Consider the following 137,297-nt stretch of genomic DNA (forward strand, 5'->3'; position numbering starts at 1 on the left):
GGCCAGGTCTAGTATAATACAGGCCAGGTCTAGTATAATACTGGCCAGGTCTTTTATAATACAGACCGTGTCTACAGGCCAGGTCTAGTATAATACAGGTCATGTGGATTATAATACAGGTCAGGTCATTTATAATACAGAACAGGCCAATTATAATAGAGGCCGGGGTTACAGGCCAGGTCTATTATAAAACAGGTCAGGTCTATTATAATACAGACAAGGCATATTATAATACAGATCAGGTCTATTATAATACAGTTCAGTCCTAAAATAGTACAGACCAGTTTTACAGGCCAGGTCTATTATAAAACAGGCCAGGTCTATTATAATACAGACTACGTATATTATATTACATGTCAGGTCTATTATAACACAGGCCAGGTCTATTATAATACAGAACAGGCATGTTATAATACAGCCTAGGTCTGTTATTGTCACGATCGTGTGGCGGATTAACGGACCAAAATGCAGCTTTTGGAAAATAAGCCATCTTCTTTTATTATAACACGAAGATGAACACGACACAAAAAACACTTTAACAAAACAACAAAACGACCGTGAAGCTACAAACGTTGTGCACAAACATACAGGCTACTAACGTTCTTACATAGACAATTACCCACAACCAATGAGAGCCTATGGCTACCCTAAATAAGGCTCCCAATCAGAGACAACCGAAATCAGCTGTCTCTAATTGGGAACTCATTCAGGTAACCATAGACTCTCCTAGAATACTAACCACCATAGACAATGCTAAACATCTACACTCAACACAAAACCATATACTACACCCATTAACCCCTTTACCAAATAAACACCCAAAACAACAAAACATAAACATTCCCCATGTCACACCCTGACCTAACTAAAATAATAAAGAAAACAAAGAATAATAAGGCCAGGGCGTGACATAACCCCCCCCTTGAGGCGCGAACTCCGGGCGCACCATACACAGTCTAGGGGAGGGTCTGGGTGGGCTCCCCTCCACGGTGGCGGCTCCGGCTCTGGTCGTAGTCCCCTCGTCACCACAGTACCTAACCACCTCCTAGGCTTTCTCCAAACGACCCCCCTCCACATTAACCCCATTGCATTAAGGGGCAGTTCCGGACTAAAGGACAGTACCAGGGTAAGGGACAGTACCAGGATAAGGGGCAGTACCAGGATAAGGGTCAGTACCAGGGTAAGGGGCAGCACCAGGGTAAGGGGCAGCACCAGGGTAAGGGGCAGCACCAGGGTAAGGGGCAGCTCCAGGGTAAGGGGTAGCTCCGGACTGAGGGACTGCAGCTCCGGACTGAGGGACTGCAGCTCCGGACTGAGGGACGGCCCATGGCTGGCTGACAGATCTGGCTGCTCATGGCTGGCTAACGGATCTGGCTGCTCATGGCTGGCTAACGGATCTGGCTGCTCATGGCTAGCTGACGGATCTGGCTGCTCATGGCTAGCTGACGGATCTGGCTGCTCATGGCTAGCTGACGGATCTGGCTGCTCATGGCTAGCTGACGGATCTGGCTGCTCATGGCTAGCTGACGGATCTGGCTGCTCATGGCTAGCTGACGGATCTGGCTGCTCATGGCTAGCTGACGGATCTGGCTGCTCATGGCTAGCTGACGGATCTGGCTGCTCATGGCTAGCTGACGGATCTGGCTGCTCATGGCTAGCTGACGGATCTGGCTGCTCATGGCTAGCTGACGGATCTGGCTGCTCCTGTCTGGTTGGCGGCTCTGGCAGATCCTGTCTGGTTGGCGGCTCTGGCAGATCCTGTCTGACGGACGGCTCTAGCGGCTCCTGTCTGGCTGGCGGCTCTAGCGGCTCCTGTCTGGCGGACGGCTCAGTGGGCTCATGGCAGACGGGCGGCTTTGCAGGCTCATGGCAGACGGGCGGCTTTGCAGGCTCATTGCAGACGGATGGCTCAGATGGCGCTGGGGAGACGGATGGCTCAGATGGCGCTGGGGAGACGGATGGCTCAGATGGCGCTTGGCAGACGGGCAGTTCAGTCATTGCAGTGCAGACGGCAGACTCCTGCCGGCTGAGGCGCACTGTAGGCCTGGTGCGTGGTGCCGGGACTGGTGGCACCGGGCTGGGGACACGCATCTCAGGGCTAGTGCGGGGAGCAGCAACAGGACGCACAGGACTCTGGGGACACACAGGAGGCTTGGTGCGTGGTTTAGACACTGGTGGTAAAGGGCTGGAGACACGCACCATATAGCTAGTGCGTGGAGGAGGCACTGGTGGTACTGGATTGGGGCGGGGAGGTGGCGCCGGAAATACCGGACCGTGCAGGCGTACTGGCTCCCTTGAACGCCGAGCCTGCCCAACCTTACCTGGTTCTATGCTCCCCGTCGCCTGACCAGTGCGGGGAGGTGGAATAACCCGCACCGGCCTATGTAAGCGAACCGGGGACACCATGCGTAAGGCTGGTGCCATGTACGCCGGCCCGAGGAGACGCACTGGTGACCAGATGCGTTGGGCCGGCTTCATGACATATGGCTCAACGCTCAGTCTAGCCCGGCCGATACGTGGAGCTGAAATGTACCGAACCGGGCTATGCACGCGTACAGGAGACACCGTGCGCTCTACTGCGTAACACGGTGTCTGCCCGTACTCTCGCTCTCCACGGTAAGTACAGGGAGTAGGCGCAGGTTTCCTACCTGACTTCGCCACACTCCCTTTAAGGCCCCCCCCAAGAAATTTTTGGGTTGTACTCACGGGCTTCCAGCCTTGTCTCCGTGCTGCCTCCTCATGTCGCCTCCTCTCGGCTTTCGCTGCCTCCAGCTCTTCACGAGGGAGGCGATATTCTCCAGGTTGATCCCACGGCCCCTTACCATCCAGTATCTCCTCCCATGTCCAGAAATCCTTTGTGGGTAGGTCCTGTTGCCGCCTTCCATGCCGCTTGGTCCTATGGTGGGTAATTCTGTCACGATCGTGTGGCGGATTAACGGACCAAAATGCAGCTTTTGGAAAATAAGCCATCTTCTTTTATTATAACACGAAGATGAACACGACACAAAAAACACTTTAACAAAACAACAAAACGACCGTGAAGCTACAAACGTTGTGCACAAACATACAGGCTACTAACGTTCTTACATAGACAATTACCCACAACCAATGAGAGCCTATGGCTACCCTAAATAAGGCTCCCAATCAGAGACAACCGAAATCAGCTGTCTCTAATTGGGAACTCATTCAGGTAACCATAGACTCTCCTAGAATACTAACCACCATAGACAATGCTAAACATCTACACTCAACACAAAACCATATACTACACCCATTAACCCCTTTACCAAATAAACACCCAAAACAACAAAACATAAACATTCCCCATGTCACACCCTGACCTAACTAAAATAATAAAGAAAACAAAGAATAATAAGGCCAGGGCGTGACAGTTATAATACAGGCCATGTCTATTATAATACAGGCCATGTCCATTATAAAACAGGTCAGGTATACAGGCCAGGTCTAGTATAATACAGGCCAGGTCTATTATAATACAGGTCGGGGTTACAGGCCAGGTCTATTATAAAACAGACCAGGTATATTATAATACAGGTCAGGTCTATTATAATACAGGTCAGGTATACAGGCCAGGTCTAGTATAATACATGCCAGATCCATTATAATACAGGTCAGGTATACAGGCCAGGTCTAGTATAATACAGGCCAAGTCTATTATAAAACAGACCACGTCCATTAAAATACAGGCCAGGTCTTTTATAATACAGGCCAGGTCTATTATAATACAGGCCATGTCCATTATAAAACAGGTCAGGCATACAGGCCAGAACTAGTATAATACAGGCCAGGTCTATTATAATACAGGCCATGTCCATTATAAAACAGGTCAGGTATACAGGCCAGAACTAGTATAATACAGGCCAGGTCTATTATAATACAGCCCAGGTCTAGTATAATACAGGCCAAGTCTATTATAAGACAGACCATGTCTATTATAATACAGACCAGGTCTACAGGCCAGGTCTAGTATAATACAGTCCAGGTCTAGTATAATACATGCCAGGTCTATTATAATACAGACCATGTCTACAGGCCAGGTCTAGTATAATACAGACCAGGTCTAGTATAATACAAGTCGGGGTTACAGGCCAGGTCTATTATAAAACAGACCAGGTATATTATAATACAGGTCAGGTCTATTATAATACAGGTCAGGTCAAGTATAATACAGACCAGGTCTATTATAGTACAGGCCGGGTATACAGGCCAGGTCTATTATAAAACAGGCCAGGTCTATTATAAATACAGACCAGGTCTATTATAATACAGACCAGGTCTAATATAATACAGCCCAGGTCTGTTATAATACAGACCACGTCTGTTATAATACAGGCCAGGTCTATTATAAAACAGACCACGTCTATTATAATACAGACCAGGTCTTTTAAAATATAGCCCAGGTGTGTAAAAAACAGACCAGGTCTATTATAATACAGGCCAGGTCTTTTATAATACAGGCCAGGTCTATTATAATACAGGCCAGGTCTATTATAATACAGACCAGGTATATTATAATACAGGCCTGATCTATTATAATACAGGCCAGGTCTATTATAATACAGACAAGGTCCATTATAATACAGACCAGGTCTCTTATAATACAGACCAGGTCTCTTATAATACAGTCCAGGTGTCACGTTCCTGACCTATTTTTATGTTATTTTGATTATGTTTAGTTGGTCAGGGCGTGAGTTGGGGTGGGCATTTTATGTTGTGTGTGTTTGGTTAGTCCATGGGTGTTGAATGTGTATGGGATAGTGTTTGTTAGGTTGTCTAGTTATGTCTATGGCTGCCTAGATTGGGTCTCAATCAGAGACAGCTGTCATTCATTTGTCTCTGATTGGGAGCCAGATTTAAGGTAGCCATAGGCAGTAGGCTTTTGTGGGTGTTTGTTCCTGTGTCCACACATGGACGGTTGAAGGTTAGTCACGTTTGTTGTTTTGTAGTTTTGTAGTGTCTTGTTTGCTGTTTTCATTAAAAGATGGCTTATTTCCCTCAATCCGCATCTTGGTCCTATCCATGCTCCTCCTCGTCTAAGGGGGAGAACAACAATGACTGCATTTACAGAAACACCCACCACAACAGGACCAAGCGGATTGAGGAGAGAGAAAAAGAACTAAAGCAATGGAGAGAAGAGGAATGGAGTTGGGAGCAAATTTTCAATGGAGAAGGACCCTGGGCTAAGGTGGGAGAGAATCGCCGCTCTCGGGAGGAGAAGGAGGCAGCCACAGCCCAGGAGCGCTGGTATGAGGAGGCAGCACGTATGAGAGGCTGGAAGCCCGAGAGGCTCACCCAAGAATTTCTTGGGGGGGGGCTAAAGGGGAGTGTGGCGAAGCCGGGTTGAATACCTGAGCCAACTCCCCGGGCTTGCCGTGGAGTAAGAGGGCGTCGTACTGGTCAGACACCGTGTTATGCGGTAAAGCGCACGGTGTACCCAGTACGCGTGCTTAGCCCAGTGCGGGCTATTCCACCTTGCCGCACTGGGAGGGCTAAGTTGGGCATCGAGCCGAGTGCCATGAAGCCGGCCCAACGTATCTGGTCTCCAGTACGTCTCCTCGGGCCGGCGTACATGGCACCAGCCTTACAGGTGGTGTCCCCGGTTCGCCTGCATAGGCCAGTGCGGGCTATTCCACCTCGCCGCACTGGCAGGGCTACGGGGACCATTCAACCTGGTAAGGTTGGGGAAGCTCGGTGCTCAAGAGCACGTGTCCTCCTTCACGGTCCGGTATATCCGGCGCCACCTTCCCACCCCAACTCAGTACCACCAGTGCCTACACCACGCACCAGGCTTCCAGTGCATCTCCAGAGCCCTGTTCCTCTTCCACGCACTCTCCCTATGGTGCGTGTCTCCAGCCCGGTACCTCCAGTTCCGGTACCACGCACCAGGCCTAGAGTGCGCCACGAGAGTCCAGTGTGCCCAGTTCCTGTTCCCCGCACTCGCTCTGAGGTGCGTGCCCACGGCCCGGTGCCTCCAGTTCCGGTACCACGCACCAGGCCTATAGTGCGTCTCAGCCGGCCAGAGTCTGCCGTCTGCCTAGCGCCAGAGCCGTCCTGCCATGACCAGCCAGAGCCGTCCTGCCATGACCAGCCAGAGCCGTCCTGCCATGACCAGCCAGAGCCGTCCTGCCATGACCAGCCAGAGCCGTCCTGCCATGACCAGCCAGAGCCGTCCTGCCATGACCAGCCAGAGCCGTCCTGCCATGACCAGCCAGAGCCGTCCTGCCATGACCTGCCAGAGCCGTCCTGCCATGACCAGCCAGAGCCGTCCAGCCAGGACCAGCCAGAGCCGTCCAGCCAGGACCTGCCAGAGCCGTCCAGCCAGGACCTGCCAGAGCCGTCCAGCCAGGACCTGCCAGAGCCGTCCAGCCAGGACCTGCCAGAGCCGTCCAGCCAGGACCTGCCGGAGTCCCTCAGCCAGGACCTGCCGGAGTCCCTCAGCCAGGACCTGCCGGAGTCCCTCAGCCCGGACCTGCCGGAGTCCCTCAGCCCGGACCTGCCGGAGTCCCTCAGCCCGGACCTGCCGGAGTCCCTCAGCCCGGACCTGCCGGAGTCCCTCAGCCCGGACCTGCCGGAGTCCCTCAGCCCGGACCTGCCGGAGTCCCTCAGCCCGGACCTGCCGGAGTCCCTCAGCCCGGACCTGCCGGAGTCCCTCAGCCCGGACCTGCCGGAGTCCCTCAGCCCGGACCTGCCGGAGTCCCTCAGCCCGGACCTGCCGGAGTCCCTCAGCCCGGACCTGCCGGAGTCCCTCAGCCCGGACCTGCCGGAGTCCCTCAGCCCGGACCTGCCGGAGTCCCTCAGCCCGGACCTGCCGGAGTCCCTCAGCCCGGACCTGCCGGAGTCCCTCAGCCCGGACCTGCCGGAGTCCCTCAGCCCGGACCTGCCGGAGTCCCTCAGCCCGGACCTGCCGGAGTCCCTCAGCCCGGACCTGCCGGAGTCCCTCAGCCCGGACCTGCCGGAGTCCCTCAGCCCGGACCTGCCGGAGTCCCTCAGCCCGGACCTGCCGGAGTCCCTCAGCCCGGACCTGCCGGAGTCCCTCAGCCCGGACCTGCCGGAGTCCCTCAGCCCGGACCTGCCGGAGTCCCTCAGCCCGGACCTGCCGGAGTCCCTCAGCCCGGACCTGCCGGAGTCCCTCAGCCCGGACCTGCCGGAGTCCCTCAGCCCGGACCTGCCGGAGTCCCTCAGCCCGGACCTGCCGGAGTCCCTCAGCCCGGACCTGCCGGAGTCCCTCAGCCCGGACCTGCCGGAGTCCCTCAGCCCGGACCTGCCGGAGTCCCTCAGCCCGGACCTGCCGGAGTCCCTCAGCCCGGACCTGCCGGAGTCCCTCAGCCCGGACCTGCCGGAGTCCCTCAGCCCGGACCTGCCGGAGTCCCTCAGCCCGGACCTGCCGGAGTCCCTCAGCCCGGACCTGCCGGAGTCCCTCAGCCCGGACCTGCCGGAGTCCCTCAGCCCGGACCTGCCGGAGTCCCTCAGCCCGGACCTGCCGGAGTCCCTCAGCCCGGACCTGCCGGAGTCCCTCAGCCCGGACCTGCCGGAGTCCCTCAGCCCGGACCTGCCGGAGTCCCTCAGCCCGGACCTGCCGGAGTCCCTCAGCCCGGACCTGCCGGAGTCCCTCAGCCCGGACCTGCCGGAGTCCCTCAGCCCGGACCTGCCGGAGTCCCTCAGCCCGGACCTGCCGGAGTCCCTCAGCCCGGACCTGCCGGAGTCCCTCAGCCCGGACCTGCCGGAGTCCCTCAGCCCGGACCTGCCGCCCCTTGTCCCGGTGCTGCCCCTTGTCCCGGTGCTGCCCCTTGTCCCGGTGCTGCCCCTTGTCCCGGTGCTGCCCCTTGTCCCGGTGCTGCCCCTTATCCCGGTGCTGCCCCTTATCCCGGTGCTGCCCCTTATCCCGGTGCTGCCCCTTATCCCGGTGCTGCCCCTTATCCCGGTGCTGCCCCTTATCCCGGTGCTGCCCCTTATCCCGGTGCTGCCCCTTATCCCGATGCTGCCCCTTATCCCGATGCTGCCCATTCAGTTAGGTGGGTTTAGTTGGAGGGTGGTCATTGGGTGGGGGATACGGAAGCGGGGAGTGACTATGGTGGTGTGGGGACAGCGTCCAGAGCCGGAGCCACCACCGTGGACAGATGCCCACCCAGACCCTCCCCTAGACTTTTGGTGGTGCGTTCGGAGTACGCACCTTGAGGGGGGGGTTATGTCACGTTCCTGACCTATTTTTATGTTATTTTGATTATGTTTAGTTGGTCAGGGCGTGAGTTGGGGTGGGCATTGTATGTTGTGTGTGTTTGGTTAGTCCATGGGTGTTGTATGTGTATGGGATAGTGTTTGTTAGGTTGTCTAGTTATGTCTATGGCTGCCTAGATTGGGTCTCAATCAGAGACAGCTGTCATTCATTTGTCTCTGATTGGGAGCCAGATTTAAGGTAGCCATAGGCAGTAGGCTTTTGTGGGTGTTTGTTCCTGTGTCCACACATGGACGGTTGAAGGTTAGTCACGTTTGTTGTTTTGTAGTGTTTTGTTTGCTGTTTTCATTAAAAGATGGCTTATTTCCCTCAATCCGCATCTTGGTCCTATCCATGCTCCTCCTCGTCTAAGGGGGAGAACAACAATGACTGCCTTTACACCAGGTCTACAGGCCAGGTCTATTATAATACCGGCCAGGTCTATTATAATACCCACCAGGTCTATTATAATACAGACCAGGTCTATTATAATACAGGCCAGGTCTATTATAATTCAAATCAGTTCTATTATAATACAGGCCAGGTCTTTTATAATACACACCAGGTGTATTATAATACAGGCCTGATCTATTATAATACAAGCCTGATCTATTATAATACAGGCCAGGTCTACAGGCCAGGTCTATTATAATACAGGCCAGGTCTATTATAATATTTGCCAGGTCTATTATAATATTTGCCAGGTCTATTATATTACAGGCCAGGTCTATTATATTACAGGCCAGGTCTATTATAATACAGGCCATGTCTGTTATAATACAGGCCTGGTCTACAGGTCTATTATAATAAAAAACAGGTCTATTATAATACAGGTCAAGTCTACAGGCCAGGTCTATTATAATACAGGCCAGGTCTATTATAATACAGGCCAGGTCTAATATAATTCAAACCAGTTCTATTATAATACAGGCCAGGTCTTTTTATAATACAGGCCAGGTCATCAGGCAGGTCTATTATTATATAGGCCAGGTCTATAATAATACAGACCAGGTCTATTATAATACAGGCCAAGTCTATTATAATACAGAGCAGGTATATTATAATACAGGCCTGATCTATTATAATACAGGCCAGGTCTATTATAATACAGACCAGGTATATTATAATACAGACCAGGTCTCTTATAATACAGACCAGGTCTCTTATAATACAGTCCAGGTCTACAGGCCAGGTCTATTATAATACCGGCCAGGTCTATTATGATACCCACCAGGTCTATTATAATACAGACCAGGTCTATTATAATACAGGCCAGGTCTATTATAATTCAAACCAGTTCTATTATAATACAGGCCAGGTATTTTATAATACAGACCAGGTGTATTATAATACAGGCCTGATCTATTATAATACAAGCCAGGTCTATTATAATAAAAGCCAGGTCTATTATGATACAGACAAGGTCTATTATAATACAGGCCTTGTCTACAGGTCAGGTCTATTATAATACCAGCCAGGTATATTATAATACAAGCCAGGTCTATTATAATACAGACCAGGTCTTATATAATACAGGCCAGGTCTATTTAATTTGAAGTGACTGCTGTGGTTAAGTGATTATTATATACGTCTATGTAAGTGATTCATCATTACAATATTACAGTTCATAGAGCAAGGCCATGGTGGTTATCAGATAATGGACGATGAAGGTAGGTTCTGAGCACATTTGTAAATTAATTAATGTTATGCATATGTTGCATCCTAATTGTGTTATGCAAGCATTTGTGTCTGGAGGTCAATTTTTTGCAATCCAAGCAAATCTTGAAAAGATTTCTTAGAATTTTATTTGAAGGGGTTGACAAATAGTAGCTAAACTGTATAGAAACAACATGTTGCTTTTCCCCTAGTGTTTGTGTTGTAACATAATGTAATGATAAATACAGGCACAATCAGTAACCATATTTGACGATGGCATATTGAAAATGTACTTTTATGCCATCTCTGGAAGGCGCTCTAATGGACTAGTTAAGCACGACAAATGGGGGAACACGTTCCATGTCGAACATATTTTATTGTTGATTGACGCGCCACGTCATATACCATTCAATCGTTTCCCAATACATACGTATTAGAAACACATTTGACAGCCACAATATTTTTAATACAAGCCAATTTACAATATGTTAATTTCTGAGAAATCTCTAACGTCCCATAAACGTCCACTAGAAATGGTTCAGCCCGGAGGGTTACAGGAAGTTGTAGCAGCTGCCATGTTTAGCTGCTTTGTTGTAGATTCCGTCTAGGTTTCCTGCAGATTTTAAGTGTTGCAATGGAACCGAGCTGGAGTACATTTTTATTCCAGGTAAGTGTCATCAGAGTGGTAAATTTGATTAACTACATCTAAATGTTACTAGATGTCTAATGCACCGTTGCTAATGGTGATTTTAAACGTGGATTTCTAGTAAAACTATTCAAGCAAAACAATGGTAGCGTTAGCTAATATTGGCTAGCCTATGAGCAATCCGCTGAAAGAGCTAACGTTAGCTCGCTAGCTCACTACATCAATCCCAGGCTTCCAGCTGTGAGGTATATGGATGACGCTCGAGAGAGAGAGACAGAGACAGAGACAGAGAAGGGAGGGGGGCGATCTGGGTGCCCCCCCCAGTTTTTGTAGATTGTTGGTGTTAATACATACTTTAATCAAAATCCGCTAATGCATGTTTATTATAAATACCGGATAAATTGGAATGGGCCCCATTTAGCTAAATAGAAAAACTAAGCAAGCTAGCAAGTGATCATGGCCGCGCGTTGGTTAGTTAGGATGCTAGCCAGCTAGTTGTAGTTAGCCTCAAAGAACGAGAACAATCCACCTCCAGCGGCGAGCCATGCTAGCTCGCGAGTAAATGTGGCATGAAAACATATATATTTTTTTTTTTGCAGTCAGTGATTTTGTTTACACATTTTGATAGGATTTGAATGATGTTTTGCTTTCAGCAAATCGCACTCGTATACATGCTGGGCACGAGGAGGGAATGCCCCGCACTTCCGATTCTAAAATTTCCCCCCTTTTCCTCGTCCCAAAATATGTAACCGCGGGTTGGAGAAAGAATTCAAACTATGCAGTAATCTGCAGCCAAGATGCTAGCTAATTCTTGCACTACTGATCATTTGTAACCCCTCTGCCCTATGTCTGAGATTTATATTAGGCAGCTTGCGGAGGATATTCGCGTCCTTGGTTGTCTGCCTTTGGTGCGATTTAAATTGCAAATACAGGAATAGGGATGGTATTTGCCATTTACCATTTTATTAAGTACCTATATCCATCCAATCTATACATATTCAGAATTCCTGGACATGGTTACAGCATTTTTAGCAATGCACAACTTGCACCTTAATCAGTTGCAAAAATGCTTTTCCTACCCTCTGGCACTAGGTGAAAAGTTGTCCATGTAAAAACCTATCCTCTTGTTGCACTATGTTCATGCAGAGGAGTTGTAGTATTTACTAATGTGTGCTTGTAACAAGACATTAAACATCTGATAAAAACCTGTACACATATTTTGCCGATGTTATTGCAGGTGCAGCGAAATGCTTGTGTTTCTAGCTCCAACAGTACCTAACAATATACACAAATACCCCTGAATTAAGAAATATCAGGACGAGTTATGTCAGTGTGGAATATATGTATATGATGGACAGTATATGAGTAGAAAATATGTGTACAGCAGTAGTTATATAGGAGGAGCCCTGACTAGAATACAGTAGATTATTTTTATTTAACTAGGCAGGTCAGTTAAGAACAAATTCTTATTTACAGTGATGGCCTATTCAGGGCAGAAGGACAGATCATTACCTTGGGGATTCGATCCAGCAACCTTTTGGTTACTGGCCCAACGCTCTAACCACTTGGCTAACTGCCGCTAATATACATATGAAATGGGTAAAACAGCATGTAAACATTTATTAAAGTCACCCGTGTTCAATGAATATACATAGGGTAGCAGTCCCCCCCCAAAATAAAGTGCCTTTGGAGGAAGAAAACATGAAAGCAGTCAACTTGCCAGACACTAAATTCATTGATTGTATACATTACATAACCATTGGGAATTAAACCACCAACAGTCACGTGTGTCAGCTAGATCTTGAAAATGGTTCTCTTTCCATCACACCTGGGGGGAATTGCATTTTAAGAATCCAGAATATGTATGCCTAGACATTTGAAACATCCTCTTTTATGTTTATTTTCCTGGAATGTTGATCATTAGCTTAAGGGGAACAGGCTATTTCTCCTAGTGGACATGTATGTAACTTTTACTGTCCAATCTATCTGGCAACCTAAGATGCATTACAAAATGCAGTGTCAGTTAAATTATTAGATGAATTGGACCTTTTTGAAGACCCTTATTCACAACATCTCAAATGGCCTACTGCGTAGTGTCCCAATCCCAGGTCAAATGTGAACACCAGTGTTGAAAATGTATGTCCTCAAACCACTTGCCAGTTGTTTTTTTTCTTCCCTACTCCGCCTAATCATATTGTAGCTGTAGTGGTAGGCCTAGTTCTGTTCCCTCAGCGCTGGAGAGGTGCAGCTGCTGCCAGTTAATTGGCGTGAGCCGAGGACCCTTGATAATGGTTTTATTTTGTTGCTAACAAGGTACAAATACCTGAAGCTGGTGTGATGGAGCAGTGGATGAAAATGGAAACTAAGTAGTTGTTATTTGGAGGCTCCATTTGATTCGCTGGATTGGATAAAGCATCTAATGAGGCTGTGCGTCACTTGTTACTGTTCTGTAAGCGTCGGAAGTTATGCTTGGTGCGGGGGGGGGGGGGGGGGTTGTCAAGCTATGCAGTTCTCAATAATAGTGTTCTCGTAATCCTCCTGAATCAGATGAAGATGACTCATTTCTTTTCTCACTATTTTAGGACAAACCTACATTTTAGGATTCCCCTAAGACAATACGTAATAGGGTTTTGTTTTACTGTTAATGTTAACATTTTATTAACAAGATCAGTATTTTCCTTTTCTTTTGTATTAGTCTTCTGTAGGTCCCATGGTTCCAGGGAATCCACGTAGGGACTACTACACAGGGATCAGAGTAAGTTCATGTCCTCCACAGTAAAATCCCTGTAACCTGTGAACATTTTTTTTCTGCACATGACATGACCCCAACCAAGCCCTCAAAACATAGGTAGAACAAAGTATGTAGTCAAGGTCTTAGTCCTGGTTTCAGGGTTAACACTCAGATCTTGTTGCTTCCCTCATGCAGGTTGGTGCCTGAGTATGTTTATCAAGTTTTGTGAGAACACAAGCAATACCAATATATTTGAACTATTACTGTTTCTGGGATCATAAAATAAATTAGGCACTTCTTGTCTGAGCAAATGGCAAGCTGTGTTCTTGGGGGCCGTGTTTGATATCTAAACAGATTAGCATTGTGGTCAATGAGATACTTCTCCATCATTGTAAAGCCCCGCCCCAAATCTCTGACTGAATTAACAGAACAGGCTGCTTTTATGTTTTTGTTGTTTTGTTTTCCACGCCCCCACTCCGTTTCAACACTATTTATCTGGGAATGACCTCAGCCTTCAGAGCGGATTTGTATCAAAATCATCAGAGCAGCGTGAAGGCACAGCGGGCTTCAGCTCCCTATGCGTCTGAGTCTGAGAGCCTTGCTGTCTCAGACACACACACACACAGCTAGAAGAAATGCTAATGGTGGTAAGAATTCCAGTCTGGATCCAACTACAGTGCAGACGGAGGATAAAAAGGGGACTCGACACCCTGTGACTTCACCCTCTTTTTCCCCCATTCCCCAAAGCACGCCAGCTGAACAGAATCCCCAAATCAGGCAGGACTGGTGTCACAAAGGCCCCCCTGAGGGTCGTAAGTGCATCACTGCTTGGATTTGTGTCCTCTACGGCTCCACAAAAGAGCATAAAGAAAAAGGAACACAATTTGGGATTTTTCCCGGCTCCCCCAGCTCAGACCCCATCCCTTGCCTGCCTGGCTGACCGTATTGGGATGCTTGGCTGAACCTGAAAGCCCAGGGGTCAGCTCTTTAACCCTGCCCTATGGTGATTACGGAAAATAACAAGGTCGTTTCAAATGTGGTGTCTTTGGTTTGCCCGTTGTAAGGTTGCTGGGTACAATGTAAAACTCTATTCACGCACCAACCAAAAATATTCATAAACCCCCCGCCCCCCCACCCATTCTTTGGGGGCTGCCGTGACCAATTGGACAATGCCAGCAGCTGCAGATGTCCTCTGTACACTGCTCTATTAGCTACCAGTGTTGGGTAATTGTTTTGCAATCTTGTCAGTTTTCATTACACTGGTACATGTTTTTCAACCACTGCAAAACAATAGACAATCAGCAACATTTTGGGTAGTGTATGATTATTAGTAGGTGATTATTGAAACATTTCCTGATTTAGTGTTTAAAGGAAATATTTAAATGTTGTAATGTTTTATTTACGTATGGTTGATGGTTGTAGTAGGTTATATAAGCCAGTGGGATGAATGTGATTCGGGGGTGTGTAATTAGTTTGAGAGTTTGACGCCTCAACCAGCCTGCACCCACAGCACCACATAAAGGTGGTGTGAAATTGCTCCAAAAGGGATATTTATAGCAGATGTAACATACTGCTTATACAACACGTACTGAGACACAACACAAGTTTCATTTCAAATAATTAGCATTAGTAGGTTCTGTTATCGCCATTCAAAGTGGCACTGAATAGTAAAGGGTCTGCTCGTCATTGCAGATGGATACCGTGTTCAGGAGGCATGACATTGGAGGAAATGTTGAAGAAGTAGATGAGAAACTACCTGAACTTGTCCAATTGGTCAAAGCAACCATTCTGGACAGTATTTACACCCCCCAAATCAAATAAATGATGGCGCCAGAGGGGATTTCTGCTGTTTTATGGGCTCTTAACCAACCATGCTATTTATTAAAAAAAAAAAAAAATGCTAACTTATTTTGTACATAATGTTGCTGCTACTCTGTCTTAAGACCAAAAAGAGCTTTTGGAAATCAGAACAGCTATTACTCACCTTAAACTTGACTAAGAATTTCTCTTTAATGAGTCGGACAAGAGGGATTTACTCCAGACACCCGAACAGGCCCTCATCCCCGTCATTCGCAGGAGAAAGACTGAAGAGGTATTGCGGAAAGAGATCAGGGTGCCTTGTAAGAATCCGCCGACGAGTGGCTAGTCTGCCCTTGCTATCCGTACTGTTGGCCAACGTACAATCGCTGGATAATAAATTGGATGAACTAAAAGCACGTATATCCTACCAACGGGACATTAACTGTAACATCTTATGTTTCACTTAGTCGTGGCTGAACGACATGAATACAACAGCTGGTGCACGATATCTAAGGAAGTCTCGAGCATTTGCTCGCCTGAGGTAGAGTATCTCATAATAAACTGTAGACCACACTATCTACCGAGAGAGTTTTCATCTATATTCTTCGTAGCTGTCTACAAACCATCACAGACCGATGCTGGCACTAAGACCACATTCAATGAGCTGTATTCCGCCATAAGCAAACAGGAAAACCCTCATCCAGAGGTGGTGCTCCTAGTGGCTGGGGACTCTAATGCAGGGCAACTTAAATCAGTTTTATCTCATTTCAGCACGTTAAATGTGCAACCAGAGGGAAAGACCACCTTTACTCCACACACAGAGATGAGTACAAAGCTTTCCCTCGCCCTCCATTTGGCAAATCTGACCAAAATTATATCCTCCTGACTCCTGCTTACAAGCAAAAAATAAAGCAGAAAGCACCAGTGACTTGGTCAATAAAAAAGTGGTCAGATGAAGCAAATGCTAAGCTACAGGACTGTTTTGCTAGCACAGACTGCAATATGTTCCAGGATTCTTCCGATGCTATTGAGGAGTACACCACATCAGTCACTGGCTTCATCAGTAAGCAGCATACCACCCTGCATACCACTACTGGCTTGCTTCTGAAGCTAAGCAGGGTTGGTCCTGGTCAGTCCCTGGATGGGAGACCAGATGCTGCTGGAAGTGGTGTTGGAGGGCCAGTAGGAGGCACTCTTTCCTCTGGTCTAAAAAATATCCCAATGCCCCAGGGCAGTGATTGGGGACACTGCCTTGTGTAGGGTGCCGTCTTTCGGATGGGACGTTAAACGGGTGTCCTGACTCTCTGAGGTCATTAAAGATCCCATGGCACTTATCGTAAGAGTAGGGGTGTTAACCCCGGTGTCCTGGCTAAATTCCCAATCTGGCCCTCAAACCATCATGGTCACCTAATAATCCCCAGTTTACAATTGGCTCATTCATCCCCCTCTCCCCTGTAACTATTCCCCAGGTCGTTGCTGCAAATGAGAACGTGTTCTCAGTCAACTTACCTGGTAAAATAACGGTAAATAAATAAATAAAATAAAATAAGTGCATCGACAATGTCGTCCCCACAGTGACTGTACGTACATACCCCAACCAGAAGCCATGGATGACAGGCGACATCCACACTGAGCTAAAAGGTAGATCTGCCGCTTTCAAGGAGCAGGACTCTAACCCAGAAGCTTATAAAGAATCCCGCTATGCCCTCCGACGAACCATCAAACGGGCAAAGCATCAATACAGGACTAAGATCTAATCGTACTACACCGGCTCCGACGTTCGTCGGATGTGGCAGGGATTGCAAACTATTACAGACTACAAAGTGAAGCACAGCTGAGAGCTGCCCAGTGACACGAGCCTACCAGATGACCTAAACTACTTCTATTTTTGCTTCAAGGCAAGTAACACTGAAACATGCATGAGAGCATCAGCTGTTCCGGACCACTGTGTGATTACGCTCTCCGTAGCCGATGTGAGCAAGACCTTTAAACAGGTCAACATTCATTAGGCCGCAGAGCCAGACGGATTACCAGGACGTGTACTCCGAGCATGCGCTGACCAACTGGCAATTGTCTTCACTGACATTTTCAACCTCTCCCTGTCTGAGTCTGTAATACCAACATGTTTTAAGCAGACCACCATAGTCCCTGTGCCCAAGAACACTAAGGTAACCTGCCTGAATTACCCGTAGCACTCGGGTCTGTAGCCATGAAGTGCTTTGAAAGGCTGGTCATGGCTCACATCAACACCATTATCCCAGAAACCCTAGACCCACTCCAATTTGCATACCGCTCCAACAGATCCACAGATGATGCAATCTTCATTGCACTCCACACTGCCTTTCCCACCTGGACAAAAGGAATACCAATGTGAGAATGCTATTCATTGACTACAGCTCAGCGTTCAATACCATAGTGACCTCCAAGCTCATTACTAAGCTAAATATCTCCCTCAGCAACTGGATCCTGGACTTCCTGATAGGCCTCCCCAGGTGGTAAGGGTAGGTAACAACACCTCAGCCACTCAGATCCTGAACACGGGGGCCCCTAGGGGGTGCGTGCTCTGTCCCCTCCTGTACTCCCTGTTCACTCATGACTGCGCGGCCCGGCACGACTCCAACACCATCATTAAGTTTTCTGATGACACAACAGTTCAAAAAATATAAATGCTATGGTTTCTCAAGTTTGGCAAATATCTCAAAAGAACACAAGAATGTAATTAACACAAATTCACAAATACACATACTGTAATAATCAACAGATGATGATGGTGAATGTAATAACACGTCATTCTAATGGAATCCAGAGAGAACAAAACCCTGTCCTCAAACATTTACTTAGTGTATTTAGTCTTCATAATCATCCTTCAATTTTGTATTTAAAAAAAAAATGTTTTCCTTTTTGTGTGTATTTTGTTCATTTTCATTGTGTTGTGTGAATTGGAATGAAAGCCTGCTGTTGTGGAATTTGAAAACTGTGCGAGACAGTTCCTGATCACCAACAACGACGAGACGGCTTATAGGGAAGAGGTCAGATGCCAGGACAACAACCTCTCTCAACATGGTCAAGACTAAGGATATCATTGTGGACTACAGGAAAAGGAGGACTGAGCACGCCCCCATTCTTATCGACAGGGCTGTAGTGGAGCAGGTTGAGAGCTTCAAGGTCCTTGGTGTCCACATCACCAACAGCCAACATGGTCCAAGCACACCAAGACAGTCGAAGAGGGCATGACAAAACCAAATCCAGCGATTGTAAATTTGCCAAAAGATTTGGCATGGGTCCCCAGATCCTCAAAAGGTTCTACAGCTGCACCATCGAGAGCATTCAGACTGGTGGCATTACTGCCTGGTATGGCAACTGAGGTTGAAGGCCGAACAAGGCCCTACAGAGGGTAGTGCGTACGGCCCAGTACTTCACTGGGGCCAAGCTTCCTGCCATCCAGGACCTCTGTACCAGTCGGTGTCAGGAAGGGCCTAAACATTGTCAAAGACTCCAGCCACCCTAGTCCATAGACTGTTCTCTCTGCTACCGCACGGCAAGCGGTACTGGAGCACCTTGTCTAGGTCCAAGAGGTTTCCTAACCGCTTCTACCCCCAAGCCATAAGACTACTGAACAGCTAATCAAATGACCCACAGTGGTGCCGAAACATTGGTATTTTACCCAATAAATTCCTGGGAGTGTGTGTGTGTGTGCGCAACCATTTTCTTCTATTTTAGTTTGTTCTCTGTTAGTCAGCACTACATTATTTAATGTTCTCTGTTAGTCAGCACTACATTATTTAATGTTCTCTGTTAGTCAGCACTACATTATTTAATGTTCTCTGTTAGTCAGCACTACATTATTTAATGTTCTCTGTTAGTCAGCACTACATTATTTAATGTTCTCTGTTAGTCAGCACTACATTATTTAATGTTCTCTGTTAGTCAGCACTACATTATTTAATGTTCTCTGTTAGTCAGCACTACATTATTTAATGTTCTCTGGGGGTGCTCCAGCTAATGCTTTTTATTAGGTATAGTTAGCTAACACATAGGTTGTCCCGTGCTAGATGCTGTACCAGTAGAGGAGGAAAAAAAGATCAGCTTACATGCAACAGATTTAGATTATTGAGTGGCAGGGAGCTGTGTGTGTGTCTAGACAGCCTGTTATTTGTGTATCTTTGATGGATTCGTTTGAGCAGATCTCGAGTTGAATATTTTGGGTGTGCAATGCTAGATTTAGTCTTCATTGTTAAAAAAATAAATAAAACTTGATGTGGTGAAAAGGGCAAGAGGCGTAAATCTACAAAGTGAAACAAACCTGCCGATTCTATGTATGTAGTTGGTCAGGTGTGCTGTATATTGTTCATGTCATTCTGGCACGACATAACTGACTACATCACCCACTGAGCTCAAATCTCAGAGTTTAAATCCTCTCCTGTGTCTTATTAGTTATATGGCACCTTGAACAGCTGCCTCATAACCCTCTTCTCCCCTCCTAACCCTCTTCTCTCCTCCTAACCCTCTTCTCTCCTCATAACCCTCTTCTCTCCTCCTAACCCTCTTCTCTCCTCCTAACCCTCTTCTCCCCTCCTAACCCTCTTCTCCCCTCCTAACCCTCTTCTCCCCTCCTAACCCTCTTCTCCCCTCCTAACCCTCTTCTCTCCTCCTAACCCTCTTCTCCCCTCCTAACCCTCTTCTCTCCTCCTAACCCTCTTCTCCCCTCCTAACCCTCTTCTCTCCTCCTAACCCTCTTCTCCCCTCCTAACCCTCTTCTCCCCTCCTAACCCTCTTCTCCCCTCCTAACCCTCTTCTCCCCTCCTAACCCTCTTCTCTCCTCCTAACCCTCTTCTCCCCTCCTAACCCTCTTCTCTCCTCCTAACCCTCTTCTCCCCTCCTAACCCTCTTCTCTCCTCCTAACCCTCTTCTCTCCTCCTAACCCTCTTCTCCCCTCCTAACCCTCTTCTCTCCTCCTAACCCTCTTCTCTCCTCCTAACCCTCTTCTGTCCTCCTAACCCTCTTCTGTCCTCCTAACCCTCTTCTGTCCTCCTAACCCTCTTCTCACACCACATTCATCAGGGCTGCACTTGTGTTTTTTCTGAGAGGCTCAGATGCCCTGGCTGGAAATGGCTCCCTTTCTATTTCTGGTAAATTAATGGATGTCCCTCTTTTTAAAGCCTGTCCTTCCTCTTAGAACGCAGCATTCATGCTGACAGGGCTGGGGTTGTAGTAGTAGTAACTTGGCTGCCTGAATGGCACAGGGGAAGACTTGGAATAATTTTTATTTTTGTGGGGGGCTCCCGAGTGGCGCAGCTGTCTAAGGCACTGCATCTCAGTGCTAGAGGCGTCACTACAGACACCCTGGTTCGATTCCAGGCTGTATCACACCTGGCTGTGATTGGGAGTCCCATAGGGCGGTGCACAATTGGCCCAGCGTTGTCGGGGGTTTGGCCGGTGTAGGAAGTCAATTGTAAATAAGAATTTGTTTTTAACTGACTTGCCTAGTTAAATGAATAATGGCATAAATTGAGCAACCTCTTTTTGAGCCTCAAACCTCAACGTCACCCACAAGGATACCCTTAGATATCACCAGAAAAGCTTTTGAGTAGTATAGCTTCGTTCATGAAATTCATCAACAACATCTGTAAATGGAAGCTGACAACCAAATTGACTCATCAAATAAGAAAAGTGAATCAAATTGTCATACTCTGCTCAATTCTTTGAAAAATTAGAAGTTTTGTTTTACTGTCATCCTTATCTTGGAAACAGCGGTAGTTCTGCTGACAAGGCAGTCCGTTTCAACTCTCTGGAGCAGTCAGAAACAGGTCTCTCTCACTTTCTCTCTCTGCTACATGCAGCTGTAGTAGCTTTGAGGGTGTGACTGACTGACACTGTAGACTGTGTACTGATGTGCTTCTGCATGGCTGTCTTTGTGTTGTCCTTCCAGCAGGCCAATGAAGCCCTGCATCACCAGCACCAGGTGGCCCAGAACAGCTTGCTGCCTCTCCTCCAGTCAGGAGGACCAGAACCTGTGGACCAGAAACCTGTGATGCCCATCCTCTTGGACCAGAAGCCCCCAGTCAGCGTCGCAGAGCTCCTCAAGGACAATGTGGCCAGTGGGACAGGCGGAGGAGGAGGCGGTGGTCCCGTTGTTGTGGTGAAGAAAGAGCCCAAGTCCAAAACACCTTTCATCTGTGGCTACTGCAACAAGGCCTTCCGGGACAGTTACCATCTCAGACGGCACGAGTCCTGCCATACTGGCGTCAAGATGGTGTCTCGTCCCAAGAAGACACAGACGGCGCCCACCATGGTGCCCATGATCTCCACAGTGCCACAGCGCGAGAACAGCGGCGGCCAGCCCTCTTACATCTCCACCATCGCTGGCATCCTCACCACGGCAACCACCTCGGCCTCCACGGGCTCCAGCATCATGTCTCCCACCATGGTGCCCCAGCAGCACCAGCATCAACAGCAGCACCATCATCAGCAGCAGCAGAGCCAGCCCAAGAAGCCTGCCAAGCCAGTGAAGAAGAACCACGGCTGTGAGATGTGTGGCAAGGCCTTCCGTGACGTCTACCACCTGAACCGTCACAAGCTGTCCCACTCAGACGAGAAGCCCTTTGAGTGCCCCATCTGCCAGCAGCGCTTCAAGAGAAAGGACCGCATGACCTACCACGTGCGCTCACACGACGGGGGCGTTCACAAACCTTACATCTGCTCTGTCTGTGGGAAGGGCTTCTCCAGGTGCGTGGTGCAGTTCAACTTACTCAAGTTTCCCTTTAGTCCACTTAAAAAAAAGTTAATTGTCCATAGTACATGTTGAACTGTAATTGTTAATAATGCATTCTGAGAAAGAGTTTGTGTAAGGTTCTTTGGAATTTCACATATTTCTTACCGTTGTCTCTTTTTCACTGCTTCCATTTTAATGGGCCCCAAATATATTTTCTAATTGTGGGGAAAAAGCAAGAGGGCCATATTAGAACTTTTCAAATGTCGTCTTAATTCAGAATCGGATACGTTTATGTAGAAGAAGCCTAACTGACAGGCATAAAGGACTACAAGAGGGCAGATAGTATCCAACAGGTGCAGCCTCATAAAACAATGTCAAATGTAGCCCTAGATTAATATGAGGATGATACAAGTCCATGGCAGGCTTGGTTGGGTATAAACATTCCACTTGAAATTGATATTCAGTGGTCAGTAGCCTCATAATTTAAAGGTGTGATGAATTTTGGAAATCCTCATGTGTTGGAATGTAATTGAATTGGACTGGTTAATCAGTCTCAATCGATAGGAATTTAGGAACATTGCTTTGCATACTAGCATTGGGATGCCAATGATGCTTTAATGCACATAGCCAAAAGGTGTTATGTACAATTTCCACTTAGAATGAAATTCCTCAATCAAAGAACAAGGTGGAGTATAATTTGAATGCCTAAAATCACATACCAGAATGCCTATTTATATGGTAACCCTATGAGACAATGTCCTTAATTGTTGTTCTGGACCACATCTTGTTTGTGTGTAGCTTTTATGAAGCTTGGCCATGATTACCGATGCCCCACGCAGCTTCTGTTCAGACCATAGTACTGGCTCATGACATGCAAGCAGTGCCCCACCATGTATATAAACAGTATCTGGACCTTTGCGTGCGTCACATAGTAGTCCCTCGTGTCCCCCCTCTCAGGGATATCGGCAGGGGACAGGGAGAAGGCTGCAGGGGCCAGACAGCACCAGAAGAGATGGGTCTCCAGTGTCGCTCCTGCAGCTCCCAAGGCCAATGGTAGTGTTCTGACTCACTGACTGGTCTGATTTCTAATCATTGATTTAGCTCCTCCCCTTTTGTTCTTTCCAATATTGGAGAGTATTTTGTTATTTCCCCCCCAACCTAACCCTTTCAGACATCATTAAGTTGTCAGTGAACAGTGAAGTTCTTGAGCTAAATTATTAGCAACTAGCGAAGTGAAGGATATTGTATCATAACCATAGTGACTTGGCGCAAAGTAACACATTTTACTCTTATGCGGCTAGAGGTGCATTTTCATGCTTGGCAGTCCTGAAAGAGGCTATTCCCCTCTTCTTTAACGAAGAAGTGTTGTGTGGGAGGGGAGATATGAGCTTTTCAGCTCCACTGCACTCCTGAGGAGATGGGATTGGACTCCTGTTCGCCATCACGAAAAGCCTGCTAGTGTGAAACCACCTCCTTAGAGACATTTTCAAGCCACACTCTCCTCCTTTGTTGGAGGGGAATTCTCTGGCTGCGTTTGTCCAATAGCTACATTTCACTAGTGCGGCTTAGTGAGGGCAGAGGAGGGGGACTGAGCGACAGATGGACGGCTGTGGTTGCCAGATAATTGTCTGCTCCAGGGTATACTGTAGAACAGATGATTTTTTTTGTTGTTGTTGTGATGTTGTAGAATAGAGTTCTAGTTTGATTTTGAAAAGTTCTAGTTGGATTTTGGTGTGGCTCAACTGAATAACTCTGGTCTTGTTGCAAGAACATCAATTATTACTTTGGGGGAAGGAATGCATTTTGGAGGGGTGTAGTAGTGGATTGATGCTCCAATAGCCTGTGTCCCATGGGTCAGATATGGATGCCATGAGACTAACATTAATTTAATAAATAAAACATCTACAGTAAATGTAACATAATTGAACTATTATGGTATAACTGTGGGTTCACAGAGAATTTGTAATTTGCCTGCAATCTTTGTTGTCCCACTTTGTTAATTGAATCACGTGTCAACACAGTAGCCCCAGCTACTGTCAGTGTATGGCGTTATTGATTCAACTGTACCAGTGTTTTAGCTATTATACCAGGTTTTAAAATGCATGTGTTCTTCTGTGTCCTCTCCTCCTGCAGGCCTGACCATCTAAGCTGTCATGTGAAGCATGTTCATTCCTCAGAGAGACCCTTCAAATGCCAAGTAACGGTAAGGAGCCAGGCATCCTCCTCCGGGACGCCACCTTCCCTGTTAATGGTCACTTTCCTGTTCCGCACATTCACTCCTGGTTTGTTGGATTAAGGATGAGATTATTACGCTAACTCCCAATTGTAAAATATGTCATCTCTCCTGAGTCTTCAAGTTGCAGACATGTCTGCAGTGTACACACACACAAACTAATTGAGTGAATTTTAACATTTTTGTTTATTTATTTAACTAGGTAAGTCAGTTAAGAACAAATTCTTATTTACAATGACCGCCAAACCCGGACCATGCTGGGCCAATTGTGTGCCACCTTGTGGGACTCCCAATCACGGCCGGTTGTGATACAGCCTTTTACAGATTGTATCTCATCTGATATCCCCGTCATTGTCCCTGTATACCACCCCAGGCCTGCACCTCTGCTTTCGCCACCAAAGACCGCCTGCGCTCCCACATGATCCGACATGAGGGCAAGGTGACCTGCAACATCTGTGGAAAGATGCTGAGCGCCGCCTACATTACCAGCCACCTCAAGACCCACGGCCAGGCCAGCTTCAACAACCCCTGTAATAAAGGTACGCCAGGCAGCCTCCCACTCTCCTCCTCCACTCCCTCCATCCTTCCCACTCTCCCCTCAGCCACACCTAGCCTGGGGTGCTCCAGACCTAGGTATTGAATCTTATATTTGTTTTCTTAAAAAATACTTTAGGTACTTATTCTGTCCCTATCTTTATGCTGAAAGCACCCCATGCATTGTCGTTCTGTGGTGTCCTGTACATCATAGGCAGGCACAAAGCATGTTGTCAGGGGTGTATTCATTCTGCCGATTCTGTTGCTAAATGTTTCTTAAATGGAAGCAAATGGAATGAAACGAAGGGGGACCTACCTGAATTTGTCCAGTAGATACTCTTGTTTTGATACGAGAGTTTCTTCAGAATCATGAAATGGAGTGGAGAGTGACCCATGTCTGTATGTATTTTATTCCAATATATTTGGGTCAGGATAAAGAATGATTAGGAATAGGCCAACTTTATATTAGTCATTTTCATGGACATTCATATCCTTCAGTGCAGCACCACAACAAATTGACTTTGAGATTCAAATGTACTGCACAACAGTCCACAACTGACAAGGACTGTGTTACCACTCATTCAGGGATTCATATCATAATGTCAGTTTGCTGGGGCCATCCCACAGCCCTGTCTGGTTTACCAGTTGTTTACATGTGTGGTGGGGATGACAAGTATCTCTGCTGAAAGAAATGGATAGCGTGTAGCAAGAAATCTGGTAGGAGACGGTCTAAATTTAAAGGGCTTTGGACGTTCAATTCATTTGACGCTCATAGCAAACTAGTGCAGCAATACAAGTCATTCAAATGCGATATGCGAGTCGACCAAAGAAAACACTTAATATCCTCTTAAGTGTTGATGGGTCTATATGCTGTTTTCAGACTCTGTGGGTATCTTGTTTGTCAGCTGTTGAAATGGAGGTTTATGACATCTGCTCTCTTGTTGGTTTGTCAAACCTCCACTGACTTATGGGTGTTGAAGTCCAGTTTGGAAGAATAAGATCACTCTGATAAATTTTTCATAGGATTGATCACTTTAAAATGGCACGGGCAAAATCTATTGTTCAGCAGACCCTAATCATTTTACCCAATAAAATGGATATGCATACATTATACAACTATCTGTTTCTGTCCTCACCAGCTACGACGTGCATTAAACATTTTAGTACTTGGTAGAAGGCCAAATGATTAGCCCTTCGTGTATCTAACCCAATGACCTGTGTCCCCCTATGCCTTTCTGGCACGCAGAACCAAGTGATGCCCTGTCCCAATCAGTCCTGTCAATCAATGTAACCCCTATCTGTCTGTATCTCTGAATAGGGCTAAGTGACTGGCAGTGGAACCACCACTCAGGGCTACGAAAAGGTAATCTAGTAGCTAAAGCCGAAACCCATCCCGATCCCAACCCCTCCAAATTTGTAGCTGTATACTTACTTATGCATTGAAGTGGCCCATTTTCCACTACAGATCTGTCTTCTAGCCTAGCGTGTGTAGTTCTAGTTGTTTTACAACCAAGTCGTTGCAGATGCTTGTGTGTTATGGTATCAGGGTTTTATTTCATTAAGCAGGATCAATAAGTTAGCTAGCCAAATGACTTTGATCAACCTTAAATTACAACTCGGAAGGTTTAAGTGGAATATGGGTTGTTTACAGCATTGAGTTAATTATACCATACCATTTCAAGTTGACTATAGTATGAAAAAAAGTGTTTCTGAATATTAGCTGAAAGTTAGCTGGCTAGCACATTGATCCTGCTTTTTGAATTGCCCCCTCAGGTGAGTTGACGGTAGGAGAGATCTTAAATAACTCGTTCCAAGTCCTTATGGACATCTCTCGTTTTCAAGGTAGGTTCATAAGAATCCTACCATGTGTTTTATCATGTCTAATCATTTTAATGTGTGTGTTGACCGTTGCAGTGACTCAAACCTCGGCCCCTCTAACCCTGTGGAGCTTGGGGCTATCCTAAATGGTTTGTAATGAACGATCACCCAGCTCATTCTGTCTTTCTTTCGCTCCTTCCCTCCCTCGTCTTTCCTCAGACTCTAACAACGTGCACAACTCCGGCTCGGTGACGCCCGTCACCAACTCTGCCGCCATCACCTCGGCCATGAACCGTGGCAACGCCAGCAACCCGGTAACCATCGCCGCCCAGATGAACATCACCACCAGCACGGTCAACATCACCTCTCCAATCAACCTGCAGCACCCAGTGACCATCACTGGGCCCATGAATATAGCCCACCCTGTGGCCATCACCTCTGGGATGCCCATGAATATAACCGGGCCGCTTAACATCGCCATGCGGCCCATGGATAGCATGCCTTTTCTCTCCCAGGTCCTGCCTTCCTCCCCTCCCTGGTAGTAACCCCTTCCCTGGCCCCTGGTTAGCTTCTCTTTATCAACCCCTCCCACCTCTCTCCTTCTACCCCCAAACCACCACCTCCTCCCTTACTTTAGCAGACCTTCCTCCTTACCAGGAGTACTATAGATGATCTTGTAGTAGAGCAGAGGTGTAGTATGGTGGGCTAGCTGGACGCTGTACCCGTCTGTCTGTCCGTCTGGCTGCAGTGGGAGCAGCTGTGAATGCAGCATGATGAGAGGTGGACTGGCCAGCCCCTGTAGATGCTGGTGCATTTTATTACCTTTTAACTGCCGGTAGGAGAACAGTCCTGGAAATCATGTGAAGTCTCGGAAGGAGGAATGGAGCTTTGGAATGATGCTCCAAGTGGATGCCTGACGTAAACAAACAACGAGTTATGCCTCGCCTCTTGCGTCAGAACATACCTGCACATTTGGCATTGGAATGAAACTGTAACAAATGTATTGCTGGTATTAATGTTTTTAAATGCTCTCTTACAGAGCAGATAGTTTTTATATTAGTTTTCCTTTTTTTATTATTATTATTATAGCCTGCTAATCAGTATTTAATAGTTGTATGCTTTGTAAGGAGTTAAGAACAGCAAAAGGGACAAAGGCTACCATTTTGCAGGATGGTGATTTTTCTGGAGAGAAAAATATCAAAGGCTCAACAGTTCAATCTTAGGTCAATGCCTTTGACTGTATAAGGTGAGCTCTCCCAGGTCCTGATGCCATCAATGGAAAATGGTCACATTCTCACTGCTGGTTACTGTAAACCTATACATGGTGTTTGTTAGTTTTGTTTTTGGAATAGTTGTCAGGTGTATTTTTAGATGACTTGATAAAGTAGCCGGAGGACATTACAGTGGTAATGTTACAGGAACACAAGGAGGAAATGTCTCGCACTGAAAGCATATCCCCGAGTTATTGTCCTGAAAACAGCAGTATTATTAAGAATCAAAATGAGTAGTGTTGACTGTGAGCCTCGTTAATGTAGAGGCTATCAGAGCCACCTAGTGGCGCAGTAGACACTATGCTGAAAAAACAGTCCCAAAGTTCACCTTTTAAAACTTTTTGTGAAAATAGTTATGTTGGGAGAGGTTTTGGTAGGGCCATTTAATCCCCCTCTCTTTTTTAGTTTTTTATTGCAGGTTTAGGATCTTATAAGTATGAACTTCTACTCAGGAACTGTGCTGAGAGTAGCCCAGTCTTTTGATGAGAGTAAAAGGATCAATTTAAGGTCAACACGCAACCTTATACCCATTCTTTGTAAATATTACAACAATTATTTTATTTTGTCTTTGCCTTTCAAAAAATGTAATAAAAGTAGATATCCTTCAACACAGGTCAGGGCTGTAATTACTTTATCAATGTCAATATGACTGTCCATTGGACTACTTTTCCATAGTTTACTTCCCAGGTTAGTTTGAGGTTTTTCTGTCTCCTGAGGTCCTTTTATTATATTACTGTAGAACCAAAACTGCCATCTGGGGCCCACGGTGCCCGGAAAGAGAATGGAAGCAGAGATGAGAGGCTGTGTCAACTACATGTGTTCTAGAATGGTCAAAGATTATGGGTCAGGGGTCACAGGGCTGCTGCCTTCCCCAGCCCAGTGCCTACTGGCGTTGCCTAGGCCTACGTTCAGTACACAGGCCTCTCAACTGGCAGGAACTCTTTGAAACACGTGTAGCCGGCACGGCACCGATGTGAGCCATTGCCCCAAAATCAGGCTGTATGTCAAACTCGTGGACGTTCTTCAGAGACTTCTGCCCTCGTCAGTGGCATCGCCTTCCCTGTGTCTCTGTCTTGGGAAAGGCAAGATGTATGAGGCCTTTGCTAGTATTGCATGCATGCCAACACAGTGCCCCAAGAGAATTACTCTAATCTGGTATGGAGTTGTGGTCTTGTTGGCATTGGATTCCCTTTCCATCGATCTCGCATCGATGTTGCATGTAGACGTCTGAGCTCGTCCAAGTTTGGGTTGAGTAAAAAAAATAGTCATTAGACTTGACAACTTTTTAAAAGAAAACACTAAAAACAGAATAGTTTTGAAGTACGTGTATGTTTGTCATTTGGCCTTCCGCAGTGGCCGTAACTAGTGTGTCTGAACTGCTTTACAACAAGACTATTTCACACCTCTGCTTCCTCTTCTAGATGTGATGGACAGAGACTTCGACAACACTAGTGCCCAAAAGCCTGTTTTAGCATGGGCAGCGCCATTGAGGACTTTTTGAAGAAGTCAACTGGGTGGGACTTCCTATAGGGTTAAGGAAGGATCAAATTCTATCCAGGTCATCAGGTGGGATCAACCAATGAATTATACTCATGAGGAAACATTCCATAACTGCAGGTGTCAGTAAATTGCCTACCTTGGCTTAATACATGTTCTAACAAAACACTCCAGGTGGCAGTATGCACCCTTTTAGTTTGTTTGCCAACTCATAGAAGTAGAAGAAGGTGTACTATTTCAGAATTCAATGGCGCTGCCTCTGCTCTCACAGATGCCATAATATCTATGGTGATGGACTTGTTTTGTGAAGGAAGCCTTAACTGTTCAGATGGCTCAGAGCTAGACAGCCCCCTCAACCAAATTGATATGTTGTCATTTTTGAGGGCGGGGAGTATGGTTTACATTGAATTAAGTGTTTTGTAAGCAACATTCTAAACCGTTATAAACATTTTGACAACATGTTCTGTAATAATGTTTTTAATAAAGGGCCATTACTCTTATGCACCATCAGTTTCTTTTTAACCAAATGCTTTTAATTTGTTTACGATGACACTACATTTTTTAAACGCAATGATGGTTTTGGGCTTAACTTTGATTTTTTGGAAGAGTTAAGTTGGTCTGATCTTTCTCAATTTTCTTTATGATTTGGAAGTTCTTGGAGCCCTGTGAAGGCTGATGAATGTATATCTTTGTACAAAACCATTTAGTTCAGAGGACATGTTAGTTATGATAGACACATGCAAGGAAAAAAAAAAACCTTTTTATAAATCTTTTTGTATTAGAACATTAACAACGGTAATTTTGTATATACGAAGACTAGGCTTTCTAATTAGCATAAAGGTAAACATTCCTACTTTTTTTTTTTTTTTTTTTTTTTTTACATATTTGTCAAGAATAATTGTAAACATATGCGCAATGTTTTTATGTGCCTTTTATTTGGGTTGTCTAAATAAAAGTACTATAAAACATGATTGTGGACCGTCCATGCTGAGTCTCAGTGTAGGGAGGACAGAGTTAACATTTGGCACACCCAACACCTCCTAAAAGGTATCCTTTCTTTATCTCATCCCCCCCATTCCCACCCCTCAGGTGTCTACACTGCCAGGCTCACAGTTGGCGTGCTATTGGAGTATGGTGTAATGATAAGTGCCTCTGTGACTCTGCGTATTGAGAGGATTTGGGGTGTATTGTGCCAAACCATGCTGTGTGTGGGTGTTTTTTTTTCTTTTCACTCATTTAAATTTTTATCAATTAAACTTGGAAATTTGGATGGGGTGTCTCAGTTTGTTTTGTTTGTGTGAACTGCACACAGTATTCTAATCAAATTTTTTTTCTCACATCTTCATCTTTTTGCGGCCCAGACTTTAGCTCCTACTGTTAGTGTCAATGTAATCTGGTTCAGTGCACATTAGCCTGGGGATGAGTACGACCCTGCCTCACGCAGGAAGCGGCGCAGGTCCTAATCCAGGCACTTGTCATCTCCCGTCTGGATTACTGCAACTCGCTGTTGGCTGGGCTCCCTGCCTGTGCCATTAAACCCCTACAACTCATCCAGAACGCTGCAGCCCGTCTGGTGTTCAACTTTCCCAAGTTCTCTCACGTCACCCCGCTCCTCCGCTCTCTCCACTGGCTTCCAGTTGAAGCTCGCATCCGCTACAAGACCATGGTGCTTGCCTACGGAGCTGTGAGGGGAACGGCACCTCCGTACCTTCAGGCTCTGATCAGGCCCTACACCCAAACAAGGGCACTGCGTTCATCCACCTCTGGCCTGCTCGCCTCCCTACCTCTGAGGAAGTACAGTTCCCGCTCAGCCCAGTCAAAACTGTTCGCTGCTCTGGCACCCCAATGGTGGAACAAACTCCCTCACGACGCCAGGTCAGCGGAGTCAATCACCACCTTCCGGAGACACCTGAAACCCCACCTCTTTAAGGAATACCTAGGATAGGATAAAGTAATCCTTCTAACCCCCCCTTAAAAGAGTTAGATGCACTATTGTAAAGTGGTTGTTCCACTGGATATCATAAGGTGAATGCACCAATTTGTAAGTCGCTCTGGATAAGAGCGTCTGCTAAATGACTTAAATGTAAATGTAAATGTGGATGAGGTTCGTGTCAGTGTGGATCCAAGTAATTTAAAAGGCAAAGATGCATGACTGAATAGGATGAAGTGGGGACTTTACACACACACACACACTGGACAGTTTATTAGATACACCTGTTCACGAAAATGGTTCGCTCCGATAGTGAGTTCATGGTCACTGCAGGCAGGCATTGAGACATTCAGTTTCGATTGAACGTTAGGTCACTTGTTTTAACCATTCTAAGCGACTGAGTGTGGTATGATAGTCGGTGCCAGGCAAAGCGGATCCAGCATTTCAGAAATTGCTGCCCTCCTGGGCTTTCCGAGCTCGACAGGTTCTAGGGTTTACTCGAAAAGTGTGCGAAAAACATTGTCAGCAGCAGTCCTGTGGGCGAAAACAGCTCATTGTTGAGGTGGAAGGAGAATGGCAAGAATTGTCCAAGCCAACAGTCAAGCCACAAACAGACCTATAACGGCACAGTGGTGTGCAGACAGCATCTTGGAACGCACAACTCATTGATCTTTGTCACGGATGGGCTATTGAAGCAGAAGACACACCGGGTTCCACTCCTATCAGCTAAAAACAAGAAGTTTCTCCAGTGGGCACGCGATCACCAACATTGGACAATTGAGTCGAAAAATATTGCCTGGTCCGACGAATCCCGGTTCCTGTTACATCATGCTGATGGCAGAGGCAGGATTTGGTGTAAGCAGCATGAGTCCATGGACCCATCCTGCCTGGTGTCAAAGGTGTAGCGCTGTCCAAACTGCAGCAACTGCATGATTGCCATCGTGTCAGCATGGACCAACATGCAGCACGCCTGTGGAACGTTTACCGACTTGTAGAGTCAATGCCCTGTAATTCAGGGTGTTCTGGAGGCAAAGGGGGTCCGACCAGGTACTAGATGGGTGTAACTAATAAACTGTCCGGTGAGTGTACATTTGCAGTCTCACTTCACTCCGCCACCAGCACCACCACACATACATTGTGTTGTGGCCCTGGCATGTGGCAGCATAAAGGATCCATTCATTACCATTCAAGTCACAAGAAATGCATCACATCATTTGTCACTTCTCATTCAGAAACACATTTACACTTGACAGTTAACCCCAAATATTGCCAGGAGAACGCTACCTGCCTGAATGCCTAGTGGCAACTGTAAAGTTTGGTGGAGGAAGAATATTCTGTTTCCAACATTGTGGCAACAGTTTGGGGAAGGCCCTTTCCTGTTTCAGCATGACAATGCCCGGTGTTCAGAGCGAGGTCCATACAGGAATGGTTTGTCGATACCAGTGTGGAAGAACTTGACTGGCCTGCACAGAGCCCTGACCTCAACCCCATCGAACACCTTTGGGATGAATTAGAATGTCGACTGCGAGCCAGGCCTAATCGCCCATCAGTGCCCGACCTCACTAATGCTCTTGTGGCTGAATGGAAGCAAGTCCCAGCAGCGATGTTCCAACATCTAGTGGGAAAGCCTTCCCAGAAGTATGTTATATCAGCAAAGGTTGGACCAACTCCATATTAATGCCCATGATTTTTGAATGAGATGTTCAACGAGACTTTTGGTAATGTGTTCTATGTTTGAGTTGCTTTTGAAAGCAAAATTCGAATTGAAAATATTGTCATTTTTCAATTCGATTTTCATAATAGCAAGCTAGGACTGATGGTTTGGGTTGCTAAACTAGCAAATATGTGTGTTAGGTTACCAAGGGAACCACTGTCGCTATCTTGTAAATTTGCTAGCTACGTTATTGGTATCACCAAAGGGATTAATTGGGTCAGTCTCATATGTTGCTTACCTAAAAAGGACAATATAGGGTATCTGAAGGAAAAGGTAGTCCTATGTGTTTTTTCTCTACAAAAAGTGCAGTACATTTCTGTCATTACGTCTTCAAACATACATGCTTTCAACTGGAGGCTCAGCACAAGTGTACATTCTGCTCGTGCGCCTCTATAACATAAATAAACTACCCTCTCTCTCCTCACTACTGTATTTCTCCCATTTGTCCGCTAGGAAGCTGTGTTGTTCTTTGTTTCTGGGACAATATGATGCAGGCTCTGTGCCTCCGACCGGCAGACATTGTTTTCATAGCTCTGGTTTACTACTATCAGCCAACACAGGCACAGTTTTGTGGAGATCCCTCTGTTGCAATAATTCGGACTTTCAAAACACGGTCACTGAAGAGAGTCATCCACAATCTGTTTGGCAATAAAAATAACATTGACAGAAGAAATCACCGTCGTAGTTCCCCTTCGGAAACCATTTGTCTGCTTTTCAATGAGTAAGTAACATTAGCTACATTTGACTGTTTTCCAGCTAGCTAGCAAGTAAACGCTAACCAAATGTGCATTTTTTTTACTAGTTAACTGATTTAAAACACAACGAAGTAACGTTTTAAGTGTTCACAATTTACTAAGATTATGGATAGCTAAAGGACACTGGGTAAAGTGAACCTTGATGGATTGTCTGTTTTCTATGGTGGAATTGGGAGTCAGCGAGGCCCTTCTGAACAGCAGCGTCCCAGGATTGCACAGTTGTCACATATAGAACAAGAGTTGACGTTAGTTATAAAAATATATTGTTGTGTCCCAAGTAGCTAACGTTACCGTTAGCTAGCTAACGTTACCGTTAGCTAGCTAACTAGTGACCAGATGTGTTTGCTTGCCTTAAACTATAGTATAAGCAAATGCGATAGTATTTATCTAAAAAGTATTTCCGCTAGCTAATTCCCTTAACGCAATCCACAAAACTAACATTAGTTAGCTAAATCAGTGAATGCAAGCTAACGTTAGCTGTCTTCGTAAGCAGTAAATGTCAAATAATGTTTTAATATCGTAAACTCAAATCCTAAACAAACAGTATATAAAGGTATCAGCCAAAATAAAGGTAACACTTGAGTAAATTGGGGATAAAACGCATAATGAAAGCAGGTGCTTCAACACAGGTGTGATTCCTGAGTTAATTAAGCAATTAACATCCCATCATGCTTAGGGTCATGTATGAAAATGCCCAGTTGCCCATTGTTTTGTCTACCATGGCTAGAAGAAGAGATCAAATTGTATTGGTCACGTATACATATTTAGCAAATGTTATTGTGGGTGTAGATCTGTGACTTTGAAAGAGGGGTCTCAAAGGACATAAGGGGTTTACGGTCACCAGATCTTAACTTACTTACTGGAGATTCTGGAGCTGCATCTGAGAGAGTTTTCCACCACCATCAACAAAATACAAAATTATGGAATTTCTTGTGGAAGAATGGCGTTGAATCCAGACACTTGTAGAATTTATGCCAAGGCTCACTGAAGCTGTTCTGATGGCTCGTGGTGGCCCAACGCCCTATCAATACACTTTATGTTGATGTTTCTTTTATTTTGACAGTTACCTGTAGTTGACAGGAATTTGTTCATAAAGCGATCAAGAAACACATGCCTGATTTTTAGTCAGCGACACAAACAAAGACAGCTGCCAGAGCAATGGTGTGATGGTTCACCGTTAATAAAGCCACACTGTAAATATTTATTTACCATCAATAAGATGCAGATCCTTACATTATCTCGCACAGTATATTATTAAAGTTTACATGTGCCAACAAAGCTTTCACAATAAAAAGGCAAGTAAGGCTAGTATATCTATTATTATGAAAGAATAGTGGATATTTATCATGTGTGTCCAAAATGTGTTCTGTCTGTCTTTCCTAAACTGTGCCAGCTACTTCTAAACAGTGCAACATTATTGATTGTGTTCATAAGATGTTCAAGCATGTCTGTGTCAAGGATGATAACATTTTCATGTAACACAGACTGCTCTGATATGTCCAAAGTGTCACGGCTGCTTTGATGCCACTCTGTCTATAGTCTGAACTGATGTTGAATCCATAAATATTCCTCTTCGTGCTCTAGAAATTCTTTACAGTTCCAAGGATTTCAAGGTTTCAAAATATTCCGGGTCAAGAGTTTGTTCTCACCTTGGGCTCCTGGTCTTTGGTTTACTCCTTTCCATAGAACAGCTTCAGACGACAGCCCATGAATTTCCCGGTGAGGCTGAACAGAACTCACCACCATGTTTCCAGATGAGTGTCAGAAGCGCTATTCGTTCATTAGAAATGTTTTGGACTGCTGCCCATGGTTTGAGAGATCACAGAGATGGTATTCTGAAGGTTTGCACTGCAGTTGGCCTCTCTCCTCTCATTGTGACTCAGAGCGTGCCAAAGTAACTTCTTGTTTTGGTTATCATTTTCCTACATCTTTTGAAAAAGTGCAAGTTAGCAATACATTGAAGCCAATCGTGTGGTTGGTCGATGGATCCACAATGTCAAATTAGACTATGTTCTGTAATAGGCCTACTTTATGTAAAGTGTTACCTGTGTAGCAGTGTTTCTGTTAGCCACAATTGCAGGCTTTTGCCCCCCCATAAATAAAACTGTTTCTGGCCAGGATGACCAGGAGAAAAAAAATCCAGCACAAAATAATGCTTTTTATTCATTGATGCTTTTTATTCATTATGTATATACATTTGACCGTCATGCTTATCAGTCTATAGGTTAATTTGCATAATTTAGTGGAATTAAATTGGTCTGTCTTTTTGTTATTCATCATGTATCTTATTTATACAACACAACTATTACACACGCACAGCATACAGAGCCTATTTTGAGCGGGATTTCTCCTGCAGCTGGTTGCTGCTGTACTAAAACATGCTTTTATAAGCCCATTCTCTGCACAACAATTCTAAATGCAATCAAGTGTTAAAAGTTTTGGTGCAGAATTAAAAATAGCTACTATTTTTATTTCTCAACTGGTAATTGAAGCGTGCCTCCCATTCATTCTATTGCAGGCAACGGGCTATCAGTGCGTCACCCACCACTTTACAATGTGAGCTGGAGGCAGTATGCATTTTGAAAACATTTAATTATTTTATTTCATATGATGAGGCATATCTTACCTCGCTTCAAAGGAGCCTATAGGCAAAATCTCACCATGGAAACGTGGAGGCAATTATTTTAGAAAGACTTCAGCGGCACATGAGTTGGAAGATTACTATTTCTACCATTCTGCATGCCAGTTATGATTTTCATATGCGCAATTTCGTGGAACAGTTCAATTTCAGTAACATTTTTGTTTCTCAAAATTGTTGTCATGTGGTTAATCATAAAAATCTGAATTAAAATGATAAAAATCTAAAAGTTATAAGTCAACTAATGCGAGATCAAAAAATAGAAAGAATGGCGCCGGAGGAGATGGCTGCCGTTTACAGACTCCTAAACAATTGTGCTATTGTGTTGGTTTTTTTGCGTTAATGTTAACTTTTGTTTTTTTATTTTGTACATAATGTTGCTGCCACTGTCTCTTATGACCCGATGCAACGTAACCCCCCCCCCCCTGTCATTTGCATCAGAAAGAGACAGAGATATCAGGGACGTAGGTACGGGGTGCCTTGTAAGGATCTGACGGTGAGTGGGTAATCTGCCTCTACCATCAGTCTGATTAGCCAACATACAATCATTGGATAAGAAAATAGACGAGCTACAATCACGAATATCCTACCAACGGGACATTAAAAACTGGAATATCATATGTTTCTCAGAGTCGTGGCTGAACGACGACACGGATAACATACGGCTGGTTGGGTTTACGCTGCATTGGCAAGACATAACAGCTGCCTCCGGTAAGACAAGGGGTGGCGGTCTGTGTATATTTGTAAACAAAAGCTGGTGCACGAAATCTAAGGACATCTCAAGGTTTTGCTCGCCTGAGGTAGAGTATCTCATAAGCTGTAGACCACACTATTTATCAAGAAAGTTTATCTGTATTTTTCGTGGCCATCTACATTAAAGGTCGACCGATTAATCGGAATGGCCGATTTTAATTAGGGCTGATTTCAAGTTTTCATAATAATCGGTAATCTGCATTTTCGGACACCGATTATGGACGATTACATTGCAATCCACGAGGAGACTGCGTGGCAGGCTGACTACCTGTTATGCGAGTGCAGCAAGGAGGTAAGGTGCTAGCTAGCATTAAACGTATCTTATAAAAAACAATCAATCTTAACATAATCACTAGTTAACTACACATGGTTGATGATATTACTAGTTCATCTAGCTTGTCCTGCGTTGCATATAATCGATGCGGTGCCTGTTAATTTATCATTGAATCACAGCCTACTTTGCGAAATGGGTGATTTAACAAGCGCATTTGCGAAAAAAGCACAGTCGTTGTACCTAACCATAAACATCAATGCCTTTCTTAAATCAATACACAAGTATATATTTTTTAACCTGCATATATAGTTAATATTGCCTGCTAACATGAATTTATTTTAACTAGGGAAATTGTGTCACTTCTCTTGCGTTCTGTGCAAGCAGAGTCAAGGTATATGCAGCAGTTTGGGCCGCCTGGCTCGTTGCAAACTGTGTGAAGACCATTTCTTCCTAACAAAGACCGTATTTAATTTGCCAGAATTGTACATAATTATGACATACATTGCACAACCTTCAATGTTAACAGCAATATTTAGACTTAGGGATGCCACCCGTTAGATAAAATACGTAACGGTTCTGTATTTCACTGAAAGAATAAACGTTTTGTTTGCGAAATGATAGTTTCCGGATTTGACCATATTAATGACCTAAGGCTCGTATTTCTGTGTTTATTATAATTAAGTCTATGATTTGATAGAGCAGTCTGACTGAGCGGTGGTAGGCAGCAGCAGGATCGTAAGCATTCATGCAAACAGCACTTTCCAGCGTTTGCCAGCAGCTCTTTGCATTGCTTGAAGCACAGCGCTGTTTATGACTTCAAGCCTATCAACTCCCGAGATTAGGCTGGCAATACTAAACTACCTATTAGAACATCCAATATTCAAAGGTATATGAAATACAAATGGTATAGAGAGAAATAGTCCTATAATAACTACAACCTAAAACTTCTTACATGGGAATATTGAAGACTCATGTTAAAAGTAACCACTAGCTTTCATATGTTCTCATGTTCTGAGCAAGGAACTTAAACGTTAGCTTTTTTACATGGCACATATTGCACTTTTACTTTCTTCTCCAACACTGTTTTTGCATTATTTAAACCAAATGTAATATGTTTCATTATTTGTTTGAGACTAAATTGATCTTATTGATGTATTATATTAAGTTAAAATAAGTGTTCATTCAGTATTGTCATTATTACAAATATATATAAAAATCGACCGATTTTTAATCGGTATCAGCTTTTTTTGGTCCTCCAATAATCGGTATCAGCGTTGAAAAATCATAATCGGTCGACTTCTAGTCTACATACCACCACAAACCGATGCTGGCACTAGACCGCACTCAATGAGCTGTATACTGCCATAAGCAAACAGGAAAACTCTCATCCAGAGGCGGCGCTACTAGTGGCTGGGGACTTTAATGCAGGGAAACTTAAATTCGTTCTACCTAATTTCTACCAGCATGTTAAATGTGCAACCAGAGGGGGAAAAAACTCTACACCACCTTTACTCCACACACAGAGACTCATACAAAACGCTCCCTCTCCCTCCATTTGGCAAATCTGACCATAATTCTATCCTCCTGATTCCCGCTTACAAACAACTAAAGCAGGAAGCACCAGTGACTCTGTCAAAAAAAAATGTGGTCAGATGACGCAGATGCTAAGCTACAAGACTATTTTGCTAGCACAGACTGGAATATATTCCGGGATTCTTCCGATGGCATTGAGGAGTACAACACATCAGTCACTGGCTTCATCAATAAGTGCATCGATGACGTCGTCCCCACAGTGACCGTACGTACATGCCCCAACCAGAAGCCATGGATTACAGGCAACATCCGCATTGAGCTAAAGGGTAGATCTGCCGCTTTCAAGGAGCAGGACTCTAACCCAGACGCTTATAAAAAAAATACCACTATTGCCTGAGACAAACCATCAAACAGGCAAAGTGTCAATACAGGACTAAGATTGAATCGTACTACACTGACTCCGTCACTCGTCGGATGTGGCAGGTCTTGCAAACTATTACAGACTACAAAGGGAAGCACAGCCGCGAGCTGCCCAGTGATATGAGCCAACCAGATGAGCTAAATTACTTCTATGCTTGCTTTGAGGCAAGCAACACTGAAGCATGCATGAGAGCATCAGCTGTTCCGGACGACTGTGTGATCATGCTCTCCGTGAGTAAGACCTTTAAACAGGTCAACATTCACAAGGCCGCAGGGCCAGACGGATTTCCAAGACGTGTACTCAGCATGCGCTGACCTACTGGCAAGTGTCTTCACTGACATTTTCAACCTCTCCCTGTCTGAGTCTGTAATACCAACCCGGTTCAAGCAGACCACCATATTCCCTGTGCCCAAGAACACTAAGGTATCCTGCCTTAATGACTACCGACCCGCAGCAATCAGGTCAATCAGGCCATGAAGTACTTTGAAAGGCTGGTCATCAACACCATCAACACCATTATCCCAGAAACCCTAGACCACTTCAATTTGCATACCGCCCCAACAGATCCACAGATGATGCAATCTTTATTGCACTCCACACTGCCCTCTCCCACCTGGACAAAAGGAACACCTACACTACCACTCAAAAGTTTGGGGTCACTTAGAAATGTCCTTGTTTTTCAAAGAAAAGTAAAAAAATGTTGTCCATTTTTAAAATAACATCAAATTGATCAGCAATACAGTGTAGACGTTGTATATGACTATTGTAGCTGGACACGGCTTATTTTTAATGGAATATCTACATGGGCGTACAGAGGCCCATTATCAGCAACCGTCACTCCCGTGGTCCAATTGCACGTTGTATTGCGCCTTCGCGTTGATGATTGGTGATTATCGAAGGGGAGACTGTTGGAAAGATTTTTCAAATAGCTTACTCTGAGGAACTAGCCCCTTGCACCTCTCTGGTTCAGAGCGGTTGGGTTAAATGCGGAAGACACATTTCAAATGAATGCATTCAGTTGTACAACTGACTAGATATCCTCCTTTTCCCTTCATAGTTTTAATATAATATCATTCACAATGATAGCTGGAAGTAGGGGTGCTGAGGGTACTGCAGCACCACCTGATAAATCGCTACCTCAACATGTCGGGGTGCTGAGGGTGCTGCAGCACCTCCTGATAAAGCTCTACCTCAACATGAGGTTGAGTGCTGCATGCAGCACCTCCTGATAAATTGCTACCTCAACATTATCAGGACAGAGAAACCAGACACATGGGGCAGCACCCCTAAACAAAAGACAATGAAAATTGACAAATCTCGTAAATGATGGTTATGAAATAAACTTCTTTTGAACTCTGCAAACAACATTTAAACTGTGAGAATGAAAACGGAAAATAACTAATTTAATAAATGCATTAACCTCTCTGGTACGCTAGCGTCCCACCTCGACAACAGCCAGTGAAATTGCAGGGTACCAAATTCAAAACAACAGAAATCCCATAATTAAAATTCCTCAAACATACAAGTATTATCCACCATTTTAAAGATAAACTTCTTGTAAATCCAACCACAGTGTCCGATTTCAAAAAGGCTTTACTGCGAAAGCACACCATGCAATTATGTTAGGTCAGCACCTTGTCACAGAAAACCATACAGCCATTTTTCCAGCCAAAGAGAGGAGTCACAAAAAGCAGAAATAGAGATGAAAATTAATCACAAACCTTTGATGATCTTCATCAGATGGCACTCATAGGACTTTATGTTACACAATACATGTATGTTTTGTTCGATAAAGTTCATATTTATATCCAAAAATCTCAGTTTCCATTGGCGCGTTATGGTCAGAAATGCATTGTCTCAAACAAACATCCGGTGAAAGTGCAGAGAGCCACATCAAATTACAGAAATACTCATCACAAACATTGATAAACGATACAAGTGTTAAACATACAAATAAAGATAAACTTCTCCTTAATGCAACCGCTGTGTCAGATTTCAAAAAGGCTTTACAGAGAAAGCCCACTTTGCGATTATGTTAGTTCTGCACTTAGCCACAGAAACCCATGCAGCCATTTTCCAGCCAAGGAGAGTGTTACAAAAGTCAGAAATAGCATTAAAATAAATCACTTACCTTTGATCTTCATCTGGTGGCACTCCCAGGTCTCCATGTTAGACAATAAATGTTTGTTTTGTTCGATAATGTCCCTCTTTATGACCAAATACCTCCTTTTTGTTCGCATTTTGTCCAGTAATCCGAATGCTTAAGGCGCGTGCGCTAATTCCTGACGAAAAGTTTTTAAAAAGTACAATAAAAGTTAGTAGAAACATGCCAAACGATGTTTTTGTCATAAATAATCAATAATATTTCAACCGGACAAAAGCTTCATCAATAGGAAAGGCTAAACAAGAAAGGCGCGTTCCCGATCAGGCGCATGGCTGATGAATGGAAATTTCCACTGGCCACTGATTGAAAGTGCTGTATCTCCCTAATTTTTCAGAGTAAAAGCCAGAAACAATGCCTAAAGACTGACTATGTGTAGAGGAAGCCACGGAGCTCGTGAACTGGGTCCTAAGTTTTTGTATGGTGGATAGGCTTTCAATGGAAAAACAGCCTTTGAAAATAATAGTACTTCCTGGTTGGATTTTCCTCTGGTTTTCGCATGCCATATCAAATCTACTAATTATATGCATATCCTATCTTCTGGGCCTGAGTAGCAGGCAGTTTAATTTGGGCACGCTTTTCATCCAACATTTCGAATGCTGCCCCCTACCCTAGGGAAGTTAACAGAAATGTATGTAACCAAATAATGAGTAACGGTACATTTACTACTGATGACATATGTTATGGGGAATTGATACAACAAATGTATCAGAGGGCAAACAATATACACAATGAAACAATGAATTGCCAAAAGTTGGCGGGAGACAGCTGAGCCATTTTGGAGAGAGACTCACCTACGTCTTTGGCACATAACCCTTCTTGTTTTAATTATACTCAAGAAACATTATAGTCACACACATATATTTTAGATGCTTTTCGCTGACAGCTGCAACTCCGTAATAAGCTAGGCAGGCCTATTGCCACGCGGGCTGCCCAAATTGTGGGCTACCCAAATAGGCATAGGCCTATGAGCTTTTTCAAGTAAGCTAATGATCCTGTCCTCGATTTCTTGCTGTCATGCTTGCTGGTGAAATATTTTTTTATTATTTTTATTTATGTATAGACAGGAGTGATTATAATTAATTGATCAAATGTATTTCCATTTACTTCCCTATTGGACCGCCATTTAATTTCTCTCCCGTTCTACTGGATTTCATATCAACTTTCTTTGGTTATCCAGAAGCCAAATGTACAATCCTGGTCGTATTAGCAACCCATCCAAGTTGTTGCATCTTTAGATTTCCCCCTCTTTCTAACAGAGATTTTATCGGTTACATATGGAACCACTATCAGGTACGCTGTTAAGAATGGTGTTCTCAAATTGTTTTTTGGCAAATGTTTGAAAGTGCTGTTTTATTGGCAGCTTCATTACATGAGTTACATGTTCTGTTAAGATGCATTACCATAATGTAAATGTGATTTGTGTCATTCTGAGCACCGTGGTTGGATGCCCTAATTGGTTACTCACCCAGTGCATATGGGTCTGATAGATTTCTCAAATGGTACATAAAAAATCTTCCCGGTCATGTTGTCTGGCGCCACATTTTACTAACGGAAATCCTTCTGTGTACTAACACTGTTATTACACTGTTACATAGTGCTTTAGTAATTGCTCTCTTATTGCATACTAATGAAATTGAGTGGTTTGTGTCAGTTCTCTACGGTTTTATTTCTATCTGCAAGGAAACCACCATAACTTCTGGATCTCTCTCTCTCTTCCTACAAGGCCAATGGTCTGTCCATCCATGGGATGATAATGTGTTGCCTAGCCATCCACAGATCAGAGATAAAAACTGATGGAGGAGGAGGCATGTTAAAAAACCTGACCTGCATCTTCTCCTTTACGGCTGCATGCCCCAGCTAGGTGCTGCTACTCCCTTCCCCCTTCACAGGGTCCCCTGATTTGCATATGGCTCCTGAGTCCTGACCCTCTGTTTTGGCCCTCCCAGGGGATGCTGGGAAAGGCAGGCAGACAGGCAAGAGTGAGGCCCATCTAGATAACCCCCCCCTCTCCCATGTTGTCCCCCCTCCTCTTCTATCACCCGATGGTACTCATCAGTGACCATGTGATGCCACATGGGAACGCTCTCCTCTATCCCAGAGTTCTGTGGATAAGAGAATGAAAGATTTGGGCGGGGCCCAACTGACTAGTATGGTCTGTCTATGGGCTGTTTTCACTACTTGCTGCAGCCCTACATTTATTTGATCTCTGTTTTATCATGAAATCTTTCACTATGTCTTTGTAACCATGGTATTAACATCCAACGTTTTGACTGGTAAGTATTGTTCTATCACTCTCCTTTCTGCTTTGCCGGAAAAAAAATGAACAAGCCATTTATTTGCCATTTCATTGAAGGGCATCTCAAGCGCATTCTTCCCTGGGTTGTGTGAAATTAGATCTATGAATCATCTCAGTGAGTCGTTCAACTCTCTCCCTGGGGTAGTAGGAGGTAAAAACTCCCTATTCCCCTGCGTGACAGATGGCCCAGAAAGGGCCTGCTACAACCATGATTGTCATTATTAGTTTTATAACGTGTGTTCTGACAGATGCAGCAGGCACACACATTTAAGGCTTCCAGGAAGACAGGAAGAGGAGGAGGACAAATGGGAGAGAGGGGGGGGTTGACATTTCCAGTAACGCTTCCACTGACATCGATGTGCCCTCCACTCACTCAGTCACGCACACACTCACATTCTATTTCTCCCTCTTGCTCGCTCTCCTCTCTCATTCACACACACTTTTCCTCCTCCTTCCCCAGAACCAGGTCATTGAACAGGAAGGATTATGGGTTGCCACTGTCACAGTAGTCACTAGGCTTTGGTTCGGTGCTCTGTTGTCTTTACTTTCTGTCCCACTCCCACCATGCTTATTGGTCACAAGTGATTACTGTAGTTGGTTCAGGGAGGCAGGCAGTGCTTTTTCCTTTTTTCTTACGCTTAGATTTTTACCTCATAACCTGGAAGTTGGAACAATTCACCAATCCAAAGCTGCTGTACAAATACATTTTTATTGGTCGGGTACACATTTTGCAGATGTTATCGCAGGTGTAGCAAAATGCTTCATGTTTCTAGCTCCAACAGTGCAGTACACCGAGTGTACAAAACCTTAGGAACACCTTCCTAATGTTGAGTTGCACCCTCGTTTGCCCTCAGAACAGCCTTAATTAGACAGGGCATGGACTCTACACGGTGTCAAGTGTTCCACAGGAATGCTGGCCCATGTTGACTCCATTGCTTCCAACAGTTGGGTCAAGTTGGCTGGATATCCTTTGGGTGGTGGACCATTCTTGATACACAGGAAACTGTTGAGCATGAAAAACCCGTCAGCGTTGCAGTTCTTGACACACTGAAATCGGTGTGCCTGTCACCTCATACTTTTTTCAATGGCACTTACATCCTTTGTCTTGCCCATTCACCCTCTAAATGCCACACATACACAGTCCATGTGTCAATTGACTCAAGACATCCTTCTTTAACCTGTCTCCTCCCCTTCATCTACACTGATTGAAGTGACATCAATGAGGGATCATGGCTTTCCCCTGAATTCACCTGGTCCGTCTGTCATGGAAAGAACACATTCGGTGTACCTGACAATACACATGAAAATGAAGAAATATTACAACATTATTATTGTACCCTCTAAGTGGAATAGGTCTACAAACTGGCCTAACAAAATAAATGTTATTGAAACGTGTGTATGTGGTATGTAAGTTATGGAGAAGCAGTGTATTCCACAGACGAGTAGGGGAAAAGAACTGGGGCCTGATGGTGGGGTTAAACTCCACAGGAACTGCACTTCATTCAAAATGAATGTGTGACCAAAGGCATTTGCCGTTCTGGTTTCTCCTTGTCCATTAAAAATCCATATTTCTGAAGTCCCACTGCTGACTATGGCTGCTAAAAGCCTCGGGTGTGGAGGAGGCAGTTGGAGCCAGACATGACCGACTGTGTGATGTATTACACCACACCTCGCTATCACTTGGTCTTGGCTCCTCTTCCCTATCACTTCTGTCATCCCTTCGCCAAGATGTTGTAGTCGGCTGGGGCTGCATGAGCAATGTGCAAATGATGCAGTGTTGTTGAATGCAACATTTCCTTTTTTAATTCTGGAAACCTCTTTTTAGGTCCTCTGAATAATGACAAAACTACCATCTTTAGAATCCTGTTAAATGAGCTATATCATGAGCCTTTCTGTCCGATACTTCTACAGAATTTAGAGTTACGTGTTACAGCCTGCTACAGCGTGAGATTTAGGCCAACAGACGATGTCTAGAAGTCTCTTGTGAATGTCTCGTTCAATAATGTATTGACTGGCAGTTTGTCATACTGTCTATACACACCATTACGTACAGTGCCTTGCAAAAGTATTCATCCCTGTTGGTGTTTTTCCTATTTTGTTGCATTACAACCTGTAATTTAAATGGATTTTTATTTGGATTTCATGTAATGGACATACACAAAACCGTCCAAATTGGTGAAGTGGGAAAAAAATGTACTTGTTTCAAAAAATTCTACAAAATAAAAAACGTGCATATGTATTCACCCCCTTTGCTATGAAACCCCTAAAAAAGATCTGGTGCAACCAATTACCTTCAAAAGTCACAAAATTAGTTAGATTGCACACAGGTGGACTTTATTTAAGTGTCACATGATCTGTCACATGATCTCAGTGTATATATATATATATACCCCTGTTCTGAAAGGCTCCAGAATCTGCAATACCGCAAAGCAAGCGGCACCATGATGCCCAAGGAGCTCTCCAAACAGGTCAAGGAATAGTTTTGGAGAAGTACAGATCAGGGTTGGGTTATAAACAAAAATCTGAAACTTAATGGAGCACCATTAAATCCATTATTAAAAAATGGAAAGAATATGGCACCACAATAAACCTGCCAAGAGAGGGCGGCCCACCAAAATTCACGAACCAGGCAAGGAGGGTATTAATCAGAGAGGCAATAAAGAGACCCAAGATTAACCTGAAGGAGCTGCAAAGCTCCACAGGACCACTTTAGAGCTGGGCTTTACAGAAGAGTGGCCAGGAAAAAAAGCCATTGTTTATAGAAAAAAATAAGCAAACACGTTTGGTGTTACCCAAAAGGCATGTGGGAGACTCCCCAAACATATGGACGAAGGTACTCTGGTCAGAAGAGACTAAAATTTGACCATCAAGGAAAAAACTATGTCTGGCGCAAACCCAACACCTCATCACCCCGAGAACACCATCCCCACAGTAAAGCATGGTGGTCGTGGCAGCATCATGCTGTGGGGATGTTTTTCATCATCAGGGACTGGGAAACTGGTCAGAATTGAAGGAATGACGGTGATGCAAAATACAGGGAAATTCTTGAGGGAAACCTTTTTCAGTCTTCCAGAGATTTGAGACTGGGACGGAGGTTCACCTTCCAGCAGGACAATGAACCTAACATACTGCTAAAGCAAGACTCAAGTGGTTTAAGGGGAAACATTTAAATGTCTTGGAATGGCCTAGTCAAAGCCGAGACCTCAATCCAATTGAGAATCTGTGGTATGACTTAAAGATTGCTGTACACCAGCAGAACCCTTCCAACTTGAAGGAGCTGGAGAAGTTTTGCCTTGAAGAATGGGCAAAAATCCCAGTGGCTAGATGTGCCAAGCTTATAGAGACATACCCCAAGAGACTTGCAGCTGTAATTGCTGCAAAAGGTGGCTCTACAAAGTATTGACTTTGGGAGGGGGGGTGTGAATAGTTATGCACGCTCAAGTTTTCTTTTATCTTTTTATTTTTTATTTATGTCTTGTTTGTGTCACAATAAAACATATTTTGCATCTTCAAAGTGGTAGGCATGTTGTGTAACTCAAATGATACAAACGCCCAAAAATGTATTTTAATTCCAGGTTGTAAGGCAACAAAATAGGAAAAATGCCAAGGGGTGAATACTTTCGCAAGCCACTGTACACATATATTTATATTCCGCACTCAGACATTGCTTGTTCTGATATTTCTTTATTTAAATGTTTTTGATTTGTGTGTATTGTTAGGTATTACTGCACTGTTGGAGCTGCACCTGCGTTAACATCTGCAAAATATGTGTATGCGACCAATACAACTTGATTTCATTCCATATCAAGTAGAGGTCGATTGATTATGATTTGTCAATACCGATACCGATTATTGGAGGACAAAAAAAAGCCGATACCGATTAATCGGCCTATTTTATGAAAAAAATAAAATAATATTTTAATATATATATCATACACACACACACATTTTTGTAATAATGACAATTGCAACAATACTGAAGGAACAATGAACACTTTTATTTTAACTTAATATAATGCATAAATACACACACACACGCACACAGCTCTGAAGTGACAATGATACTGAAGAGTCTGCTTAGGAGACAAATACTCTCAACTGTTTGAATAAAAATAGAGTTTTTGATGAATGTTGAAAACAAAAACTTTAATTTCTATATGCAGGAAATCCTATTTTAATAATGGGCATGGTAAGAATTGACAACCAAAGTGCGAGTCATAATTCCCATGACACTTTCTAGCAAAATCTGAAAAGCGGTTCCTTCATTTATTCTATAGGATATTTTTAGATTCACTTAAAATAAGGTCTGTGTTTCGTGTAGCCTTACATCACTGTGCGAATTTTATAACTGTGTAGATATCCATAGGACAAGGTAAACCGCCTCGACGATCAATATTGGCTAAATATAAGCGAAGATACATTTTTTTGTAGAGTGGATTTATGACAATATGTTGACAAACGTTACCTTATCCTAGTGAGATTTACACGGGTATCAAAACGTCGAGGCGGTTTAAGCCTGCACGAAACACAGACCTTATTTGAAGTAGATCAAGACATTCTCTATGGAAGACATGAACGGTAAAATAACGAAGGAACCCCTTTCAAATTCAGCCGCAAGTTATTACAGGAATTATAACGCGTCGACTATTTCTCTCTAAACCATATACCTTTGACTAATCCGGAAACTATCACCTCGAAAACAAAACGTTTATTCCGTTCCGTATTTTATCTAACGGGTGGTATCCATGAGTCTAAATATTCCTGTTACATTACACAACCTTCCATGTTGTCATAATTACGTACAATTCTGGCAAATTAGTCGCAAAGAGCCAGGCGGCCCAAACTGTTGCATATACCCTGACTCTGCGTGCAATGAACGCAAGAGAAATGACACAATTTCACCTGGTTAATATTGCCTGCTAACCTGGATTTCTTTTAGCTAAATATGCAGGTTTAAAAATATATACTTGTGTATTGATTTTAAGAAAGGCATTGATGTTTATGGGTAAGTACACATGGGAGCAATGACAGTCATTGATTGATTTTTTTAAGATAAGTTTAATGCTAGCTAGCAACTTACCTTCGCTTACTGCATTCGTTAAGTCAGGCTCCTCGTGGAGTGCAATGTAATCAGGTGTTAGAGCATTGGACTACTTAACTGTAAGGTTGCAAGATTAAATCCCCCGAGCTGACAAGGTTAAAAATCTGTCGTTCTGCCCCTGAACGAGGCAGAACATTCCTAGGCCGTCATTGAAAATAAGAATGTGTTCTAAACTGACTTGCCTAGTTAAATAAAGATTAAATAAAGGTATAAAAAGAAGGGAAAAAATCGTCAAATCGGCGCCCAAAAAGACCAATTTCCGATTGTTATGAAAACTTGAAATCGGTCGACCTCTAATATCAACACCTCTGGTGATTGTCCCAGAGTGTTAAACAATGACCTTTCTCTTGACTCACAGCATCTCGCCCCCACCCCGCTAAAGGCGTCTCTCTCTTCTGCTTCTGTTGTTGAAGGGTTATCTCATCTGACAACTTCCTGTTATTTGTCCTGTTTCCCATTTCCTCAAAGTGACTGAGGCCCTCTCTCTGTGGCACCAAAGTCTTACCAAATCAATGGAGGCCAATTGTTTCCAAAATATATGTTATTAGGTTTCACAATAGACAAAAATGACACAGACAGATAGGCCTTATGTGTTTTTATTGGATACATCACATGTAATGACTTGTAGCTTTTTACCCTTCTAAGCGATGGATGAGATTTGATTTGGACTACTATGCCATATAAAATAATTATTGAAAAATTCGAATGCTACAAACATAATAGCCAGATAAATAGATGAATGCAGGGCTGGTGTGCATAAAAGATCACAGTGGAAATATAATTACCCTGAAAATACATCAAAGCCACATGACTAAATAATTGTTATGTTTATGGATTAGTCTTCAGTAAAGTCAGGCCATGGCCGGATGCTCCTATTGTAATGCTACACGATGCTCTGTTGTGCTAATGGGGATAGGGATCATGTCTGGACCAGGCTCTGTTGAAATAGACTCTTTCTGGTTGCTTTTGGGCTCCTTTTGTCAGCTGTGAAAACAAGATGAGATGGGAAGAGGTCTTGTTTGCAGAGGGGCACAGAGTCCACTCCCTGTCCCATGGAATCACCCCTATTGGAAGTCTGGGGGCCCCTGGGCCTGGCGCCAATGTGAACCTGGTAGCAGTGTAAGAATTCATAGTGTGGGGGTAACACAAACTAAACGTAGACTTGGACAGATTTGATAATGAGGGCCACCTGGATGTATTCCCTGTGGTCCTCATGCTTCTTGAAAATCTACAGATGTTCAATTAACTATTTGAATCAGACTTCTCATATTAGTAAATATTGTACACTATTGATTTTCTGCTTCTTTATAAGCAGCTCTAGTGAGTGAGTCGGTGATGACGCTTCTGGCCCAAGCACTGGATTCAAAGCCTGCTTTTCAAAATTGTGTTTTTAAGAGCTGCAACACCTGGCTGTCCTGCTTGGCCTGCAGCCAACATGCAGGCAGGATATGATCCCTTTTTTAATTCACATCATGTGCACAATCTGAGAATGCTTGCTCTTCATTCGACACAGTAAAGAAAAAACGAATGTGTGCGTGCCGCGTGTACGTTTTTAAATTCTCAAAAGAGCAGTGTATGTGTGCCTGTGTGCAGCTTTTGCCCTGTGACATGGCTGTAGCTAGGGCTAGCGTAATTACCATATAACCACGTAACCTAACCGACGGTTATGGATGAAGACCGTCATGAAAATCAAACAACCCTCGTAACGTATTATTATAATCATTTTTGGGGTGGAACGAACAGCTGACTGAAGACGGAACCGCCGGGCATTCGTGAGATTGTGTTTTTCTGCTGTTACATGGCCTCTACAAAGTGATTGAACTTTGTCACTCCTTGCTGAAACAAGCAAGGTGTTGTAACAGACAAGTATTTGGTTGCTTAGGCAACACCCCCTTCCCTGCAGCACATGCAGTCAGGAGCGGAGGAGAGGAGAAAATGTGTTTTTTACGTTGACCACGTCATTTGGCTGACCAATAACCATCACCCAAAACTAAACCGGGGAAGCAGAGTTTGCAAGAAACAAAGTGAAATCCCAACCACAGCTAGCAACAACATATGGACCTAACTCAGTGTTCTTTAAGATACGTTGGGCCTTTGTCAGCATTGCTGTCTGTGCTGTTTGCACTGAAACAGGGATTTATATTCACATTTGGGACATCTACAGCAATGTGCGAAAATTCCTTCTCCACTCTGAAGAACGTATAGCAGTGAACACAGACTCAGCATGTTACATCAACGAAAAGCCAAACTTGTCCAGCTGGCATTTGAAAGGGACCTGACAAGTACATTTTCTCCAGGAAGGAGAATGGAATCAAACTTCGCATGAGGTTCAACACCGCATGGAGGAGGCTGCAACTCATCTAAATGGTAAGCTACAAACTTTATGGCCCCGGCTGCCATGGCAGAATTATTATCCCTCATGTAAGGGAGGGTTGTTTGGCAGATGTATTTTTATGTAATGTAAAGTTTAGGCCTTTTTGCTGTTTACTTCAATCTAAAAGATGCATTGATCTGTCATTGCTTGCTTTTGCGGGTCTAATTGCTGTTGAGATATATTAGTTTTGCTTTATTTGATGGGTATAGGGACAATGACCAATGTAGCCTATTAGTTGTGCTCTGAGGTGACGCGGTAGCCTTCTGCCCATGTTCCTGAATGTATGGTTATGGTGTATGCGGTTTTAATGAGCAAATCTTGGGCTACGAGTCTTTGTGGGACTTCTCTTCAACATTGAGTGCTTTCTTATGGCAAAATGACAGTTGTTGTGTACATGGCTGTGTTTCAGATAGGCCTCCATTTTTGTATGTAGGACCAATACCCTGTGTAGCCTACTAAAACAAGTAGGCAAACTTTCACTCTATCATTAATGTGTATTACACAGTCATTATGTGATAACTTTTACAGTAGCCTATGTCAATACTATGAAAATGACACAGCCTACATTTTCGTCCCCTCCCTGCTCTCTTGCTATTTTGTGTGTGTGTGTTGCTCTCTGAATGGGCATTTACTCTTTGCAGCAGATTCAAATTAGCTACTGCCATGTAGGACATTTCACATCAGCTATGACTATAGAATATGCACTTAGTTTGATTTAATTTGGTTACACTCGTAGTGTCACAATTTTTTACAAATTTGACAGAAATGTAGCCTGTAGTTGTAATGATTGAATTTGAAGCTATGAAGCCTGTAAGAATCTTTGATAAGCTAATGGTGCTCATCTTGTCGTGAGTTTAAGCTATGAAGCCTGTAAGAATCTTTGATAAGCTAATGGTGCTCATCTTGTCGTGAGTTGAAGCTATGAAGCCTGTAAGAATCTTTGATAAGCTAATGGTGCTCATCTTGTCGTGAGTTTAAGCTATGAAGCCTGTAAGAATCTTTAATAAGCTAATGGTGCTCATCTTGTCGTGAGTTTAAGCTATGAAGCCTGTAAGAATCTTTGATAAGCTAATGGTGCTCATCTTGTCGTGAGTTTAAGCTATGAAGCCTGTAAGAATCTTTGATAAGCTAATGGTGCTCATCTTGTCGTGAGTTTAAGCTATGAAGCCTGTAAGAATCTTTGATAAGCTAATGGTGCTCATCTTGTCGTGAGTTGAAGCTATGAAGCCTGTAAGAATCTTTGATAAGCTAATGGTGCTCATCTTGTCGTGAGTTTAAGCTATGAAGCCTGTAAGAATCTTTGATAAGCTAATGGTGCTCATCTTGTCGTGAGTTTAAGCTATGAAGCCTGTAAGAATCTTTGATAAGCTAATGGTGCTCATCTTGTCGTGCTGACCTGTGTGTGTTGGTAGGTGTAAATTATGTGTAGGCCTACTGCAGCTACGGCTGCATTCTGTACACCTGGTAGTGGTACGCATGTCTTTCTTGTGTTATTATATAAAGCCATGGTTGTTGATGTGTACAGCTACATTTCAGGTATATGTTGGTACTCTGGGCCTATGAGTGTTCAAATCTACCCCCCACTCCTCTAGCTGTAGACTAGATAGATGTCCTGGATCTCTGGCTCTTTCATGCAGATGGCTGTTATAACAGCCGTTGCATCCTGAGAGGTCACCAGGGTGAGTTTGTTGTTATTGTTGGCCTTGAGAGTGGTGGAGGGGGACTGCCATCTCTGCCTAGGTCTGCCTGCCCCTCTGAAGAAAAGTGGGTGTCACTCTTTCCAAATGGCTGTTGAAAACATGTGAACGTCACAGGGCAGGAATGTGAACTAGCTGGTCTTGTTGGGAGAATGAATGGCAGAGCACAGATGGAGGGAAGAGACTATAGTTAGCTTAGCCAAGACTCAATGGCCTTTCACTCACGTGTCTGTGAAACTGTAGGCCTATAGAGTATTGACACGGACAGTCTTACCATTTCTGTGGGGGATTTAGTAAGGGACTACAGTACAGTTTGTCTACAGAGATTATCAGAGATTTACTATGAGGCCTAATCCAAAAATAATTTAATTTCATTCTTGTTCAACTGCCACTTGTGCCACTTTTAGAGTGTGTATTTATCATAGCTGAAATGTTATTTTCACCTGTAAACTGGAGACACAGTATAAGTGGAGCTCTCTGGCCCTAAATAGTCTAGCAGCAGTGGTCAACACAGGAGATTAGAATGTCCCACCTACAGTATGATGGCCCCAGATGGAATGCTGGGGCCTGGTTGTCATGGGGACAGTCAAGCCTGGGACTAGTAATTGTGTTGGGAGATGGAGCCTACCATCTGAGAACACTATAACCCTTGTAATGAGATCTGTTCTCCACTACATAGATAGGCTACTTAGAGAGGACATGCATTTTGTCATTTTTTTAATCTAAACTCAGCAAAAGAAGAAACGTCCCTTTTTCAGGACCCTGTCTTTCAAATATAATTCGTAAAAATCCAAATAACTTCACAGATCTTCTATGTAAAGGGTTTAAACACATGCTTGTTCAATAAATCATAAACAATTTGATTTGATTTATTTTAACTTTATTTAGCTAGGCAAGTCACTTAAGAACAAATTCTTATTTTCAATGATGGCCTAGGAACAGTGGGTTAACTGCCTTGTTCAGGAGCAGAATGACAGATTTCTACCTTGTCAGCTCGGGGATTCGATCTTGCAAGCTCAATCTTGCAACCTGAACATTAATGAACATTAATTAACATGCACCTGTGGAACAGTCGCTAAGACAGTAACAGCTTACAGACGGTAGGCAATTAAGGTCACAGTTATGAAAACTACTGACTCTGAAAAACACCAAAAGAAAGATGCCCAGGGTCCCTGCTCATCTGCGTGAACGTGCCTTTGGCATGCTGCAAGGAGGCATGAGGACTGCAGATGTGGCCAGGGCAATAAATTGCAATGTCCGTACTGTGAGATGCCTAAGACAGGGCTACAGGGAGACAGGACGGACAGCTGATCGACCTCGCAGTGGCAGACCACATGTAACAACACCTGCACAGGATCGGTACATCCAAACATCACACCTGCAGGATAGGTACAGGATGGCAACAACAACTGCCCGTGTTACACCAGGAATGCACAATTCCTCCATCAGTGCTCAGACTGTCCGCAATAGGCTGAGAGAGGCTGGACTGAGGGCTTGTAGGCCTGTTGTAAGGCAGGTCCAAACCAGACATCACCGGTAACAATGTCGCATATGGGCACAAACCCACCGTCGCTGGACCAGACAGGACTGGCAAAAAGTGCTCTTCACTGACGAGTCGTGGTTTTGTCTCCCCAGGGGTGATGGTCGGATTCACGTTTATCGTCGAAGGAATGAGCGTTACACAGAGGTCTGTACTCTGGAGCAGGATCGATTTGGAGGTGGAGGGTCCGTCATGGTCTGGGGCAGTGTGTCACAGTATCATCGGACTGAGCTTGTTGTCATTGCAGGCAATCTCAACGCTGTGTGTTACAGGGAAGACATCCTCCTCCCTCATGTGGTACCCTTCCTGCAAGCTCATCCTGACATGACCCTCCAGCATGACAATGCCACCAGCCATACTGCTTGTTCTGTGTGTGATTTCCTGCAAGACCAAATGTCAGTGTTCTGCCATGGCCAGTAAAGAGCCCGGATCTCAATCCCATTGAGCACGTCTATGGGACTGTTGGATCGGAGGGTGAGTGCTAGGGCCATTCCCCCCAGAAATGTCTGGGAACTTGCAGGTGCCTTGGTGGAAGAGTGGGGTAACATCTCACAGCAAGAACTGGCAAATCTGGTGCAGTCCATGGGGAGGAGATGCACTGTAATTCTTAATGCAGCTGGTGGCCACACCAAATACCGACTGTTACTTTTGATGTTGACCCCCCTCCCCCCTGTTCCATTTCTGTTAGACACATGTCCGTGGAACTTGTTCAGTTTATGTCTCAGTTGTTGAATCTTATATCATACAAATATTTACACCTGTTAAGTTTGCTGAAAATAAATGCAGTTGACAGTGAACGGACGTTTCTTTTTTTGCTGAGTTAATTTTTCTGTTGTCATCGTGTTCCTACGTATTGAAAGCAGATTCATTTATGCTTGACTGTGTTAATGTAGGCCAGCTAAAGGTCTTCAGCATCAAAGTGCATGACTGGCTGCATTTAGTCCTTCAGAGTCTGTTACTCCACATAATTACTTTAGATGAGTAATCCATCAGATGGTGACTTCCTAGTACTCTATCGTAGGGTAATGTCTTTTTTCTTCTTACCTGCTCCAGCACAGTGAATATGATAGATTGAAGGTAAGCCCAGCTCTCTTGACCAGAGCAGTGCTGCTACTTCCTTTTGTTCACTGTGTGTTGGGAGACAACCACAGCCGCACATACAGACCCAGGAGGACAAAGAGCAATGGATCCCATGCTAAATATAGCAGGTTCTTAGGTGCAGATGAATATAGTCTCGTTGATGTGAAGAGGTCTGTGTGTGAGGGAGAGGAGTCCATGGCTGTGCCTGGGTTCTGTGCTGAGACGCACATGCTTCAGGCCTTTATATACATATTAACTTTCTACCAAAATAATATGCAGGTTTGCATAATCGTGGGCTGGTGGTACAAAAATAGGGATGTTGAGCCTGAAAGAAGGAAGCTATGATATGTTTTTTTGATAGGGAAGTGTTTACAAGTTTTTGGTCCCGTAATGCTGACAGAAACAGTTTTTCTACATGTATTTTTATAGCCCAGAGATGGATCAGCTGCAGAACTTATAATATTATCAGTGGGAGGATTGAGCCTCTGTATTCATCCCTGATTATATCCTAGCGGTTAGTAGTCATAAGGAAGAACTATAATGTTGCTGGCATGATGATGTGAAGGCATGAGAGGGTGTTCTATCATAAAGCACTTTATCATATTGTCTGACTTCCTGTTTCCTTGCTGGCCAGTGATGTCCTTACCAAGGGAAACAAGTGTTTCCAAGCTGCCGGGGGGACGGTGACTCGCCCTTTCAGCAGCGCAAAGCAGGAAGTCAATTCTGTATGGTCGAATGTGACCTCAACAGACAAGACCAGAGCACACATGCTGCACAGAGGGCAACATGGTAGAAACAACTATGGGCAGAAACCCACTTAAATTCTCTGTTTAACTGGCATTATCACTGACATCTCCCATCGACATCTATAGGCCAAAAGAGTTGATGGATGATGTAGGTCAAAGTCAAACACTTTCCGATTCCAATTAATTAGGCAAATAATGTCAGTGGTAAGAAGGTATAAAGAGATTTTCGAGGTCACTCCTAGCTGTGAAAGTGCCCCCTTTTTTTTTCTTTCTCGTCACTCCTCGGTTGCTTGTTTCTGGCACATACATATTCACACCTAACAGTCCCACACACTTGCAAGAGTTGGACTCAGTTCAGTGACTCAAGGTTTATGCTGTGAATGTCCATAGAGAGAGACTGTAGTGTGTACTGGCTGTATGCCCTGAGCGAGGTACTGTGGGAGGGTGTTTTAGAGGCCAGATGAAATGAAGTTCAAAGAAGCCCACTGCAGTGAATGTAGAGTTTATTGCTCCACAAATCAACATGAAGGCCTTGCAGAGTTAGGTTATCTCCTGGCCTGTATAGAGAGGATGTCCATAAACATTGGGCCCCAGCTCACTGCTCAGATGGTCACTGCCAATATCCTCAGAGGCCCAGGATGGGGTGCATTTCAATATTGTCCTCATCTCCTTTCCTTAATCTGAGCAGATGTGTAATCAATAGGATGAGCAGCCTACTTAAGACTGTTGAGATGCACCCGTAGAGTCTGTCTCGCTCTCCTGGTCCCAGAGCTGGAGCATGAAAGTGATTTCCCATGGCTGCCACTGCGCCCTGGTCACACTTTTCACACACACACTTGCCTACCAGGCAATTCCACGGAAATGCAATTGTGCTAATGCTCAGATTTTTCACTTAAAATGCATGCCAACCCAACAAATGTTGTGGTATGTAACTACTATGATTTCCCATTGTAGCCAATTAAATTGCAGAAATTCCATTACCAATTTTGGGGAAATTCTGTTACCGATTTTGTAAGGGAATTTCTAGTTTTAATCACTTAATAATTCACAAACAAAATTAATATCAGTAAAAACACATTGATAGGTCTACTTTGTTACTTCTGTGAACTTTTATCTTCCCTCCTCATGAGGGAGAGAAGAACATATCTTAAAGATTAGTTGGCAGGGGTCTTTACTTCAACGTTATTGTGTTTTTAATGTATTCTGGTACATTTTTAAGACTTTTTCTTATAGATGTTTTCTAAGACCTGTTTCCAGACCAGAAATCAAAGCCTTTGATTCTTCTTAATTTTTAGTGTTGTTTTTTTTTTTTTTTTTAAGTACACAGTACATTCGGAAAGTATTCAGACCCCTTGACTTTTTCCACTTTTTATTACATTACAGCCTTATTCTAAAATTGATAAATAAATCATGTTCCTCATCAATCTACACACAATACCCTATAATGACAAAACGGAAAAAAAGGTTTTTAGAAATGTTTGTTAATTTATTAAAAACAAATATTTTATTTACATGAGTATTCACACCTTTTCCTATGAGACTTGAAATTGAGCTCAGGTGCATCCTGTTTCCATTGATCATCCTTGATGTTTATACAACTTGATTGGAGTCCACCTGTGGTAAATTCAATTGATTGGACATGATTTGAAAAGGCACAAACCTGTCTATATAAGGTCCCACAGTTGACAGTGCATGTCAGAGCAAAATCCAAGCCATGAGGTGGAAGGAATTGTCCGTAGAGCTCCAAGACAGGATTGTGTTTCGGCACAGATCTGGGGAAGAGTACCAAACAAGGTCTGCAGCATTGAAGGTCCCCAAGAACACAGTGGTCTACATCATTCTTAAATGGAAGAAATTTGGACCCACCAAGACTCTTCCTAGAGCTGGCCGCCCGGCCAACCTGAGCAATCGGGGGAGAAGGGCCTTGGTCAGGGAGGTGACCAAGAACCCGATGGTCACTCTGACAGAGCTCTAGAGTTCCTATGTGGAGATGGGAGAACCTTCCAGAAGGACAACCATCTCTGCAGCACGCCACCAATCAGGCCTTTACGGTAGAGTGGCCAAACGAAAGCCACTCCTCAGTAAAAGGCACATGACAGCCCGCTTGGAGTTTGCCAAAAGGTACCTAAAGGACTCTCAGACCATGAGAAACAAGATTCTCTGGTCTGATGAAACCATGATTGAACTCTTAGGCCTGAATGCAAAGAGTCACGCCTTTAGGAAACCTGGCACCATCCCTACGGTGAAGCATGGTGGTGGCAGCATCATGGTGTGGGGAAGTTTTTCAGGTGCAGGGACTGGGAGACTAGTCAGGATCGAGAGAAATATGAACAGAGCAAAGTACAGAGAGATCCTTGATGAAAACCTGCTCCAGAGCACTCAGGACCTCCGACTGGGGTGAAGGTACACCTTCCAACAGGACAATGACCCTAAGCACACAGCCAAGACAATGCAGGAGTGGCTTCGGGACAAGTCTCTGAATGTTCTTGAGTGGCCCAGCGAGAGCCCGGACTTGTACCCGTTCGAGCATCTCTGGAAAGACCTGAAAATACAGTGGGGCAAAAAAAGTATTTAGTCAGCCATCAATTGTGCAAGTTCTCCCACTTGAAAAGTACAGGCCTCTCATCTTTTTATCATAGGTACACTTCAACTATGACAGACAAAATGAGAAAAAAAATCCAGAAAATCACATTGTAGGATTTTTAATGAATTTATTTGCAAATTATGGTGGAAAATAAGTATTTGGTCACCTACAAACAAGCAAAATTTCTGTCTCTCACAGACCTGTAACTTCTTCTTTAAGAGGCTCCTCTGTCCTCCACTCGTTACCTGTATTAATGGCACCTGTTTGAACTTGTTATCAGTATAAAAGACACCTGTCCACAACCTCAAACAGTCACACTCCAAACTCCACTATGGCCAAGACCAAAGAGCTGTCAAAGGACACCAGAAACAAAATTGTAGACCTGCACCAGGCTGGGAAGACTGAATCTGCAATAGGTAAGCAGCTTGGTTTGAAGAAATCAACTGTGGGAGCAATTATTAGGAAATGGAAGACATACAAGACCACTGATAATCTCCCTCGATCTGGGGCTCCACGCAAGATCTCACCCCGCGGGGTCAAAATGATCACAAGAACGGTGAGCAAAAACCCAGAACCACACAGGGGGACCTAGTGAATGACCTGCAGAGAGCTGGGACCAAAGTAACAAAGCCTACCATCAGTAACACACTACGCCGCCAGGGACTCAAATCCTGCAGTGCCAGATGTGTCCCCCTGCTTAAGCCAGTACATGTCCAGGCCCGTCTGAAGTTTGCTAGAGAGCATTTGGATCATCCAGAAGAAGATTGGGAGAATGTCATATGGTCAGATGAAACCAAAATAGAACTTTTTGGTAAAAACTCAACTCGTCGTGTTTGGAGGACAAAGAATGCGGAGTTGCATCCAAAGAACACCATACCTACTGTGAAGCATGGGGGTGGAAACATCATGCTTTGGGGCTGTTTTTCTGCAAAGGGACCAGGACGACTGATCCGTGTAAAGGACAGAATGAATCGGGCCATGTATCGTGAGATTTTGAGTGAAAACCTCCTTCCATCAGCAAGGGCATTGAAGATGAAACGTGGCTGGGTCTTTCAGCATGACAATGATCCAAAACACACCGCCCGGGCAACGAAGGAGTGGCTTCGTAATAAGCATTTCAAGGTCCTGGAGTGGCCTAGCCAGTCTCCAGATCTCAACCCCATAGAAAATCTTTGGAGGGAGTTGAAAGTCCGTTTTGCCAGGAACAGCCCCAAAACATCACTGCTCTAGAGGAGATCTGCATGGAGGAATGGGCCAAAATACCAGCAACAGTGTGTGAAAACCTTGTGAAGACTTACAGAAAACGTTTGACCTCTGTCATTGCCAACAAAGGGTATATAACAAAGTATTGAGAAACTTTTGTTATTGACCAAATACTTATTTTCCACCATAATTTGCAAATAAATTAATTAAAAATCCTACAATTTGATTTTTTTTTTCTCATTTTGTCTGTCATAGTTGAAGTGTACCTATGATGAATTACAGGCCTCATCTTTTTAAGTGGGAGAACTTGCACAATTGGTGGCTGACTAAATACTTTTTTGCCCCACTGTAGCTGCAGCAACGCCCCCAGATCCAACCTGACAGAGCTTGAGAAGAATGGGAGAAACTCCCCAGGTACAGGTGTGCCGAGCTTGTAGCGTCAGGCTGTAATCGCTGACAAAGGTGCTTCAACAAAGTACTGATTTAAAGGTCTGAATAATTTATACTTTATATTTTATATACATTTGCTGAAATTGTTAACCTGTTTTTGCTTTGTCATTATGGGGTATTGTGTTTAGATTGATGAGGCAAAAACGAATTTAATCAATTTTAGAATAATGCTGTAACGTAACAAAATATGAAAAAGTTCGAGGTGTCTGAATACTTTCCGAATACACTATATATGCCTTAATTTCTCAAACATGTTTAGACTCTTAGTTTTCATTTGACTCCCAATTTGATATACGCCTATCAGGGGTTGGAACCTAAATTATTTTCCAATCCTTTCGTTCTAAACAGAAACATTTATTTTATTTGTTCCATTTCACTGTTCCGACCACAAAAATAAAGTTCTAAACTGTTTGGAACTGCAAAAAAGTACAGGTTTGTTTTCTGATCCTTTTTAAACCTCCAATTTTTTTTCGAGGGTGTGTAAAGTATTTAATCTGTATAAGAAAGTCATTAAGGGTAAATTGTATTTTGCCGTAACGGCATGGTTTCATCATAATGAAAGACAAACACACACACACTGTGCTGCCTGTTGTTATGGACAGACCAGTTTATGGCGCGAGATGCAACTGAAGTTTAGCTGGTTTGGGAGAGAGCGAGAGAGGATTGAGGAAGCTTGACTTGAAGCGCTGGGCATCTTGTTATGACATGTACAGTTGAAGTCAGAAGTTTATATACACCTTAGCCAAATACATTTAAACTCAGTTTTTCACAATTTCTGACATTTAATCATATTAAAAATTCCCTGTTTTATGTCAGTTAGTATCACCACTTAATTTTAAGAATGTGAAATGTCAGAATAATAAAAGAATGATTTTTGTTCAGCTTTTATTTCTTTCATCACATTCCCAGTGGGTCAGACGTTTACATACACTTAATTAGTATTTGGTAGCATTGCCTTTAAATTTTTTAACTTGGGTCAAACATTTTTGGTTGCCGTCCACAAGCTTCCCACAATAAGTTGGGTGAATTTTGGCCCATTCTTCCTGACAGAGCTGGTATAACTGAGTCAGATTTGTAAGCCTCCTTGCTCGCACGTGCTTTTTCAGTTCTGCCCACAAATTTTCAAAAGGTTTGACGTCTGGGCTTTGTAATGGCCACTCCAATACCTTGACTTGCCACAACTTTGGAAGTATGCTTGGGGTCATTGTCCATTTGGAAGACCCATTTGCGACCAAGCTTTAACTTCCTGACTGATGTCTTGAGATGTTGCTTCAATATATTCACCTAATTTTCCTCCCTCATGATGCCATCTATTTTGTGAAGTGCACCAGTCCCTCCTGCAGCAAAGCACCCCCACAACATGATGCTGCCACCCCCGAGCTTCACGGTTGGGATGGTGTTCTTTGGCTTGCAAGCCTCTCCCATTTTCCTCCAAACATAACGATGGTCATTATGGCCAAACAGTTCTATTTTTGTTTCTTCAGACCAGAGGACATTTCTCCAAAAAGTACAATCTTTGTCCCCATGTGCAGTTGCAAACTGTAGTCTGGCTTTTTTATGGCGGTTTTGGAGCAGTGGCTTCTTCCTTGCTGAGCGGCCTTTCGAGTTACGTCGATATAGGACTCGTTTTACCGTGGATATAGATACGTTTGTACCTGTTTCCTCCAGCATCTTCACAAGGTCCTTTGCTGTTGTTCTGGGATTGATTTGCACTTTTCGCACTACTGTACATTCATCTCTAGCAGACAGAATGCGTCTCCTTCCTGAGTGTTTTGACGGCTGCGTGGTACTATAGTTTGTACAGATGAACGTGGTATCTTCAGGCATTTATAAATTGCTCCCAAGGATGAACCAGACTTTTTTTCTGAGGTCTTGGCTGATTTCTTTGGATTTTCCCATGATGTCAAGCAACGAGGCACTAAGTTTGAAGGAAGGCCTTGAAATCCATCCACAGTTACACGTCCAATTGACTCAAATTATGTCATTTAGGCTATCAGAAGCTTCTAAAGCCATGACACAATTTTCTGGAATTTTCCAAGCTGTTTAAAGGCACAGTCAACTTAGTGTATGTAAACTTCTGACCCACTGGAATTATGATACAGTGAAATAATCTGTCTGTAAACAATTTTGGGAAAAATTACTTGTGTCATGCACAAGTAGATGTCCTAACCGACTTGCCAAAACTATAGTTTGTTAACAGGAAATTTGTGGAGTGGTTGAAAACGAGTTTTAATGACTCCTACCTAAGTGTATGTAAACTTCCGACATCAACTGTATTATCTGAATTAGGCCCACATAATTATACTTATGGAGGAGTGGCTTCTATGGAGGACTTTTGAATGTCTTTGAACTTCCAACAGTTGTCTTAACATTGGACCAGAGAGAACGTTAGCTAGCTAGCAAGCTAACAAGATTGTGTGTGCGGCGCAGCACCCTAATTAAAAACGGTCTCAACTTTTTGAAGTTCATAAATACAATGTGAAACATAATAACTATAATATTCTTAACTAGCATTAAAAAAGTTGATCCATTCTTCTCTAATAAACATCTCTTTCCCTAATTTCTGAATCACGCTTGTAACGTCGTCAGAAAGCTACGGTAACCTATGCTTCGGAGGGGGAGGGGCATGTAACCTACACGCACGCACACACACTGGCAAAGATTTCCAGCTGGCAGACAGACACTGGAATAAGTTTATGAGTGGCAAATGAGGGCTTTGCATGGGCGCATTGTTGCGATTTTTGTGGGACTGGGAAAAAAATGCCCAGATTGTAAAATAACGTTACTAACCGGTTCCCTTGCTTTTAAAAAGAACGGTTTAGTTCCGGAACAGTATAGATCACTTTTTCGTTTCCGGTTCTGATTCTGTTAATCTAATAATTTTGTTATTTTTCTGTTCTGTTCCCTTCCCTTACATGTTGGTGTTCATGGGTCCTGTTACATGTTGGTGTTCATGGGTCCTGTTACATGGAAATGACCTGCCTTCCCTCAGACTGTCTGCTGCAGAGAGGAGGAACAGAACACTAGTAGTAAACAGCCATGTGCAGCCCTGATTTGAATAGGCCTCTTGAACAATGCCTTTTGAGATTGGTGCCGTCCTAGAGATAATCCACTTTACAATGTTTCCACAGCTGTGAGAAGACCCGCTGTCTCAATCACTCACACTCTCTCTCTGCATAGAGGAGGGTAAAGTGGGGGGAGAGGGGTGGGGGCAGAGCATAGAGGAGGGCGAAGTGGGAGGGGAGAAGCGTGGGGGCAGTGCATAGAGAGGGGTGGGGGCAGTGCATAGAGAGGGGTGGGGGCAGTGCATAGAGAGGGGTGGGGGCAGTGCATAGAGAGGGGTGGGGGCAGAGCATAGAGAGGGGTGAGGGCAGAGCAAAGTGGGAGGGGAGAAGTGTATAGAGAGGGATGGGGGAAAGAGGGGTGGGGGCAGTGCATAGAGAGGGATGGGGGGAAAGAGGGGTGGGGGCAGTGCATAGAGGAGGGGGGGAAGTGTGAGGGCGTGGCAGAGGAGGGCGGGGTGGGGGAGTAGCAGAGAGGAGGGCGAAGTGGTGGGGGAGTGGCAGAGGAGAGCGAAGTGGGGGGGGGGGGGTGTGGCAGAGAGGAGGGCGAAGAGGGGGGGGCGTGGCAGAGGGGTGCGAAGGGGCGTGGCGTGTGGGGAGAGGGGTGGAGGCGGTGCATGGAGGAGGGCGAAGTGGGAGAGGGGTGGGGGCGGTGCAAGGAGGAGGGCGCAGTGGGGGGGAGAGGGGTGGGGGGCGGTGCATGGAGGAGGGCGAAGTGGAGGGGGGTCGGTGCATGGAGGAGGGCGGAGTGGGGGGGAGAGGGGTGGGGGCGGTGCATGGAGGAGGGCAAAGTGGGGGGGGAGAGGGGTTGGGGCGGTGCAGAGGAGAGCGAAGGGAGAGGGGTGGGGCGTGGCAGAGGAGAGCGAAGTGGGGGGAGAGGGGTGGGGGTGGTGCATGGAGGAGGGCGAAGTGGTGGGGGTGGTGCATGGAGGAGGGCGAAGTGGGAGGTGGGGGCGGTGCATGGAGGAAGGCGAAGTGGGAGGGAGGAGGGGTGGGGGCAGTGCATGGAGGAGGGCGAAGTGGGGGGGAGAGGGGTGGGGGCAGTGCATGGAGGAGGGTGAAGTGGGGGGAGAGAGGGGTGGGGGCGGTGCATGGAGGAGGGCGACCTGGCCAAGATCAAGCAAAGCAGTTCGACACATAGAACAACACAGTTACACATGGAATAAACAGACATACAATCAATAATACAGTAGAAAAATCTATATACAGCATGTGCAAATGAGGTAGGGTAAGAGAGGTAAGGCAATAAATAGGCCATGGTGGCGAAGTAATTACAATATAGCAATTAAACACTGGAATGGTTGGGTGTGCAGAAGATGAATGTGCAAGTAGAGATACTGGGGTGCAAAGGAGCAAGATAAATGAATAAATACAGTATGGGGATGAGGTAGATTGGAAGGGCTATTTACAGATGAGCAATGTACAGGTGCAGTGATCTGTGAGCTGCTCTGACAGCTGGTGCTTAAGGCTAGTGAGGGAGGTAAGAGTCTCCAGCTTCAGAGATTCTTGCAGTTCGTTCCAGTCATTGGCAGCAGAGAACTGGAATGAGAGGCGGCCAAAGGAGGAATTGGCTTTGGGGGTGACCAGTGAGAAATACCTGCTGGAGTGCGTTCTACGGGTGGGTGCTGCTTTGGTGACCAGTGAACTGAGATAAGGCAGGGCTTTTCCTAGCAGAGACTTGTAGATGACCTGGAGCTAGTGGGTTTGGCGACGAGGGCCAGCCAACAGAGCGTACAGGTCGCAGTGGTGGGTAGTATATGGGGCTTTGGTGACAAAACGGATGGCACTGTGACAGACTGCATCCAATTTGTTGAGTAGAGTGTTGGAGGCTATTTTGTAAATGACATCGCCGAAGTCGAGGATCGGTAGGATGGTCAATTTTACGAGGGTATGTTTGGCAGCATGAGTGAAGGATGCTTTGTTGCGAGAAAGGAAGCCGATGCTTAATGTGAGTCTGGAAGAAGAGTTTACAGTCTAACCAGACACCTAGGTATTTGTAGTTGTCCACATATTTTTTTTTATTTTACCAGGTAAGTTGACTGAGAACACGTTCTCATTTGCAGCAACGACCTGGGGAATAGTTACAGGGGAGAGGAGGGGGATGAATGAGCCAATTGTAAAGTGGGGATTATTAGGTGACCATGATGGTTTGAGGGCCAGATTGGGAATTTAGCCAAGACACCGGGGTTAACACCCCTACTCTTACGATAAGTGCCATGGGATCTTTAATGACCTCAGAGAGTCAGGACACCCGTTTAACGTCCCATCCGAAAGACGGCACCCTACACAGGGCAGTGTCCCCAATCACTGCCCTGGGGCATTGGGATATTTTTTAGACCAGAGGAAAGAGTGCCTCCTACTGGCCCTCCAACACCACTTCCAGCAGAATCTGGTCTCCCATCCAGGGACTGACCAGGACCAACCCTGCTTAGCTTCAGAAGCAAGCCAGCAGTGGTATGCAGGGTGGTATGCTGCTGGCAGAACCATCCAGAGTAGTGATGCTGGACAGGCGGACAGGTGCAAGCAGCGAATGGTTGAAGAGCATGCATTTAGTTTTACTTGCATTTAAGAGCAGTTGGAGGCCACGGAAGGAGAGTTGTATGGCATTGAAGCTCGTCTGGAGGTTTGTTAACTTCTTTGTGACAGGGGGCAGCATTTTCACTTTTGGATGAGTTGCGTGCCCATAGTGAACTGCCTCCTACTCTGTCCCAGATGCTAATATATGCATATTATTATTACTATTGTATAGAAAACACTCTGAAGTTTCTAAAACTGTTTGAATGATGTCTGTGAGTATAACAGAACTCATATGGCAGGCAAAAACCTGAGAAAAAATCCAAACAGGAAGTGAGAATTCTTAGTGGTCGATGTTAAAGTCATCGCCTATTCAATTCCCTGTAATATATGGATCTGTTTGCACTTTCTACGCCTTCCACTAGATGTCAACAGTCAGTAGAACGTGGAATGAAGCTTATGCTTTGTTGTGGGACCGGATGGGAGGTGTTTGAGTCAGTGGTCTGGCAGAGTGCCAGTTCTTGGTCACGCACTTTCCTCATGATATCGCCATGCGTTCCATTACTTATAGAGACTGAAAAGAATGCTCCGGTGGAACGTTATTGGATATATATGATAACAACATCCTGAAGATTGATTCTCTATTAAGTTTGACCAGTTTATTCGACTTTTGCCTGATGTTTGCCTGCATCTGCGCGAGTGTTTGGACACGTGTACTACACATGCTAGCAAAATTATCTAATTGGACATAAGTAATGGACATCATCGAACAAAACAAACGATTTATTGTGGAACTAGGATTCCTGGCACTGCATTCTGATGAAGATAATCAAAGGTAAGGGAATATTTATGATGTAATTTCGTATTTCTGTTGACTCCAAAATGGCGGAGAAATTATTATTATTATTATTATTATATATTTTTTTTCTCCGGGGGGGTGAAATGTTGTTAAATCTGAGCGCCGTCTCAGATTATTGCATGGTGTGCTTTTTACGTAAAGTTATTTTTAAATCTGACACAGCGGTTGCATTAAGAACAAGTGTATCTTTAATTATATGTAAAACATGTATCTTTCATCAAAGTTTATGATGAGTATTTCTGTTATTTGACGTGGCTCTCTGTAATTACTCCGGATATTTTGGAGGCATTTCTGAACATGGCGCCAATGTAAACCGAGATTTGTGGATATAAATATGCACATTATCGAACAAAACATAAATGTATTGTGTAACATGATGTCATATGAGTGTCATCTGATGAAGATTTTCAAAGGTTAGTGATTCATTTTATCTCTATTTCTGCTTTTTGTTACTACTATATTTTGCTGGGAAAATGGCTGTGTTTTTCTGTGGCTATGTACTGAGCTAACATAATTGTTTGGTGTGCTTTCCCCGTAAATCCTTTTTGAAATCAAACATGTTGGCTGGATTCACAACATGTGTAGGTTTAATTTGGTGTTTTTCATGTGTGATTTCATGAAAGATTGATTTTTACAGTAATATATTTGAATTTGGCGCTACATTTTTTCTGGATTTTGGCCAAGTGGGACTGTAACTTCTCTAGGATATGAGGGACACTAACACAGTGTCCAAAGAAGGGACAGAAGTATACAGCATGGTGTCGTCTGCGTAGAGGTGGATCAAAGAATCACCAGCAGCGAAAGCGACATCATTGATGTATACAGAGAAGAGAGTCGGCCTGAGAATTGAACCCTGTGGCACTCCCATAGAGACTGCCAGAGGTCCGGACAACAGGCCCTCCGATTTGACATACTGAACTCTATCGTAGAAGTAGTTAGTGAACCAAGCGAGGCAGTCATTTGAGAAACCAAGGCTGTTGAGTCTGCCAATAAGAATGTTGTGATTGACATAGTCGAAAGCCTTGGCCAGGTCGATGAATAAGGCTGCACAGTAATGTCACTTATCGATGGCGGTTATGATATCATTTAGGCTCTTGAGCGTGGCTGAGGTGCACCCATGACCAGCTCTGAAACCAGATTGCATAGCGGAGAAGGTACGGTGAGATTCGAAATGGTTGGTGATCTGTTTGTTAACTTGGCTTTCAAAGACCTTAGAAAGGCAGGGTAGAATAGATATAGGTTTTTAGCAGTTTGGGTCTAGAGAGTCTCCCCCTTTGAAGAGGGGGATGACCGCGGCAGCTTTCCAATCTATGGGAATCTCAGACGATACGAAAGAGAGGTTGATAGGGGTTGCAACAATTTCGGCAGATCATTTTAGAAAGAGAGGGTCCGGATTGTCTAGCCCGGCTGATTTGTAGTGGTCCAGATTTTGCAGCTCTTTCAGAACATCAGCTATCTGGATTTGGGTGAAGGAGAAGTGGGGGAGGTTTGGGCGAGTTGCTGTGGGGAGCGCAGGGCTCTTGACCGGGGTAGGGGTAGCCAGGTGGAAAGTATGGCCAGCCGTAGAAAAATGCTTATTGAAATTCTCAATTATTGTGGATTTATCGGTAGTGACAGTGTTTCCTAGCCTCAGTGCAGTGGGCAGCTGGGAGGGGGTGCTCTTTTTTTCCATGGACTTTACAGTGTCCAAGAACCTTTTGAGTTTGTACTACAGGATGCAAATTTCTGTTTGACAAAGCTAGCCTTTGCTTTCCTAACTGCTTGTATAAATTGGTTCCTAACTTCCCTGAAAAGTTGCTTATGACAGGGATTATTCGATGCTAATGCAGTACGCCACAGGATGTTTTTGTGCTGGTCAAGTGCAGTCAGGTCTGGAGTGAACCAAGGGCTATATCTATTCCTGGTTCAATTTTTTTTTAATGTAGCATGCTTATTTAAGATGGTGAGGAAGGCACTTTTTAATGAATAACCTGGCATCCTCTACTGACGGGATGAGGTCAATGTCATTCCAAGATACCCCGGCCAGGTCGATTTAGAAAGGCCTGTTTGCTGAAGTGTTTTAGGGAGCGTTTGACAGTGATGAGGGGTGGTCGTTTGACCGCGGACCAATTACGGATGCAGGCAATGAGGCAGTGATCGCTGAGATCTTGGTTGAAAACAGCAGAGGTGTATTTGGATAGCGAGTTAGTTAGGATGATATCTATGAGTGCCCGTGTTTACGGATTTGGGGTTGTACCTGGTTGGTTCATAGATAATTTGTGTGAGATTGAGGGCATCAAGTTTAGATTGTAGGATGGCCGGGGTGTTAAGCATGTCCCAGTTTAGGTCACCTCGCAGCATGAGCTCAGAAGATAGATGGGGGGGGCAATTAATTCACATATGGTGTCCAGAGCACAGCTGGGGGCTGAGGGGGGTCTATAGCAAGCGGAAACAGTGAGATACTTGTTTCTGGAAAGGTGAATTTTTAGAAGTAGAAGCTCGAATTGTTTTGGTACAGACCTGGATAGTAAGACAGAACTCTACAGGTTATCTCTGCAGTAGATTGCAATACCGCCCCCTTTGGCAGTTCCATCTTGGCGGAAAATGTTATAGTTAGGGATGGAAATTTCAGGGTTTTTGGTGGTTTTCCTAAGCCAGGATTCAGGCACGGCTAAGACATCCGGGTTGGCAGAGTATGCTAAAGCAGTGAATAAAACAAACTTAGGGAGGAGGCTTCTATTGTTAACATGCATGAAACCAAGGCTTTTACGGTTACAGAAGTCAACAAATGAGAGCACCTGGGGAGTAGGAGTGTAGCTAGGCACTGCAGGCCCTGGATTAACCTCTACATCACCAGAGGAACAGAGGAGAAGTGGGATAAGGGTACGGCTAAAGGCTATAAGAACTGGCCGTCTAGCACGTTCGGAACGGAGAGTAAAGGGAGCAGGTTTCTGGGCACGATAGCATAGATTCAATGCATAGTGTACAGACAAAGGTATGGTAGGAAGGGAGTACATTGGAGGTAAACCTAGGCATTGAGTAATGATGAGAGTGATATAGTCTCTAGAGACGTTTAAACCAGGTGATGTCATGGCATATGTGGGAGGTGGAATAACATGGTTGGTTAAGGTATATTGAGCAGGGCTAGAGGCTCTACAGTGAAATAAGACAGTAATCACTAACCAGGACAGTAATGGACAAGGCATGTTGATATTAGGGAGAGGCATGCGTAGCCAAGTTATCGTATGGGTCCAGTGAGGGGTTGGGCTGGCTGGGGACACGGCGATTCAGACAGTTAGCAGGCCGGGGCTAGTAAGCTAGCATAAGGGCCTTAGAGGGACGTCGCGATGGGGGAAAGTCTGTTTTTGCCTCCTCGTGCGGTGACGTCGATAGACCAGTCGTGGAATTAGTAGGGTTCCAAGTAGCAGAGGGGTAGAAGTCCAATTGGCAAAATGGGTATAATGGTCCAAGAAACTGCCCGATGGATCATCTAACAATCCAATATGCTCCAGATAGCTAGCAGGCAGCGGTTAGCAGAATGGGCCTTCAGGGTACGTCGCGCCTGAGGGGCCTGTTGGGATCCTCGGGCAGATTATGTCTGTATTCCAGTTGTGAAGGATCGGTGGGGTTCTGTGCCCCGTACCGGCAGTAGAAGGGGTCCAGATATTGTAGCCAAGGAGTGGGCTTCAGGAGTCACCCCGGAGCCCTAGCCGGGAGATGGGTCTAGCGTGGGCTAGCTCCAGGCTAGTTGGTGCTAGCTCCGGGACTGAAACGTTAGCCAGGAGTAGTCATCCCGGGATGCGGTTAGCTAGCTGCGATGATCGTGATGATAAGGTTCAGAGTTTGCGGTAGGAATCCGGGGATATGGAGAGAAAAATAGGTCCGGTATGCTCTGGTTTGAAACGCGTTGTACGAACTGGCGAGAGCTTTCCGAGCTAAAGGTTATCTGATCGCTAGCAGTGGTTAACTGACTGATCGCTGATAGCTGGTAACTAGCTAGCTTCAATTGAGGTATTCCAGTTCGGAGGTAAATATAAATACTTTAGAAAAAGTGTCAGTGGGGGGTGGGGGCGGTGCAGAGAAGAGGGGGGGAGAGAGGGGTGGGGGCGGTGCAGAGAGGAGGGCGAAGTGGGAGAGAGGTGAGGGCAGAGAGGAGGGTGAAGTGGTGGTGCAGCGAGGAGGGCAAAGTAAGGGGGATGGGGGGGGGTGCGGAGAGGAGCGGAGGGTGAAGAGGAGGGGAGAGGGGCAGGGCGGTGCGGAGAGGATGGCGAAGTGGAGGAGAGAGGGGGGGAGAGGGCTGCGGGCGGTGCGGAGAGGAGGGCGAAGTAAGGGGGTGGGGGTGGTGCAGAGAGGAGGGGGGAGAGGGGTGGGGGCGGTGCAGAGAGGAGGGAGAAGTGGGGGCGGTGCAGAGAGGGTGAAATGGGGGCGGTGCAGAGAGGAAGAGGAGGGGGAGTGGGAGCGGTGCAGAGAAGGGCGAAATGGGGGGATGGGGGCGGTACAAAGAGGTGGGGGCGGTGCAGAGAGGAAGAGGAGGGGGAGTGGGAGCGGTGCAGAGAAGTGGGGGCGGTGCAGAGAGGGTGGGGGCGGTGCAGAGGGCGAAGTGGATTGGTGGGTCGGTGTGGAGAGGAGGGCGAAGTGGTGGTGTGGGGGCGGTGCGGAGGGCGAAGTAAGGGGGGTGGTGCACAGAGGATTGCGAAGTGAAGGGGTGGGGGCGGTGCGGAGAGGGGGGGGGCTGCGGGCGGTGCAGAGAGGAGGGCGAAGTAAGGGGGTGGGGGTGGTGCAGAGAGGAGGGCGAAGGGGGGGAGAGGGGTGGGGGCGGTGCAGAGAGGAGGGAGAAGTGGGGGGGTGGGGACGGTGCAGAGAGGAGGGCGAAATGGCGGGATGGGGCGGTACAGAGAGGTGGGGGCGGTGCAGAGAGGGAAGAGGAGGTGGAGTGGGAGCGGTGCAGAGAAGTGGGGGCGGTGCAGAGAGGAGGACGAAGTGGGGGCGGTGCAGAGAGGGTGGGGGCGGTGCAGAGGGCGAAGTGAGGGCGGTGCGGAGAGGAGGGCGAAGTGGAGGTGTGGGGGCGGTGCGGTGCGGAGGGCGAAGTAAGGGGGTGGGAGTGGTGCAGAGAGGGGGGCGAAGGGGGGGAGAGGGGTGGGGGTGGTGCAGAGAGGAGGGCGAAGTGGGGGGGAGAGGGGTGGGGGCGGTGCAGAGAGGAGGGCGAAGTGGGGGGGAGAGGGGTGGGGGCGGTGCGGAGAGGAGGGCGAAGTAGGGGGTGGTGCGGAGAGGAGGGGTGGGGGCGGTGCAGAGAGGAGGGCGAAGTGGGGCGGTGGGGGCGGTGCAGAGAGGTGGGGGCAGTGCGAAGTGGGGGGAGAGGGGTGGGGGCGGTGCGGAGACGAGGGCGAAGTAGGGGGTGGTGCGGAGAGGAGGGGTGGGGGCGGTGCAGAGAGGAGGGCGAAGTGGGGCGGTGGGGGCGGTGCAGAGGTGGGGGCAGTGCGAAGTGGGGGGAGAGGGGTGGGGGCGGTGCATAGAGGAGGGCGAAGTGGGGGGGAGAGGGTTGTGGGCGGTACAGAGAGGAGGGCGAAGTGGGGGGGAGAGGGTTGAGGGCGAAGTGGGGGGGAGAGGGGTGGGGGCGGTGCGGAGAGGAGGGCGAAGTAGGGGGTGGTGCGGAGAGGAGGGGTGGGGGCGGTGCAGAGAGGAGGGCGAAGTGGGGCGAAGTGGGGGGGAGAGGGGTGGGGGCGGTGCGGAGAGGAGGGCGAAGTAGGGGGTGGTGCGGAGAGGAGGGGTGGGGGCGGTGCAGAGAGGAGGGCGAAGTGGGGCGGTGGGGGCGGTGCAGAGAGGTGGGGGCAGTGCGAAGTGGGGGGAGAGGGGTGGGGGCGGTGCGGAGAGGAGGGCGAAGTGGGGGGAGAGTGGTGGGGGCGGTGCATAGAGGGCGAAGTGGAAGGGAGAGGGGTTGGGGCAGTGCAGAGAGGAGGGTGAAGTGGGGGTGAGAGGGAAGGCAGTGCATAGATGGGGGCGAAGTGGCAGACTCTGGCTGTGCTGATGCTGGACGGGGCCTGGCACTGCCATGTGGTTTGGGCTGGCACTGGATGCATTGTTCCCCCATCGCAGCCAGGGATTTCTCTTCCCAGCACTACAGTCACAGAGCAGAGGGGGAGAGTAGTGATAACTATTAGCTTGGGCATCGAAAGGCCGCTCCAGTTCCTCTGAGGACTTTTACATTTTTGGAATTCTGTTTATTTCTCTCCCTCCATGGCCTCTTTCTTGTAATGGAAACCAGGATGAGGAAAATCCAGGCACTCAGAGACGACTCCTGGTTATAGTCCTCGTCAGGGATTCTGTAAACTCTGCTTTCTGTTTCAGCTGTGGAGAGGAAACCTGAAGGTAAAGGATCTTATGTTTCTTATTCTAATGTTTACTCTACGTAGCATAAACTTTTATAACTAGCAATGTAAATATGTATCAAGTTCTACTACAGGCGACAACCAGATATCAGAGTACGGAGAACCCATGTTAACGTGTAGCCTAGGTGTGAGCTCCCATAACAACTGGCATGAAACTAGGCCTACTCAAGTTTTGAATTTAACATTACGCCTAGCCTAGGAGTGTCAAAAATACGGCCCGCTTTAAGTTAAAAAAAAAGTCAATATACTTTAGAATGACTAAAACCAAATTGAAACTGTGTAGAAATGATAATGGACCTACATTCATACAGTTTCTTGACTGTGTCCAGTTCGCTAATAATTACCTAAATGAAGCTAAACAGTCAAGGAGCAAAACAATATATGGAGGACTATTTATTGCACATTTTGACGGCAAGGAAATCGAACCAGTTTTCAGTGCGGCCCAATGGACCTCGTTGAAGACCGAATGCAACCCCCACTGGGCAAAATTAGTTTGACACCCCTGGCCTCTGAGAATCCGGCAGAAGGTCTGGAACTGGATGTAGGCTAAACCAGGCTAACAGTTGTGGAATGGTGCATTTTTGGAAACTCCATCAAGCATGACAGACCTTGGAGTGGATGTCAGCCAATGCTCAACATCCAGAGAGAAGTCAGATTGGTGGCAGATGGCCAGTCAGAAGGTCAATAGGTCATACACTGGTATGTTGCATGATATGTCAAGTTGGAGCCATTGATTTTAGAATGGGTCTAAGCTCAAAACATGTTGAAATGACAGAAAAATTAGTGTTTGGACTTTTCCTTGATATTCATCTGATACATTTCTGTGCCTTTTTGAAAAACTGTCCACACATTGAATTTAGTGTGGGTTAAATGGAAATTATTTCAGTGGTTTGAATGCCATGAAAGGGATATCTGTTTGCGTCAATGTCAAGTGAATCCTCAGTTAAAATCCATTCACTTATATCCATGATGTATTGTTTGCTGGTTATGAAAAAGCAGTCCATCTGTTGAGGCTTCCAAGGTCATTCAGACACATTGACCCCTCCTTTGTTTCTACCAGGCTTAATTCTCGCAAGGTCCTTCAATTGTGTCCGAGAGGGAAAAAGGGACCACTAAGCCTGTGCTAAATGCATCACAGATCTTTGTGTGCGTAATCATCCGCATTGACTGACGGCACCTTGCTTTGCTCTTGCTGCCTGTTTTTATTTTTCTCTCTTGAGTGTTTGCCCTGGTTTGTGGTGGCTGGCTGGTTCTGGTTGATTTTCTACTGCAGCTGTCACTCCCTCCCTGTCCTTACCCAGCCGTTCGATTAGCATCTCAGTCAGTCACTCAGTGGTCTAGTCGGTCTCATACTCTCATTAGACTAATTTGCCATGGCCTGAAGTTGTCCAAGGTAAACTCGGGGTTAAGCTGGGCACCAGTTTGTGCTTGTTGTATAGATTTGTGTGTGTGTGTGTGGTGCTCGTCCTCCCCACTGCTTGGCACATGGATTAATGGCATCTGTTAGCAGCAGCTTGGCCATCCATCCTACTTTCTCTGGACTGGATGTGTGTAGGGCAATATCTGGGTTCCTCCTTCAGGCGTAGTTGGCAGGACGTTAGTCCCTCTATGGCACTTACTTGGCTCTGAGAGAAATAAACAGGCTTTGTTTTACAAGAAACTGGAAAGAGATGCACTCTGCAACTGTACATCTTGGCCTTGTAGTCTTGTTGGTGAGTTGGAATATAGGCCTATAATGTGATTCAAAATAAGGAATTTCCCTACAGTGCTGGAATGTAAAGTTTCACCTTTTCATTCAAATGCCAACTGTTTAATCTACAGACGTTATTTGTGTTGCCATGGTAACACAGGGGCCTAGCCTAGCAAGGTTGAGCAGAAAGGCGGGGTGGGGACACTGTGGGGACACTGAGACACCATCTCGGACAAGGCCATGTAAAATCTTGTCGAACCATGTCAGTTTTCACAATTGTATTTCAATGGCTCTGTGGCTGCAGCCTTTTAGCTAGTATTTGAAATGAGCCTAGCTGCTTTCTTGTGAGTGGAGCCTAGGTGATTTATTCTCAGTAGAGCCTAGGTGTTTGCTTCTGTGTAGAGCCTAGGTGCTTGTTAAAGGAAAAATCAAATGTGCGTATTACAGGTATGTTAACTTTTGCTAACCTCCCTCTTTATCTCCCTCTCAGGCATTGACTGTTTTGGACCAGAGATTCCGGTCCCCGTACCAGACAGTTGTGACGGGACGGAGGAGTGGACACAAACTAAGGACCCTCTTCGCTACAGCCAGCCGTGTTGGATGCAGCTGAATAACAAGCTGAGAAAAAGAAAGAGCACTGGACTCTCCTGCTCCATTCTGAGGACTGCCATCCATGTGGTGGTATGAAGAGACTGTGAGTCAGGAGAAACACAATCAGATGGGAGCAGATTGATAGAGAGAAAGAAAGGAGAGAAAGGAGAGAAAGGAGAGAAAGAAAGGTAGAGGTGTGAGTGTCAAGGTGCCCTCCTGACCCCAAGGTGATAGCACCAGTCAAGGCAGCAGGATGACCAGCCTGTTCAGGCGAAGCAACAGTAATGGAGGCTCCGGTGGAGGAGGAGGGGGAGGTGGTGGTGGTTCTACCCCAGGAGAGCTCAACAACAGCCGGCCTAACCGACAGGTGCGGCGCCTGGAGTTCAACCAGGCCATGGAGGACTTTAAGATCATGTTCCCCACCATGGATTACGAGGTCATCGAGTGCGTCCTGCGCTCCAACAACGGGGCGGTGGACGCCACCATCGACCAGCTCCTCCAGATGAGCATCGATGGAGAGGGATCAGATGACAGCTCTGACTCCGATGATAGCATCCCACCAGAGGTCAGTCAGTGCAGGGTCAAGGCTTCCACATGTTTTGCTAGGTGAACCGAACAAGTGTGCTCGCGTAAGCCCTTAAAATATATTTGCTTAAAGTAGAAAAAAGCGTCAATAGTACTGTTTGTCCATCTTGAGATGCCGTAGTGAAGACCCTTGCCAGCTGGTCAGTGCATGCTCCGAGTACGCTTCCTGGTATTCTGTCTGGCCCCGCGACCTTGCGAATGTTAACCTGTTTAAAGATCTTACTCACACGGGCTTCCCGACTGGCGCAGCGGTCTGAGGCAGTGCTAGAGGCGTCACTGCAGACGCATGGGACTGCCAGCCGTGATCGGGAGTCCCATAGTTAGGGGAGGGTTTGGCCAGACGACGCTGGGCCAATTGTGACCTTTAAACAGGTTGACATTGGCAAGGTCGCGGGGCTAGACAGAATGTACATTTACAGAATGTCTCTCTCTCTCCCCTCCTGTTCTTGTTGTAGTCTAGTTTTTAGTCAATAATAAATAATACATGGTGTATCAGTACCACACATAAAAAAGAAGGAACTGCAACCCATGTCATCTCACTACAATATAAATGGTAAAGTAGTGCTGTTTTGTGTGCTCCAGTTACCTTACCAGACACTAACCCCCCAACCAGCTTCTCTCTTAAAACTTAAATGATTTATCTTACTGACATGACTGATTTGAATGGGTAAATGTGTATTAACGTTATTGGGACATACTCTCTCTTTCTCTTGGTCTCCTCCATTCCCTGGGCTAGATTCTGGAGAGGACATTAGAACCTGACAGTTCCGACGAGGAACCTCCCCCCGTCTACTCACCGCCCACTTATGACATGCACATCTACGACAGGAAGTACCCCGAGGCCCCGCCCACTCCCCCACCCCGGTAAATTATCATACTATCCCAGGAGGCTGGTGGGAAGAGCTATAGGTGAACAGACTCATTGTAATGGCTGGAATGGAAAGAATGGAGTCAAACACGTTGTTTCCATGTGTTTGACATGTTTGGTACCATTCCATTTATTCCATTCCAGCCATTACAATGAGCCCTTCCTCCTATATATGCTCCCTATATATGCTCCCACCAGCCTTCTCTTTACTATACTATACAGTTCAACAGATCTACAAAATGCCCAGAGAAGAGTTTAACCTATCAGTCGTCTGTCTATCGTAATTCTTTAATTCTGTATAGAATATTTGCATCTGGAACGTGAACACTGATTACTTTATGAACGGGAGGAAGGAGGGATGCATGTTCTAAAAATCCAGACAGGACCTTTTGTTTGCATGCAATCTCCTAGCCTGTACTCTATAAAGCCCAGAGGAACAGAGGAAGTGGTCCTATGGGGCCCTGGAATTTATATGTTTGGGCCTGTGGATATCACAGCCGACCACATGCTGTTATAGTTAGTCAAGGTACCACCTGGTGGCCATTTTAAGAACTATGCCATGCTGTCTTAAGGGTGTGTGTATGTATGATTGGTGCTTGTGTATCACTGGACCAGATAATAACAAAAATCCATGTAATTGAATTTGCTTCAAGCCCCATTGTCCATGATTTATGATTCAAGACCATGTCCACATTTGCTCTGCTTCACACCACCAGCTGAGAGATTCACAGTAATTGACTTTTTGGACTGTACAATAGTGGTGTGTTAAATGTGGTGACTGCTGCTCAAAGGGGATTTTATTGTGAAGACAAACAGACATTATTATTTGTGTTTTCATGCATTGCTTACTTTTCACAGCATCAGTACACAATGTGTGATGTGTGCATTTAGTTTAGTTCTAGTGTGACATGGCATATGAATCTCTCTCTAGTCTGACCTTAACCTTTTGACCCTTGTCTGACCTAGGTTTGAGGCCCAGCTCCCTCCAGGTCACCGGCAGGTCCGCAGCTACAGGAACTGGAATCCACCGTTGCTTGGCAACCTGCCAGATGATTTCCTGCGGATCCTGCCACAGCAACTAGATAGTATACAGGTACACAGTGGATGTGAAGAAAACCACACACAAAACTGCATTAGCAGTATGACGTTATCATTAACAGCAGGGCGACATCCTGCTTACAGAAATCAATAGCAACTAAATTCAAACTCTCTTTCTCCATCTCTCCTCCTCCAGGGCTCACAGAGCAGTCTGTCCCAGCCTTCTTCCTCCTCTCTGTCCTCCATCGCCCAGCAGACAACCCAGGGAGGTGTCTCCAAGCCAGGGACTGATGGAGCCCTAGGGGCACCTGGAGGGCCAGGTGGTCCCGGGGGCATGGCAGGGGTAGGCACGGAGCAGGAGCGTAAACTGAAGCAGTACCTGGATGATGAACGCATCGCTCTGTTCCTCCAGAACGAGGAGTTCATGAGGGAGCTGCAGCGCAACCGCGAGTTCCTCGTCGCCCTGGAGAGAGGTGTGTGTCATGCACAGATACGCATACATGGTCACCTGCATGATATACTTTAACACACAGAATACATGTTCAGGACACAGTAGGCTAGTGCAGTAGGCTAATGTAGTAGTCAAGTTTATGCTTTCTACGGAGCGAGTCAGCTACTGTTAAAAATACTCTCTCTTTCATGCTATGCTAGTTGCAAAGTCCCTTGTGTAGTATCTCATGATGCTTCATCCTACAAAAGTTTAAATTTGGGAAGCATGTCCCACTTTCATAAAGGTTTCTTAATAATAGATTAGATGCTGCTATGTGTCCCCATATTGCGTCATAACATCCAGCTCTCTCTGTTTTAGATCGCTTGAAGTACGAATCAAAGAAATCCATGTCCAATCATTCATCCTCTTACATGGAGAATTCCACAGCAGGTAGATGTCATTCATAAGCTTCACCAGTAAAGGGGTGTGTGTGTGTGTGTGTGTGTGTGTGTGTGTGTGTGTGTGTGTGTGTGTGTGTGTGTGTGCTTTCTTATTCAAACACCCAATAGGCCTACTCATATCAATGACTTGGGGTTTATTTTGATAATGTCCCTTTATCACGTCCAATATCTAGCCACCTATATTTATCACTCGCTACCACTGGGTATGGTGAATGCTTCTCCAAGTAGTTGTTGACACGATAAATGGCTTTCTCTGGAGTGATTCATTTAGTATTTTATTAGGATCCCCAAATATCCGCTGCCAGGAAACAAAACTCAACAAATAAAATAAATCAATAATTTTGTTATTTATTTTTTCAAAAACTGCATTGTTGGTTAAGGGCTTGTAAGTAAGAATTTCACGGTAACCTGCTTATATTGGGCGCATGTGACAAATAACATTTGATTTGATTTTGCTTTGATAATACAATACAAAATATATATTTAAAACAATTTAAGTCTCTTTAAAGTCCCTGTCGTGCTGCAAGTTTTTCTTTTATCAGTTGTATTTTTTTAATCTGTTTTTGTTGCTAGCTAGAGTTACCTGGGGTGGCCCAGAGTTCCATGTAATCATGGCTCTATTTAATACTGTGTGTTTCCCAGCCTCTGTTCTGGACCTGGGGACTGTGTAGAGACCTCTGGTTGCATGTCTTGTGTTGTACCGATGCGTGTCCAACTGTTTGAACAGATAGTTTGTTACCTTTAACCCATTAACACCTCGCACAAAGACCAATAGTGATGCAGTCAACTTTGAGCCAGTAGAGATTGACATGCATACCACTGACATTTGCCCTCCGTGTACATTTGCCCTCCGTGTACATTGATTTAGATGAAAACAGAGCAGCGTCTTATCATGGACAGACCGCTTCCTATTTTAGCAGCCATTGAGCATATACAGGGCCTTCGTGAAAGTATTCAGACCTCTTGATTTTTTCCAAATTTTGTTACATTAGACTTATTCTAAAATGGATAAAAAAAATATAATAATCCTCAACAATCTACACACAATACCCGATAATGACGAAGCGAAAACAGTTTTTTAGAAATGTTTCCAAATGTATTAGTAATAAAAAACAGATCCCTTATTTACATAAGTATTCAGACCCTTTGCTATGAGACTCAAAATTGAGCTCAGGTGCATCCTGTTTCTGTTGATCATCCTTGATGTTTATACAACTTGATTGGAGTCCACCTGTGGTAAATTCAATTGATTGGACATGACCTGTCTATATAAGGTCCCACAGTTGACAGTGCATGTCAGAGCAAAATCCAAGCCATGAGGTTGAAGGAATTGTCCGTAGAGCTCCAAGACAGGATTGTGTCTTGGCACAGATCTGGGGAAGAGTACCAAACAAGGTCTGCAGCATTGAAGGTCCTGAGTAATCGGGGGAGCCTTGGTCAGGCAGGTGACCAAGAACCCGATGGTCACTCTGACAGAGCTCTAGAGGTCCTCGTGGAGATGGGAGAACCTTCCAGAAGGACAACCATCTCTGCAGCACTCCACCAATCATGCCTTTATGGTAGAGTGGCTAGACGGAAGCCACTCCTCAGTAAAAGGCACATGACAGCCCGCTTGGAGTTTGCCAAAAGTCACCTAGAAGACTCTTTGACCATGAGAAACAAGATTATTTTTCAGCGGCAGGTACTGGGAGACTAGTCAGGATGGAGGGAAAGATGAACGGAGCAAAGTACAGAGAGATCCTTGATGAAAACCTGCTCCAGTGCGCTCAGGACCTCAGACTGGGGCGAAGGTTCACCTTCCAACAGGACAATGACCCTAAGCACACAGTCAAGATAATGCAGGAGTGACTTCAGGACAAGTCTTTGAATGTCCTTGAGTGGGCCAGCCAGAGCCTGGACTTCAACCCGATCGAACATCCCTGGAGAGACCTGAAAATAGCTGTGCAGCGACGCTCCCCGTCCAACCTGACAGAGCTTGAGAGGATCTGCAGAGAAGAATGGGAGAAACTCCCCAAATACAGGTGTGCCAGCTTGTGCTGTCATACCCAACAATGCTGTAGTCGCTGCCAAAGGTAATTGAACAATTTACCAAGAAAAGGGTCTGAATACTTATGCAAATGCTATATTTTCATTTTTTATTTGTAATAAATTTGCAAAGATTTCTAAAAACCTGTTTTTGCTTTGTCATTATGTGTTATTGTGTGTAGATTGAGGGGGGAATAGAATATGTTATCCATTTCAGAATAACACTTTAACGTTACAAAATGTGGAAACAGTCAAGGGGTCTGAATACTGTCCGAATGCACTGTATATAGGCCTAGTCTATAGAAAGCTGATGGGATCCTTCTCTTTTAAATAGAGGCCATCAAAACTCTGTTTTCTGCATAGCCTATAGAAATGTTGTGTGAACTCGTGGGCTCTCATTAAGTGTTTGATTAGATTTTCTATTACATTTCCATTGATGTCAGAGTGATTAGAGGGACAATAGAGTGCTGCGTACTGGGCACTATGCAAGTTTGGTAGGCTACTAATGACCAGCAGCATCAGAGCTTGGAGAAGCCTAATTACTATGATTAAGCGGTCATGTGGAATTTGACTGCCGCCATGACTCGTGACCGCCGGTGTGGTGGTAATACGGTCACCGTAACAGCCCAAGTCATGCCTAAGTTTGCAAATATTGTCAACAAAAAAGTTGTGAAAGTGATTGGCAATATCGAAGGGTTTTGTTATGAACAAGCCATCTGCCTCAGTGAAGGATGGAGCTGAGTTTGCTTTTTATGCCTAGAATTTCATTTAAGGTCCTCCAGAGCTTTTTACTATCATTCTTTATATAATTTATCTCATGAATTCATTTTTTAAATTGTTTTTTGGGGGCGTAGATCATCTTTAATATTGCAGATGTCATGGTTGTAGCTTCCATCAATGTAATATATATACACTGCTCAAAAAAATAAAGGGAACACTTAAACAACACAATGTAACTCCAAGTCAATCACACTTCTGTGAAATCAAACTGTCCACTTAGGAAGCAACACTGATTGACAATACATTTCACATGCTGTTGTGCAAATGGAATAGACAAAAGGTGGAAATTATAGGCAATTAGCAAGACACCCCCAATAAAGGAGTGGTTCTGCAGATGGTGACCACAGACCACTTCTCAGTTCCTATGCTTCCTGGCTTATGTTTTGGTCACAGTGGTAGCATGAGACGGAGTTTACAACCCACACAAGTGGCTCAGGTAGTGCAGCTCATCCAGGATGGCACATCAATGCGAGCTGTGGCAAGAAGGTTTGCTGTCTATGCACATTTGTGGCCTGCTGGAGGTCATTTTGCAGGGCTCTGGCAGTGCTCCTCCTGCTCCTCCTTGCACAAAGGCGGAGGTAGCGGTCCTGCTGCTGGGTTGTTGCCCTCCTACGGCCTCATCCACGTCTCCTGATGTACTGGCCTGTCTCCTGGTACCGCCTCCATGCTCTGGACACTACGCTGACAGACACAGCAAACCTTCTTGCCACAGCTCGCATTGATGTGCCATCCTGGATGAGCTGCACTACCTGAGCCACATCAGCCAGGAAGCATAGCACTGAGAAGTGGTCTGTGGTCACCACCTGCAGAACCACTCCTTTATTAGGGGTGTCTTGCTAATTGCCTATAATTTCCACCTGTTGTCTATTCCATTTATACAACAGCATGTGAAATTTATTGTCAATCAGTGTTGCTTCCTAAGTGGACAGTTTGATTTCACAGAAGTGTGATTAACTTGGAGTTACATTGTGTTGTTTAAGTGTTCCCTTTATTTTTTTGAGCAGTATGTATATATATATATATATATATATATATATATATATATATATATATATATATATATATATATATATATATATATATATATATATATATATATATATATATATATATATATATATATATATATATATAAATATATATATATATATATATATATATATATAAATATATATATATATAAATATATATATATATAAATATATATATATATATATATATATATATATATATATATAAATATATATATATATATATAAATATATATATATATATATAAATATATATATATATATATATATATAAATATATATATATATATATATATATATATATATATATATATATATATATATATATATATATAAATATATATATATATATATATAAATATATATATATATATATATATATATATATATATATATAAATAAATAAACTTAGCAAAAAAAGAAACGCCCCTTTTTCAGGACCCTGTCTTTCAAAGATAATTCGTAAAAATCCAAATAACTTCACAGATCTTCATTGTAAAGGGTTTAAACACTGTTTTACATGCTTGTTCAATGAACCGTAAACAATTCATGAACATGCACCTGTGGAACGGTCGTTAAGACACTAACAGCTTACAGACGGTAGGCAATTAAGGTCACAGTTATGATAACTTAGGACACTAAAGAGGCCTTTCTACTGACTCTGAAAAACACCAAAATAAAAACACCAAAAGAAAGCTCATCTGCGTGAAGATGCCTTAGGCATGCTGCAAGGAGGCATGAGGACTGCAGATGTGGCCAGGGCAATAAGTTGCAATGTCCGTACTGTGCAATTCGTTCCAGTCATTGGCAGCAGAGAACTGGAAGGAAAGGCGGCCAATTAGGAGATGGCTTTGGGGGTGACCAGTGAAATATACCTGCTGGAGCGCATGCTACGGGTGGGTGCTGCTTTGGTGACCAGTGAGCTGAGATAAGGCGGGGCTTTACCTAGCAAAGACTTATAGATGACCTGGAGCCAGTTTGTTTGGCGACAAATATGAAGCGAGGGTCAGCCAACGAGAGCATACATGTCGCAGTGGTGGGTAGTATATGGGGCTTTGGTGACAAAACGGATGGCACTGTGATAAACTACTTCCAATTTGCCAATTTGCTGAGTAGAGTGTTGGAGGCTATTTTGTAAATGACATCGCCAAAGTTGAGGATCGGTAGGATAGTCAGCTTTACGAGGGCCTGTTTAGCAGCATGAGAGAAGGATGCTTTGTTGCGAAAAAGGAAGCCGATTCTAGATTTAACTTTGGATTGGAGATGCTTAATGTGAGTCTGGAAGGAGAGTTTACAGTCTAACCAGACACCTAGGTATTTGTAGTTGTCCACATGTTCTAAGTCAGAACCGTCCAGAGTAGTGATGCTAGACGGCCGGGCAGTTGCGGGCAGCGATTGGTTGAAGAGCATGCATTTAGTTTTGCTTGCATTTAAGAGCAGTTGGAGGCCATGGAAGGAGTGTTGTATGGCATTGAAGCTCGTCTGGAGGTTTGTTAACACAGTGTCCAAAGAAGGGCCAGAAGTATAGAGAATGGCAGAAGTATAGAGAATGGTGTCATCTGCCTAGAGGTGGATCAGAGAATCACCAGCAGCAAGAGCGACATCATTGATATATACAGAGAAAAGAGTCGGCCCGAAAATTGAACCCTGTGTTACCCCCATAGAGACTTGACACACTGAACTCTGTCTGAGAAGTAGTTGGTGAACCAGGCGAGGCAGTCATTAGAGAAACCAACGCTGTTGAGTCTGCCGATAAGAATGCGGTGTTTGACAGAGTCGAAAGCCTTGGCCAGGTCGATGAAGACGGCTGCACAGTATTGTCTTTTATTAATGGCGGTTATGATGTCGTTTAGGACCTTGAGCGTGGCTGAGGTGCACCCATGACCAGCTCTGAAACCAGATTGCATAGCGGAGAAGGTGCGGTGGGATTCTAAATGGTCTGTGATCTGTTTGTTGACTTGGCTTTCGGAGACCTTAGAAAGGCAGGGTAGGATAGATATAGGTCTGTAACAGTTTGGGTCTAGAGAGTCTCCCCCTTTGAAGAGGGGGATGACCGCGGCAGCTTTCCAATCTTTGGGAATCTCAGACGATACGAAAAAGAGGTTGAACAGGCTAGTAATAGGTTTTGCAATAATTGCGGCGGATCATTTTAGAAAGAGAGGGTCCAGATTGTCTAGCCCAGCTGATTTGTAGGGGTCCAGATTTTGCAGCTCTTTTAGAACATCAGCTATCTGGATTTGGGTGAAGGAGAAGCGGGGGGGCTTGGGCAAGTTGTTGTGGGGGGTGCAGAGCTGTTGACCGGGGTAGCCAGGTGGAAAGCATGGCCTGCCGTAGAAAAATGCTTATTGAAATTCTCGATTATCGTGGATTTATCACATGGTGATAGTGTTTCCTAGCCTCAGAGCAGTGGGCAGCTGGGAGGAGGTGCTCTTATTCTCCATGGACTTTACAGTGTGACAGAACTTTATGGAGTTTGTGCTACAGGATGCAATTTTCTGCTTGAAAAAGCTAGCCTTAGCTTTCCTAACTGACTGTGTATACTGGTTCCTGACTTCCCTGAAAAGTTGCATATCACGGGGGCTATTTGATGCTAATGCAGTACGCCACAGGCTGTTTTTGTGCTGGTCAAGGGCAGTCAGGTCTGGTTACTACAGAGTTTGTGTGTCTAAACTTTTGACTGGTACTGTACATACACATAATCATTTATCTTTGTTCTATAGTAATTTTTTAAGAACAAAGTCTTAAAGTGCCCAGAGAAAATTTAACGACGGCTGTAGTCACCAATTAAGACTTTACAAAAATGGTTGAAGTAGATTGTTTGTTCACTACTCAGGTTCATTATTATACTGTATGTGAATGTGTGTTACTGCGTTCGTGTTTTCGTGTGTGATCTTGTGTGTGTGTGTCTGTGTGTGTGTGCATAATATGCATATGTTTGTCTTTTACAACTAATTTCTTTGTTTCCAGGAGAGCACTGTGCTTCGAGGTCGATGGAGGCCTGTACTGCTGTGTCAGATGACGCCATGTTCAGAGACAAACTCAAACACATGGGCAAATGTAAGGCATTCTCTACCAGCAGGCCACTCAATACACATTATTACCATCCCCTGTCTCTCTCTGGCAATGGCCAGTTAACGAATTCAATCACTAGAACAGCATACTTATGCAAACCCCCCCGATACGGTTGTCTTCTCTCCCACCTAGCAACAAGAAAGAAGCTGTTTGAAATCGCCAGATCATTCTCTGACAAGACAAAGAGAAGAAAGTTAAAAAGAAGAACGCTCCTGAAGCACCAGTCGTATCCTTCATTGCCAGTCGATACTAATTTCCAATCAGAAACATTGGATGGGTTCTGTTTTTGCAGTGATGGCTTTTTATAGAACTCAATGTTCAAGTACCACATACTGTATAATACAGATGCATATGTATCAATATCCTGGCCTTTAGGTGTTTCCCTTGACCATATCCCCTCTAAGACTGGGCACAGCCAACTCCACAGCCAACCTCCTGGAAGATGTGGAGGGAAGCCCAGAAGAGGGTCAGCCCAGAAGATCAGACACTCAGGAAGACGATGTGCCACACAAGGAGCCTTTGTCATGGTGAAAACCTGTCTCCTTCCCTGTTGGAAATTGTATCACTTTACTCTGTGTAACTACTATAACCGCTTTAATCAAACATTATTGTTGACTTACATCCTTTGTTTATAGATAGGCCTTTTGGCTGTAATCTGACAAACATGTCACCTCCATTTCAGATTCTCCAAGGCTGTACCACATCAGGGTTTCCATGGTGACAGCAGAATGACCCATGGCTGGTGGCCACGCAATACTTTGGCTCCTCCCTCCTCTAACACAGATCAGCCAATCCCAGGCCCAGAAGTGACCTGGGACCACCCCCCTCGCTCAGGAGGAGAGGAAGCAGACTGCTACCACCTATCCTTAACTCTGACTGTTCATAACCGCATTGGATAACCCTTATAATCTCTGTATTATAACTCTTCATTAATATATGACTTCATATGTAAAGGGCAGATGCATTAGTCTTTTGACAGTTCTTTTTTGTCGTTGTATCAGCTCCCTTTAATCCCCATTGCAGAATGCTTGTCAGCCTTGCTGGTGATGATCTTAACATATGGACTCATCTAGTGTTACCAGTCTAATATCTTTGATATGGCTGGGGTAGGTCACTCTAGAGCCAAAGTGTGCACAAGCACCTCTGAAATGTCCCATAATAAACCATGTTCACTCCCAGTACCCATGTGTTGCTATGCCCATTTGGTCACAGTTTTAAACAGACAGTAACCAGTGATGATGTGGCTTGTGTTTAAACAACACCTCAACTAGAATCACAGCCTAATCCAAGTTCAATCCCATGTTTCCTGAAAGTTCAGGACACAGAAACAACTTGTAAACAGAGACTCTCATATTACAGTTGACTCCCCCTTGTAAATCTGGATTTGCCTCGGAGCAATTTGACAGGAGATGATATCATCAGAGACCTGTGTGTGTCAGTCAAGGGGTTGTTAAGTTGCCCTGCTCAAATGTCAACAAACCCTTCTGTTGCACCCTCCTATATCAAAGAGGCATTCAAACCTGCCAAAAGGGTCACTTGTTCCAAGCGGGTCATATTTCATCCCATATTGTTATGTCAATGTGTAACTAAATGCCAAGTGTAACCTTTAATCCCATTTCAGGAACTCTGACAAACTTCTTAAGATTTCATACGAACTGAAATATCCCTCAAGCTAACTGACTGCCATATCTCACTATTCTCATGTCTTTTTCAATACAGCATTTATATACTAACCCTATCTCGTTGAGAGTAAGGAGGGGTGCATATTGCTGAACTCGTGTTATTGATGAGTACACAATAATATAACTAGTAGAAATATTTGATAAACAAATATGCCAGTGATCTGTGCACATTGTTGATAAACATGTGTTTTGTTATGTGGTGTAATGGGAAGTGTTGGGTATGGAGAGAGCAAAGCAGAACGTGATATGGATGATGCCTCTGTGAGGTGAGGACTGGCATTGATCTTGATTAGATGCTGTTGGGTATATCGGTAGAAAAGAGGAGAAGGCTGATGATGACCCAGCGCTGTGATATGAGTTTCAACAGACAGTCGAGCTAGATTTAAAGTCAACCCTTTGAGCCACTATCTGATTCGTAAGGTTTCACATTGATCCGTCACTTTCCCAACTATTGGAAATGATTACTGTCTTATTCTGAAGCCTTCTCGCCGAAGGGTGCTCTTTGCTCACGATCGTTAAAAAGGAAGGGACAGACTGGTGTAGGAAACTCTCTCCACCATGCTTCTAAAAATTCTGTTTTAAAATTGATGCATAAAAGTGAGCAAACCAAGTGCACACTTTAGGGAGAGGGTGGGGAATTGGAACACCAATTCATTCACTCTACCTTCTTAAATGGATTTACATGTAAATGTTTTGCTACCTCTCAATCTAGATGGCTCCATGATTGAAACGTATGTTTTTACTATTGAAATTTAAGATGATTCAAATCAAATCACCCATTTACAGTTTTTCCTTGATTTAGGAATGAGACATGTTTTAACCCCTTCTCTGTCAGGATGTTGACAGAAGACCTCATTGGTGAAAGGTCATGTGTTGTATATAAGGAGAAAGGTATGTTTGTTGAATATACGGAGAAAGTTTTGTATGTACAAGTATTGATTGTGTGAAGGGAGGCTGAAATCGACCCTTTCAGTGTTCTTTTTGAAGTCTTGATGTTATGGATTGGGTTTGGAATTATGCCCCTTTGACAATTTCTGTCTGTTGTCATTTTCTTGTTTGTTAGTTTTGCTCTCAGCATTTTTCTCATATAGGTCTTCACAAACTCTCTAAACATGTTTGCCAATAAAATGTGTTTATTGTCCTTGCCATAATGAAAAAGATTTGCCATAATGTCACCCACTCCTTTATACTGTTATTGAGCGGCAGATAGGGGGCGCCATTATCCAGTTTACTCAAACTGCCATCAGATTATCCAGACTTCATTGTTACTGTCATGCTATTCACATCAGTGGAGGATGCTGAGGGGAGGATGGCTCATAATAATGGCTGGAATGGAGCGATTGGAATGGCATCAAACACATAGAAACCATGTGTTGGATACCATTAAACTGATTGCGCTCCAGCCATTACCACAAGCCCGTCCTCCCCAATTAAGGTGCCACCAAACTCCTGTGATCCACATTCATATCCATAGAGGTATTTCAAATGGGTTTTTGTAATATATACTACCGTTCAAAAGTTTGGAGTGACTTAGAAATGTCCTTGTTTTTCAATTTTTTTGTCCATTTTAAAATAACATCAAATTGATCAGAAATACAGTGTAGACATTGTTAATGTTGTAAATGACTATTGTAGCTGGAAACAGCTGATTTTTATGGAAAACTCTACATAGGTGTACAGAGGCCCATTATCAGCAACTGTCACTCCTGTGTTCCAATGGCACATTGTGTTAGCTAATTCAAGTTGATCATTTTCAAAGGCTAATTGATCATTAGAAAACCCTTTTTCCAATTATGTTAGCACAGCTGAAAACTGTTGTTCTGATTAAAGAAGCAATAAAACTGGCCTTCTTTAGACTAGTTGAGTATCTGGAGCGTCAGCATTTGTGGGTTCGATTACAGACTCAAAATTCCCAGAAACAAAATAATTTTCTTCTGAAACTTGTCAGTCTATTCTTGTTCTGAGAAATGAAGGCTATTCCATGCGAGAAATTGCCAAGTAGCTGAATATCTCGTACAGTGCTGTGTACTACTCCCTTCACAGAACAGTGCAAACTGTCTCTAACCAGATTAGAAAGAGTGGGAGGCCCTGGTGCACAACTGAGCAAGAGGACAAGTACATTAGTGTCTAGTTTGAGGAACAGATGCATTATTTTCAGTCCTCAACTGGCAGCTTCATTAAATAGTACCCGCAAAACACCAGTCTCAATGTCAACAGTGAAGAGGCGACTCTGGGATGCTGGCCTTCTAGGCAGAGTTCCTCTGTCCAGTGTCTGTGTTCTTTTGCCCATCTTAATCTTTTATTTTTATTGGCCAGTCTGAGATATGGCTTTTTCTTTGCAACTCTGCCTAGAAGGCCAGCCAGTTGAGGACTTTTGAGGCACCTGTTTCTCAAACTAGACACTAATGTACTTGTCCTCTTGCTCAGTTGTGCACCGGGGCCTCCCACTCTTTCTATTCTGGTTAGAGCCAGTTTGTACTGTTCTGTGAAGGGAGTAGTACACAGTGTTGTACAAGATTTTCAGTTTCTTAGCAATTTCTCACATGGAATAGCCTTCATTTCTCAGAACAAGAACAGCCCAACAAGTTTCAGAAGAAAGTGCTTTGTTTCTGGCCATTTTGAGCCTGTAATCGAACCCACAAATGCTGATGGTCCAGATACTCAACTAGTCTAAAGAAGGCCAGTTTTATTGCTTCTTTAATCAGAACAACAGTTTTCAGCTGTACTAAAAAAATAGCTTTTCTTTCAAAAGCAAGGACATTTATAAGTGACACCAAACTTTTGAACGGTAGTGAGATATATAGCTCTTACTGTACCTGACTGTTTCAAATGTCACCCCATGATACTGGAGTGCTTTCATTTATTTCTGTATTAGACATTCTAACTCATATCTGCAGTAGCTGAGAGAGCATCATTGATAAGATGCAGGTTACGTTTGTTTACAAATGCCTGTGACAGTTCACCCACTGACCAGTCAGCAGGTATATGTCTGTCTATTACAGCATTACATGATATCAGTAAGTCACCAAGTGCTTGCACTCCATATTGCTTAGGTTTGTTCTTTTTGGAAAAGAGAGAAGTGAAAATGTTTTTTGTATCTTCAGTTCCAGGCTTTTGACTGACATCTGAACATGAGTGCAGTTTTGTTATTGCACTGTCGAGGGCAACACTCGTCTGCATGGTTTTGTGACGTGATTTCAAAATGGCTTGATGTTTGATGACTGCTCATAGAAACTTGTAGATACGTTATCCTCTCAGGGAAGCTCCCCTCTTCTTTTTACTGTTCTTCCATTTCCAATTTGTGCGACTTGGTAAAAGCACAGTTAAGAATATGAAAAGGTATATTTAGGCTGGTAGTTTATTTCTTTAGAAGCTTCAAATATCATGTTGGTGGCCAGACATGATTTCAAATGCATACTGGACCGGTCTGTGCGATAGACCAAAAAGCTGCATATAGGCCTAGTTGTTGTACGGAAAAGAGCATACTCAAAATAATTTCAAACTTTAACGTTTTAACCTTTTCTGACCAATAGACATGCAGCATCACAAATGCTTGGTTAATTATTTTTTTGTTGAGATGTTTTAAGTACAGATTATTTTATTGTACTGTATGTGTGCCAGAAAGGGTGATATGCTTCATTATGAATGTACATGAATAGAGATGAGGCCAGTAATAGCAGACAACATGCTTGTTTACAATGCACTCATGAGCCTGCAATCTTCTATGGCTCATAACCCTATCATAAGAATGTATATCATATTTACTTTGAAGAACTACCACCACAGGCCTGATGGTTTTTTGTTTCGTATGGAACTCGGTGCGATCTGTGTGGCCTGTCCATAAACAACCCCTATAGCCTCTAACCTCCAGGCATTTTTGTAGATCTGTTTCTGGACAGGACTGTAGCTAATCCCACCAGTCAATGTAGGTCAAACATACGAAAAGCGTTGCTCATTATCAAAACTGATGTACATTTCAAGAACTTCAGAATTTGTATGATTCAACATGTTTGTTTGTTTGTCATATTTTGGAAGGCCAAGGTCAGAAGCCAGTTTCTACCCACAACATATGTTTAAGGTTCTTTACGTGATTGTTGTACTCAAGATTGATTTCTGGATCAGATTTTTCTTACACTTTAAGAAAGTTTCTTATAGCTATTGAAATAATCAAATTGTGTTGTACCCTGTCTGATGTGATTGTGTGACATTTGTAAAGATTTATTAACCGATTCTGCTCATTAAAGTTGTTTATCGATCCATTAGACAAGATTGTCACAACTGACCAGTGAAAATGACTTATCGCTCAACATCAGGTTCCTGATAAGGCCATCTCTTTGAAGAGAGAGAAAGACCTAGGACTTTCGTGAGCGAGATTTGAAGTGAAATGTTTCTAGCTAAGACCAAACATTTTGGGAATGGATACTCAATCAAATTTTATTTGTCACATGCGCAGAATACAATCGGTGTAGACCTTACCGAGAAATACTTACAAGCCCTTAACCAACACTACAGTTTTAATAAAATTAGAGTTAAGAAAATATTTACAAAGTAAACTGAAGTTAAAAAAAATACTCCATAATGCCAAAGATTTATTTTTTTGCAAATGTCAAAAAAAAAAAAAAAAGATCTCACATTTACATAAGTATTCAGACCCTTTACTCAGTACTTTGTTGAAGCACCTTTGGCAGCGATTACAGCCTTGAGTCTTCTTGGGTATGACGCTCCTCTTAAACTCTGTCAGATTGGATGTGGAGCGTTGCTGCACAGCTGTTTTCAGGTCTCCAGAGATGTTTGATTGGTTTCAAGTTCCGGCTCTGGCTGGGCCACTCAAGGACTTTCAGAGACTTGTCCCGAAGAAACTCCTTTTATTTTTTATTTAACTAGGCAAGTCAGTTAAGAACAAGTTCTTATTTTGTAGGTAGGGATAAAGTGACTATGCATAGATAATAAATAATGCAAATACTCCAGGTTGCCATTTGATCAATTGTTCTGCATTCTAAAGGCTTGGGGGTAGAAGCTGTTAAGGAGCCTTTTGGACCTAGACTCCGGTACTGCTTGCTGTGTGGTAGCAGAGACAACAGTCTATGACTTGGGTGGCTGGAGTCTGACAATTTTTTGGGCCTTTCTCTGACACCGCCTAGTATGGAAGTCCTGGATGGCAGGAAGCTTGGCCCCAGTGATGTACTGGGCCATACGCACTACCCTCTGTAGCGCCTTACAGTCGAATGCCGAGTAGTTGCCATACCATGCGGTGATACAACCGGTCAGGATGCTCTCAATGGTGCAGTTGTATAACCCATGCCAAATCTTTTCAGTCTCCTGAGGGGGAATAGAGTTGTCGTGCCCTCTTCAGGACTGTCTTGGTGTGTTTGGACCATGATTGTTTGTTGGTGATGTGGACACCAAGGAGCGTGAAGCTCTCAAACCGCTCCACTACAGCCCCATCGATGTAAAAAGGAGGGTGTTCAGCCCTCCTTTTCCTGTAGTCCACGATCACCGTTTGCACACTCCTTGTTATATTCAGAAAGGAATTTTAGATTCAGTATAAACAATCGTTGTTTTAGTGACATTCTTGTTTTATGAATGGTAAAGGTCACATGTGACCATTGACACGTGTGTCATGTCATGATGTCCCATTCCAAGGTCTACGGAGGGTGCTCTAGCAAACAAACAGCAGAGACCTGAGAACACCATCCAACCTGGAACTAAGGGAGTAGTGTTTGGTCTGATGCTATTTTGAAAGCCAAGAAGAAAATGTTTATTTACATTTTTTAATAATAAAGTACATCACAATGATATATTTTACTTTATGGGGACTGAATGTTTCAAGATGGCGTAGCATCTCATTCCAAGATGTCGTAGCAGTCGGACGTGTATTTGTCTTTGTCTTATCCCGTGTAAATATTTTTTTTTTGTATATATTTTAATCTCACTTTCTATCTACGAACTAAATATACTTTCCTGCAACCCGCCTCACCCAATGTGGTACGGATCTGCTATTTTTATTCCTTATAACTGGAACATCCATCAGGAGCTAGCCAGCTAACTAGCTACTAGCTATCAGTCTTTGTTAGCCACTACTAGCGGTCTTCATCTTTAGCTCGGACACCAGCCAGCTTTAGATCGGACAATACCTGCCAGTCTTCACTGCAAGCTCTGAACCATTACACCGGATCATCGCAGCTAGCTAGCTAGAATAGAGTGCCTACTGTTAGCTAATGCCTCTGTCCCGAAGCAAGCACCAGTTAGCCTTGAGCTAGCCTTGAGATAGCTGGTATATGGGCCTAACTTCTTGTGCTACAATAGCTCTTTTGCCAATTGGCCTGGACCCTTTATTGTCGACACGGAGCCCCGCCAATCCATCGCGACTGGTCTGCCGACGTAAACGTCCGATGTGGTTTCATCAGGCTTTTTGTTGCGATGTCGCTTAAGAACCATCCGTAAGCCCCGGCCCTCTAGCTTTCTGAACGCCGTTGTCTCCCGCTCGCCTAGCGTAGTAGGGACTACTGAACGGCACCCTGACTTAGCTATTGCTGCTCATTGGAACCTACGATCACTCGACTACACAGCGGATGTCTGCTGGACTATTCACTAACACGGTACCTCTTTTTGTTTATCTGTCGGCCCCAGCCTCGAACTCAGGTCCTGTGCGTACCTAACTGACCCTCTCTGCCCATTCATCGCCATTTACCCGTTGTTGTCTAAGCTCTCCCGATCAACACCCGTGATTGCTTTATGCCTCTCTCTAATGTCAATATGTCTTGTCTACTGCTGTCTCGGTTAGTACTTATTGTTTTATTTCACTGTAGAGCCATCAGTCTCGCTCAACATGCCTTAGATAGCTCTTTTGTCCCACCCCCCACACATGCGGAGACCTCACCTGGCTTAAATGGTTCCTCCAGAGATGCAATCTCTCTCATCGTCACTCAACGCCTAGGTTTACCTCCACTGTACACACATCCTACCATACCCTTGTCTGTACATTATGCCCTGAATCTATTCTACCATGCCCAGAAATCTGCTCCTTTTATTCTCTGTTCCCAGTGCACTAGACAACCAGTTCTTATAGCCTTTAGCTGTACCCGTATCCTACTCCTTCTCTGTTCCCCTGGTGATGTAGAGGTAAACCCAAGCCCTGTAGCCCCCAGTACCACACCTATTCCCCAGGCGCTCTCATTTGTTGACTTCTGTAACTGTAAAAGCCTTGGTTTAATGCATGTTAACATCAGAAACCTCCTCCCTAAGTTTGTTTGTTTTATTCACTGCTTTAGCACACTCTGCCAACCCTGATGTCCTAGCCGTGTCTGAATCCTGGCTTAGGAAGGCCACGGAAAATTCAGAAATGTCCATCCCCAACTACAACATTTTGCGTCAAGATAGAACTGCCAAAGGGGGCGGAGTTGCAATCTACTGCAGAGATGGCCTGCAGAGTTCTGTCATACTATCCAGGTCTGTGCCCAAACAGTTCGAGCTTCTACTTTTAAAAACCCACCTTTCCAGAGATAAGTCTCTCACTGTTGCCGCTTGTTATAGACCCTCCTCAGCCCCCAGCTGTGCCCTGGACTCCATATGTGAATTGATTTCCCCCCATCTATCTTCAGAGTTCGTACTGTTAGGTGACCTAAACTGGGATATGCTTAACACCCCGGCCTCCCTACAATCTAAGCTAGATGCCCTCAATACCACACAAATCGTCACTTCACGTCACTTCCTCTTGAATTTGCAGACGTGTTGCTGTGCGTTTTGTTGCTGTGCGTTTTGTTGCCAACTTTACTTTACTAGCTGACAACTTTACGTTTTTTTTTTTTTTTTCTCTCTCTTTTTAATTACCGTTTATATTTTTAGTTTTTCCATGGCAAATTTTTTCCCTCATTCAACTTTTTCACTCCGGACGTTTTATCTGGACATGGTTCGTCAGCACCTTCAACAGCCGAAGCTAAGTAGTAACATTAACATTATGTCTTCTAATTGCAGTCGCTGTACTCATAATATACAGGAGAACGATCGCCTTATGGTGAGGATAGCTGTGCTGCAAGCCCAGCTTCAGACGCAATCGTTAGGCAAGGGTAATTTCAGTGTAGGAAAGGAAGAAACAGCGTCTGTGCCACCAGTAAGTACAGATACTACCGTTAGTATAAACCCCCCGCACAGTCCCCGCAGCCGGACAACTTTCTCATGGCTTCTGGAGGGAAATGCTGTAGGAATGCTCAACTGGTGTCGCTCATTCAGCCGACAGAAACTTTCAACCGGTTTTCCCCATTATGTAGCGAGTCGGCGTCTGAGGCTGAGTCTTCTCTTGTCTCTACTCCTCCCGCTACGGGGTCTGAGACGCCGAAGGCTCCAACCATTAGCTCTGACAAATTGAAAACCCTAGTCATTGGCGACTCCATTACCCGCAGTATTAGACTTAAAACGAATCACCCAGCGATCGATCATACACTGTTTACCAGGGGGCAGGGCTACCAACGTTAAGGCTAATCTAAAGATGGTGCTGGCTAAAGCTAAATCTGGCGAGTGTAGAGAGTATAGAGATATTGTTATCCACGTCGGCACCAACGATGTTAGGATGAAACAGTCAGAGGTCACCAAGTGCAACATAGCTTCAGCGTGTAAATCAGCTAGAAAGATGTGTCGGCATCGAGTAATTGTCTCTGGCCCCCTCCCAGTTAGGGGGAGTGACGAGCTCTACAGCAGAGTCTCACAACTCAATCGCTGGTTGAAAACTGTTTTCTGCCCCTCCCAAAAGATAGAATTTGTAGATAATTGGCCCTCTTTCTGGGACTCACCCACAAACAGGACCAAGCCTGACCTGCTGAGGAGTGACGGACTCCATCCTAGCTGGAGGGGTGCTCTCATCTTATCTACTAACATAGATGGGGCTCTAACTCCCCTAGCTCCACAATGAAATAGGGTGCAGGCCAGGCAGCAGGCTGTTAGCCAACCTGCCAGCTTAGTGGAGTCTGCCAATAGCACAGTCAGTGTAGTCAGCTCAGCCATCCCCATTGAGACTGTGTCTGTGCCTCGACCTAGGTTGGGCAAAACTAAACATGGCGGTGTTCGCCTTAGCAATCTCACTAGGATAAAGACCTCCTCCATTCCTGCCATTATTGAAAGAGATCGTGATACCTCACATCTCAAAATAGGGTTACTTAATGTTAGATCCCTCACTTCAAAGGCAGTCATAGTCAATGAACTAATCACTGATCATAATCTTGATGTGATTGGCCTGACTGAAACATGGCTTAAGCCCGATGAATTTACTGTGTTAAATGAGGCCTCACCTCCTGGTTACACTAGTGACCATATCCCCCGTGCATCCCGCAAAGGTGGAGGTGTTGCTAACATTTACGATAGCAAATTTCAATTTACAAAAAAAAAAATGACGTTTTCGTCTTTTGAGCTTCTAGTCATGAAATCTATGCAGCCTACTCAATCACTTTTTATAGCTACTGTTTACAGGCCTCCTGGGCCATATACAGCGTTCCTCTCTGAGTTCCCTGAATTCCTATCGGACCTTGTAGTCATAGCAGATATTCTAATTTTTGGTGATTTTAATATTCATATGGAGAAGTCCACAGACCCACTCCAAAAGTCTTTCGGGAGCCATCATCGACTCAGTGGGTTTTGTCCAACATGTCTCTGGACCTACTCACTGCCACAGTCATACTCTGGACCTAGTTTTGTCCCATGGAATAAATGTTGTAGATCTTAATGTTTTTCCACATAATCCTGGACTATCGGACCACCATTTTATTATGTTTGCAATCGCAACAAATAATCTGCTCAGACCCCAACCAAGGACCATCAAAAGTCGTGCTATAAATTCTCAGACAACACAACAATTCCTTGATGCCCTTCCAGACTCCTTCTGCCTACCCAAGGACATCAGAGGACAAAAATCAGTTAACCACTTAACTGAGGAACTCAATTTAACCTTGCGCAATACCCTAGATGCAGTTGCACCCCTAAAAACTAAAAACATTTGTCATAAGAAACTAGCTCCCTGGTATACAGAAAATACCCGAGCTTTGAAGCAAGCTTCCAGAAAATTGGAACGGAAATGGCGCCACACCAAACTGGAAGTCTTCCGACTAGCTTGGAAAGACAGTACCGTGCAGTACCGAAGAGCCCTCACTGCTGCTCGATCATCCTACTTTTCCAACTTAATCGAGGAAAATAAGAACAATCCAAAATTTATTTTTGATACTGTTGCAAAGCTAACTAAAAAGCAGCATTCCCCAAGAGAGGATGGCTTTCACTTCAGCAGTAATAAATTCATGAACTTCTTTGAGGAAAAGATCATGACCATTAGAAAGCAAATTACGGACTCCTCTTTGAATCTGCGTATTCCTCCAGGGCTTAGCTGTCCTGGATCTGCACAGCTCTACCAAGGCCTGGGATCGTGAGAGACACTTAAGTGTTTTAGTACTATATCTCTTGACACAATGATAAAAATAATCATGGCCTCTAAACCTTCAAGCTGCATACTGGATCCTATTCCTACTAAACTACTGAAAGAGCTGCTTCCTGTGCTTGGCCCTCCTATGTTGAACATAATAAACAGCTCTCTATCCACCGGATGTGTACCAAACTCACTAAAAGTGGCAGTAATAAAGCCTCTCTTGAGAAAGCCAAACCTTGACCCGGAAAATATAAAAAACTATCGGCCTATATCGGATCTTCCATTCCTCTCAAAAAAAAATTAAAAAGCTGTTGCGCAGCAACTCACTGCCTTCCTGAAGACAAACAATGTATACGAAATGCTTCAGTCTGGTTTTAGACCCCATCATAGCACTGAGACTGCACTTGTGAAGGTGGTAAATTACCTTTTAATGGCGTCAGACCGAGGCTCTGCATCTGTCCTCGTGCTACTAGACCTTAGTGCTGCCTTTGATACCATCGATCACCACATTCTTTTGAAGAGACTGGAAACCCAAATTGGTCTACACGGACAAGTTCTGGCCTGGTTTAGATCTTACCAGTCGGAAAGATATCAGTTTGTCTCTGTGAATGGTTTGTCCTCTGACAAATCAACTGTACATTTCGGTGTTCCTCAAGGTTCCGTTTTAGGACCACTATTGTTTTCACTATATATTTTACCTCTTGGGGATGTTATTCGAAAACATAATGTTAACTTTCACTGCTATGCGGATGACACACAGCTGTACATTTCAATGAAACATGGTGAAGCCCCAAAATTGCCCTCGCTAGAAGCCTGTGTTTCAGACATAAGGAAGTGGATGGCTGAAAACTTTCTACTTTTAAACTCGGACAAAACAGAGATGCTTGTTCTAGGTCCCAAGAAACAAAGAGATCTTCTGTTAAATCTGACAATTCATCTTGATGGTTGTAAAGTCGTCTCAAATAAAACTGTGAAGGACCTCGGCGTTACTCTTGACCCTGATCTCTCTTTTGACGAACATATCAAGACTGTTTCAAGGACAGCTTTTTTCCATCTACGTAACATTGCAAAAATCAGAAATTTTCTGTCCAAAAATTATGCAGAAAAATTAATACATGCATTTGTTACTTCTAGGTTAGACTACTGCAATGCTCTACTTTCCGGCTACCCGGATAAAGCACTAAATAAACTTCAGTTAGTGCTAAATACGGCTGCTAGAATCCTGACTAGAACCAAGAAATTTGATCATATTACTCCAGTGCTAGCTTCCCTACACTGGCTTCCTGTTAAGGCAAGGGCTGATTTCAAGGTTTTACTGTTAAATAGAGCGTTACATGGGCTTGCTCCTACCTATCTTTCCGAGTTGGTCCTGCCGTACATACCTATACCTACGCTACGGTCACAAGACGCAGGCCTCCTAATTGTCCCTAGAATTTCTAAGCAAACAGCGGGAGGCAGGGCTTTCTCCTATAGATCTCAATTTTTATGGAATGGTCTGCCTACCCATGTGAGAGACGCAGACTCGGTCTCAACCTTTAAGTCTTTACTGAAGACTTATCTCTTCGGTAGGTCCTATGATAGAGTGTAGTCTGGCCCAGGAGTGTGAAGGTGAACGGAAAGGCTCTGGAGCAACGAACCGCCCTTGCTGTCTCTGCCTGGCCGGTTCCCCTCTCTCCACTGGGATTCTCTGCCTCTAACCCTATTACAGAGGCTGAGTCACTGGCTTACTGGTGCTCTTTCATGCCGTCCCTGAGAGGGGTGCGTCACTTGAGTGGGTTGAGTTACTGACGTGATCTTCCTGTCTGGGTTGGCGCCCCCCCTTGGTTTGTGCTGTGGTGGAGATCTTTGTGGGCTATACTCGGCCTTGTCTTAGGATTGTAAGTTGGTGGTTGAAGATATCCCTCTAGTGGTGTGGGGGCTGTGCTTTGGCAAAGTGGGTGGGGTTTTTCCTTCCTGTTTGGCCCTGTCCGGGGGTATCTTCGGATGGGGCCACAGTGTCTCCTGACCGCTCCTGTCTCAGCCTCCAGTATTTATGCTGCAGTAGTTTATGTGTCGGGGGGCTAGGGTCAGTTGGTGATACCTGGAGTACTTCTCCTGTCTTATCCAGTGTCCTGTGTGAATTTAAGTATGCTCTCTCTAATTCTCTCGTTCTCTCTTTCTTTCTCTCTCTCCGAGAACCTGAGCCCTAGGACCATACGTCACGGCAAACCGGGCATGATGACTCCTTGCTGTCCCCAGTCCACCTGGCCTTGCTGCTGTTCCAGTTTCAACTGCTCTGCCTGCGGTTATGGAACCCCTACCTGTCCCAGACCTGCTGCTTTCAACTCTTAATGATCGGCTATGAAAAGCCAACTGACATTTATTCCTGATTATTATTTGACCATGCTTGTCATTTATGAACTTTTTGAAAATCTTGTCTCTCTCTAATTCTCTCCTTCTCTCTTTCTTTCTCTCTCTCGGAGGACCTGAGCCCTAGGACCATACGTCAGGACTACCGGGCATGATGACTCCTTGCTGTCCCCAGTCCGCCTGGCCTTGCTGCTATTCCAGTTTCAACTGTTCTGCCTGCGGTTACGGAACCCCTACCTGTCCCAGACCTGCTGTTTTCAACTCTTAATGATCGGCTATGAAAAGCCAACTGACATTTATTCCTGATTATTATTTGACCATGCTTGTCACTTATGAACATTTTGAACATCTTGGCATAGTTCTGTTATAATCTCCACCCGGCACAGCCAGAAGAGGACTGGCCACCCCTCATAGCCTGGTTCCTCTCTAGGTTTCTTCCTAGGTTTTGGCCTTTCTAGGGAGGTTTTCCTAGCCACCGTGCTTCTACACCTGCATTGCTTGCTGTTTGGGGTTTTAGGCTGGGTTTCTGTACAGCACTTCGAGATATTAGCTGATGTACGAAGGGCTATATAAAATAAACTTGATTGATTGATTGAAATCATCAAGGAACCTACCAGGTACAACCGTAAATCCGTAAACACGGGCACCCTCATAGATATCATCCTGACCAACTTGCCCTCTAAATTCACCTCTGCTGTCTTCAACCAGGATCTCAGCGATCACTGCCTCATTGCCTGCATCCGTAATTGGTCCGCGGTCAAACGACCACACCTCATCACTGTCAAACCCTCCCTAAAACACTTCAGTGAGCAGGCCTTTCTAATCGACCTGGCTCGGGTATCCTGGAAGGATATTGACCTCATCCCGTTAGTAGAGGATGCCTGGTGGTTCTTTAAAAGTGCTTTCCTCACCATCTTCAATAGGAATGCCCCATTCAAAAAGGTAGAACTAAGAACCAATATAGCCCTTGGTTCACTCCAGACTTGACTGCCCTTGACCAGAACAAAAACATCCCCCCCCCCCGCTTCTCCTTCATCCAGATAGCTGATGTTCAAAATCTGGACCCCTACAAATCAGCTGGGCTAGACAATCTGGACCCTCTCTTTCTAAAATGATCCGCCGCAATTGTTGCAACCCCTATTACTAGCCTGTTCAACCTCTCTTTCAAATCGTCTGAGATCCCTAAAGATTGGAAAGTTGCCGCGGTCATCCTCCTCTTCAAAGGTGTTACTGATAAGAAGCACATGGCTGAGCTCTTTAATCACCACTTCATTAAGTCAGGATTCCTATTTGACTCAGCCATGCCTCCTTGCCCGTCCAACATTTCCTCATCTCCCACCCCTTCTAATGCGACTATCCCCGATGCTTCTCCCTCTTTCTCCTGCCCCACTACAAAGTTTCTCCCTGCAGGCAGTCACTGAGTCCGAGGTGCTAAAGGAGCTCCTTAAACTTGACCCCAAAAAAACATCTGGGTCAGATGGTTTAGACCATTTCTTCTTTAAGGTTGCTGCCCCTATCGTCGCCAAGCCTATCTCTGACCTTTTTAACCTGTCTCTCCTTTCTGGGGAGGTTCCCATTGCTTGGAAGGCAGCCACGGATCGTCCTTTATTTAATGGGGGCGATCAAGCTGATCCTAACTGTTATAGACCTATTTCTATTTTGCCCTGTTTATCAAAAGTGTTGGAAAAACGTGTCAATAATCTATTGAATGGCTTTCTTGATGTCTAGTATTCTCTCTGGTATGCAATCTGGTTTCCGCTCAGGTTATGGACGTGTCACTGCAACCTTAAAGGTCCTGAATGATGTCACCATTTCCCTTGATTCTTAGCAATGTTGTCGTGCTATTTTTATTGACTTGGCCAAAGCTTTTGATACGATAGACCATTCCATTCTTGTGGGCCGGCTAAGGAACATTGGTGTCTCTGAGGGGTCTTTGGCCTGGTTTGCTAACTATCTCTCTCAAAGAGTGCAGTGTATAAAGTCAATAAATCTGCTGTCTCAGCCACTGCCTGTCACCAAGGGAGTACCCCAAGGCTCAATCCTAGGCCCCACGCTCTTCTCAATTTACATCAACAACATAGCTCAGGCAGTAGGAAGCTCTCTCATCCATGTATATGCAGATGATACAGTCTTATACTCAGCTGGCCCCTCCCCAGATGTTGTGTTCAATGCTCTGCAACAAAGATATCTTAGTGTCCAACAAGCTTTCTCTACCCATACCTTTGTTTTGGAGGTGATCAGAACAAGGTTTTTGTGGTTTGGTAAGAATAATGCCCCTCTCCCCACAGGTGTGATTACCTCATAGAAGTACTTGGGAGTATGGCTAGACGGTACACTGTCCTTCTCGCAGCACATATCAAAGCTGCAGGCTAAAGTTAAATCTTGACTTGGTTTTCTCTATCGTAATCGCTCCTTTTTCACCAAAGCTGCCAAACTAACCCTGATTCAGATGACCATCCTACCCATGCTAGATTACGGAGACATAATTTATAGATCGGCAGGTAAGGGTGCTCTCAAGCGACTAGATGTTCTTTACCATTCGGCCATCAGATTTGCAACCAATGCTCCTTATAAGACACATCACTGCACTCTATACTCCTCTGTAAACTGGTCATCTCTGTATACCGGTCACAAGACCCACTGGTTGATGCTTATTTATAAAACCCTCTTAGGCCTCACTCCCACCTATCTGAGATATCTACTGCAGCCCTCATTCTCCACATACAACACCTGTTTTGCCAGTCACATTCTGTGTAAAGGTCTACAAAGCACACACATCCCTGGGTCGCTCATATTTTTAGTTTGGTGCAGCTAGCAACTGGAACGAGCTGCAACAAACACTCAAACTGGACTGTTTTATCTCCATGTCTTCATTCAAAGACTCAATCATGGACACTCTTCCTGACACTTATGGCTGCTTTGCGTGATGTATTGTTGTCTCTACCTTCTTGCCCTTCGTGCTTTGTTTGTGCCCAGTAATGTTTGTACCATGTTTTGTGCTGCTGTTGTCATGTTGCGTTGCTACCATGGTGTGTTGTCATGTATTGCTGCCTTGCTATGTTGTTGTCTTAGGTCTGTCTTTATGTAGTGTTGTCTCTTGTCGTGATTTGTGTTTTGTCCTATATTTATATATTTTTTATTTATATTTAATCCCAGCCCACGTCCCCGCAGGATGCCTTTTGGTAGGCAGTCATTGTAAATAAGAATTTGTTCTTAACTGATTTGCCTAGTTACAGTTGAAGTCGGAAGGTTACATACACTTAGGTTGGAGTCATTAAAACTCGTTTTCAACCACTCCACAAATTTCTTGTTAACAAACTATAGTTTTGGCAAGTCAGTTAGGATATCTACTTTGTGCATGACACAAGTAATTTCTCCAAAAATAGTTTACAGACAGATTATTTCACTTATAATTCACTGTATCACATTTCCAATGGGTCAGAAGTTTACATACACTAAGTTGACTGCGCCTTTAAACAGCTTGGAAATATACAGAAAATGATGTCATGGCTTTAGAAGCTTCTGATAGGCTAATTGACATAATTTGAGTCATTTGGAGGTGTACCTGTAGATGTATTTCAAGGCCTACCTTCAAACTCAGTGCCTCTTTGCTTGACATCATGGGAAAATCCAAAGAAATCAGCCAAGACCTCAGAAAAAAAATTGTAGACCTCCACAAGTCTGATTCATCCTTGGGAGCAATTTCCAAATGCCAGAAGGTACCATGTTCATCTGTAAAAACAATAGTACGCAAGTATAAACACCATAGGCCCACGCAGCCGTCATACAGCTTAGGAAGGAGACGCGTTCTTTGGTGCGAAAAATGCAAATCAATCCCAGCTGGAGGAAACATACAAAAGTGTCTATATCAACAGTAAAACGAGTCCAATATCGACATAACCTGAAAGGCCACTCAGCAAGAAAGAAGCCACTGCTCCAAACCGCCATAAAAAATCCAGACTGGTTTGCAACTGAATATGGGAACAAAGATTGTACTTTTTGGAGAAATGTCCTCTGGTCTGATGAAACAAAAATAGAACTGTTGGCCATAATGACCATTGTTATGTTTTGAGGAAAAAGGGGGATACTTGCAAGCCGAAGAACACCATCCCAACCGTAAAGCACGTGGGTGGCAGCATCATGTTGTGGGTTTGCTTTGCTGCAGGACAGACTGGTGCACTTCACAAAATAGATGGCATCATGAGGTAGGAAAATTAGGTGGATATATTGAAGCAACACCTCAAGACATCAGTCAGGAGGTTAAAGCTTGGTCGGAAATGGGTCTTCCAAATGGACAATGACCCCAAGCATACTTCCAAAGTTGTGGCAAAATGGCTTAAGGACAACAAAGTCAAGGTATTGGAGTGGCCATCACAAAGCCCCGACCTCAATCCTGTAGAAAATTTCTGGGCAGAACTGACAAAGCGTGTGCGAGCAAGGAGGCCTACAAACCTGACTCAGTTACACCACCTCTGTCAGGAGGAATGGGCCAAAATTCACCCAACTTATTGTGGGAAGCTTGTGGAAGGCTACCTGAAATGTTTGACCCAAGTTAAACAATTTAAAGGCAATGCTACCAAATACTAGTTTAGTGTATGTTAACTTATAACCCACTGGGATTGTGGTGAAAGAAATTAAAGCTGAAATAAATAATTCTCTCTACTATTATTCTGACATTTCACATTCTTAAAATAAAGTGTTGATCCTAACTGACCTAAGACAGGGAATTTTTACTATGATTAAATCTCAGGAATTGTGAAACTGAGTTTAAATGTATTTGGTTAAGGTGTTTGTAAACTTCCGACTTCAACTGTAAATAAAGGTTAAATAAATACATAAATACACACATCCCCCATCGTAAATGATGCACATTTAATTTTGTTGTCCCCCTCCCCACAGCTTTAAGCTTCAGCAGAAAAATAGTTCTGGTTTGAAATATATTTGTTATATATACCCATTTGCCGTTGCAATGGAACAGCGCACAGTAAGAGAGAAATATATAAATGGTTGTAAATGAGAGTGGAAAACGGTTACAAATGAAGGGGAGGTGCCATTTTATCACCTTGGTAACTGTGATGACGTATGACAAAAAACTCTGCCACTCAGATAGACCTCCCCAGTGAAATAAAAGATGCCATCAAGTCTACTCTTCAGCCATTGTATTTCAACGTAGTCAGCTTTCTTCAACAGTGTGCTGTAACAGTCATTTCAATAAACGCAGATTTTAGCCATCCAGTTGAATTGAACAAAACCTAGTTTGCACACGGATTTTAAGGAAGATAATTACTAAAATAATTGTTTTTGTTTTTTTAGGGCTCACGCGATATTAAAATTTGCAGCAGGCTACGTGCGCGACGTGCACAGCATTCCAGACGTCGGAATAGAATCCAGCTTTCTGGCTAATTATAAAGCTAGCTACATTGTTTATTTTCCAGAATTTTTGTTATTAAACCAATAGGCTTCTCACTACGGATCCGGTTTCTATTTAGATGGCAAGCTTCCCTAATTCTGTAAACGAAAATGAAATAGGTAAGTTGAGATCCTTTTCACTATCTTGCTCTGTGTTTGGGGTGGAGGGGTTGCAAACGTCAATGTTTATTTCGCTATCTAAGATGCATTAACCTAGCTAGCTACTTACTATGTTACACCTTTCATCTATCGGTGACGTCATATGTAGTCTTTATTTTCTATTGTAGGTCAAGTCGTTTCTTCCATAGCCTACAACCTATTTACTAGACTAGAGACTCACACACTACAGTAACCGCCTGTCACATATTCACCATGCACCCGCGGTTTATACTCGGTGGCCCCACACCAAAGACAATATGGTAGAAACTCTACCCACACATCGCGCGAGCAGTCGGCACACTTGTTTCCCATCTCATTCCGTGGTGGAGGCGACGGCGGTAATTACGTTTCTGAAGTTTGACTCATTCCTCATTAGTCGGGGAAGCGCACTGATTTATCAGCTAGCTATTGTATAAAATGGGTGTTTTGTTTCAACACCTCTATTGCGTAATAATTAAAGTGATATATGATGTCTCATTTATATTCCAACCGAATGTTTATGTTACCTAGTTAAAATAATTTGGGCTAATAATAAATAAATACAATAGTGTGTTTAGTTGCAACTCTGCGTAATAAATCAAAGTGATATATGATGTCTCCTTTAGCTACTTGGTCAACCATATCTTTATGGTACCCAGTTAAAAGAATTTTATTTTGGCTAATAATATGTTGTGTATTATAGCCAACTTCATTATCATTGATTTACATTTGTAATGGCATGTCAAGTAACAAAATAGTATTGACTCTCAGAATCTCTCAATTACTTTTGAGCATCAATTCTGACATTGAACATTCATGTCCAACTACACCAGAGGTCAGTTTAGGGTGGTGGAACCAGCCTGATCTGTGTTCGCCTTTCGAAATAGATTGATGAATGCAGCGACCAGGCTGGTGAAATAGAATGACGAAAGCAGTGATCAGGCTGGTTCCACCAGGCTAAGGTCAGTTGGCCCTGAAGCATCTTTTCTACACTGTCATTCAGAAGTTGCTCACAAGCACCATATCATCATGGTATTTGTGCTATTGATCCCTGACTGACCTCTTGTTTCTGTTTTCAGGTAAGGCTAAGTTCATTGGTGAACTCTTAGTGCCTGTTGCTCCCTTTGACCAGAAGTCCGGGCGAGAGACCTGGACTGTAGCCTTTGCACCTGATGGTTCCTACTTCGCTTGGTCTCAAGGGCATCGCATTGTGACGCTTGTTCCCTGGTCAAAATGCCTGAAGAATTTGTAAGTACCTGTACTAGGCCTAACCACATTCTTGGTCAGTACAATTGTGATCAGAAAGTAACAGGTTAGGCCCTACTTCAAAGGACTGTACATTTTGAGGGAGGCCTACAGAAGCAACTATTCCTTTTGAGTTTTGAAATTCAACAGTTTAAAATGTCTGAATAGCCTAACTAATTTGTCTGTGCAATGAATGCACTGACTGGTGTGGAGTCGTATTTGGCAGTAGAGAGCAGGGGAGGAAGAGAGACAGTGAATGTGGCGTGTGCTGGTGTGTTGCTGGTGCCCACTGGGTATTCATTTGGCGGCTGCCGTGCCTGTTTCATTGTCTGGTGTTTTAAGGCCCTTTCAGCGCTCCTCCACTCTTACTTTAACAGGTCGCATGGCACACTTCCAAAGGCTTCAACAAGAATTAAGCACAAATAGTGCATTTACAACAGCCTCCTGTCCAGACCAGTGGCGGCGCTCCCTGTCTGACCACGTGAGCTGCGTCAGCCAGGCTACCCTGGCCTGTTACTCGACTTAAAAAGGAAGTAGGCTGGAGCCCCCCACTGGCACTGTATATAAATAAATAAAAATCCCCCACAGTAAAATAAATAAAAATAATTCAATGAGTACATTTGTCCAAGCTTTTGACTGGTACTGTATTTATTGTTGCTTCATTCCTTTCTCCTAATGTTTCTTACAATATGCTATTTTGTTTTGCTTGAATATCTTGATGGTGTTCTGTACTAGATTCTGCTATTTTTAAAGCAGCAGCTGATGGTTGATAATGTAGAGTGGACTTTCATTAATGAGGAGTTCTTGGTAAACCAAGTTAGAGGAAAGGAGACACTGCTTCTTGTTATTCAGGAGTGGATATCTACTCAAGGGCCTTGTTATCTTAGCCTATAATTTTAGAACGTTAGAAAAGCTTCTGTAAAGTACAGTCAAACTTTTACAGAAACGGTCTTGTCTTTGGCAAGAGAAAGCAACACACAGCAGCTTAGGGTTTTATTATTGTATCCTTATGTTGTAAAATAATGTAAGGTTTACTGCCATGAAGTCAACTACTTGGTGTCAGGCTGTAAACCTTTCTGTAAACATTGACACGTCAAATCAATATTAAAGGAAGGCTGAGGGCTATAAATGCACTTTTACATTATTTCAGGGCTACAGCCTACTTCCTTTTTAAGTGGAGTAACAGGCCAGGGTAGCCTGGCTGACACGGCTCACGTGGTCAGAGGGAGCTCCGACCCTGGTCTGGACAGGATGCTGTTGTAAATGCACTATTTGTGCTTCAATCTTGCTGAGCTTTGATTGGTTTTCTGACAGGTTTTTTTTCATGGGGGGTTGAGACTTCACAATGTTTGGGTTTGAAAGTCCAACAGTTGTATTGGAAGGGGGCGGTGCTCAGGGGCTGTGTGTGGCTCACCATGTGGGTGTTTGAGTGAGAGACACAAGATAACTACCATAATCATAAAAATAAAATAACACAGCCACCCTTCATTATCGAGGCATCGTGCTGACATCAAAAGAGCCTATCCACTCTAAAGTCAGGAGGACTTCGAGTTAGGTGTCAGTCAGACTAAGGCCTAGGTGCATCCAATCTGATTTTCTAATATCCACAACATTCTATAACACCACAGAACTGAAAATTAATTCTAGATTCTGACATTCCAAATTGTTGTTTACAGTTCTAGTTGAGTTCTTGGTCTTGTTCTAGAATATTCTAGTAGTTCATTACTTGTGCTATCCTTCCCTGTGAGGAGGAAACAGTGTGCTGTGGAGCAAGCTGCCACGGACACGTGGCATGTATTATCAGTTGCCTTTCTGCAGAGCTGGCTCTTTTTCCACACAAAAAAGCCATGTGACCTCCCCAGAACCTTTCCAACTTGTCTGAGCAAAAAGAGCTTATTGTATAGTAGACATGTTTGGTATTACCTATTGGGTGTAGTTGTGGTTAGCTAGGCCAGAATGATTTAGGCAAGTCCTGTCTAGTGGAGAGAGATTGTTAAAAATGTAAAACCGGTCAAGGTGTAGAGCTATACTAGATGCAAAATATAAGGGAACAATTTCAATATTTAAATGTTTAATAGACATACAAAGACAGAGATATTAATATGGGAAGATAGATGCGTTCCTCTAAGACAGCCTTTCTCAAACTTTTTTGTGCCAGGGACCAGCAAGGCATGGGCTTTTTTCTCTGGGGACGTTACTTTTTTTTAAATATATAAATCATATTCCTTTTTATGAACATTCATTTATTTTTTACTTTACACTAAATTAATGAATTATGTATTTAATTGGCTTCCTTCATGGTTTGTCTGTCTGTGTTGTACTCATGGGCAGTGTCGCTCTGTCTGTGCCCTCTTCAGGGGCTGTCTGTCTATAAATGACAAAATAATATAATTTAGTCATTATACACAATCACATTACCTGTTGTCAATAAAAACAATATAGCAACTAGGGATGCATGATATATATCGGTGAACATATCGGAATTGGCCGATATTAGCTAAAAATGGCAACATCGGTATTGGCCCGATGTCTACCGTAATTTCCGGACTATAAGCCGCTACTTTTTTCCCACGCTATGAACCTTGCGCTTTATACAATGACGCGGCTAATTTATGGATTTTTCCCGCTTTCACAAATTCATGCCGCCAAAAAACTGAGCACCGTCACATAATGTGACGTAAATCGAGCGCGCTCAAACTTTCCATCATTCTGATTACGGTAGTCATTTTGTCACCCTCATCATGGCAAATACACGGAGAAATGCATATGATGCAGCTTTCAATTTGAAGGCGATCGATCTGGCTGTTGGAAAAGGAAATAGTGCTGCTGCATGGGAGCCTTAATGAGTCGATGATAAGACGTTGGAAACAGCAGCATGAGAAACTGACTTAGTGCAAAAAGACAAAAGTTTTCAGAGGAAAGAAAAGCAGATGGCCCGAACTAGAAAATGAGGCTTGGATGAGTTTGCCTCCGGATGAAAGTGAGGAGAGCGCAATGAAAACGATCCAACATCGGATGAAGCAATTCTGAGGCTATTCAACTCCGACACCAAAGGAGATGACTTCAGTGGTTTCAGTGCACAGGAGGAAGATAGTGACTAAGGACTTTCTTGGTAGGCTATTGTTTACTGCTATTTAAAAAAAAAAAATGTTACAAGCCTGTTTCGTTAAAGCCTATTTATTTTTGTTACAAGCCGTGTTTCGTTAAAGCCTATTTATTTTTGTTACAAGCCGTGTTTCGTTTAAAGGCTGTGTAAAGTTCATTTGTTTCAATGTACCGGTAGGCACCTGCGGCTTATAGACACGTGCGGCTTATTTATGTACAAAATAAAAAAAAATAAAAAAATTCAGTGGGTGCGGCTTATATTCAGGTGCGCTTAATAGTCCAGCAATTACGGTAGTTTAACGCTGATGTGCAAAACCTATGTCAAAGCTACCGTGCATACCTATATAACGTAGGTACATGATGTAATGATGCCACGTACAATGTTGCGCTACACGTGCAACACAGCATTCCTAACCTAGCCCACAATGTCTGCTGTGTGGATCGAGCAGTCAACAAGTCCAGCAGTCATTTGAAGGAGTAAGGAAATTTCAGCGAGACAACTCAAAGGCAAAATCCATTAACGGCAAGAAAATAGAATTCATTGCCCTTGACAATCAACCGTTTTGTCGTGGGTGATGTTGGCTTTTGCCGACTGGTCGAGCACCCGGGTACACACTACCAAGTGTGCTATTTTTCAGATGTTGCCGTCCCGGAGTTGCACAGTAATACCGTCACTGCTATTAGCTTCACGACTGACATTTGGATCAGCGATATCAGCCCTATGAGCATGCCAAGTCTGACAGAAGAGTGGGTCATCGAGGATTTCGTACTGAAGAAAGTTGTATTGCATGCTCAGGAATATGCTGGTTGTCATACCGCTGCTGGCATTTGAGAACATGTTTGAAACATGAACACACTAGCTAGCTCCATTCGAACAACTGACTCGAAATAAGCTCACCAACTGCGCCTGCAGTAGACGTGATACCCTCAGTCATGGCATTGAAACGCCTGCTCAACACAACTGACAAGGATGTAAGCAAATGTGCACAAAATCTGAGAAGCTTTATGTGCGAATGGAAAATTTCTGGCATATTTTTTTTCAGCTCATGAAACATGGGACCAACACTTTACATGTTGCATTTATATATTTTCTAACGCCACCGATTCTGTCACATAAGTGGAGTGTGCATGCCCATTCTGACTTCGTCAATGCTAAGCTAACCAGTTAGCTAGCGTGCGGCATTAGTGCTGACTATTTTCTATGGAGTGGCCCCTTTTCCTGACGAGTTGGATGTTTTTACTGGCCCACATTGGCGTATGAAACAGTTGCCATTGACAACAGTTTGCCCCAGCAACAAAACGGCCCACACGGGCTTTGAACAAGCGATTCGGTGGCATTCTCTCTTTACTGTGTAGCCACCATGCTCGATGTCATGTACAAGGACTGCTACTGTGATGTAGACAAGAAACAAGGTTTAAATGAAATGTACAGATACAGCTGGACAAGACGGAAACGGACACAGTGACAGTGCGCTCCGAGGAAGAGGCCACGGACAGACAGCTGAAACTTCACTGCTTGACATGTATGATGAAATCCTGGTTGAGAATGGAACAAATGAACAACGAAACAGCACAGCAAGTAAGTGAAAGAAATAGGTTTTGATTATGTTTTACTGGTAAATGGGGACATATGTAAATGCCAACAAAATAACTTTTTGGTCAGTGTGGTGTGTGTGTAACCTTTATTTAACTAGGCAAGTCAGTTACGAACAAGTTCTTATTTCCAATGACGGCCTACCCCGGCCAAACCCGGACAATGCTGGGCCAATTGTGCACTGCCCTATGGGACTCCCAATCACGACCGGATGTGATACAGCCTGGATTCGAACCAGGGACTGTAGTGGGGCCTCTTGCACTGCGATGCAGTGCCTTAGACCGACGTGTCAGTGTGTGTGTGTTAACTGTACTAGAATGCTTAAAGCCACCCAAAAAAATATCGGTATCAGGTTTTTTTGGCAAGGAAGATATCAATATCGGGCAAAAATGTCACATCGGTGCATCACTAATAGCAACTGAATCTTTATAAACAAATAACAATCTATCAATATATACAATGTTAAATAAATAGAATATTACAAGATATTTGACTCACTCAATCATTGAGACTGGTGTGCCTGCCTCTTGGACATCAACAGGTCAAACCTCAGAGAGAAGGAGGAGAGGGACACTGAGGGGTTTTTAACAGCTAGTCTGCTGCAATATTTAGATTTTGTTGCAGCAAGAGAGGAGAAGCCTTTCTCACATAAGTATGTAGAATGAAAGGGGATGAATGTCTTCACTGCCATCTCGCTGAGTTGTGGGTATTCTCTGCTGCTGAACAGCCAGAATGTTGAAAGGCACATCTCATTAAAACCAGTGTCCCGCATTCTTTTTATTCTTGCCACATTTGAGCAGTAGTCCCGTTGGTACAGAGTCCGATATAATGTCCCATCGTAATCCATGTCCCGTTATGTAGGCCTACTTGTTCAGAACACAGAATATTTCACCTGCAGCTGTATTCTGAGGCATCTCTTGAAAACAAATACATTCTTCATAAATGTAGCATACACACACACACAAGAAGCGGGCATTTGAAATGTCAGTCATCTAATTGGATTGCAAACCAATTTGATGCACAGGCTCTGTCTAAAACCTGTGATTCAATAGCATCTGCCATATTGTGGATTCTAGGTGTGACAGTGTTATTGTGAAGTGGGATTTCACTGACCGTTGTAGCAGCAGTTGGGCCTAAAACTTCTCGGCAAGCATCCACGTCTGATGGCATCACCAGCTTTTCAACTATAGCGAAAGGAGCCTGGCACTTGGAAATGTTTTGAGAGAGTACGATGCCCTCAGTAAAGTGTTGTCTGAAATGATTGTGCACATTTTTGGGGGGGTTGGTCGGTCATCTCTTTTTTGTAAAAAAACGATGCTTCGGTGTAACTATACTTCGTCATGGTAACACAATTTTTTACTGCAACCTAGACTGCAGCATGCGTAGTTGAGCGCATTGCCCAAGCAGGCCTATGGCAAGTATTTATTCGATTCAAATATGCCGCAGACCAAAGAAAGCCCCAAACATATTCAAGACAAATTTGCCGCGGACCGGCAAGCACTCCTCCACAGACAGAGGTTTGAGAAAGGCTGCTCTTAAGAGGTTCGGAGCAAATCTTTCTCCTTCCAGCAGGGAGTGTAGACCTAAATACTCCTTGTGTTTGTTGTCTCATCCTTCCCTGCCCTTGGTCAAAACGTTGAATCAAGGCTGAGACCTAGAGGTTCAATAGACTATACATTTTAAAAGGACACCCATGGCTGATTTTGTGGCTCATGGGCCCAGATATCAGTTACTAAGACCTGTTTATGATGATTTCTGTCCTTAGAGGTTACCTGGAGGCCAAATTCCAATAGGGAATAATCATCACAATATCTTTCTTAACAATATGAAACTCATGGACCAAGTTAGCCAACCCTCTCTCACCACTTTAGACTGCATGTATCACTCAGTGCTCTCCTCCTTTATGTGCATAATTCTTTTAGCTGTTTGGCACCTGGATCTATTGAATTCAGATGCGTTACATTAAAAGGTTATGTGATCATCGCACTGTAGGACTACATGTAACTCACGTTTCTCCCTCTCCTTTCACTCCATTACCCTCATTTCCCTGGTATCCATTTCTGTCCCTTCTCGTTTTCTGCCCTCTCTCCATCTCACTCCCTCCCTGTCTTTCCACATGACCCCTCTCCTTCCTCTCTTTCTATCCCACTCTCCAGTGTTGGGGAAGGCTCCAACGGAGCGGGCCCTCAGCGTTTGTCGCGGCAGAACAGCGAGGGGGGAACAGTGGTGCCAGTGGGTGAGCCCAGGGAGCATACCATCGACTGCGGTGACATTGTGTGGGGTCTGGCCTTTGGCTCGTCTGTGCCAGAGAAGCAGAGTCGCTGCATCAACATCGAGTGGCACCGTTTCAAGTTCGGTCAGGACCAGCTGCTGCTTGCCACGGGCCTCAACAATGGACGTGTCAAGGTCTGGGACGTCTATACTGGTGAGCACCTGATTAAACATGAACATCACAACCAGCTGGGCGGCTCTGTTTTCACAGTGCATTATTCCTAGTTCCATGTACCAATGCAAGTTATTGAATCAGCATGCCTCTTCTCAGCAGGGAGGAAGTTGAAGCCTCGTAGGGGGGTTTCTTGGATCAACTTTCTCCACACACATCCTGGGCTGTGTTTTCATTCCAGAAAATCCACTTCGCCCTTCTACCTTTTTTCACTCTCTCACAGATCTTATAGTTGAAAGCAGCACGGCAGAAATTGGGTGGGGCTGTTTACACCAAATCTAGCTTTTGGGGGGGGTCAGGCAGGTTCCTTTTTGCTGGGTGGGGTCAGGCACACCTGTGATATATATTTTTTTCCATGATTATGAGAAGGTCGCTTCTGGTGACTTTTAAAAGGACATTACACGATTTAAAAAATATATATATGTATATTCAATTCTACAAATGTACGTGGTAACTTGGAACTCCGGGGTTTTTCTGGATCAAAATTGGGCTTAGTATTTAGAGGTCCTCTTCTTGGCCGCATATATTTTTTTCCCCGTTTTTAAAGGGAATTTCCTGCAATTATACACAATGTGTCATGGTGCAGAGAGAGAACATTAAAGTTTTTTAAAGCTACTTTCCTGCAATTCTCTACATTTTGCAATGGTTTATGACGTGTTCTTATGCTATCTGAGTGACTCAATCATAACAAAATCAATGGGTGCCGCATGCCATGATATTTATTTTGATGATTCTTAGTGCTGTGGAACGGTTGTTAAGACACTAACAGCTTACAGATGGTAGGCAATTAAGGTCACAGTTGTGATAACTTAGGACACGAAAGAGGCCTTTCTACTGACTCTGAAAAACACCAAAAGAAAGATGTCCAGGGTCCCTGCTCATCTGTGTGAACGTGCCTTAGGCATGCTGCAAGGAGGCATGAGGACTGCAGATGTGGCCAGGGCAATAAATTGCAATGTCCGTACTGTTAGACTCCTAAGACAGCGCTACAGGGAGACAGGATGGACAGCTGATCATCCTCACAGTGGCAGACCACATGTAACAACACCTGCACAGGATCGGTACATCTTAACATCACACCTGCGGGACAGGTACAGGATGGCAACAACTGCCCGAGTTACACCAGGAATGCACAATCCCTCCATCAGTGCTCAGACTGATGGAGGACTGAGGCTGGACTGAGGGCTTGTAGGCCTGTTGTAGGCAGGTCTTCACCAGACATCACCGGCAACAACGTGACAATGCAACATTCTGTGCATGATTTCCTGCAAGACAGCAATGTCAGTGTTGTGCCATGGCTAGCGAAGAGCCCAGATCTCAATCCCATTGAGCACATCTGGGACCTGTTGGATCGGAGGGTGAGGGCTAGGGACATTCCCCCCAGAAATGTCCGGGAACTTGCAGGTGCTTTGGTGGAAGAGTGGGGTAACATCTCACAGCTGTTGCACAAATCTGTTGCAGTCCATGAGGAGGAGATGCACTGCAGTACTAAATGCAACTGGTGGCCACACCAGATACTGACTGTTATTTTAGATTTTGCCCCCCCCCCCCCCCCTCCCCCTCCTTTGTTCAGGGACGCATTATTCTATTTCTGTTTGACACATGTCTGTGGAACTTGTTCAGGTAATGTCTCAGTTGTTGAATCTTATGTTCATACAAATATTTACACGTTAAGTTTGAGAGGACATACATTTTTTTGCTGAGTTTATATACCCCAATTTGGGTGTAGTCTCCTCCTCTCTAAACATTACATATTTATTACTAGGCAGGAAGTTAAGTGATACGGGCCACAAACTGTTCCTTCTCCCTTAAGCTGACCTGACCTCTACCCCCTTCCTCACTACTCCACAGCTCTCCACCATTATCAGTGACTGCAATCATGTGATTCCTCTACTCGGCACCTCCCAAAGCCCCCTGGCTCCTATCCAACCTTCCCTGACCCCACCATATACATTCCTCCTACAGATACCCATTAACTTCTGGTGTATAAACTAGACTATGGCACTCCTCATGCCTCTAGTGTAACTGATGTTTGATGTTTAACAATATTTAAAGTTTAGAAATCCTACCCATCAGTCTGTGTTGGAGACAGTCAGTGGGTGATATAATGTGTTGACGTTCATTTTAGCCCAGCTGGCTGTCTGCTTGCGCCTCCACTCCTGCTCCCATGTTTTTTACTGACACACCTGAATGATGATGTTTGCCCACGGCCCCTCTCTCCCTGCTGCCAACACAGTGCTGATGTCACAAACCCGCTAGGCCCCCCTCTTTCCTAGACTCATTGGTTTTCTCTCACACTTTCTCTCACACACCTACAGTTGAACTCGGAAGTTTACATACACCTTAGCCAAATGCATTTAAACTCAGTTTTTCACAATTCCTGACATTTAATCAGAGTAAAAATTCCCTGTCTTAGGTCAGTTAGAATCACCACTTTATTTTAAGAATGTGAAATGTCAGAATAATAGTAGAGAGAATTATTTATTTCAGCTTTAATTTCTTTCATCACATTCCCAGTGGGTCAGATGTTTACATACACTCAATTAGTATTTGGTGGCATTACCTTTTAAATTGTTTAACTTGGGTCAAACGTTTCAGGTAGCCTTCCACAAGCTTCCCACAATAAGTTGGGTGAATTTTGGCCTATTCCCCCTGTCAAAGCTGGTGTAATTGAGTCAGGTTTGTAGGCCTCCTTGCTCGCACACACTTTTTCAGTTCTGCCCACAAATTTTCTATAGGATTGAGGTCAGGGCTTTGTGATGGCCACTCCAATACCTTGACTTTGTTGTCCTTAAGCCATTTTGCCACAACTTTGGAAGTATGCTTGGGGTCATTGTCCATTTCGAAGACCCATTTGCGACCAAGCTTTAACCTCCTGACTGATGTCTTGAGATGTTGCTTCAATATATCTACCTAATTTTCCTACCTCATGATGCCATCTATTTTGTGAAGTGCACCAGTCCCTCCTGCAGCAAAGCACCCCCACAACATGATGCTGCCCACCCCTGTGCTTTACGGTTGGGATGGCGTTCTTCGGCTTGCATGCATCCCCCTTTTTCCTCCAAACATAACGATGGTCATTATGACCAAACAATTCTATTTTTGTTTCGTCAGACCAGAGGACATTTCTCCAAAAAGTGCGATCTTTGTCCCCATGTGCAGTTGCAAACTGTTGTCTGGCTTTTTTTATGGTGGTTTTGGAGCAGCGGTTTCTTCATAGCTGAGTGGCCTTTCAGGTTATATAGATACTTTTGTACCTGTTTCCTCCAGGATCTTCACATGTCCTTTGCTGTTGTTCTGGGATTGATTTGCACTATTCGCACCAAAGTACGTTCTTCTCTAGGAGACAGAATGTGTCTCCTTCATGAGCGGTATGACGGCTGCGTGGTCCCATGGTGTTTATACTTGCGTACTATTGTTTGTACAGATGAACGTGGTATCTTCTGGCATTTGGAAATTGCTCCCAAGGATGAACCAGACTTGTGGAGGCCTACAATTGTTTTTCTGAGGTCTTGGCTGATTTCTTTTGATTTCCCCATGATGGCAAGCAAAGAGGCACCGAGTTTGAAGGAAGGCCTTGAAATACATCTACAGGTACACCTCCAATTGACTCAAATTATGTAAATTAGAATATCAGAAGCTTCTAAAGCCATGACAATTTTCTGGAATTTTCCAAGCTGTTTAAGGACACAGTCAACTTAGTGTATGTAAACTTGCTTTCTTTATTTCATGGCTGAATATTGCCGGTGGCATTACTTTTGTTAGGATTTGGCTTCAGGCGCAATTAGGGTGTTATTGTAATAACTATTATAATCGATTATTATTCCCCAATTTAGAGTTGTCAACTGTTAGCAGACTATTTGAGAATAGCTACTGTAATTGAGTCCCATCCTCCCCTCAATGGAACCAGTGTTTGGACTGAGTATCAGGAAGTAACTAATTGAAGGATTTAACTCAGGATTACTCTGCTTTCAACTATTGTGTGTCAGTCTACCCAGAGGGTATTCTGTGTCACTCTGACTGTCAACACCAGGACCAGCCTTTAAAATAGAGCTCTCCTGGGCTCCAACTCATCATGTAAAGAAAAGAGCACAGTCAGTGGGACTAGTTGTTACATGAAGAATTCATTTGTGACCGCCCTCTTTCCCCTCTTAAATGTTTATTTTCTATACTCCATCTCACTCTCTTTTTATGTGCCTCTGTACAAACTGACAGCGCTCTGGTTACTTTTCACATGGGTGTGGAACCCACACTATTCTACACCCCACAGGGGGAATAAAGCAAATTGCAGCTCTGTGGCATTTTAATCCACAAATCATGACAAATTCCCCAAGGCTGTGTAATTAGAGGTGGTGGAGTTGACCTACAGTAACTCGTCTGTGCTGTGTATCTCATTAGCTTTATTATTAACTCGGTGGTTGTTTGCCTTTACAGGAAAGCTGTTGCTGAATCTCATGGACCATACAGATATAGTGCGAGACCTCACTTTCGCCCCTGATGGCAGCCTCATGCTAGTCTCGGCATCCAGAGACAAAACCCTGAGGGTCTGGGACCTGAAAGATGACGGTAAGAACACTGAGCCCTGAGGAACACCTCTTTATTATCTTGGACCTGAAATCATTTTCCATGCTTGTTAACATAGTTATTGTTTTTGTTAGAGATTTGTACAGCTGTGCCAGCAAGCCACACTGATCTGTTGAGGTCAAGATTATTATGATGCATGCAGATGTTGTTTTTGTGTGTTGGCCTTATACACATCCACACACAAAGCTGAAGAAGTAGGGAGCATGTGATAAGTTGCCTTTGTTCCAGTGCAATGAGCTACTGCTGCTGACGGTTCCACCTTGAAAGGCCCCTCACCCCCTGCATGCGTTCTAAGCTCACATGAGCAGAGAATGTTAAAATTGGACCCAAATCCAAGGTCTCCTGAACAAAAGCCTAGAGGAAGGCATAGCCATGGCATGGTCTGACCTAGTTTCTCCTCTATTGACCAGAGCAGTCCTGGGTACAGTCATTAATAAGTCAGATCACCACTAACACATCTATTTTATCTGTGAATTCGTGTTTTCAAATGACACAATCAACATACACAAGCAGTAGGATTTCCTACAGTTTTTGTAACTTGAAAAATGAAACCCCACGAGCCTAGACTCCAGAGCCTAATTGGAAAAACCTACATTTTACCATCTAAGCCCAGTAATTAAAATAGCCCAGTTATCCCTATTGAAATCTTGCAGACAATCCTATAAACCTTGGAAACATAATCAGCAGACATTGGTACTGTTACTTCATCACAATAATTTCTTAAAAAGCAAATAGTTTGTGCAATTCTCCGTCACATGTACATGTCATAACAACCTGTGATGCTGTGTTGTAGGCAACATGGTTAAAGTGTTGCGGGGTCATCAGAACTGGGTCTATTGCAGCGCATTCTCACCAGACTCCTCAGTCCTCTGCTCTGTCGGAGCCAGTAAATCGGTACGTACACCTGCTCCCCTTTCTCTCCTTTTTGAGATGAACTGCTTCTGTGTGCTATTGCTTGTCTAGTTATGCTCAATGACCTACCAATGAAACACTCCCACCTTCCCCTCAACTGAATCTTGACCGTTATGCTTGGTGTCATGACTAGTTCAACAGCCCTGCCTGTAGTTCGGTTTGGCTTGGTTTGAAGTAGCTTTGGTATTGTAATATGCATGTAGACTAAACAAATGATCACACACTTCTTTGTAATAGGTTCGGGATTTATCCTCCATCTACAATCCAGCTCACAATCTAAACTGTTCATTTGATGCTTTAGAATGTGGGATGCAGATTGTTATGCTTTATTTAATGACCTTTGAACCTCAATGTAGACAAATCATTCAAAGAAATGTTCTAAATATTTTTGGGTTTCCCTTTTTGATAAAATCTACCTGGTATTTAGTAAATAGTATGCAAGGAGAAAATTAGATGGTTAGCTAAGTGGCGTAGTGCTCAAAATGGCTGCCCAGCCAGTGCGGGATTGGACCCCAATGACTTCAGTCACAGAGGCACACTTTGCAAGAATCTCATTAACATGCTAGTAGTTAGTTACTGTAGCCAGTTCCACCCTTCTTGTGCAGGGTGCAGCTAGATTGTTGTTAGGCTGTGTGTGTCCATAAGTGTCTTGCTTTCCCTGTCACAGGTGGCAGGTGTGTGAGTGTTTTTGAAGGGAGGGAGCGCCGCGCTGACATAAAGCAGCCGGTGCAGACGGCTGGCTGGTGGCACCAGTGCCACTACTACTGCCGGGCTGGGACGCACTGTGCCCCTGCCCAGGGGGCAGCCTTGCACCTACCTGACCGCAAGGTCTCCCGTACGTAGGTGCTGCTGTCTCCATGTTTGTCTACCTCCGCTGTCGCAGTTCCTCCTTTTATATCAGTTATAAAACAGTGATTTTAAAACGGCAGTAAAGTAAATACTTCCCACCCACATGGTCCCTTACCCCTCTCCTTCACCTCCTACTGTCCTTCCCCATCTCACCTTGACCCCCACTCCCAAATGTACTTAATTAGAAACCATAACTATTATAGCACACCTTAACTGACATTTTGTTAGGTTAGTAGTTTTTGTCAGTTCAATGTCAGTCTCGCCCTCCCACAGTCTCTAACTTGTATGAATTACATTTATGATTATTTATGTCTCCATAATGAGGCTGTTAACATCAGTTACTTTAGTTTGATATCCTTAGTTCTCCCTCATCCTCCTGACTTCTCTCCCGGGGCCCATGTTTAAGGGCCAGTCAGCACGCCCATCTCTGTTGTGGCCGCCCTGCTCAGCCCCTTTTGTAATGGAGTTAGTGTGCAGGGGTCAGGTCATTGTTGGCGTAAATGAGAATTGAAAGGACTCTTTGTGGCTCCGCAGACTGCCATCATCCCAATAAATGTCTGCCTTTGTCCCAAACACTCTACCAAAATGAACATGGACAATGTTGGAGTTGAAAAAAACATGATGTAAGTTAGTGAATTCCCTGTTGCCTCATAATTGGCCAAAGGGCAGTATTTTCCTCACGGAAATGTCCCACTTTGATTAGCATTTGCATATTTTTTTGTTAAAACATATCGAGAAAACAAACGTAACGGTCAATGATTTTCTGTGACCATAGTGGGAGAGGAAGAACAGTCTCTCATACAGAATGACTGAAAATCAAAACACATACTCGTCATAGTACAAAAAACAAAACTGCTAATACATTCAAACTGAACTCTAAATTGCTTGAACAGAATTTTTATAGAGAACTGAGCCTCATTAAAAAAGCCACAGAAAACAAAGGAGGCAACTGTAACTGTTTTGTTATTTTGGAGCAGATTTTCCAGTCACTGGCAGCTGGCTGTCTTATAAAATGTGGAGTGGTGTAGCTTGCCTAAAATGCAGGCAGTAGCCTCATGCGTTGGATTCCTTTCATTTCACACTAACGCTAGAGGAGGGAGTAGGAGAACATTTTGACCTGAAGTAGCCCCCAGAAACCATTGACTTGATTGTGGAATGGCATTTATCTACTTTAGCTGGAATGTTGCACTTTTGCTCAAGTGCAATGTTTGCAGAACTCCTTGTGATGTTTTCAATAGGCCTATACAATCTTCTCTTGGTTGTAAAAGTTACAAGGAAGTACAACATCACTGTTAAAGCCTCTCGAGAATTGGGTTTTAATTAGATTTGCTCTGTTCTGGTCAGTTTAAAGTTTTAACAAACAACAAGGCATGTTCCTCTTGCGCATGCATTACATTGCTCTGGAGCAAAGGAACGTTCAAGGCTTTATGGCTGGCTGTTGAAAACAGTGTGCACATGTTGCAAATGTGTGTCCAAAGGCGTCAACCTTTTGGCCATCAAATGTTTTTTTTCTCTTGCAGTATGTCTCTTCGTAGGCTTCCGCCGGAGGTGCGAGCCTTTTGTAATCACAGTGAACTAGAACTCTGAAAGGGGAAACCAGTGGAGTAACATTATGTTACCTTAAGTTACTACTTGTTTTATTTTCTTCTTTTTCTGTAGACTTAAAAATGTTTGTATTGAGAACGTTGTAAGTAGATATATGTTTAAATGCTAGCCTACGTCAAGAATTTATATGGAGCACTATTTTAGCAGCTATGTTAAGAAACCAGATGTGCAGTGACATGCATTTTGTTACATAACACAGAATTGCTGCTTGAGTAGCATGTGATTTATTTTGTGCATTGTTTGGTCTGTAGTTCAACACATAAGCCATAAAATGACACTGAGCATACAAAGATTTTTCTGTTTATTTCTTGTTTTTTTGTTGCTTAATTTAACTACTTGTAATTTACATTGCATCTGTTTTGACATTTTATGTCAGTAGTTTTTAGGTTAAGTGTTTTAAGTAGTTTAAAATGCTTGTCCCTGCATGGCGTTATTCCGTGGACCTCTTTCTTCTGTAGGTGTTCCTTTGGGATATGGATAAATATTCCCTGATCCGGAAGCTTGAGGGTCACCATAATGACGTGGTGTCCTGTGAGTTCTCTCCTGATGGCGCCTTGCTCGCCACCGCCTCCTACGACACCCGCGTCATCATCTGGGACCCCCATGTGGGCACTGTGCTGCTGGAGCTAGCGTAAGTCACAGACACCAGGAACTAGGGCAAAGCAATGACACAATGATGTTGTTAAGACCTTGTTGAAGTTTTCTTATCTCTGTGTTTTTCTCTCCTTCAGGCACCTCTTCCCTCCCCCCTCGCCCATCTTTGCAGGAGGGGCCAACGATCGCTGGGTACGTTCCGTAGCATTCTGTCACGACGGGCGTCACATCGCCAGCATCACTGACGACAGGTAAGGAACAAAGGCTGATACCTGTGTCTGGTGCATCAGAAGGGTCCAATAAGGAAAAGCTCAGCTTTAAAAATGTTTGAGATTCTTATGGCTAATGTCCACTTGATCTTCTCTCGAAGGCGTTCTCTTCTACCACACGTGGAGAGCATGGCTGGTGTAGATTTGTAAGTTTGTGTTGGCCATAGCTGCTTCACCAAGCTCACTTGCGCTGTCACACTTCACAGTGTACATGGTAAACTGCGTGCCCTCTCAGCTGATGAAAAAGTGTTAGTTTGCTGCAGTAGCAGAGCGCTGTGAAGCAGAGGGAGGGAGGGAGGGAGGGAGGGAGGGAGGGAGGGAGTCACAAGTCTTAATGGGGTCTGAGTGAGAACAGAGCTGTTGCAGCCAGGCAGGGCCCCCTTTGGGAATGGGTCACATGACGGCCATTAATCAACCGCTGACGCCTTGCTTCCTTCTCTCCTTAGCCCTTCGCTTCCTTGGTTAGGCTGCTAAGTGTTTACCAGTGCGAAGGCAGTGCTAGAGGGAGAGGAGGAACAAGTCTCACAAAATGGCGGGGACAATTTCTTGTCTCAGCCACATCTGCCAAGATTAGTTTTTCTGAGGATGAGGATAAAACATTTTGAATTTGAACAGTTACATTTTATTTAATAGTGAAAATAAACCCTTTTTTTTTTTTTTTTATGAAGCGGAACAATATGAATCCTACAGTCTTTCAGCCAGCTTGTTTTGGCTCTAATGCAGTTCCCATGTGATCTGTGTCTGACCAGCGCCCTTTTTGCGGTCTACCTCTCCCTCTTTATTTTGTCCTTCTCTCTTCTACACACCCACTAACTCATTCTGTCCATCCCTCTCTCCCCAGAGTGGTGCGTTTCTGGACCATTGATGAGAAGTCTCCCAAGGCCATCGCTCCCCTCATTAATGGTCTCTGCTGTGCCTTCTCTACTGACGGGAGTGTCTTAGCAGCTGGGTGAGGCGCACACACACTCCGACACACCTACCTACACCACTCCACACACACACACCTAACTACACCTCTCCCCACACACACACACTCCTACACACCTACCTACACCTCTCCCCACACACACACACACCTAACTACACCTCTCCACACACACACACTCCTACACACCTACCTACACCTCTCCCCACACACACGTAACTACACCTCTCCACACACACACACACACTCCTACACACCTACCTACACCTCTCCACACACACACACACACTCCTACACTAGAGGTCGACCGATTATGATTTTTCAACGCCGATACCGATTATTGGAGGGCCAAAAAAAAGCCGGTACCGATTAATCGGCTGATTCTTTATTTTTAATATTTTTTTTGTTTGTAATAATGACAATTACAACAATACTGAATGAACACTTATTTTAACTTAATATAATACATCAATAAAATCTATTTAGCCTCAATAAATAATGAAACATGTTAAATTTGGTTTAAATAATGCAGAAACACAGTGTTGGAGAAGAAAGTAAAAGTGCAATATGTGCCATGTAAAAAAGCTATTGTTTAAGTTCCTTGCTCAGAACATGAGAACATATGAAAGCTTGTGGTTCCTTTTAACATGAGTCTTCAATATTCCCAGGTAAGAAGTTTTAGGTTGTAGTTATTATAGGAATTATAGGACTATTTCTTTCTACACAATTTGTATTTCATATACCTTTGACTATTGGATGTTCTTATAGGCACTTTAGTATTGCCAGTGTAACAGTATAGTTTCCATCCCTCTCCTCGCCGCTACCTGGGCTCGAACCAGGAACACATCGACAACAGCCACCCTCGAAGCAGCGTTACCCATCGCTCCTCAAAAGCCGCGGCCCTTGCAGAGCAAGGGGAACAACTACTCCAAGTCTCAGAGCGAGTGATGTTTGAAACGCTATTAGCGCGCACCCCGCTAACTAGCTAGCCATTTCACATCGGTTACACCAGCCTAATCTCGGAACCGTTCCGTATTTTATCTAACGGATGGCATCCCTAAGTATAAATATTGCTGTTACATTGTACAACCTTCAATGTTATGTCATAATTATGTACAATTCTGGCAAATTAATTACGGCCTTTGTTAGGAATAAATGGACTTCACACAGTTCGCAATGAGCCAGGTGGCCCAAACTGCTGCATATACCCTGACTGCTTGCACGGAACGCAAGAGAAGTGACACAATTTCCCTAATTATAAGAAATTCGTGTTAGCAGGCAATATTAACTAAATATGCAGGTTTAAAAAATATATACTTGTGTATTGATTTTAAAGAAAAGCATTGATGTTTATGGTTAGGTACATTGGTGCAACAACAGTGCTTTTTTCGCAAATGCCCTTGTTAAATCATCACCCGTTTGGCAAAGTAGGCTGTGATTCGATGAGAAATGAACAGGCACCGCATCGATTATATGCAACGCAGGACACGCTAGATAAACTAGTAATATCATCAACCATGTGTAGTTAACTAGTGATTATGTTAAGATTGATTGTTTTTCATAAGATAAGTTTAATGCTAGCTAGCAACTTACCTTGGCTTCTTGCTGCCCTCGCGTAACAGGTAGTCAGCCTGCCACGCAGGCTCCTCGTGGAGGTCAATATGAGGCAGGTGGTTAGAGCGTTGGACTAGTAACCGGAGGATTGCAAAAACGAATCTCAGAGCTGATAAGGTAAAAATCTGTCGTTCTGCCCCTGAACAAGGCAGTTAACCCACCGTTCCTAGGCCGTCATTGATAATAAGAATGTGTTCTTAATTGACTTGCCTAATAAATTTTTTTCGGCAAATCGGTGTCCAAAAATACCGATTACCGATTGTTATAACTTGAAACCGGCCATTCCGATTAATCGGTCGACCTCTATCCTACACATCTACCTACAGCTCTGCACACACACTCCTACACACCTCCCTACACCTCTCCACACACAAACACACTCCTACACACCTCCCTACACCTCTCCACACACACCTACCTACACCTCTCCACACACACACACTCCTACACATCTCCCTACACCTCTCCACACACACCTACCTACACCTCTCCACACACACACACACTCCTACACACCTCCCTACACCTCTCCACACACACACTCCTACACACCTCCCTACACCTCTCCACACACACACTCCTACACACCTCCCTACACCTCTCCACACACACACACTCCTACACACCTACCTACACCTCTCCACACACACACACTCCTACACCTCTCCACACACACACACTCCTACACACCTACCGACACCTCTCCACACACACACTCCTACACACCTTACCGGCACCTCTCCACACACACCTACCTACACCTCTCCACACACACACTCCTACACACCTTACCGGCACCTCTCCACACACACCTACCTACACCTCTCCACACACACACTCCTACACACCTTACCGGCACCTCTCCACACACACCTACCTACACCTCTCCACACACACACTCCTACACACCTTACCGGCACCTCTCCACACACACCTACCTACACCTCTCCCCACACACACACTCCAACACACCTACCTACACCTCTCCCCACACACACACTCCTACACACCTACCGACACCTCTCCACACACACACACACTCCTACACTTCTCCACACACACACACACTCCTACACTTCTCCACACACACACACACACACACTCCTACCTACACCTCTCTACACACACCTGTTTGAATTGCACACACCCTAGTCTATAGGCAATTGGCAGGTGATCAATCAAGACTTTATGTACTGCTAGAAGCTGGTTTTCCAGCTTTTTATTTGCATGCTGTCGGAAGCGCAGCGGCTCCTATATGTTAATGGTTAACCAGGAGCCTGGGTGTATCTTACAACGATGCTTCAACCAGTTCTGTTAAGTAGACCATGGCTACCTAGTACCTACCTTTCAGTGCTGTTGTGAGGGATAGATTGACATGGAAATAACTTTCTCTCGCCCCGTTTCTCTCTCAGGTCTCGAGACAACAGCGTGCATTTTTGGGCGTTTTATTCAGCAAATCGGTGTCCAAAAATACCGATTACCGATTCTTATAACTTGAAATCGGCCATTCCGATTAATCGGTCGACCTCTATCCTACACATCTACCTACACCTCTCCACACACTCCTACCTACACATCTACCTACACCTCTCCACACACTCCTACCTACACACCTCCCTACACCTCTCCACACACTCCTACCTACACACCTTCCTACACCTCTCCACACACACACACTCCTACACACCTACCGACAACTCTCCACACACACTCACACACACATTCTCCTACACACCTACCAACACCTCACCACACACACACCTAACTACACCTCTCTACACACACACTCCTACACACCTTCCTACACCTCTCCACACACACGCCCCTACACACACACACACCTACCGACACCTCTCCACACACACACACACACACACACACACACACACACACACACACACACACACTCCTACACACCTACCGACACCTCTCCCCACACACTACACACCTACTGTTGAAGTCGGAAGTTTACATACACTTAGGTTGGAGTCATTAACTTGTTTTTCAACCACTCCACAAATTTCTTGTTAACAAACTATAGTTTTGGCAAGTCGGTTAGGACATCTACTTTGTGCATGACACAAGTCATTTTTCCAACAATTGTTTACAGACAGATTATTTCACTTATAATTTACTGTATCACAATTCCAGTGGGTCAGAAGTTTACATACACTAAGTTGACTGTGTCCTTAAACAGCTTGGAAAATTCCAGAAAATTGTCATGGCTTTAGAAGCTTCTGATAGGCTAATTTACATAATTTGAGTCAATTGGAGGTGTAACTGTGGATGGATTTCAAGGCCTTCCTTCAAACTTAGTGCCTCGTTGCTTGACATCATGGGAAAATCCAAAGAAATCAGCCAAGACCTCAGAAAAAAAATTGTAGACCTCCACAAGTCTGGTTCATCCTTGGGAGAAATTTCCAAATGCCTGAAGATACCACGTTCATCTGTACAAACAATAGTACTCAAGTATAAACACCATGGGACCACGCAGCCGTCATACCACTCAGGAAGGAGACGCATTCTGTCTCCAAGAGATGAATGTACTTTGGTGCGAAAAGTGCAAATCAATCCCAGAACAACAGCAAAGGACCTTGTGAAGATGCTGGAGGAAACCGGTACAAAAGTATCTATATCCACAGTAAAACGAGTCCTATATCGACATAACCTGAAAGGCCACTCAGCGAGAAAGAAGCCACTGCTCCAAACTGGCATAAAAAAAGCCAGACTACAGTTTGCAACTGCACATGGGGACACAGATTGTACTTTTTGGAGAAATGTCCTCTGGTCTGATGAAATAAAAATAGAACTGTTTGCCATAATGACCATTTATGTTTTGAGGAAAAAGGGGGAGGCATGCAAGCCGAATAACACCATCCCAACCGTGAAGCATGGGGGTGGCAGTGTCATGTTGTGGGGGTGCTTTGCTGCAGGAGGGACTGGTGCACTTCACAAAATAGATGGCATCATGAGGTAGGAAAATTAGGTAGATATATTGAAGCAACATCTCAAGACATCAGTCAGGAGGTTAAAGCTTGGTCGCAAATGGGTCTTCGAAATGGACAATGACCCCAAGCATACTTCCAAAGTTGTGGCAAAATGGCTTAAGGACAACAAAGTCAAGGTATTGGAGTGGCCATCACAAAGCCCTGACCTTAATCCTACAGAAAATGTGTGGGCGGAACTGAAAAAGCGTGTGCGAGCAAGGAGGCCCACAAACCTGACTCAATTACACCAGCTTTGTCAGGAGGAATGGGACAGAATTCACCCAACTTATTGTGGGAAGCTTGTGGAAGGCTACCCGAAATGTTTGACCAAGTTAAACAATTTAAAGGCAATGCTACCAAATACTAGTTGAGTGCATGTTAACTTATAACCCACTGGGAATGTGATGAAAGAAATACAATTTGAAATAAATCATTCTCTCTACTATTATTATGACATTTCACATTCTTAAGATATAGTGGTGATCCTAACTGACCTAAGACGGGGCATTATTACTCTGATTTTAAATGTCAGGAATTGTGAAAAACTGAGTTTAAATATATTTGGCTAAGGTGTATGTAAACTTCCGACTTCAACTGTACCTACACCTCTGCGCGCGCACACACACTCCTACACACCTAACTACACCTCTCCACACACCCATACAGTCCATTTAGGTGCTCGGGGGATTAATCCTGTTTGAATTGCACACACCCTATTCTATAGTCACGTGACAGGTGATCAATCAAGACTTTATGTACTGCCAGAAACTGGTTTTCCAGCTTTTTATTTGCATGCTGTCGGAAGCCTAGTACCTACCTAGTACCTACCTTTCAGTGCTGTTGTGAGGGATAGATTGACATGGAAATAACTTTCTCTCGCCCCGTTTCTCTCTCAGGTCTCGAGACGGCAGCGTGCATTTTTGGGCGTGCCCAAAGAGCATTGCCAGCCTGCAGCACCTGTGTCGCATGGCACTACGACGGGTCATGTCCACCCAGCAGGTGCAGACGCTGCCCATCCCGCCCAGCATACGCTCCTACCTGTCTTACCAAGATCTCTAGCCCTTCACCCTCACCGCCCAACACCGCACGCTGGAAACCAATGAATATTACCTTCCTAGAAAAAACACCCAGGATAAAGACAACAAAAGAGGAAAACTTGATTTACAGACTAACACCACCATGCTATTCTGTGGCAAGGCAGCTTCTTTTTCTATGTATTTATTTTTGTTGGTTTACTTTTGTTTGTGCAAGCCACGGTCTCCCTCAGGGAGTGTGCTTGAATGGTTAAGTTATTTCAGTGGCCTGTCTCTCTGCTTAAGATGGCCTTACCATATCAGTCACCTCTGGATAGTTCTACATTCTTCCTGCGGTAGAGACTTGTTCTCCGTAGATAATTGGCCGCGTTTAGATTTTCGATGCTCCCTAACTGTCTAGCTTAGATTTCGAATTCCTGATAGAAAGCTGGACAAATCGAGGAGACTATAAAAGTAGAGGTCCATTATTCTTTCTACAGTTTCCATATGATTTTGGTCATTTCAATATCAATTGAGATCGTTTTCCCTTTCCCTAAATACCTTTTTTATTTATTTATAATGAAAATCAAACCATCTGCGGGTTGGCTTGAATGCGCTCGCGGCTGGATCCGGTGTTTAACATCACTGGGGTAAGTGAATGACTGCTGATAAGATTTAGTGTAGTGCCCTCCCAATGTTTTCTGCTACACTAGATCTCCCAGGTCTTAACCCTCACTCACTCGCTGCCCCAGCTCATCAATGGGCTTTTCTTTCCACACTTCCAGTCTCACTCATGTCCAGGAGGGAAAAGACGGCCTGTATCCTTCACTGTCTCACATCTCACTCTCCAAAATAATAGCGACCCATGGCCTGGCCTGTTTTGCTTCTCATAATATGTATATATTTTACCTGTAAAAAAAAAAAAAATATCTGTATAGACAATTATTGTGTGCAAGTCTGTGTGTGTGTATATACACAATATATTATAAATACCTATTAATATACCAGTATATGAATGTATCAGAGGGCGTAGTATGTTTTTTACTGCTGTTTTCTTTTTGAATAATAGAATGTTGAAAACAGTTTTTTCCCCTCTGTACATAGTTTTCGTTTGTTTTAATGTGAAGACCTGTAAATGAATGAATGAGACGATCTCTTATTGTAGAGATCAGGGTGTAATCTGTGCTCCTTCAGAGTCGGTGAGACGGAGACTGTGAAAGTGTGGATTATAGTGTGCCCTAGGACTTATTCAATAACACAGAAAAAGCCTAAAAGGCGGTTGTCATCCGTATTAATGACGGTCTGAAAGCCCTTTTCTATCCTGTGCTATGCTGCACAACTCTAAAGTGGTGTTTCTAAGTGTAAGAAATAACCTATAGGGGAGAGCTATACAACATCTTCTGAGAATAATTCTTTACAGTTGCCATCTGTAGCATGGGCTCTTTATTGATTGTGTCATACATGACTGGCAATCCTTTGAAGGGTTACTGTTATATGCAGACATTTGATAGTAAATATTTAATTGGGGGGGAAATTAATTATTTTCAGACACAGAATGTTGAGAAGAGCCTAATGGAATAGTATTAATGGTCTACGTTTTGTATTTTGTCTTATGTTGACCTAGGTAGTGGATACAGGCCTGCTGTTAATCAATCTTGGAAATACGTTTTCTGTCTGTCATGCTGATGCCAAAGGTCTCTCTCTCTCGGTTTATAGCCTGTTCTTGTCAGTCAGTGACTTTTCTCTCTCATGGCTAAAACTTTAACTATTGTGCATCTGTGAATTTGATTTATCCTGTTAGTAAAGCCATAAGGCTGTTGTCTTCAGTAATCGGTTGGGTTGGTGTGTTTTTAGTAAAGCCTTTGCTGATTAGATCTAGAGCCAGTGAATGAATCCAAGCGATGGGTTCTCACCAGTGTTGGGGAGTAGTAAACTACATGTAGTTCAACTAGTAATTTAACTATATTTTGCATTAGCTTGGTGGTAACTTAATTAAATCTCGGTCGTTTTTTTTCTGTAGTTAATACAGGTTATTGCCATGTAGTGGTGTAGCCAACTAAAACTATGGGTGAAGTAAACAATAATTTTGTAAATGTTTGGGCATCAAACCTGCCTAATTCTCAATTGGAACATTAGTTTTTGTGTTTAGGCTAAATTACACATTTTGTTTAACATACTGTATGCAATTTATAGTCTGACATTGGATGTAGTGAACTACTTTTTCAAAGTAACTTTAGTTAGGTAAACTATATATTTTTTTGCAGGGTTAGCTTAACTTCTTTCAGTGTGAAGTAAGTTTACCAATATCATTACAGAATAGCTTCCCCAAAACGGGTTCTCTCACTATTTGACAAGTCTAATGTAAAATGTTGAATATATTAAATTGAAATTAAATATTTTTTTTTCTTTCAGGTCTGCTTCATGCATGTATTGTTTATTTGCATTTATATTTTGGATAAAGCCTTTTTTTGAAAACCAAAAATAAGTCATACGTTTTGTGTTTTTTTTGTCCTTTTCTTGAAGTCACCAGGCAAGCTTTATCCTGGAACCCACAAGGCAAAAAGGAAAGAGGTCACTTGAGAAACACTGAAGTCTTGTTCACACTGCAGGCCTTAGTCATTTTGTAAAAATGACTATCCGAACAGCACGTTTCAAGTCACCAAATGTGTGTGTTCAGACGACAGTCATTTGGTTACACTGTTAGTTGTCATAGTAACGATGTTAGTTGTCATAGTAACGATGTGTGCAGTGGTGGAGGCTGATTGGTGGTGCTCGTGCTTTCTATCACTATGTATCACGCTATGGTGATAATACCTGCCAAGGACGTTTCCCAGTTACTTTGAATGTTCAAAATCATAGCATACGAACACTTTTAAATCCTCCTCCGCAAGGTGATCCAACTTTCAAAACGAGTCCTTCCTGGCTACTAGCTAGGTAGGTAGCTGTTTCTGGCTAGCCACAGCAGTCAACTAGCTAGGTAGGTAGCTGTTTCTGGCTAGCCACGGTAGTCAACTAGCTAGGTTGGTAGCTGTTTCTGGCTAGCCACAGCAGTCAACTAGCTAGGTAGGTAGCTGTTTCTGGCTAGCCACAGCAGTCAACTAGCTAGGTATGTAGATGCTTAGCATTCTTGTCGAACTGTCAACAGAGTAGCTAGATATGCCAAATAGCATTCTAAAAACAAATCTGATTTCATCGTTCAGATTTGTATCTGACTTCAAACCACCTACGAATGGGATTTGAAATGTGGCTTGAAATATCCGATTCCATTTGCTTTTTGGCTGTTCAGATTGCAGGAAAAATAACAGATTTGAATCTGATATGCAAAAAAATAGGACTTGAGTGACTTCAACCTGCCAATGTGAACCAGGTTTTAGAAACAGGAGCATGAGGCAAATAAAAGCAAAACTGGCATGGGGTGGTACGAGCTGGAGAAGACAGTCCAAAACAGTGTGTCAAGTAAGTTTTCTTGAAATATGACATTGATTGTTGCATGGGGAGTTTGAGGTTGTTTGTGATGTCAGTAGCACTCCCCAGTCAAGGGGATATTGACACAATCCTTTAGAGCTGTAAGACCAAGCCCCCGTCTTAGCTTTCTCAGCTGTGTTAACTGCCTCCACGGGACTCCAGGACTTCCAGAAGATTCTAGTAGTCTGGGAGAAGGAGAGAGTGAGGAGTTACTGTAGATCTCCAGCTGTCCTGCTTTGTCAGCTGTGACACAAGTGACCAGAACACTCCTGAAACGCCATTTTGGTTTAGAACAGACCAATATCGGCTGTGAATTACTGAAGCCCAGTTTTATTTTACACCAGATCCATGTCACACAGTACTGAAGATCCAGTTTAAAACAGACCACAATCATCAGTCCTATGTAGTGTTCCTGTTTCTACACAGGTAGTAAAATGTTATGTAGATTAAGTGTTACTGTTACTGCAGATCCATCATAATGTGGCATAATATTATGATGAACTTTGAAACTTGGTGCAAAATTGTTTGTGAAATGTGTTGAACCCAAAGCCACATGACTAATTCTAGTTCATCCAAACTGCATTATGACACATTCATGAATGATTCATATAATTGATTTATTATCTTTACAATACATGGTATTAGAAATATGCTGGACTGTGTCTTCTGATAATACAATATCACGTTTACTGACACAAGCACACTTAGCTACCTGATTTAAGCACAAACCTGACTTTTTTATAATTAATTTCTTAGGAACCATTCATAAATAAGACATAATCAACATCTGGATCAGTCAGCGGTAATGTCATAGAAGAAAACATAAAACATAGTAGATCATATACTTAAAGTGATGCTACAAAGGTTTTGTATAATTTCATCCAGTAGTTTGAAAAGTAGTGCTCACAATCCAAATCTGGTCCCCAAAATTGTGCACAATTGTGTACAACGTCATTCATTTCAAATTATATGTTACGTCCTGCAAAAAAAATTTAAAAGGTGCAAAAATACCCTAAGAAATATGTTACGAATTTGTAAGTGTGTAAGATTCCGTTCAATCTCTTTAAAACATGTCATGGGAAATTCTTAATCATCACACACTCCCGAGTGGCGCAGCAGTCTAAGGCACTGCATCTCAGTGCTAGAGGTGTCACTACAGACACCCTGGTTCGAATCCAGGCTGTATCACAACCGGCCATGATTGGGAGTCCCATAGGGCGGCGCACAATTGGCCTACCATCGTCCAGGTTTGGCCGTCATTGTAAATAAGAATTTGTTCTCAACTGACTTGCCTAGTTAAATAAAAATACACATATAGCAAAAATTTCACATGGGAAAACTGTCCTCAATTTTTATTTAACAGTTAAGAACAAATTCTTATTTACAATGACAGCCTTGTTCAGGTGCAGAACGACAGATTTTTACCTTGTCAGCTCAGAGATTTGATATAGCAACCTTTCGGTTACTGGCCCAACACTCTAACCACTAGCCTACCTGCCGCCCCAATAACAGCACAGTACTGGAAAAATATGTTGTAGCTGTCTGTGATCACAAACTTGCTGGTTTATCATTGACTCGAACCCTTAATACTCAAGTTAAACATTAAGGGCCCTGACTGATTAGGACATGAGCAGGCAGAGAGCATACCAGGAGGCTGTTGGCTCCACAGAGATGGAGATCAGAAATTAGAGATTGAGGTAGTAAGTAACCTATAATTACAAAGGAGGGCAAGAGCAGGTCCCCCGGCCCACTATCCATCAAAACATGTGCTGTAAGCTGACTGACTACCTGACTGTAAATCTTCCAAGTTCTTCTTTGTTGCACTGTGCTGTAACTATACATACATGACCTTTGTTCTCACTCAGTGATTCACTTCCCACACATTTTTTCACTGTGACCCACCTAAAGCGTTTTGAAGTGTCTTGTTATTCACCAAGTAAACAAAGACATTGTTTCTTGTCAGAGGCCATGCAACCTAAAGGGCCTAGCAATTTTGGAATCACTGCTTTGAATTGTTAACAGGTGACTCAACGTCTGTATTTTAATGCCATTAGGTCATGATGACATTACAAATGTTGACAAATTCTCTCTCATGAGTAGATCAATCTTAGAATGGTAAAGGAGGAACATCCTTGTTTTTCAATCCATAAAATATGGAAAATTTTACAAACAGAAATGGTTACTGTGGAGATCTAAATCTAATTTAGTCTTATTTCCAAACGAGTCGAGATTATTTATTTGGGACAGGAACTCTTCCATAAAGCCGTTATCATTTCCTGTCCTTGACTGATAGGATAAAGATTGCCTCTGTCTGCTTGTGTGTATTTGAGGGCAAAGTGGAGGGCTTTTTTCCTTACAGCCTTGAAAAACTATTGTAAATGATGTGTTGGGCAGTGCAAGTCATATGCTCAATGGCCACGTCTCCTGAAACATAATAATATTGACACCTCATGTAAAAAAGTGGGAAAGAGGGGGAAAATGATACAGAGAGAGAGAAACGGAAATGGAGAGAGAGGGAGGGGAGTAGGGAGAGTGGGCGGGTAGAAACAACTATCACTTCATTTGGAAACTGGTCTGTTTATTTTGCTTTTTCTCTCTTTTTCTTTCTTTCGCCATCTGTAGTGTGCTGATTTTATTGTTCTCAGTCTCACTCAGAGGACTTTAGGCTGAGTGCTACTCAGTGCTTTCTGAGTGATTACTGTCAATTTAGTACTATTGTGCATCAGTGGTAGTGGTTTTTAGAGTATGTGGCTAAAGAGGTAACTGGCCTAGTTGGCCCCTGATATCTGACCGTAAAGCCGCCTCTGTGAGTCACAGGTCAGCAGATGGAGGGGCTCAGCAGCCTAAAATAGACTCAGGCACCCTATCTCTCATGGGCTCTGGCCAAAAGTAGGGCGTTATATTTCATTTTTATTTTTATTTCACCTTTATTTAACCAGGTAGGCTAGTTGAGAACAAGTTCTCATTTGCAACTGCGACCTGGCCAAGATAAAGCATAGCAGTGTGAACAGACGAGTTACACATGGAGTAAACAATAAACAAGTCAATAACATGGTAGAAAAATAGGGAATAGGATGCCATTTCAGGTGCACAATCCCTACTTTTATACTATTATTTGGAATGGCCGATGAAGAGAATCTGGCACCACAGGAGGCCCTCTCCTTGTCGCCTGTGAAATATCACGTTGTTCCATAGTGACGTGTACGTGAACAAAGACACAAATTGGGCCTTAACATAAGATCTGTGCTGGATCAACCATTTTATTTGTGTACTAATGTGACAAAGATCTTGTTTCTTAAACGTGGCTTGACATTTGAGGATTGATACACATATTAGTATAAAAAGAACAAAGGGGATATGCAGAAATAAATGTTGATTCAATGACGTTACCGTGTATGTGGATACATTATAGAGGGCTGTAAATATCAAGGGATGAATTAACATTCTTTCCCTTCCTCCAATTGTGTCCACTTCCTGTCTCTCAATCTCCTAACAGCGTCACTTCCTGTCCTTGTTGAGTGTCTTCATTGCCAACTACGTCAATCTTTTAACAGACCTAAAGAATCAATCTCTCTCTCGCTCTCTCTCTCGACCTCATTGTACCAGTAGATGGCAGTACATTCTCACAAAACAGTTGGAACAAGAGGACAGAATAACAGTAATACAAGCATATTGTAACGACCAATATGTTTCAACAATCGTCCCCAAACATTGGGAGCAGAGTCTCCAAAATAGGACAGGGAGAGACTGTCTATGTCAATACAAATCATGTTTTCATACATCTTTGCATGACGAGATATGTAAATATAATGAAACAACAATGCGTTTTGATCAACTTAGTTGAGGGTAGCGGGCACGAGTGCCACAAATGACCAGTTTCTTTCTAATCACCTGAAATCTAGGCAACTTGGCCCGTGGGCTCTGTTCTATAGAGCCAATCGGTGTGAATGTGATTAGAATTTCATTTAACACAGCAAGTTGCCTGATGCCAGAACCCTCTGGGTGAGTTGCATTGGGCTTTGAGAGTGGATGAAAACATATTTGAATTCTGTCTGCTTGTGCCTCCCTTACAGAGCATTAAAGTATTCCCAGAGTTAAGGCTCCTCCTCCTCCTCTCCTGCCCATGTAGGGAGATTCTTTCCCAGCTGTTTTGGAGAGGGGAGCTTTCCTATGGGAAACACAGGGAGGGCAGATCACAGCATGCCAGTCAGAGCTTCATCTCAACACAGAAATTTAACAAAAACCTGGTTATTCTCTGCGCTCTGCCAACTACTTGGGTTCCCACCATAGTTCTCTCCCCCAACCTGTATACTGGCAAATCACATACATAGAGAACATTTAATGAACATGTGCTGTGA

The 137,297-nt window shown here is 44.1% G+C and overlaps 4 protein-coding genes across 11 annotated transcripts; 3 read left to right on the forward strand and 1 right to left on the reverse strand.

Moving 5' to 3' along the window:
- The first annotated feature begins 10,451 nt into the window (after positions 1 to 10,451).
- On the forward strand, positions 10,452 to 30,401 carry LOC129831856 (vascular endothelial zinc finger 1-like). 7 transcript variants are annotated; one of them, XM_055895363.1, is made up of 9 exons: positions 10,452 to 10,556; positions 13,231 to 13,290; positions 20,996 to 21,792; positions 22,736 to 22,831; positions 23,912 to 23,981; positions 24,385 to 24,550; positions 25,864 to 25,908; positions 26,319 to 26,387; positions 26,583 to 30,401. In XM_055895363.1, the coding sequence occupies exons 1-9, from the start codon at positions 10,524 to 10,526 to the stop codon at positions 26,903 to 26,905; spliced, it is 1,659 nt and encodes a 552-aa protein (XP_055751338.1). In that variant the 5' UTR covers positions 10,452 to 10,523; the 3' UTR covers positions 26,906 to 30,401. The 7 variants fall into 7 exon arrangements, with proteins under 7 accessions (XP_055751338.1, XP_055751341.1, XP_055751342.1 ...); XM_055895366.1 differs by lacking the exon at positions 26,319 to 26,387; XM_055895367.1 differs by lacking the exon at positions 22,736 to 22,831.
- Positions 30,402 to 33,240: 2,839 nt separating this feature from the next.
- LOC129831858 (CUE domain-containing protein 1-like) lies at positions 33,241 to 91,704 on the forward strand. 2 transcript variants are annotated; one of them, XM_055895371.1, is made up of 10 exons: positions 33,241 to 33,496; positions 75,365 to 76,030; positions 76,787 to 76,914; positions 77,885 to 78,011; positions 78,153 to 78,429; positions 78,765 to 78,836; positions 85,651 to 85,740; positions 85,888 to 85,981; positions 86,160 to 86,282; positions 86,438 to 91,704. In XM_055895371.1, coding segments are annotated over exons 2-10 (1,224 nt in total). In that variant the 5' UTR covers positions 33,241 to 33,496; positions 75,365 to 75,718; the 3' UTR covers positions 86,439 to 91,704. The 2 variants fall into 2 exon arrangements, with proteins under 2 accessions (XP_055751346.1, XP_055751347.1); XM_055895372.1 differs by lacking the exon at positions 33,241 to 33,496 and adding an exon at positions 72,831 to 73,164.
- On the reverse strand, positions 35,201 to 72,886 carry LOC129831561 (uncharacterized). Its single transcript, XM_055894922.1, has 2 exons — positions 71,298 to 72,886; positions 35,201 to 35,255 (listed from the first exon to the last, which is right to left on the reverse strand). Exons 1-2 carry the CDS (start codon positions 72,884 to 72,886, stop codon positions 35,201 to 35,203), a joined length of 1,644 nt encoding a protein of 547 aa, XP_055750897.1.
- Positions 91,705 to 105,292: 13,588 nt separating the features above from the next.
- Positions 105,293 to 131,959, forward strand: LOC129831859 (WD repeat and SOCS box-containing protein 1-like). Its single transcript, XM_055895373.1, has 9 exons — positions 105,293 to 105,717; positions 106,815 to 106,983; positions 113,836 to 114,104; positions 118,557 to 118,688; positions 119,500 to 119,600; positions 122,531 to 122,703; positions 122,804 to 122,917; positions 123,777 to 123,884; positions 129,358 to 131,959. Exons 1-9 carry the CDS (start codon positions 105,678 to 105,680, stop codon positions 129,518 to 129,520), a joined length of 1,269 nt encoding a protein of 422 aa, XP_055751348.1. The 5' UTR covers positions 105,293 to 105,677; the 3' UTR covers positions 129,521 to 131,959.
- The last annotated feature ends 5,338 nt before the right edge of the window (positions 131,960 to 137,297 follow it).

Source organism: Salvelinus fontinalis, chromosome 33, assembly GCF_029448725.1.
Source record: "Salvelinus fontinalis isolate EN_2023a chromosome 33, ASM2944872v1, whole genome shotgun sequence".
Classification (NCBI taxonomy): domain Eukaryota; kingdom Metazoa; phylum Chordata; class Actinopteri; order Salmoniformes; family Salmonidae; genus Salvelinus; species Salvelinus fontinalis.

Bases quoted from the DNA above. Each gene is read 5' to 3' on its own strand.
- LOC129831856 (XM_055895363.1), top strand. From the start codon at position 10,524: ATGGAACCGAGCTGGAGTACATTTTTATTCCAG. The intron at 22,832-23,911 runs GTAGTGTTCTGA...CTCCTCCTGCAG, and splicing joins TGCAGCTCCCAAGGCCAATG to GCCTGACCATCTAAGCTGTC. The intron at 25,909-26,318 runs GTAATCTAGTAG...TTGCCCCCTCAG, and splicing joins CCACTCAGGGCTACGAAAAG to GTGAGTTGACGGTAGGAGAG.
- LOC129831561 (XM_055894922.1), bottom strand. From the start codon at position 72,886: ATGGGGGAACAATGCATCCAGTGCCAGCCCAAACCACATGGCAGTGCC. The intron at 35,256-71,297 runs GTACCGCCCCCA...AGTTCTGTTCAG, and splicing joins TGCACCGCCCCCACCTCTTT to CCTCACCGGGAAATTCATGG.
- LOC129831858 (XM_055895371.1), top strand. From the start codon at position 75,719: ATGACCAGCCTGTTCAGGCGAAGCAACAGTAATGGAGGCTCCGGTGGA. The intron at 78,430-78,764 runs GTGTGTGTCATG...TCTCTGTTTTAG, and splicing joins CCTCGTCGCCCTGGAGAGAG to ATCGCTTGAAGTACGAATCA. The intron at 85,982-86,159 runs GTATCCTTCATT...ATCCCCTCTAAG, and splicing joins ACGCTCCTGAAGCACCAGTC to ACTGGGCACAGCCAACTCCA.
- LOC129831859 (XM_055895373.1), top strand. From the start codon at position 105,678: ATGGCAAGCTTCCCTAATTCTGTAAACGAAAATGAAATAG. The intron at 106,984-113,835 runs GTAAGTACCTGT...CCCACTCTCCAG, and splicing joins TCAAAATGCCTGAAGAATTT to TGTTGGGGAAGGCTCCAACG. The intron at 123,885-129,357 runs GTGAGGCGCACA...TTTCTCTCTCAG, and splicing joins GGGAGTGTCTTAGCAGCTGG to GTCTCGAGACGGCAGCGTGC.